We start from the raw sequence: 141,915 nt of genomic DNA on the forward strand, positions 1-141,915 counted from the left end.
CAGGTATATATTAATATATGTTAATTCCTTGACTGACTGAGCAATGGGCCAGACTCATGAGAACAGATGTGTGAGGACGGTCAGTGACCACCCTGACCCCAGCCCTTATACACAGACAAACTTTTGAACATAATCCGTAACCTTGGGGGTCTTGACACTCTAAATTTTATTGTTTTTAATTAACTATTTCTATTCCCTAAACAATACCTGTTCATCAGAGAGAAAAATGGCATTACCTGTACTAAGCAAAAGAAAGGAAATAAAATGCTCAGAAACATTTACATATGTATGCAGACTCACACACACACACACACACACACACACACACACACAGAGGCTCACACTGCGTCTAGGCCTGCCTTTTCACTTATTTGTATGTCCTGAATATATTTCCATGTCAGTAGACACTTATCTTCGTAGCAATAACAGCAATTAAATATTACTGCAGCGTATATTTTTACCATCATTTATTTAGCTCATGTTTGAACTGTTAGGTTGAATCTATCGTTTTCTGTATTACAGACAATTTGATGACAAATGACCAATCCCCCAATGTTCAATATAAAAATATCAATTGTATAAGGAGATAAGGGGTATTTGGCTAAAATAAAATTCAGTGTGCTCCACCTTCGCCACATGTAATATGCTCTAAAAAGGCATGAATAATTAAATTAGCCCTTCTATTCTCCAGCACAGATCCTGAGCCCAGCGGTGGGTGCAGGTGCTTAGAGCCTCGGTCTGCTCTTCTGCCCGCCAGAAGGCAAAGGCCACTCAACTGCCACCTTAAGACACCCAGGATTCTCCTCTCCTTTTTTATTAATAGAATAATGCTCAGGCTCAGTGCATGAGAGCAGCGCTCTCTGACTTTGCATTCATCAGAGTAACCTAGGTGGTTTGCTTAAAAATGCACATTCCCTGGCTGCGCTCCCAGAAACTGGACTTCAGTGGTTTAGTTGGGGTGTGCATAGGACAGGTGATTCTGAGGACCACGAGGGGTTAGGAATTTCGCCGTTAATTCTGGCCAAGGGAGAGAGCAGACCATCCAGCATTGTCCGCAGCATATTTTTTTTCCCTCTTTTGCAATGAATATTTGATGCTCAGCAGGATGAGCCCCAGGATGAGGCACACATCCAAGAAAAATCCATGCCTCTCCATCTTTTCCCCAGGATTGCCCTTTGGCGAGACTCTCCTTTGCGATTACTTCAGTTTCCCCACAAAACTCTTCTTAGTCTCTTTTGTCGTCTCTTGTCTGTTCAACAAACACCCACTGCGCAGGACTATCCTCCGGAAAGCCCTCGAGTGGGGCCGTTTGGGAGCCCTTCTTCGTGGGGTGGGCACTGAAGGAACCGGGACCCCATAAGCCCGTGCTTTTGTGGGGGCTGCTCCCTCTCCCATGGCAGGTAACTGGCACCAGGCTGTTAAGCTGTGGATGGGCAATTGGCACAGCGCTTTGGATGCGCGTATTTCAGCACGTGGAGTTGGCCAGTGGAGCCGGCCGAGGTCGACACAGCGTACCGCAGCGCGCGTGTCCGTGGGGAGGAAGGGTCGTCCCGCCTCCCTCCCAGGCCAGTCCTGTTGCGCCTCCTCCTGCCCCACTCTGACTTTCGCGCGCCCAGGTGTCTCTGAGGGTCGCGCCCCGATACCCTCCTCCACCCCAAGGCTTCTTCTCCCCAAGGGCCGGGCTGGGAGCCCAGGAGCGCCACAGCCCCCATGGGCCCAGGAAATCGCAGCTTCGTCATAGCTAAGCCCGCCGCGCTCAGCTTTTCCCACCACCTGAAGGATCCACTCTCCATCCGTCCTTCCCGACCTCAGGCTGCAGAGAAAACCTGGGGGCGGGGGTCGAGGAAGCCGCCCCCCCGAGGCTCCCAGCGCAGCCCCAGGAGGAATCCTGCCGGCAACTAGAAGCTGTGCGCGCGGCCGGGCTCGGCGCCGACAACAGCCGGAGCTGCCGGGCCTGCAGCGAACCTCCGCATCCAGGTGGGGTCTCCGCGCCCCAATTCCACCCCGCCCCGCCATCGGCGCTCCCCGCAAGTGCGGGGTTTCCACCCGCCCCGGCGTTCGCGCCCACTCACGGTCTCCCTCGCCCCCTCCGGAGACGCTCCCCGCGTTCTTTCCGCCCCGCCCTGGCGCGCCCCGCAAAAGATGTGACCCCGAACCCCTGCGGTCTCAGCTCCCCCAGACGCTGCCCCTGCCCCCACTTGGGGAGCTCCAGGCATCTCTAAAGCCCCCAACCAGAGTCCTCCAACCCACCCGCGAGGCTAGCGCACCAGCAACGCGGCCCCACCCGCAGGGACCCCGCCCACCTGTGGCGCTACCCCCGCCTCTGCGGCCTCCCACACTGCTAGCGCGGTCCCCACCTACGACGACCCCGGCGTAGGTGCTCCTGCCCACACCCATCCCCCCGCCAGCCCCTGCCCCTTTCCCTGCCCCTGCCCCGAGCCGCGCCCCCGCTCCCGCAGCCCCTCCCGTGCGCTCGGGCCCCGCCCGTCACCGCCCATTGGCGCTGGGGCCGGGCGGGGGCGCGGGCGGGGCGGCGGTTCGGAGTCGGGCGCGCGCTGGCAGGGTCCCCATTGCCTGCTGCGCACCCGGACTAGCGGCTGCCCTCGGCCTCCTCGCCATGGACGCGGACGATTCCCGGGCCCCCAAGGGCTCCTTGCGGAAGTTCCTGGAGCACCTCTCCGGGGCCGGCAAGGCCATCGGCGTGCTGACCAGCGGCGGGGATGCTCAAGGTGCGCGCCCCCCTCCCAGCGGCGAGGGAGGGACGGACGGAGAAGGGGAGAACAGGGCGAAGGGGATGGGGGGACGGGGCAGAAGAGGGGGGAAGCGATGGGAGGACGCGGGGAAAGGTGGGGAAGCGATGGGAAGAACTGGGGAGAAGAGCGGGGAAGCGATGGGGAGAACTGGGGAGAAGCCCGTGCCCGGGAGCGGCAGGGGTACCTGCGGGGCGGCATGAGCCGGCAAGGCAGCCCCGGGGTCCTTGCCGGGTGGGGCGGAGGAGGAAGGGACATGGCGGTAGGAACCTCCATCCGGAAGATGGTGAGCTTTCCACCCCCTCCGGTTTATGTTTTAAATTGAGCCTGGCAGAGGGGGTCGCCTGGAGCGCCCTCGGGGGTCGTTCTGCCTCTGAGCTGTAGGACCCGGCCCGGCTTCCCCTCCTAAGCGTGGGTACAGCGCGATCACTTCCTAAGTGGCCCCCCGCCCCCCAACTCCGCCCCACGCCACCCCCTAACATGTCGATGAAGAAACGGTCGGGTCCCCGCGCGCCTCCTGTCGCCTCGTGCCCCGCGCGGCGTGGGCGGGGTCCCGGCTGCTGCAATGCGGGACGCGGCGGGGTTGCTCTGGGTTCCTGCCTGGCGTCTGCGAGGCGGTCCGGCAGCCCCTCGCGTTTCCGCTGGGAGATTTTAAAAACGGGTTTCCTGCGCTCGCATGTGCTGTCGCCTTCCGGCTCGTGACAAAACCGAAAACTAAAATGGGTCCCAGGCCCTCCCCGCCAGCCTCCGCGGACGGAAAGGACCAGGAAGCGGGGACTCCGGGACGTCAGCGGCGCCGCGGCGCGGGCTCTGGGCTTCCCCTGCTCTGCAATGTGGAAGCGGCTCTCCAGGAAGGGCCCGAGTCTGGGTCCACGACGCGGGCGCGCTGGGAGGACATTTAACCTTGAAGAGCGGGAGGTGGTGGAGACTGCGCGCCCCAGGCCCCGGGTGCACGTGAGGGCGCCGATGCCCGGACTGTGGAGCGCCCCAGGCCGCGCAGCCCCTGGCGGGTAGATCGGCGCTTCCCAGGCGAACGCCACCTGCGAGCCTTAGCGATAGCGCGGGCTGGAGACGCGACGCGCCCGGAGCTGGGTTTTGATTTTTATTTTCCCGGTTCCTCCTGCCGCAGATGCGTGGAAAGGCCCGGATGGCGGATTTCTTCCCGTTTCGGGACCGCGCACTGCACAAGGATGGACCGGGGATGGGCCCATAGCCCACTGCCCCGGTGACCTTCCCTTCGCCCTTGAGCGCGCGGGGCGGGCGCGGGCGCTGCAGGTTGGGGCGCTGTGGGCGCCGCCCCGCCCGCCGCAAGCGCCTACGTGATGCCCGGCCCGTCGTCTCCGTGCGCCCAGGCACCGACATCCGTATGCCGCGCGCACTCAGAGCCAGCAGCGCAGCCTCCCCAGGCCCAGCGCCCTCGGCGGGAGACCCTGGTGGCAGCGCCAGGCCCCGCCCCGCAGCCCGCCCCCCAGCGCCCCTGGGAAGTGCTCTGCGTTAGCGTTCTAGTTAAAGGATCCCAGCATCAGCGTTCCTCCTGCAGGGCTGGGTTCTCAGAGAAAGAAAAGGTGATGCAGCAGAGGCTGGGATTGGAGAAATTAGGAGAGTGAAGTGGAAAGAGCCTGGCCGGCGTGACTTAAACCGCCCGGGAGATGTGCGAGTACGAATGGAGCCGCCTTGGGGTCGGGATAGGACCCAGAGTGTCTTCTCAGTCAAAGGCCTTCAGAAGCAGAGGGAGCATCTTGAGTGACCTTACCCGGGCCGCGAAAGACAAGAAACCTTTGGCACGGGAAGAGGAACTGACCTCTGGAAGCCACCAGGGCGGGTGGAAGGTCAGGGTTTCAAGGTGATTTTGGAATTTAAGTGCTGTGGGTCCTGCACGGTAGCTCATGCTTGTCATCCCAGTGCATTGGAAGGCCAAGGCAGGAGGATCGCTTGAGCCCAGGAGTTCCAGAGCAGCCTGGACAACATAGTGAGACTCATTGTCTACAAAAAAATAAAAAAGAAAGAAAAAAACATTAAGATGCTGTATGTATTGGAAAATATTTATGGGTCATTCTTTTGAGCTCCATGTCCAAAAGCTTGCTAAAATGCTTGGGAGTTTGTGTACAGGCATGTGAGATTAGGATACATTGGCAGAATCGCCGTGTTCTCTGTTGCCCTGGTTTTGCCACCTGGGAGGAGTCACACGTATTGAAGGTTAGTAAGTCCACGCCTCTTCTGGGGAAAAAGGTACTTTGGAAACCAGTATTATGTGGGAACGCGGCTTGGTTGGTACAGCCTCGGGTTAATGGGAGACAGCTGCCCTCAGCTCTGCAGGTAGCATCAAATACGGTGGCCTTGAGCCCACATGGGTCACCCCTAGGCTGTCCCTGGGGAAGCCCGCCACGGCGGGTCGCCTGGGCATTCTTTCCCTGGCAGAGCCGAAGTCACAATTTTTTTGCAGACTCTGTAAAGAGCTTTACCCTTCCGAGATACGATCTCGAACCTGTTGGAGCATTTGGACGCATTTCTTTTAAGGAAGTTCACCTCCAGATGTGCTTAGAGGGCCTGGTCTTAGCTGCCACAGATTTACAAATCCTTACAGTAAGTAGGTTATTCCTCGAGAATTTATCTGTTGTGCCCCCATTCTTTTTGCCATTTCATTCTGATTCTCTATTAGTACTTGATTTTCCCTGACATAGAAGACTATTGCCTGTAGCTGGAGATGAGAGAACACATTCACATTCAAGTATCAATTTCAGGGGAATTATCTGTCAGATGTGAAATTATGGTAAAATTCCATATATTAAAATGACCATAGCTACCATTTGTTGAAAATATTTTGTGTACTAGGAGCTTTACAATTCTTATCTCCAAGCCTAGATAGATGGTCCCAAGAGAGGCATGCCCTCATTTTGGAAGTGGGGAGAAAGACTCACAAAGAAAAATAGCTTAGGTAAGGGAGTGAGGTGCATACGCGATTGTGGTAGGAGCAAAACTGATCCTAATTCCAAATATTGTACTCTCCCTTAGACCAGGAAGAGTACTTATGTCTGGCTCTGTCACCCACGCTGGAGTGTAGTGGTGCCATCATAGCTCACTGCAGCCTCAAACTCCTGGGCTCACGTGATCCTCCTGCCTCAGCCTTCTGAGTAGCAGGGAAGACAGGAATGCAGCATCATGACCAGCTAATTGTTGTTGTTATTATTATTATTATTATTATTATTATTTGTAGAGACAGGATCTCACTATGCTGCTGAGACTGGTCTTGAACTCCTGGCCTCCTCTAGTGAGCCTCCTGCCTTGGCCTCCCAAAGAGCTGGGATTACAGACATGAGCCATCATGTCAGGCCTCCACCATGCTTTTCAGGGGCCTTTCTTGGTGAAGCTCCTTATTCTAGTTAATGCTCAAAAGTGAGCAAAACCCAACTTGCTCAAAATTACACAGATATTCTTTGGGTGGTTTTGTAAGGGGAACAGAAAATAACTTTTTATAGCGATAGGAGTCAAGGTGGCAAAAATGATATTAAGGCTTAATACCAACGCGATGGGCTGCTTTTCTTCCCCGAGTAGAGTTTCATATTATTTAATTATAATATAAAATTGAAAATCTCTTTCCTATGTTCCTGACTCCCCAGGCCTTGAATGAAGAAAGTATTTCTCAGGCTGGGTTTTTTGTTTTGTTTTGTTTTGTTTTTTTCCCTACTTCTTTGGGTATCTTCTGTCTCAGGCTGTGGGTTTTTGTTTTGTTTTTTTTTTTTTCTCTGCTTCTTTGGGTATCTTCTGTTGTCCCAAGACATGTCTGGAAACTTAAATTGATTTTCACTCAACCTAAAATAAGCTCCACAGCTCTGGATCGTGGACTGACCATGACTAAGTGCCCACCGCCACATCATGCTGTGCCACACACCAAGAGTGACTCATTGTCTTAGTCACAGGTTGTGGCTTCTGCAGGGCCTGGTGCCTGGTGGAGCTGAGTGTACTGGGAAGTCCAGGTGCATCCTTAGGGTGGGCTGGATGCGAAAGCGGCGTCCTTTTTGCCTGTGGTGACATGAACATCGATACAGTATTTATAGAAAGTTCATATAAATGGAGTAAGTATACCTTTCCAATCCTAGTGAGAATAGCTAGCGTTTAGTGACTCTCTGTTATGTGGCAGGCCCTCAGTGATGCTGGGCACTGACTTATCCCCACTTTACACATGAGCAAGGGATGCCCGAGGTGTACCGGCTTCCCTGAGTTCACAGAGCTCCCTGGTGTGGCCAGGCCCTGTGGCTGCAGCAGGGATGTTCAGGGCTGCGTGTAGCTGTGTCTTCACTGGTGTCCTTCTCGCGCCCAGCACCACACCTGGCGCTTGACAGGAACGCAAGCATTTGCTGCCTGCCTCCCGCCTGGAATCTCCACTGAGGAGCAGGAAACCAGGGGTTCTAGCTGTCTTCTTCATTCATGAAGTCCTTTAGAGGAATTCAACCCTCTCTAATCAAAAGTTTCCAATATCCTCAGGTCAATGTGTATAAACTGTTAAGACTTCAAGATTACAACCTCAAAACCGAAGTCAGAAGTGTGAGGTTTCAATTGACTGGACATGCATTAGGTCAATGACACACATATTTATTGGACACCAGGCTTGAGCCCCACATTGGCACCTTTGGTGTCTGAAGCAATATTCCTTGGGTGGTTTTGTGAGGGGAACAGAAAATGACTTTTTGTAGCGATAGGAGTCAAGATGGCAAAAATGATATTAAGGCTTAATACCAGTGTGATGGGCTGCTTTTCTTCCCCCAGTGGAGTTCATATTATTTAATTATAAGATAAAATAGAAATCTCTGAAGCAACGCTTCGGAGCCCAGTAGGATGGAAGGGGAAACTGAGAACAGCAAAAAGTAGGAAAACCAGCAAAAACCTATCAATAGGAGATTAATGAATCCATTATGGCACCTGGAATGGAAGGAATTTTTGTCAGCGTTTAATAAGGAGCTTTGTGCTGGTCGAAAGTCAAGAGGTGCACAGTACACTCAAGGGCAGTATTGAAGAGCCGAATCCAGAGCAGCTCTGCACAGCAGATCCCCCTGGGGCCAGAGGGGCCGTTTGCAAATCCAAGCAGATCCGCTTCTTGGAGGTTTCTCCAACGGGAGCATCTCCCAGGATTGAGGCTTGCATGGGTGGCCTGTGTTATATATGCAATTTTAAATGATCTAGTTACCACATTAAAGAAAAGCGGGCCGGGAGGGGGTGACACTGCGTGCCATGACTCACGCCTGTAATCCCAGCACTTCGGGAGCCCAAAGTAGGTGGATCACTTGAGCCCAGGAGTTTGAGGCCAGCCTGGTCAGCATGGCGAGACCCAGTCTCTACAAAAAATACAAAACAATTAGTCAGATGTGGCGGTGCACACCTACAGTCCCAGTCCCGTGGGAGATTGAGGTTGGAGGATTGCCTGAGCCCAGGAGTTGGAGGCTTCAGTGAGCTGTGACTGCACCGGTTCACTCCAGCCTGGGCAACAGAGTGAGACCCTATCTAAAAAAAAAAGAAAAAGTAAAAAAAACTCTATTTTCTATTCAGCCCACTATTTTGATAACAATCAGTTATTGTGTTATTAATATTTTACACTGTTTTCCATACTAAGTCTTTGAAACCCAGTGTGTAAAGAATCTTCAAGTACATCTCCATGTGGACGGGACACATGTGGCCAGCGGCTCCTCTGAGGGACAGTGTGGTCATGGCGATGGGTGGCGTGTGCTGCCTGTACATAGGTCCCCATGTGTTTCTGCGAAGGCCCTGAGGGATGTGCAGGGGAGGGCCGACACCGTCCCAGCCATACAGAGGACCCTGGAATGCAGCACGCTGCCAGCGCGCCCCCGCCCCAGCCCCTCTGCTGCCTGAGCTCTTTCCCAGATGTCCACTTAGCTAACCTCCCTCACCTTCTTCCCTTTCCTTCTTTCCCCAAACGTCACTCTCAGGCAGGTCTGCAGGCTCTCCGATTGTCAATGGCAGCCCTTCCCCATCCTCCACCCTCTTAACACCCCCCACCCCACTTGTTATTTTTCTCCTCAGTGCTTACAGCCATCCACCCCTGGGCATCATGCATTTGTTCACTGTGTATCTTGCTTTCGGGTCTCTCTTGATCGGAACAAGCTCCGCCAGGACCAGAGGCTTTCCATTTTGTCACCGATGCATCCACATAGCGCCTGGTAGAGATGGCTCTTGGGGCACCTGAAGTGGACAGTGGGCCGGTGGTTGAGCCCTACAGATTTATCTCAAGCCCTCCCCTGACCCTACCGGAAGACACGGTGGTCTGCACAGTCCAGATAGTCAGAGAGGCCCCCGGCTCGATGACTTTGAACCTGCGAGGGTGAGGAGGGGGGAACAGCACCATTGACAGAATCCCACATTGGTATCCCACCTCCCCATGCCTACATAATCCCTACATTATCAAAGGAGAGACCCCTAGAAGGAGGTTTGGCAGCAGGAGTGAGATCAGCGCAGTGTAAGCTCATTTTCTGACAAACCAGTGGGAGGAGTCGGCAAACTGACTTTCTCAAAAAGAATGTATGCATCGAAATTAACAAGTGGGCCAGGCGCGGTGGCTCAAGCCTGTAATCCCAGCACTTTGGGAGGCCGAGACGGGCGGATCACGAGGTCGGGAGATCGAGACCATCCTGGCTAACACGGTGAAACCCCGTCTCTACTAAAAAAATACAAAAAACTAGCCGGGCGAGGTGGTGGGCGCCTGTAGTCCCAGCTACTCGGGAGGCTGAGGCAGGAGAATGGCGTGAACCCGGGAGGCGGAGCTTGCAGTGAGCTGAGATCCGGCCACTGCACTCCAGCCTGGGCGACAGAGCGAGACCCCGTCTCAAAAAAAAAAAAAAAAAAGAAAGAAATTAACAAGTCATCAGCAGTGTGGGAAAATTCAGGAAAAGCAGTTCAGTGCTGTGAGAGAGGGTGAGGCAGGGAGCTTGATTACTCCAGACAACGGAGGAGGTAAAAGGATAGACCTAGATTATTTCATTTGAGTTCATCTATTCTTACTTTTTTTTTTTTTTTTTAGATGGAATCTCGCTCGGTTACCCAGGCCGGATTGCAGTGGCGCAATCTCGGCTCACTGCAACCTCCGCCTCCCGGGTTCAAGCGATTCTCTTGCCTCAGCCTCCTAAGTAGCTAGGACTACAGGCTCATGCCACCACGGCCGGCTCAGTTTTCTTTGTATTTTTAGTAGAGACGAGTTTCACCCTGTTAGCCAGGATGGTCTCAATCTCCTCACCTCGTGATCTGCCTGCCTTGGCCTCCCAAAGCACTGGGATTATAAGCATGAGCCATCGCGGCCAGCCTATTCCTTACTTTTTTCTTTAAAAAAAAAAAATACAATTTAGATTTTATCAGAGCAGAATCCTAGGAAGCTGAGATTTGTAAACTGGGAAATCCAGCTCCTCCAAGTCGCCAGGAAATAAGGGTGACCTAAGTCATTCTTGCTAGGCCCTGGTGTGGGCCGGGGATGACTGACTCAAGGAAGAAGCCGTCTTGTGACTCTCTTACCTGCACTGTGGTTTAGTAAGAAGCTGTTAAAAAGTATATCATATGAAGAAAGTGATTTACTAATTGGTCAGAGTAATGACCACAGATTTCCTATGTAACCACTCCCTCATTATCTCCAACTTTATCTTTGGTTCTCATGACAAGATTATCACTTCCCAGAAAACTGGGGTTTTTGCAAATTACGAGGAGGTGTTTTTCCAAATGGTAAGGTTCTTTGGTGGGAAGATGTTGTTTTCTCCTGGAAATCCTTAGGAAAGTTACTTGATTCTTGGGTTGGGCTCCCAAAACCAAAACAAAACGAGATGGATTATCCCCAGGATACCTGAGCTATAAGGACAATCTGTAGCTTGAGCGTGGAGTGAAAGACACTGAAACTGCCGTTTGTCCCAAATGGCTGTGTGCCGGGGCCCTAGAACAGCCTTAAGGAGGTGGTGAAACAGGTGACATTTACCTGTGAGGCTGTAAGCCCTCATTGCCAGGCTGTGAAAGCCCGCACGGCAGGTGTGCATGTCTTCATCCCTGTCCTGTGGGTGACAGAGCCCGCCAGTGAATGCTGGTATATTTCCTTCTTGCTTTTCATCCACCCGTGTTCTCCCTCCTAACCCCTCACTGAATGTTCCTGGGGCTTCCTCAGGTTTCACCCTGCAGGGCCCAGCAGGAGGCAGCTGATTTGCAGTCCTCACCATTCAGAAGTTCAGAGGGAAGGCTTAGAACCAAACAGGCTCCACCCCCAGGCAATTAAATGAGCATCTGGCCTCAGCAGGCATTATTTTCCTTCAAATTCCCATTGGTGACTCTAAGGCACAGGTATCCTAATAGAGGAAATCAGGAAGTCTTGAAAGTTAAAAGGAAATAAAACTAGGGTTTACCCTGTAGCTTCACCACTTCACTAAGGTCGTTACCTTCCAGTAAATCAGTTTATCCCCCTCAGAGCCTCAGCTTTCTCCTCCCTCCAGCGAGGTGTCAGGAGCTCTGCGGGCTTCCTGTGAGAATCATCTGGGCCAGGGCTCTGGCTGTGGGTGTGCAGTCAGCAAGGGACTCCCTACTACGTCCCACCAAGTGCTGCTAGCCCCTGAGCTCAAGGAGGACACGTGAAGAAAAGCCCTTTGCAATGTAGGGCTCCATCCCACCAACGTGCAAGTGAATAGAAGTCCTTTCAGGACCTAGTATTGTGTATTTTTAAAAGTGTGGTGCCCCGTCACCTGGAAATTGCTAGAAACGCACGTCCCCAGGCTCCCTCTCCACCTGTGAAACTCTGGGGGTGGCCCAGCTACCGGGGGTGCCGCGGCCGCCGATGGTGAGCTCCTGCTGTGGGGTGGTGTCACCGTTCTTTCCAGGTGGGTACAGGTGGACCCAGGGGTGGGGGGTGGGGAGAATCCCGCAGGGACTTCAGGGACTGAGTTTAGTGCTGGGGTGTGTTTCTACTCTGCACAGGAGTCTCCTGGGGTCACCTTGTGTATCATGTCCAGCTTTTTTTTTTTTTTTTTTGAGACAGTGTCTCGCTCTGTCGCCCAGGCTGGAGTGCAGTGGCACAATCTCCACTCACTGCAAGCTCCTCCTCCCGGGTTCACAGCAGTCTCCTGCCTCAGCCTCCTGAGTCGCTGGGACTACAGGTGCCTGCCACCACTCCTGGCTAATTTTTTTTTTTGTATTTTTTACATTATTATTATTTTTTTTTTTTTGAGATGGAATCTGGCTCTGTCGCCCAGGCTGGAGTGCAGTGGCGCAATCTCGGCTCACTTCACTGCAAGCTCTGCCTCCTGGGTTCACATTATTCTCCTGCCTCAGCCTCCTGAGTAGCTGGGACTACAGGCGCCCACCACCACACCCGACTAATTTTTTGTATTTTTAGTAGAGACGGGATTTCACCGTGTTAGCCAGGATGGTCTTGATCTCCTGACCTCGTGATCCACCTCCTTGGCCTCCCAAAGTGCTGGGATTACAGGCATGAGCCACCGCACCTGGCCTCATGTCCAGCTTTTAAGAATTTTATTCCTTCTGCTATTTCTTTCCACTTAACATTTTCTAAAATCCCTGAGTTCTTCATCATCCTTAATGCAAGACCGGTGGGAATGAGGTCTTCAGAGAGCAGGGGAGGAAGGGGTGAGCAGGGGAGGAGCAGGAGCAGGGGTGAGGGGCCATCATCCGGTCTTAGTTGTGTTTCGGCATCATCTGCTTCCCAGTGTTGGCACGGGCTAAGTGTTTGACAGTTATTTCATCCAGTAGAGTGAGCAGAGCATAAGGTCCTGGAACCAGAGCTGTGCCTCTACCCTTGGAGTTGAGGAGTCCAGGCACTGCTGAGCCTGGCCATGGGAGAGATGGGTGAGGACGTCCCACAGGTGTGAGACCAAGGGGGCGGGAGGCTTTGTCCTGCCAGGAATAAATGGAATCAGGTGGGAGGCAAGCCAGGCCCTCTTCCTGGGAGGTGCCAGAGCCAAAGAGGAGAGGAGGAGGAAGGAGGAAGAGCGTCAGAGCATCGGAGGGCTGGTGGGACTGCCACCCAGGTTCAGGGACAGGAGCCTCCAAGTGCTGCCAGGCAGGTGGGAGGTCCCTGGGGCATGACCGGGAGCTCAGGGGAACTTGGGTTTTCTTCTCGTAGCCCTGGGAACCTGGAGGAACGCGGTCATATTTGTGCTTTAGAAGAGAACATTGAAACTGATATGGAAAACATCTCGGATGTAATATCAAAGTGTAGAAAGAAACAATCAGTGTGAAACTTCACACAGCCCGGCAGCAAGGCCCCGGCCCCACACCCAGCTCTCCAAGGGGCTGGGGCTCATGTGGCCGTTACTTCATTTGTGTTTTTTTCTAAACAAGGAGAATATATTCATAAATTATTTGCATAAAAGCAAACAAAAGAGAAAAAACTGTTGGAATCCTTCTGGCCACAGTGTGGCTCATGTCAGAGGGAGTCAGGAATTCAGGGGCAGTGTTGGGAGCAGCTGTCAGTTGTATAGGCAGGAGCCAGCAAGGGTGTCAGTAGCATTCAGCACCAGCGACAGAGAAGAAAGTCGTGCTGTTTGGCAAGAGAGAGAGGGTACAGTGGGGGGAGGAAATGTTCAGGGTGAGATGACCTGCATTTTGAAATGCTGAGTTTCATGTTCTTGAGAGATGGCCACTAGTTAATCAGCAGGTCATTAGAATTCTTTTTGTTATAAACTAGGTTTGAATATAAAGTAAATAAGACTATGTCATATATATATGCATACGTGTATGTACATATTAGATACATAGTAAACATGCATTTACCTCTAAAATATGTATCCCCAAGCTTTTTCAGCTAAATAGATATTCTCATTCAGAATTGTGAACTTTCAGAGGTCATGGGGACTCCAGCATCGCCAACCTGGCCCAGCGTAATTGAAGGTTTTTTTAAGCGTGTTCTGAGCCAGTCGCCGTCCAAGTGCACGTAACCTGCCTCTGTGTCCCAGATGCCCCTGCAGGACCAGAGTCCTGTCATATGTGGTTTATTGACTGGAAGCATCGCTTGCTTCATGGCCCATGAACTGCAGCATCTTTAGTCCTGACAGCTGTTTCTGAAATTTAACTTTGTGGAGGAGGAAGCTTGGTGCTCTCAGGTGTGTTTGGGAGCGAAGGCACTGAAGGCTCAGGTGCTCCTCATCCTTAAGCAGCAGTGCTGCATGGCTGTGGGGGCAGCCCTAGTGCCTTTTCACTCCTCTCCTGATGGGCCTGAGCTCGTTAGCCACGACAGCAAGACAGACCCTCCAGGTCCAGAGGTGGTTCCAAGACACTAGTGACTTCAGCTCCCCCAAATCCGTCTGCAGTGGAGAGCGAGATGGAGGCTAACAGACTTACATGATGATATATTGTAAACAGACACATATTGTGATACATTGTAAACAGACTTATGCATTGTATAACACTGTTCTTCTAAAGGGGGGCCTCCCTTTATCTTCATGAGGTATGATTATTTGTAATACACCGGCTTATTTTAACTTTACTGATCATAACATTGCATGACTTGTTTTCTGTTGAAGCCCATTGCCTGTTGTTTTTTACGTTAGTAGTTGGTGATGCGATAATCCATTTTCATCTCCTCAAATCACACACACACAGAATTTGGCTAGCTGCAAATAAACACCTATTCTGTAGTTTGTTTTGCAGTTGGATGGAGTGGCCTACAAATTCGTATCAAGTCCAGAGAGTGATGTTTTGAACTGAAAGTACGCTGGGCTCTTAGATTCAGCCTGGGCACAGGGGCACCTTGCATTATGTTGGCTGTTTCTTTTAGTCCTTCCCCTAATCCCAGAGGAGTGTGTGTACCCATTTCTCATATTAGGAGATGAGGCATTGAGAGGTTACGAAACGTACGCATGGTCATGGGTAATTAGCGGCAGAGCCAGAATTGCCCCAGGCTCTTCAGTGACTATTGCTCCTGTTTCCACTGCAGGTATGAACGCTGCCGTCCGTGCTGTGGTACGCATGGGCATCTACGTGGGGGCCAAGGTGTACTTCATCTATGAGGTCAGTGTCTACCCCACGCCCCCTGTCACTCTTCCTTCCACCTGCCCGGAGCCCTGCAGGCACCAGCGCTCACCCACCCCTGCCTCCCCCTGCGGCAGGCAGGGGAACCAGGTCCTGCCAGCCAGGGCCTTTCCTCAGCCCGCAGGAGCCCCTGGTGGGGACCGTTTACATAGGAGGCCATGCCCCCTGGTCTCCAGGGATAGATGCCTGGTCTGCAAGTTTTTTGTTAGGCAGCAAGGGGAGAAAGGAGATGAGAGGGAGCCCAAAAAGCCATTTATTTATTTAGACAGAGTCTTGCTCTGTTGTCCAGGCTGGAGGACAGAGGCATAATCTTGGCTCACTGCAACCTCCTGGGTGCAAGCATTTTTCTGCCTCAGCCTCATGAGTAGCTGGAATTACAGATGCCTGCCACCACGCCCAGCTAATTTTTTTATATTTTTAATAGAGAAGGGGTCTCACCGTGTTGGCCAGGCTGGTCTCAGACTGCTGTCCTCAAGCTGTCCACCCGCCTTGGCCTCCCGAAGTTTTGGTATTACAGACATGAGCCATTGTGCCCGGCCCCAAAAGGCCATTTTGATATCAACTTCCTGGTGTTGATTGATAGTATTAGAGGTCAGCCAGTGATCTCTGCTTGGCTGTACTGGTTGATCGGTTGTATTTGTCTGAGGCTCTGACTGCTGTAGAGGTCATTTATTAATTTCCAATGTAGCCTGAATTTGAACACGCATTTAGGGAAATGGGGAAAAACAGCGACTTTGAGCTTTTCATCATTTGTATAAAATGGAAACGATGCCTGGTGTCTGCTGATGTCTTAAGTAACAGGAGGGACTCCCTGGCTGCCACTTTTGAAGTCCTGGCAACTTAAGACTAAAAAGTATTTGAAGGGAAGGCACGAGTATAGTTTGGATCACAGTACTGATTTCAGAAATTATTAGGAAAAATATTTAATGTTTAAGTTTATAAAACCTAGCTTTAAAAATGAGAAGAAGATATTTTTGTAAATCACTTAATGCCTCCAAAATGGCTATTAGTGTTTTAGTCTGATTTCCCTCAGTATGACGTATGCAAAACACTGGAAGGAAATAAACACATATTAGGAAAAGTATAGCAAACACGTTCTGTATACTGTTTTTTGTTTACGACTATATCGTGGCTTTTCGCTATGTAGATTCCATGACTGTTGCTTTAACTTATTTTTTATTTTTCTGAGAGAAATCTCAGTCTTGTACCCCAGGCTTGAGTTCAATGGCTTGGTCTCGGCTCACTGCAACCTCCGCCTCCCAGGTTCAAATTATTCTCCTGCCTCAGCCTCCTAAGTAGCTGGGATTAAGGTGCCTGCCACCATGCCCAGCTAATTTTTGTATTTTTTAGTAGAGACAGGGTTTCACCATGTTGGACAGGCTGGTCTCAAACTCCTGACCTCAGGTGATCTGCCCGCCTTGGCCTCCCAAAGTGCTGGGATTACAGGTGCGACCCACTGCGCATGGCCGACTGTTGCTTTAAATGTCAACATACTGTCCCATTGAATTGATGTCTCATCATTTGTGATGGACCCTGTATTCTACCATTCCCTTGGTATCGCATTATTTAGCTTTCTCCCCGTTTTTTAAGCTATCATAACAATGCAAGATCTATGTTAACAGAGCGATTTGATGTTTTGTTATTATTTAACACTTTGGTCCTAATATCGGGCACTGACTGAGCTGAAAGGGGCAGTCATCATGATGGCTTGGGATGCTTCTTGCCTAAGTGATTCCTGAAACCTGTCCAGCCTCGTCCCAGCCCTGCGCAGGGAGCGCGGCACACTAGCTCCCCGTGACGACGCTGTGTGCAGCTGGGTGTGGCTGCCTTCTGGGCACTGGCATGATTCCCCTGTCTGCTTTCTAAGCCCTGTTTCCCTTTGGTGAAATGGCTGCTGCTGTTATTCTTTGCTCATTTGTGTGTGTATCCATTTGTTTATCATTTGCTGGAAACAGTTTTTTATTTTTTTATTTTTTTTGGTTTGCTTTTATTAAACTGGTTATGTGGTTATTGTTTGTATTTATCCGATTTGGGCAATTTTAATGGTGGGTCTAACCGTAGCATTCCCAGGCTGTTGTTTTTTTCATTTCATATTTGGACCTTTTTAAGGTCAGATTGCCCTCGTGAGTTTCCCTGCCTGGGCCCTGGCCCCAGTGGCACCTGTCCTTTGCTCAGGGACGTGGAATGAGCACGGTAGACTCAGTCTCCAGCACAGTCCTCCACCCGGTCCCCAGCACAGTCCTCCACCCCCCTCCCCGGCACAGTCCTCCACCCCCCTCCCCGGCACAGTCCTCCACCCCCTCCCCGGCACAGTCCTCCACCCAGTCTCCAGCACAGTCCTCCACCCGGTCCCCAGCACAGTCCTCCACCCAGTCTCCAGCACAGTCCTCCACCCGGTCCCCAGCACAGTCCTCCACCCAGTCTCCAGCACAGTCCTCCACCCAGTCCCCAGCACAGTCTTCCACCCAGTCTCCAGCACAGTCCTCCACCCAGTCCCCAGCACAGTCTTCCACCCAGTCCCCAGCACAGTGTTCCATCCAGTCTCCAGTACACTCCTCCACCCCCTTCCCCAGCACAGTCCTCCACCCGGTCTCCAGCACAGTCCTCCACCCAGTCTCCAGTACACTCCTCCACCCCCTTCCCCAGCACAGTCTTCCACCCAGTCTCCAATACATTCCTCTACCCCCTTCCCCAGCACAGTCTTCCACCCAGTCCCCAGCACAGTCCTCCACCCAGTCCCCAGCACAGTCTTCCACCCAGTCTCCAGCACAATCCTCCACCCCTCTCCCCATCACAGTCCTCCACCCAGTCCCCAGCACAGTCTTCCACCCAGTCCCCAGCACAGTCCTCCACCCAGTCCCCAGCACAGTCTTCCACCCAGTCTCCAGTACACTCCTCCACCCCCTTCTCCAGCACAGTCCTCCACCCGGTCCCCAGCACAGTCTTCCACCCAGTCTCCAATACACTCCTCTACCCCCTTCCCCAGCACAGTCTTCCACCCAGTCCCCAGCACAGTCTTCCACCCAGTCTCCAGCATAGTCCTCCACCCCTCTCCCCATCACAGTCCTCCACCCAGTCCCCAGCACAGTCTTCCACCCAGTCCCCAGCACAGTCCTCCACCCAGTCTCCAGTACAGTCTTCCACCCAGTCTCCAGTACACTCCTCCACCCCCTTCTCCAGCACAGTCCTCCACCTGGTCCCCAGCACAGTCTTCCACCCAGTCTCCAGCACAGTCCTCCACCCCTCTCCCCAGCACAGTCCTCCACCCCCTCCCCAGCACAGTCCTCCACCCCCCTCCCCAGCACAGTCTTCTACCCCCCAGCGCAGTCCTCCACCCCCCTCCCCAGCGCAGCCCTCCACCCCCCTCCCCAGCGCAGCCCTCCACCCCCCTCCCCAGCGCAGCCCCCCCTCCCCAGCGCAGTCCTCCACCCCCCTCCCCAGCGCAGCCCTCCACCCCCCTCCCCAGCGCAGCCCTCCACCCCCCTCCCCAGCGCAGCCCTCCACCCCCCAGCGCAGTCCTCCACCCCCCTCCCCGGCACAGTCCTCCACCCAGTCCCCAGCACAGTCCTCCAACCCCTCCCCAGCATAGTCCTCCACCACCCCCTTCCCCAGTACAGTCCTCCACCCCTTTCCCCAGCACAGTCCTCCATCCCCCTCCCCAGCACAGTCCTCCACCACCCCCTTCCCCAGCACAGTCCTCCACCCCTTTCCCCAGCACAGTCCTCCACCCCCCTCCCCAGCACAGTCCTCCACCACCCCCTTCCCCAGCACAGTCCTCCACCCCTTTCCCCAGCACAGTCCTCTACCCCCTCCCCAGCACAGTCTTCCACCCAGTCTCCAGCACAATCCTCCACCCAGTGTCCAGTACACTCCTCCACCCCCTTCCCCAGCACAGTTCTCCACCCAGTCCCCAGCACAGTCCTCCACCACCCCCTTCCCCAGCACAGTCTTCCACCCCTTTCCCCAGCACAGTCCTCTACCCCCTCCCCAGCACAGTCTTCCACCCAGTCTCCAGCACAATCCTCCACCCAGTCTCCAGTACACTCCTCCACCCCCTTCCCCAGCACAGTCCTCCACCCCCCTCCCCAGCACAGTCCTCCACCCGGTCCCCAGCGTTGAAATTTGCACACAGACTTCCAGAAGAGGCCGTCACCTGCACCTGACACCAGCCAGCTTGGTTTCTGCTGCTGCTGCAGCGTGTACATGTGCATACACTGAATACCCTGAATTTGTTTCCTTTGCCTTTTGTTTTTTTGGGGGGGTGGGAGAGAGGGTGGGTGTGATCTGCCTTGGACTTTGGGAGACGGTACCACACCCGTCCTGAGAGCCGCTCTTAGTACAGAAATGTGGTTTTAAAAACTGTTTGGGGATGGAGTATCCCGAGATGAGTTTTTTCTATTGTAATTTGCAAAATGTTTTTAAATTCATGAGACTTGTAGTTCCTAGAATGTTTCCCAGGACACCTTGTGATTTTCGCGGCTGCTCCTGTTCCCGCGGCCCTGACGCTGTTGTGTGTTGAGTGGAAGGAAGTCCCCTCACAGAAGTGGCGGCCCGAACACTCACAGGGACTCTGGGTGCAGAGGAAAGGAAGGAAGTGACCTCTGTTATTTCACAGATAAACCGACTCATCTTGGTTCACTTTCTCCATGTCACCACTCAGCATTTTCAGGGCCAGGAACAGCGTTAGACCCCCGAACCCTGGCCTCCAGCCAGAGGTGGGGAGTGATTTACCCCCTCAGGACACTCACTCGTGTGTGATTTACCCCTCAGGACACTCACCGGTGTGTGATTTACCCCTCAGGACACTCTCCGGTATGTGATTTACCTCTCAGGACACTCTCCGGTATGTGATTTACCTCTCAGGACACTCTCCGGTGTGTGATTTACCCCTCAGGACATTCTCCCGTGTGTGATTTACCCCTCAGGACACTCTCCAGTGTTTGGAGCGTTTTTGGATTGTCTCATTATTGAAAGGATTGTCCCTGGAATGTACTGGGGAGAGGCCAGTGATGCTGCCACACCATCTAGGATGGACGGGATCACACCCCACAAAAATGGTCCGGACCCAAACGTTGACAGAAGCAAGGCTGAGGGACTCTGCACTAAACCAAGGGCATGCTGGGTTTGGTTTCAATGTTGTTAGTTGAGTATGGGTGCGGGGAGTGAGGCCGACGGGACTGTGAGCGCCTAATCTTGGATGCAGTCACTGGCGCACTTTAGTCTTTCTTGATGTAAGGTTTGTGTTTTTGTGGCAGTTGTCGGGTGTCTGATTTTTATTGGTCACTGTGTGCTGTAGTCGCCCATCTGTTTCCTGGTGGGATTGAGATGTCCTCAGACCTGTGCCTGTCTGCGTGGCAAGTGCCAGAATTAAGGAGTTGGTATGGAACACACTGGGAGGCCTACCCTGGAGGCCCTGGGCTTTCTCTGTTTTTTGTTTCATTCTTTTTGAGACAGAGTCTTGCCCTGTGTCACCAGGCTGGAGTGCAGTGGTATGATCTCGGCTCGCTGCAACCTCCACCTCCCAGGTTCAAGTGATTCTCCTGCCTCAGCCTCCTGAGTAGCTGGGATTACAGGCATCCGCCACCATGCCTGGCTAATTTTTGTATTTTTGGTAGAGACGGGGTTTCATTCTGTTGGCCAGGCTAGTCTTGAACAGCTGACCCCAAGTGATCCACCCACCTTGGCCTCCCAAAGTGCTGGGATTACAGGTGTGGGCCACCTCACCCGGCTCGTAGGCCCTGGGCTTTCTTCAGAGGTAAACCCCATCTGTTCTCTCTGTCTCAGCTGGGAGGGCTGGGGCTCTAAGGCCCATCCATGTGACTCCATGGCCGCAGGTGCTATCTGGACGAGGTCTGGACAACCTCGTCCGGCGGGGATCGTGCCTCTTCCTGCCCCTGCCCTCGGTGGCGAAGGCGGGGTTCTGACTCTGAGATCTCATTTCCTTTAGAGAAATTCAAGGAATTTCTGCAATTCCTTTGCTGAGATGTGGCCGAAATGAATCCTTGTGTGCAAATGGTGTTTTGGGGAAATTCTCATTTTTATGATAACTTTTCTAGTAAGTGGCACTTTCGAAGCTGTCTAGGGAGCAGAGCCAAATGGACTATTTATTAATTTTGGCACAAAGAACAATCAGGCTTTTGGAGTTATCTTACTGAGGGAGATAGGAGCAGCCTGGGGATCGGCTCATTTGAGCCCAAATTGCCTCTCTGACACCCTCCCCGCCAGCCCCAGAAGGTGGGAAATCCTTGTGAACGGGTCCTGTTCCTCACCTCCCTCCAGAGGTAGCCCAGGCATCAGCCTAACTCTGGGCGCCTTGGGAACATAAATTCTCATGGACCCTCAGAACGCCAGGACTTTGTATGAATGGTGGGTTCTTTACCCAGTTGTAGCAGTAAGTGTTGAATCCATTTAGGGTATCATCATTTTGCTGTTACAGATGTAAAAATCCTGTATCTTTAATTCTAAGATAGAAAACACGCTAAAATCTGCGAGTGTTTTCCTAACTGGGCAGCAAAGTCCCGGCTGACCTGGAGCGTGTTACATGGGGGTGATCCCATCCCCCAGCCGAGGTGGCGCCTCCCACCTCTCTCTGCAGGAGTGGGTTTGATGCTGAGCACACACTCCCAAGGGCCCAGGATAGAGGTTCAGTAACACACACGGTGACGGCTCCCACCTCTCTCTGCAGGGATGGGTTTGATGCTGAGCACACTCCCAAGGGCCCAGAGTACAGGTGCAGTAACACACACTGCTTTTTAAAACATTTTTTATTTTTAATTATTATGAATACATAATAGTTGTACCTATTTATGGGGTACATGTGATTTTCAAAATTTTTTTTATTGAAGTAAAATATGTGTATATCATTTAACATCTTTACTATTTGTGGGCATAGAGTTCAGTAATAGTAAATACATTTACAGTCTTTTCTTCCCTTTTATCCTTTCTTTTCCCCACCCCTCCCTTTCCATACCTCTGATAATTGCAGTTCTCTTCTCTATGAGATCAACTCCGTTGGCTCCCATGTGTGAGTGAGAACACGCAATGTTTTTCTTTTTATGCCTTGCTTATTTCTTATTTCTTTTTCTTTTTTTTGATACAGTTTTGCTCTGTTGCCCAGGCTGCAGTGCAGTGGCACCGTCTCAGCTCACTGCAACCTCTTCCTCCTGGGTTCAGGCGATCCTCCTGCCTCAGCCTCCTGAGTAGCTGGGATTCCAGGCACCCGCCCCCATGCCTGGCTAGTTTTTTGTATTTTTAGTAGAGGCGGGGTTTCACCGTGTTGGCCAGGCTGGTCCCAAACTCCTGACCTCAGGTGATCCTGCCCGCCTGTGCCTCCCAAAGTGCCGGGATTACAAGCATGAACCACCATGCCCATATGCCTGGCTTATTTCACTTAATGGTAAAGCACTTTCATCCCCATTGCCACAAATGACGGGGTTTTCCCCTTTATGGGTGAACAGTGTTGTGTTGTGGGCACGCACCACGTTTTCTGTGTCCATTCATCCACTGACAGGCGCTGAGGCTGATTCCACACTGGGCGGTGGTGATCAGGAGTGAACATGGGAGTGCAGAGGTCTCTCTGTGCCGATTCCCTTTCTCGGGGTATATACCCAGCGGTGGGGCTGCTGGCTTGTGGGAGAGTTCCAGGCATGTCATATTCTCATACAAGCATGTGATGCATTATGATAAAATCAGGGTAATTAGCATATCCATCACCAAGATCGTTTCTATGTTAGGAACATTCCAGTTTTACTCTTTTAGTTATTTTGAAACATTATACATTATTATGTATACGTTATACATTATATATAATATGAATTATATATGTATTATACATATTGTATACAGTGTTACACATTATGTGTACATCGTTATGTATAACTTTGTTGTATATTATTATTATTTTTTGAGATGGAGTCTCGCTTTGTTATCCAGGCTGTAGTTCAGTGGCACGATCTCAGCTCACTGCAAACTCTGCCTCCCGGGTTCACACCATTCTCCTGCCTCAGCCTCACGAGTAGCTGGGACTACAGATGCCCGCCATCATGCCCGGCTAATTTTTTGTATTTTTACTAGAGACAGGGTTTCACTATTAGCCAGGATGGTCTGGATCTCCTGACCTCGTGATCGACCCGCCTCGGCCTCCCAAAGTGCTGGGATTACAGGCGTGAGCCACTGCGCACGGCCTATTATGTATTATTAAACATTATTATACATCATTAACTGTAGTTCCCCTATAGTGTCACTCACCCCTGGATTTTATCCCTTCTATCTCAAACTGTCTTTACGCCCCCCTGCTCCCCACTACTTTTCTCAGCCTCTGGTAACCATCATTCTGTTCTGTGTCTCTGCGAGATCAGTTCTAACTCTGTCTTCATGAGATCAATTTTTTATTTAAGCTTTAACGGATGAGTAAGAGCGTGCAGTATTTGTCTTTCTGTGACTGGCTTATTTCACCTAATTTCTGCCTGTTCCATCCATGTTGCACTAAATGACAGGATTTTATTCTCTTTTATTGGCTGAATAATATTCTGTTGTATATCAAGATGTGGAATCAAGCTAAGTGACCATCAGTGGGTGCATGGATAAAATGTGGTGTATATACGCAATGGAATATTTTTTCAGCCGTAAAAAAGCCTGCTTTTTAAAATCCCAAGCCTTCTGCGTCCTGGTGTGCCTGTCAGTCCTGGGTTTTGGGTGAGCAGTCGTGGGCCTGCAGGAAGTACTCTGGTGACTGTGGACCCATAAATCAACGTTTCGTTTCTGTGTGCTCATCTGTGCAGTAGAAATCGTGTGTGCCCTCCTGTCTGCCTGGTAGAAAGGACTTGGAGAAGTCTTGAGACTAACGGGGCAGAGGCGCTGTTTGACTCCTTGTCAGGGATGAGATGTGCACGCCTTTGACTCCGTGGGTGTGTGACCAGGTGGGGAAACGGGGTCTGCACCTGCACACATCTGTTCATAGGTGGCTCTGCATTGAAGAGGCCCAGCCCCGTCCCCGGCCCACTCTCCAGGTCATACCCACAGGCTGGGCTTCTCTCTGAGTCTCAGGCTATGGCATCTGGGGCTGGGCAATTCTTGGTGCGGGGGGTCCTTTGAACCACAAGAGGCTGAGCAGCACCTCTGCGTCCACCCACCCCATAACCACGGCAGTCAAAGATGTCCTTACATCTCCAACATCAGTGAATGTCCTCTGGGGGGAAAAAATCACTCTTTTTGGGTACCATTGTTCTAGACCTATTTGGGCTCGAATTGAGAAGATGTTATGTTTTATTTTTTTTGAGCATGACTCAGTAATGTATCCAACAGAATTTTTCACCTATACTCTAGTTTCTAACCTACAGCTCTCTAGGTTACCAACAGACCAAAACAATTAAACAGGTTACTATTAATTAAAGGGGCTTGTTTTTTCCTTTAGTAGTGCATGTGTGAAGAAAGTATTAATCTGGAAACAGTGGCATTTCTGCTGAAAGCCTGGCCTTGATCGACTGAGCCCTGCTGTCTGGCCGCTGCTTGCGCTCCTGTAAACCTGGGCCAAGCCTACGTGTGAGGCATGCCAAGCCTTGGGCTCCCTTCCAGGGAGACTCGGGGAGGTTTGCCAGTTAACCCATTCTTTTCTACCTGGTGAACCAATTGTTCTTTCTTTTTTCTCTGAAGCTAAGGTTTTTCCTTAGAAGCCTACAAATGGCTTTAGTTTCTTGGAGATCATCATCTCCAAGATGTTGATCTCATATACCAAGTATATCAGATGCTTTGACCCAAAGGCCATGCCCAGGATAAACTACCCTGGCTCTGGTGGGTCAAAACCAGGCCGGGGCAAGTCAGTTGGTTAACCCAGGGCTGCCGCTGTGGTTGCAGAAAAGAGTCGACTCCTTGCATTTGGTTTCATTCATGGATTTAATATCCTGTTGTCGAAGATTTTCCTGCAGAGTTAAAAAATTGTTCATCTTATTATAGTTCTTCAAATGTGACTCACTTAAGATTCTTGCCGAGCACCGTGGCTCATACTTGTAGTCCCAGCACTTTGGGAGGCTGAGGCGGACGGATCATTTGAGGTCAGGAGTTAAAGACCAGTCTGGCCAACATGACGGAACTCCGTCTCTACTGAAAACACAACAGGTAGCTGGGTGTGGTGTAATCCTTGGAAGGCTGAAGCTTGAACTCAGGAGGTGGAGGTTGCAGTGAGCCTAGATTTGCACCACTGCATTCCAGCGTGGGTGACAGAACGAGACTGTGTCAAAAAAGAAAAAAGTCTTTTATCTTAATTTTTTGTTTGTTTGTTTTAAAGTTTGGTTCCGCTCTGGACAGCTGTTTGTAAATATTATCAGAGCCTTTGTCATCGTCCACACCCTAAAGAAAGGCTAGGAATAATTCTGATCATTTTATCAGCTAGTTCTTTCCATGATTAAAAACAACACATTCAAAAGGTGTCAGATAAGTGATGCCTTTTTATGTTGAAGGGATAACGGGTGTTGGAACAGCATCAGCATCCAGCCTCTGGTCTTCCCAGATGTGCTGCCACAGAGCCTGTGCCACCCGCCCCCTCTCCCAAGCTCAGCTCAGGTGCCCGAGGGTCTCCATCTCCCCACACCCCCTGGTCAGCAGCTCTGTCCCTGCACCCAGACAGGCCAACCCTTCTGAGCTTGAAATATCAGCATGTGATCTTAGCTACCCTTGTTTCAGCCCTGAGCATTACAGCTTGACTTACTATACCAATACACAAACCATTAACTTATCAATGAATTGATTGGCATCATGCTTCCCCTCCTTAGTCGGTCTCATGGAGGTAGAGAGTAGGATGATAGAGAGCAGAGGCTGGGAAGGGAGTGTGGACAGGAGGGGGTACAGAGAGGTGGACAGGTGCAAACATATGCTTAGATAGAAGGAGTAGGTTCCAGGGTAATAGCAGAGTAGCCTGGCTGTGTTAGCAACAGCGTATTAATATATTTCAGAGTAACTGGGGGAGAGGACTGGAAATGTTCTGAATGCGTAGAATTTAAAAATACCCAGGGTGACGGACACCCCAGTACCCTAATCTGGTCATTACAGGTTCTGTGCGTTCAACAAAGACTCACATGCACCCCACAAATATGTAAAATAATATGTGTCAATAAAATTTAAAACATACAGGGGAAAAGCCTTTCCCTTCCTGATAGAAACCCTTCGTTTGCCATAGGAAATATTTCTTTTTGAATAAAATGAACCTCCCGCTTTTACAATTTTTTAAAGTGAGAAATCTCACACTTGGGACCCCAAATAAACACCTTTTCCCCAGAAGTGCTGCTGCCCCCCTGTCTGAGGAAGAGGGTGGAGGGGCCTCTCCTAATCCAGAGGATTCCTGAGCTCGTGGGATGTGTGGATGGGGGTGGCCATGGAAAGCAGTTGGCAAGACAAAGACCAGGTGATAGCACTGGCCCTGACTTTTGGGGCTATGTCTGATTTTTTTTTGTTTTTAATTTGTCTCACCCCTGCCATCCCTGAGTGTGGCCCCTACCTTCCCCCAACAGTGTTGAAAGACCAAGTTTGTCCACATCCCATTCAGTCACATCTCTTTGATGTTTTAAACATAACTATTTCTGCCTGTTAACTTCCTTGAAGTGAAAACTATTCAGCCACTCCATTTCTGTCTAAAAATAAGTGATGCTTGAGCACAGCACTGTGCAGTTTCTTACGTGTAGCTGTTCGTGACCTGACTCTGCAGGGTCTTGACCAGAGCCCATGCCTTCCACTAACACGCGTGTGTGCTCACCGAGCTAGCTGACTCCCAGAAGGCCAGTTCAGAAGGCCTGGGTCTGCTCTGCACTCCCTGCCTATCGCTGGAACATTGTCCAACAAAATCTATGCATCCAGGCTGATGGTAACCACAGGAACAAGCATTGTCTTTTATTACATGTTTATACGCCAGCCAGGTCCCATGCTGAATTCCTCATGTATGATCTGCCTTCATCCCACCACCACGTACGCCATTGCCCGTGGCTTCAGACAGTCTGGTTCCAGGCAACATTGCAGACTGCAGAAGAGCGTCATCTCCGTTCACCGCCACCTCCCACCACTGTGCTCAGCTGAATGAGCCTGGGGGAGGGGGTCTTTGCTATAAGGCCACTGCTGGGCCAGTGCTTAGAACTCTCTCTCTACTGGGGAGGAAGGGTGACTGGCTTCGCTCCTGCTGGGGCTGTTGGTTGTACAACTTACCTGGAATTGTGCACTCTTAGCTTTGGCTTAAAGAAATCTGTGATGCCAGAGGGCTAAATACATCATGCTGTTGCCTTATTGGTCTTCCACAGAAGCAAGTGCAGGACCATACGATGGTGTGTCGTGTTCTAACCTATTTCAGAATTTTACAGTTGACTGAGTCTCCCAAGAAGAAATCCTGAGGCTGCTCTATAGAAATTTTCTATCAAGTAATGAAATCAGTGAGTGTGCTTTGCTGGGGTGATTGGTAGGGTCTCTGGACAAGAGCGTTCCTTCAGAGTCTTGGTGGGGAGGTGAGCAGGGCTTGGGGTGTGTACTGGCGCGGGGCTGTTTAATCTCAGGCTCTGCCTCTGAATTTCCTAGAGACAGGATAAAACCACGATTCCTGGCCTTTGAAAACCATTGACATAGTGAACTTCCTGCCGCCTCTCTTTCATGCACACCTAGTTTTGAACGCTGGTGTTTCCTGAGTCTAAGCCTAGGTAGCCGTTCGGAGCTGACCTCTCTGCATGCGTGCCCTGAATTCTAGAGGTGAAACATTTTAATTTATTAAGGAATATTGTAGCTTTAGGTTCTGTGGGGGAGGGAAAAGGATTAAACTAGGGAAAGCTTGATTCTGTAGGAAACAAAAAAAAATAGTAGGCCCGGCGCGGTGGCTCACACCTGTAATTCCAGCACTTTGGGAGGCCGAGGCGGGCGGATCACGAGGTCAGATCGAGACCATCCTGGCTAACACAGTGAAAACCTGTCTCTACTAAAAATACACACACACAAAAAGCCAGGCATGGTGGCGGGCGCCTGTAGTCCCAGCTACTCGGGAGGCTGAGGCAGGAGAATGGCGTGAACCCAGGAGGCGGAGCTTGCAGTGAGCCGAGGTCACGCCACTGCACTCCAGCCTGGGTGACAGAGCGAGACTCCATCCCCCCGTCCCCCCCACAAAAAAATTAATATTTACTCAGAAGCAGCAAAGCCCATAAATCTCTAAATGCAGTCACTATGTCTGCAGGAAGCTGGTGATAACATTATCTGGAAGACACTTTTAAAGTCTGTTATCTCCAGTAGCTTATTTTCTTCTGGTAGTGGGAATGTTCACCATTTGGAGTTAGTTGAGTGAAGAATTCAGGAAATCAGATTGGAAAAAAGCATTATCTGGTTGAGAAGACACATGGGCCCATCCAACAAGCATTCTGAAAGAAAAAGCCTACTGCTGCCACACAGCAGTATAATTTCCCTTTGTCTATAACTTAAAAAAAAAACAATACATCTGAGATGTCCGAGAAAGCCATCCATAGGTGAACTAGTTTACTCCATTTATGATGGATTCAGTGAATGCCTAAAAATTCTGGCCAAAACCACCTCTACATATGGAACAATCTCCTACCTGGTTAGAAGACTGTGGTTATTTTGGCACGGCTCAAAACAATTTCGAATAAGTTACAATGACTTCAGAGCCTGTGGCATGTTCTTAGATGTGATCAAATGACTCAGTATAAAAATTCTATCGGCCGATGGATCCGATGCAGCCAACAAGGAGCACTAAGGTTCATCTTGTGAGTCAGAGTCCACAAGACAGAGAGTGTTACTTTGGCCAGAAAACTGAGATAAGGTTAAAGGTTTTATGCTCTGTTTTTCCTATGTGAGTCATAAAACTGGCTTGGAAGGCAAATTCCAAAAGGGTATTTTAGGAAACATGTGGTCTTTGGCTGTAGTAAGATAAATATTCAGCCTTCTAAGAAGACTTCAAAAGAGAAAACTCATCTGAATTTCTACGTTGTAGTACGTTTGGGCAAAATGAGTCTTCCTAATTTAGTAATATCTTCCTTGCTGGTGAAAGACAGCTTAGAACTGTGGTTGGTGGTTACTTTTCACATGTTCCATGGGCATCGTGACTTTGCAAATTAAAGAATGAGTCATTTCCTAGCAACTTAGCTGACGCATGCACTAGACAGGCAGCTTTGGGGGCGGCACTCAAAGTCCTCCCTTTTAATTTTTTAATTGTTTTCTTTGCCATATGCATCTATGCAACACAAAATAATGAAATTATTTTTAGAGAATGTTTTACTTTTCAAAATGTTGTGGTTTGCAGAGCAGTTTTATTACTCTAGAGGCTAGGGGATTCGTTACCATGTTTGATTAAATCCGTATTTAAATTCTGTGAACTCATGCAGGGAAAGGCAATTGTTTGGTTCCCACTATGGCATATTAAGTAGTAAAGTGCCGGGTGGCGGTCGACTTGGAAGCAGCGTCTGGGATAGCACGTGCTCCAGGAATACTCTGAAAGCTGATGCCGTGAGGGGTGCACGGTTGACTCCTGGGCCTGAGATGGCCTCAGGATGCTGCAGCAGCCTTGGTGGCATCCTTTTAGCAGGGCAGCGGCCGGGACTGGCGCCTTCCCCTCAGTCTCTTTATTTACCAGGAAACTGCATGCACAGAAATGACTGCAGCAGCTCTGGGTGTGGGAATTTAGAGCTGTCCGTTTTCAGTTTTGCCAGAGCCCCAGGGTTATGGCCACTCTACATCCCGGGCCACCCAGGGAGGTCCTGGTTTCTGCTGTGGTTCAGGCCTCATCATGGGCCATCTTTTCTCTCCTCCTGAGATGTGGGCTTGGAGGATGGGACGTCGTCCCTCTAAGAAGGGTCCGTTTCAGCATGGTGGTGCAGGCTCTGACTCTTCGGCCCAGGCCTGCTTCCTTGTTTCCTTGCCCCACAAGCTTCATGGAAGTGAATCTGGAAAGTCAAGATCACCATAGATGCAGTTTGTTCAGCGTTGCTCCCAGACCTGAAGAACAGGGTGCTCTGTTGTACACGCAGCATGAAGCCTAATTCTTAGCAGAAACCTGGGAGTTTGGGGTGGTAGAGATCACTAAAAATGCAACCCCAAGGCTAGGTTATCTCTATATTTATGTATCCACCCACCCACCTTCCTACCTATTGTACTTCAAATATTCTAAGGAATATGGCCTCCAGGAGTCACTCACGGCTTTGCATGCGGCCGTCTGTGCCTGGTGCGTCTTTGTGTGGACTACAGCACCCGCAGCAGGACAGAACAGAAACGGTGCCTCCCAGGGTGCCCTGTGCAGAGGGGAGGCCTGCGTCCGACCTCACACTTGCTCACCCTCACCCTCCAGGGGGACAGCTACACTGAGCTCATCTGCACTGCAAGGGAAATCTGTTTTCAGAGCAAGGGGAGACAATAATAATAATAATCCCTCGAGTGACACTGGGCTATGTTTAGAAGATGTTTCACTGCTTTGCCATGGAGGTAGGGGCCTGGTGATGAGCAGTGCCTATACCAGCCTGTGAGCCAGTGGCTGGGTGCCTGGGGGGGTCTCAGGAGGTGCAGACGGGGCTGCCATCGCTGAAATGAACCAGCTCTGCTTTGGGTTCTGTTCCATTCCAGACTGTTTTCTCCTTTCTTGTTTATTACATGTATGACACTAAATTATAAACACACACGTGGCCAGGCGTGGTGGCTCACACCTGTAATCCCAGCACTTCAGGAGGCCCAGGCAGGCAGATCACTTGAGGTCAGGAGTTGGAAACCAGCCTGGCCAACATGGTGAAACCCTGTCTCTACTGGGGAAAAAAAAAAAAAAAAAAAAAAAAGCCAGATGTGGTAGTGTGTGCCTATAATCCCAGCTACTCCAGAGGCTGAGGTAGGAGAATCACTTGAACCCGGGAGATGTAGGTTGCAGTGAGCCAAGATTGCACCACTGCACTGCAGCCTGGGCGACAGAGCAAGACTCTGTCTCAAAATAAAATAAACATATATGTATATATAATGTTTCTGATGGAAATTTACATTTATAAATATAAGTATACAAATTGGCCAGCTATCAAGGTGCCTGCACCATTGATTAATTTATATACAGAACTCCGTAATCTATGAATCATTTCCTTTTTAAAAACCTTTCTTCCTTTTTTCTGTCCTCCTGACCCTCACTAAGGAGGGCTTATGAATCCAACAATAATCTATTGTGAACTTTTCTAAATCCCTAATAGTTATTCCTTCTTAAGGTTAAATCCTGTGGAAGGCGAGTTACATAGATGAAGGTACCAATAGGCATTGCTGCATTTCCTAATCTTGTAGATTCTGTGGAGAAAAAGATGGGGATGCATTTAGCATTGAAAGGTAATTGTCCTTGGGCTTCTTCTATCAATATGTCCTCACATGTTGATATCTGATTCCCTAATGCAGTGCAGTGTCATTAATGGAGGGTAAGGCAGACAATTATTATTCGGCTGTGCTGTTTAATAATATTTAATATATATCTCAAGTGGCCCAGGTTGCCTTGGCAGATGGAGCCCCTGACAAAATGCTCCCTTGTATGTCCTGTGGTCGACAACACTGTATGCCTGTGAGTTTGTGCTGAAGTATGATAAACACGTTGGGTGAACGTGACACCTTTCAACCTCTCGGGAAACACTGGGCCATAGGAGAATGGCTTGATTCCTCGTTGCACTCGCAGGCTGAGTCTAGGCAGAAGTTCCCATTACTAGGGACTCAGTGTGAGGACTTTCCCACAGTTCCCTGCTTTCCTCCAGCGCTGGGGCAGAAGTTCCCATTACTAGGGACTCGGTGTGAGGGCCTTCCCACAGTTCCCTGCTTTCCTCCAGCGCTGGGGCAGAAGTTCCCATTACTAGGGACTCGGTGTGAGGGACTTCCTCGCAATTCCCTGCTTTCACCCAGCACTGGGGCAGAAGTTCCCATTACTAGGGACTCGGTGTGAGGACTTCCCCACAATTCCCTGCTTTTAACCAGCGCTGGGGCAGAAGTTCCCATTACTAGGGACTCGGTGTGAGGGCCTTCCCACAATTCCCTGCTTTCACCCAGCGCTGGGGCAGAAGTTCCCATTACTAGGGCCTCGGTGTGAGGGCCTTCCCACAATTCCCTGCTTTCACCCAGCGCTGGGGCAGAAGTTCCCATTACTAGGGACTCGGTGTGAGGGCCTTCCCACAATTCCCTGTTTTCACCCAGCGCTGGGGCAGAAGTTCCCATTACTAGGGCCTCGGTGTGAGGGCCTTCCCACAATTCCCTGCTTTCACCCAGCGCTGGGGCAGAAGTTCCCATTACTAGGGACTCGGTGTGAGGGCCTTCCCACAATTCCCTGCTTTCACCCAGCGCTGGGGCAGAAGTTCCCATTACTAGGGCCTCGGTGTGAAGGCCTTCCCACAATTCCCTGCTTTCACCCAGCGCTGGGGCAGAAGTTCCCATTACTAGGGACTCGGTGTGAGGGCCTTCCCACAGTTCCCTGCTTTCCTCCAGCGCTGGAACTGCCCTGTCCTCTGACCAGCGGACGCTCAGGATCTAACATTCACTGTTATTTTTCCCATTTTATATAGTTTAAGGATCACTTCCCATTTAGTGAAGTTTATCTCAGTTTTAAAAGATTCTCCCTTTCTCCCCTAGGGCTACCAGGGCATGGTGGACGGAGGCGCGAACATCGCGGAGGCCGACTGGGAGAGCGTCTCCAGCATCCTGCAAGTGGTGCGTACTGGGCTGCTGTCCACAGGGTTCTCTGGGTTGGAGACTCTTTCATGTGTAGTAAATTCCCAGAACACTTGAGCTCAGATCAGTTGATAGAGATTATGTGGACAGAACAGACTGTGAGAAGCTCTTTACTTTTGGTTTGATCTTTAGAAATGCATGTGTTAATCTGTGACTCACTTTGAGTATTTGCTAATAGAAATAATCCAAATCGGTGCCTCCCCGCTGAAGACACTCGTGGGGCCCACACCTTCCTGCTGGTCTCAGGCTCTCTCTGCACTGGGCGCCTCCTGATTTCTGCCATATCGGAAGGGAGGTGGAGGGAATTTTGACAACCACAGAAGTTAGGTGGAGCAACATTTGCAAAACATCAGGACGTTGTGGGCTGAATTCACACAGGGGAGCATTTCCATTCTGTGGTCGTGACTGACGTAGGAAGACGTGAACAGAGGGCTGAAGTGTGTGTGTGTATCAGTGAGTTTGTGTTTCTGCATGTGGTATATGTGGTGTGTGAATCTCAGTGTGTATGTAACTGAGTTTGGTGTGTGTCTGTATGTAGGTGTGTGAGTCTGAGTATGTGTGGTTTGCCCGTGTGTATGTGTTAACTGTGTGAGTTTGTGGCTAGTGAGTGTGTATCTGTGTGTGGGATGTGTGTATATGTGGTTTCCTTGTATGTGTAGGTGTGTGTGGTGTCTGTGTGTGTGTGGTGTGTCTGTGTGTGGCGTGCCTGTGTGGGGGGTGTGTGTGTATGTGTAGGTGTGTGTGGTGTGTGTGTGTGTGAGCGAGCGAGCGAGGGAATGGGAATGGCACCCACTCCTCTGCAGTCCAGTTATCCTGGTTTCGTTCCCAAGTTGCAGCCACCTCTTTTGTCTTTTTGGTGGGAGTTTCTGGGTTGCTGACTCTACTTCCCATCGTGCCGGCTCTCATGCTGCCCCCTGGCTTTTTGTCCGGTCAGAGTCTGGAGAGCACCCCTGCCCTGCTCTGCGCCCCTACCCTCACCTGCCTTGGGGACCGGGTTGTAAGTGGTCTCGGTCACACTTGGTGCTGGTGACACAGGATCGTGTGGAGTGAATTTCAGTTTTTATGACCTTTTCATAATGCTTTGACAAATTAAATGATGGTAGGTTTCATGTAAAAATATAAACTTTTCTGGGATTTGGAATAGTAATAAGTCTCCATATGTGAAAAGGAGCTGTGTGCATGTACCATTGGTATATTGAAACACACACACATAGGCCAGGCACGGTGGCTCACGCCTGTAATCCCAGCACTTTGGGAGGCTGAGGTGGGCGGATCACGAGGTCAGGAGATGGAGACCATCCTGGCTAACAAGGTGAAACCCCGTCTCTACTAAAAATACAAAAAAAAAAAAAAACAGGCGTGGTGGCGGGTGCCTGTAATCCCAGCTACCAGGGAAGCCGAGGCAGGAGAATGGCGTGAACCCAGGAGCGGAGCTTGCAGTGAGCCAAGATTGCGCCACTGCACTCCAGCCTGGGTGACAGAGTGAGACTCTGTCTCAAGAAAAAAAAAAAAAGGAAGAAGCAGGCAGTCACATCAATGCAGGGGTTTCCTGGGAGCTGCCTGCAGACTGAAGTCAGGGAGAGCCCTTGCCTCCAGCGCGGAGACAACCCCTGCTGCGCTTATGAGCACCTTGCTTGACGAAGTCAGCGTGCGTCTAGGGATCCAGTCTGGACTGGAGTTTGTTGGTGCATTCATGATTTTATTTAAATGAATCCTGCATTTGTCAATCCCATCAATTCTTAGTTTTTGGAAAACCAAGTGTGATGAATCATGGTCTATGTCCCCTGGAAGTCTGGATGAAATAATTTAAGTTCCTGAACACATAGCTCTTTAAAAGGGGCAGCGGGTATGTGGTGCAAAAAAAAAATCCCCTTGGCCCCAGGTTCCTGCTGGTTTTACCTGTAGGTGCTGTAAGGGGAGACTGGAGGGAGAGCCTGGCCACTGGTCACGCCACTTCCCTTGTCCTGGTCGGCGTGCTTGGTGGTCAGTGGGTTCGTCTTTGGTTCCACATGCATCTGGTTGAGCTCACTGGCCCGTGCTGGGGCGGCTGCTGTGACCCCACAGGCTGGTTCCTGCTCCATGTATTTAACTGATGGCTGCTGTGTGTCTGGCTCCTCCCCTCCCTGGCTCCTCCTGGTGTGATGCGCCTGTCTTTGTGGAATGCTGGTCTGGGACTAAAAACAGGAAAATCATAGTCTTTCATAGCTAGTTACTGACAAGGTGAAAATGAGAAAAACGTGAATTCCAGCCCCTGTTTATAGTCAGCCTGTGTGCGCCATCCACCTGGCTTTCTGTCATGCTGTGAGGAGATGAGTAAGCTGGTGTCGTCTTTCCCAGGGCGGGACGATCATTGGCAGTGCGCGGTGCCAGGCCTTCCGCACGCGGGAAGGCCGCCTGAAGGCCGCCTGCAACCTGCTGCAGCGCGGCATCACCAACCTGTGTGTGATCGGCGGGGACGGGAGCCTCACCGGGGCCAACCTCTTCCGGAAGGAGTGGAGCGGGCTGCTGGAGGAGCTGGCCAGGAATGGTGAGTGGACGCCTGCTCCCGTGTCCTGCAGGTTTTTGTCCTGTTTCAGAGCTTTGGAACGGACACGTTTCCCTCTTCACTGCAGCGGAAGCACCTGTTCTCACAGATCTTCCAGTCACCATCTCAGGACTTTTTATGATCTCAAAACACAACAGCAGCAATCATAAGAATGCTAGTAATTTAACCTTACCATGTGCCAGGCACCCTTTGACCTTTGACACAGATAGTTTTATGGAATCCTCACGACAGCCATCCAAGTCAGTTTTTAGATCTGGATGAGGAATCAAATAGCCACTCGGCTGTGGGGTGGGCCAGGTCCCCAGCAGCCTGGGACACCAGTGTCCGCCTTTCAGCCCTCACACTGTATCTCTCCAGCTCGCTGGGGTCCCTTAGAACTGAAGTTCTCACAAGACTTTATTTATTTAGATACATTTCTGCCAATACATCATCTGGTACCACCTTTGACACTACTTAGGAAAGCGTTTCTGAGAGTCCTGTGTGTATGTAGGTTTTTTGGTTTGCTTGTTTTGAGACGGAGTCTGTCTCCCTTGCCCAGGCTGGAGTGCAGTGATGCGATTTTGGCTCACTGCAGCCTCTGCCTTCTGGGTTCTAGCGATTCTGCTGCCTCCTTCTCTTCCTCCTGAGTAGCCAGGATCACAGACATGCACCACCACACCCGGCTAACTTTTTTTTGTATTTTTGGTAGAGACGGGGTTCCATCGTGTTGGCCAGGCTGGTCTCGAACTCCTGACCACAGGTCATCCACCCACCTCGGCCTCCCAAAGTGTAGTTTTTCTCCCTTGAAGCAGTTGTTATGTAATTTCAATGCAATATTAAATATGACCAGGGAAGCATATTGTTTAATAGCAACTTGATGAGAGGCGGCTTTGAGGCAAAGCAACTGTCTCCAGGCTTGTGAACATCCTTGTAGGGGACAGAGAACGCTGCCTGCTGGAAGCAGCCAGGCCTCACAGTTCTTGCTTGTCCACATCGTCCTGGTCTGGCACAGCCCACTGAGTGTACAGAGCAGGACAGCGGCCACGAGTCCGGGCCTAAGCTTGCCCCTGGCCCTTCGATGGTTCCGACTCCCTTTATGCAGAGCTGCGCAGCCTAGGTCTGTCCTGAGTGCGCGGTAGATGCCCACCCACGATCCAGCTTCCCACAGATGCGTGAGAAATCAGTGTGAAGATGGCCTAGTGTCTTAGATTCTCAATTCCATAATTGTAACATATCCGTGTTCAAAGCCGTGTCATTCTCGGAAGCTGTTGCCAGGAAATACTGAGATTTTTGTTTACCAATTGCAAATGTGGATCCTTTCTTTTATTTTTCGAATCCACTGCTCTTGTCTAAGTGCCAGGTGACAGTGCCCATTGTGTGTAACTGCTGCCAGCTTTGTCTGGCTTCTCTTTCCTTAACTATGCAGAATCCGGTTGCATTGAGTTCTGAGGAAATAAAGAATTGACCTGGGCAGTGGCTCACACCTATAATCCCAGCCCTTTGGGAGGCCAAAGCAGGACGGTCTCTTGAGCCCAGGAATTTAAGACCAGCCTGGGCAACATAGAGTCTGGCTCTACCAAAAAATTAAGAAATCAGCCAGGCATAGTTCTAACTTCTCAGGAGACTGAGGCAGGAGGATCGCCTGAGCCCAGGAGTTCAAGGCTGCAGCGAGCTATGATGGTGCCACTGCACTCCAGCCTGGTCAACAGAGTGAGACCCTGTCTCAAAAAAATGATAATACATAAATGATACCAGTAACAAATCAAAGAGTTTAGAGTGTTTGTTTAGGGTGGTTGTGTTGCTGTTTGCTCCCCACGCAGGCCAGATCGATAAGGAGGCCGTGCAGAAGTACGCCTACCTCAACGTGGTGGGCATGGTGGGCTCCATTGACAATGATTTCTGTGGCACCGACATGACCATCGGCACTGACTCCGCCCTGCATAGGATCATCGAGGTCATTGACGCCATCATGACCACGGCCCAGAGGTAAAGCACTCAGAGGAACCGGCGGGAGGCCACGTGGGGCCCGATGTGTGCCCAGCTCAGATGTTACCACGGGCTCTAGAACATTCTGCAGATTGGGTGTCCTGGTGCTGGCTCGTAACTTGACTTTTAGGAACTATTGCCAGAAAATTGTTCTCTGGTCTGCTTTCCATTTTTAATTTTAAAACATTCCTTGTTTTTAACCCGATGATAAAAGAAAGCTGTTGATTAGAATTTGAAAGGAAGAAACAAAATAATAATTATCTGAATGTCCTATCCAAACATCTCCGGAAGGAGTGGCAAGAAGTAAACTATGGTATGGATTTTCCACACCACTCATGAGAGATGTGGCCAGCGATGTCCTGCCCTGTGTAACCTATGGATTCACAAAGTGTGGTGGGGCCACTGCATTTGATCCGAGGTGCTCTAGACTCGGCGGATTATCACTAATGACTCTGTGGGGCACCCTACAATTTCTGAAGCAATTTGCATGAAAACCATGTGAAATGGTAAATAGAATAAGTGTCTCCCCTTTAAGGACGAGGTGCTTGAGACTGAGAGAGTGCTGAATCCAGTCCCCGGTGTGGTGCCTCCCAGTCCTCTGTGTGTCCTGTTCCCAGTGACGCCTTCACTGGACATTCTCAGTGCGTGGGCGTGAACCCCACAGTTGGTGGAAAATCACTAAGTTGGAAGGCTGCTCGGAGCAGATGGATTTTTCCATTCCCTGGGAAGACCCAGTCTCTGGGTGTTAACCACTTAGTGACACTGGCACGCACTTGTTTCCCTGGGAGAGATCCAGCCGTGGCTCTTGACAGCAGCCACCGACTGTGCCCAATAGAGAAGGTATCTGGGAAAGAGCCCAGCACGGGGCCTGGGAGTGTGAGTGTGTCCTGGGCACAGGCAGGCGAGGTGTCAAATGTGCAACTGGAGAGCGCAGAGGTGGCTCAAGTCACTTTCCTCACAGGAGTCTGGAAGGCTACTGCATAGCGTTTGCCTTAGTAGAAAATGAACCATTTTTGAAGCCTAGGTCCTTGCAGGCCTCCTGGCTAACTCGGCTGTCAAAGCCCCTTCTCTCTGCTTTCTGAGCTGTGTCCAGGGCTGAGTGGGTGCTCCCTGTGTTTCTCTGCTTTCTGAGCTGTGTCCGGGGCTCCCTCTGTTTTTCTTCCAGCCACCAGAGGACCTTCGTTCTGGAGGTGATGGGACGACACTGTGGGTATGTACCTGCGGTGGGTCCAGTGTCCGCAGTTCGGGTTGGGGACCCTTAGCGTCATCTCCCTGAGGCTATACCCCACATCCAGAATGCTCCCGCGGAGAGTCCTGGAGGGGCTGGCGTCCCGCTTCATACCTGGCATTAGATCTGCCCATCTGTCACTGAGTGGGGTGCCTGGGGTACCTTCATGGGAAGGATCCTTCTGGGGTGTTGATGCTGTTGCCTTGTCCACATAGGTACCTGGCCCTGGTGAGTGCCTTGGCCTGCGGTGCAGACTGGGTGTTCCTTCCGGAGTCTCCGCCAGAGCAAGGCTGGGAGGAGCAGATGTGTGTCAAACTCTCGGAGGTAATGTGGGTCCTGTGGCCGTCGATAGCGGGCGATGCTGGCTGCATTGCTTTAATCAGGATCCCAAGTGGGACGGCATTTTAAGCAAGTGAAAATATTTCTCTGTCTCCAGTTTGTCACACTTTGTATTTCACTCTATGGACTGTGAGCGTGGGGCATGTTTTCCTCTATGAAGGCTGAGACTCAAGGCAGGAGAGGTCTCATTTAAGACCTGAGTCTCAGACAGAGTGAGCCTGGTTAGAATGCCCCGTGTGCCTGACTCTGGCAGGTGGACTTCAGGCACTGTTGGCTCCAGGCTCCACACAGCCACCACTACCATTTTCTACGGGCGGGTCTTTAATGCGGGGCTTTATAGAAAGCGAATCCACTGAGGATGAGTTAATCCACATCGTGGGGTGGTCGCTGTATTCCTTTCATGACCTCTTTAGGCTCACGTGACTGCTGTGAGCATAGGAAGGACGATGGGGACAGCAGCCATGGCGGCCCAGCAGTGCAAGGCCTTTCGGGTGTCACTGTGGCCACCAGAACCCGCTGTGTGGGCCCCGTGTTCGCTCACACTGTATTTTCTGTCCCGCCTCTCTGCTGCTGGAGCCTGTGCGCAATACAACTTCATGCCAGTGGCCAGGCTTCGGGGCCTCCCCTGGGAGGGGCCGGGGAGGAGTGGTTTACAGGGAGGTGGCAGGAAACTCTGGAGGGAGGCAGAAAGCATGAGTGCATGAGGCGCCTGTGGGGAGTCCATCTCTGTGTCCTTCCCCTTGGGAACCCCTGTCAGTCACACCAGTGCCCTCCACCGAGGGCTGGCTGGGGGCCACATTTCTGTCTGTGGTGGTGATGTGAGCTCCCAGTCCCAAAGAGCTCTCTTCCAGTGAGCCACAGCTGCCCTGCCCTGCCCCTTCACCCCTGCCCCTCGCCCCTGCCCCTCTCCTCGCCTCTGCCCCTCACCCACCCCTGCCCCTCACCTCACCCCTGCCCCTCCTCACACCCCTGCCCCTCCTCACACCCCTGTCCCTCCTCTCACCCCATCCCTCCCTGCTATCATCCAGAGCACCTTTCACCACCTTCTGATGTCATTGGGAAGCAGCTCTTAGGAAGCTGGGCAAAGATTCCTGCCCAGAAAGAGGCTAGTTCAGTCCAAGTCAGATTTCTGTGGTTTTGTTGTAGTTGTTGCTAAGAATGGGATTAGGAATTTGAGAGCTTTAATTTTCTGTGTCTGCAGAACCGTGCCCGGAAAAAAAGACTGAATATTATTATTGTGGCTGAAGGAGCAATTGATACCCAAAATAAACCCATTACCTCTGAGAAAATCAAAGAGGTGAGTGCGTGCAGCTGTTCCCTTTCGCTTGGTTTCTGCCTGGAAGCAGGGGAGGTTAGCATCATGGGCAGGCTTGGTTTAGAACACTGAATTATTAACTTTTTATCCTTGATATTTAAAACATTTTCATCATGACTCAGAAGTTGGACGACCTGGGAAACACCCAGCTGCCGCTCCTGGGGGCCTGTTCCGCTTGCATCCCCTCTTGCCGAGCCCCTAGAGGTTCCGGGACTCCCCCGCAGACACAGAGGTCAGCTCGAGTGGTCACACGTGTTCTTTGGATTAGAGTGTTCTGGCTCTTAAACGTGAGCTGCTCTGAGAATGAGGACTGAACACTTGGCAGCTGACCTGGGCTTCTGTTTGCCACAGGGGGAAAAGGCGGCGCCTTGCTATTCCCTGTGCCCTCCCGTAACCCAGAGCATCAGCTGAGCACATTCTTACAAAGAAAGCTGCTGTGTCCTCGTGGCCCTGCCAGGGGACGGGCTCTGGCAGGCTTCATGCCCTGGGGCTTGCTCAGTGCCTGCCCATCTGGAGAGGACTCCGATGCCATGGGCCGGGCTCCTGCTCTAAACGGGGCTGGGGACGGGCTCTGGCTCTAGCAGCCACAGGGCAGAAGGCATCGCCACCTGCCTTTGTAAGTCGTGTTCTTTATTGTGCTTTGTTATGGTCAGTGAAGGAGCAAAACATGTCTCTGGATATGAAAACGGTGACAGACGCCGGGGAAAGACAGCTGCCAATATTTATAAGTGGTGATCCATAAAGTCGAGGCAAAGATTTTATTTCCCACTTACTTATAATTAAATCACAGGACAATGGACCAAGAAGGAACCATGAAATTCACGTAGCCCAGCCCCACTGTTCTTACAGAGGAGTAAGCTGAGTTCCAGAGACAGTCAGTGGCCTCTCCAGGTCACCGGGCCAGCGTGCCTGTGGGGTGGGGCGAGGGGAGTGCCTTGATTGGACTGGGTTGTGCTGTCAAATCACAGCTAAACAAATTTAAGCTGGTTAAAGGAAGATGTTTACATTTTTGTAAAATATAAGTAATAGTTTAAATGCAAGCTACTGAAACTTTTTGTTGTTGTTGTTAAAGCACCGAACATGTGACTTGCATTCATTTTCTAGGTGCAAGCCAAGATTTTGTTGGGTAACAAAAGTATTATTTTTAAAACCGAGTTTCAGCTGCCTGTTATATATACTAAATGTTCTGCTAGGAAACAAAATTTAGAAATAACTCTTCCCATTTAGATCTGAAGAAAGAGCGAAAAACCTTTTTCAGTGCCCAGTACCTGCTTCCAGATCTGGGCTGCTGGGTCCGCATCACGGTTCCGCATCCTAACGAGACGTTTCCTTGCAGCTCGTCGTCACGCAGCTGGGCTATGACACACGTGTGACCATCCTCGGGCACGTGCAGAGAGGAGGGACCCCCTCGGCATTCGACAGGATCTTGGTGAGGATGGGAGCGTTGGGCATCTTCACAAGGTCTCTAGCAGGAAGCGTTTCTGGAGAGGCGCAGGCACCAGCCGGCCACAGAGCCTGGCATAATGCTCCCCCAGAGATGCCAGCGGCCCGGCCCTCTTCTTAACGATCCTTGAGACCTTTGGTGCAGACCAGTGTCTAGGCCTACAGCCATTCAGAGGCGGGGAGAGCTCCCTAGTGTGGGAGGGCAGTGCCTGCTGTTGGGATGACGTGGACCCCAGAGGACACAACCCCAGGGCAGAAAGGCTGTGTTCCTTGTGTGGGTTTCTGGAAACTGACTCGGAGCAGCAGGAATCCCAAGTACAAACTCAGCTCTTAACACTCCTGCTCTCCGTCTGGCCCTGACCTCCCCTCTGTTCCCATCTTGCTGGTTCTAAAGGAGTGGAAATCGATTTGCTCTGAAGAGTTAGGCTGCAGGTGGGGAGGGCTGTGAGCACCTGACTGAGATCATTGGAGGTCATGGAAAGACAGCAGGAGGTGACAGGGACGGGGCAGGGTGGGGGGCTGCCCCTGACCCACATGGACCTGGTTTTCAGGCCAGCCGCATGGGGGTGGAGGCAGTCATCGCCTTGCTAGAGGCCACCCCGGACACCCCAGCTTGCGTCGTGTCGCTGAACGGGAACCACGCCGTGCGCCTGCCACTGATGGAGTGCGTGCAGATGGTGAGTGGGCAGCCCATGGCCACAGGCAGGGCGGGGGCGGCTGGGGACAGACGCTGCTTGTCGGGCCGGCCTGGGTACCTCAGGTGTCTCGTCGGTGCACGCTGGGTTACACGGCCTTTCTGAGAAGGAAGTGAGCTGCCCATGGGGAGGGAGCAGGCTTGTGTTCTCACCCACACCTGCAGAACCTGTGCCGTCTTCACTCTTTGGTTTTCTAAGTTACCGTCCATCCTTGTGGCACGTAGTTGTAACCTCCCCTGAGATGGGTCTAGAGTGTTGGGATCCCAACAGTCGAAGAGGTTCCAGGTGGCCCCAGTGCACCCAGCGCTGCAGAAGGACAGAGTACAGGGAGGCAAGAGAGATCTGTGGACAGAGTGGCAGGGAGGCGGGCGCGAGAGAGATCTGTGGACAGAGTGGCAGGGAGGCGGGCACAAGAGAGATCTGTGGACAGAGTGGCAGGGAGGCGGGCGCAAGAGAGATCTGTGGACAGAGTGGCAGGGAGGCGGGCGTGAGAGAGATCTGTGGACAGAGTGGCAGGGAGGCGGGCACAAGAGAGATCTGTGGACAGAGTGGCAGGGAGGCGGGCACAAGAGAGATCTGTGGACAGAGTGGCAGGGAGGCGGGCACAAGAGAGATCTGTGGACAGAGTGGCAGGGAGGCGGGCACAAGAGAGATCTGTGGACAGAGTGGCAGGGAGGCGGGCACAAGAGAGATCTGTGGACAGAGTGGCAGGGAGGCGGGCGCAAGAGAGATCTGTGGACAGAGTGGCAGGGAGGCGGGCGCAAGAGAGATCTGTGGACAGAGTGGCAGGGAGGCGGGCGCAAGAGAGATCTGTGGACAGAGTGGCAGGGAGGCGGGCGCAAGAGAGATCTGTGGACAGAGTGGCAGGGAGGCGGGCGCAAGAGAGATCTGTGGACAGAGTGGCAGGGAGGCGGGCGCAAGAGAGATCTGTGGACAGAGTGGCAGGGAGGCGGGCGCAAGAGAGATCTGTGGACAGAGTGGCAGGGAGGCGGGCGTGAGAGAGATCTGTGGACAGAGTGGCAGGGAGGCGGGCACAAGAGAGATCTGTGGACAGAGTGGCAGGGAGGCGGGCACAAGAGAGATCTGTGGACAGAGTGGCAGGGAGGCGGGCACAAGAGAGATCTGTGGACAGAGTGGCAGGGAGGCGGGCACAAGAGAGATCTGTGGACAGAGTGGCAGGGAGGCGGGCGCAAGAGAGATCTGTGGACAGAGTGGCAGGGAGGCGGGCGCAAGAGAGATCTGTGGACAGAGTGGCAGGGAGGCGGGCGCAAGAGAGATCTGTGGACAGAGTGGCAGGGAGGCGGGCACAAGAGAGATCTGTGGACAGAGTGGCAGGGAGGCGGGCGCAAGAGAGATCTGTGGACAGAGTGGCAGGGAGGCGGGCGCAAGAGAGATCTGTGGACAGAGTGGCAGGGAGGCGGGCGCGAGAGAGATCTGTGGACAGAGTGGCAGGGAGGCGGGCGCGAGAGAGATCTGTGGACAGAGTGGCAGGGAGGCGGGCACAAGAGAGATCTGTGGACAGAGTGGCAGGGAGGCGGGCGCAAGAGAGATCTGTGGACAGAGTGGCAGGGAGGCGGGCGCAAGAGAGATCTGTGGACAGAGTGGCAGGGAGGCGGGCGCAAGAGAGATCTGTGGACAGAGTGGCAGGGAGGCGGGCGCAAGAGAGATCTGTGGACAGAGTGGCAGGGAGGCGGGCGCAAGAGAGATCTGTGGACAGAGTGGCAGGGAGGCGGGCGCAAGAGAGATCTGTGGACAGAGTGGCAGGGAGGCGGGCGCAAGAGAGATCTGTGGACAGAGTGGCAGGGAGGCGGGCGCAAGAGAGATCTGTGGACAGAGTGGCAGGGAGGCGGGCGCAAGAGAGATCTGTGGACAGAGTGGCAGGGAGGCGGGCGCAAGAGAGATCTGTGGACAGAGTGGCAGGGAGGCGGGCGCAAGAGAGATCTGTGGACAGAGTGGCAGGGAGGCGGGCGCAAGAGAGATCTGTGGACAGAGTGGCAGGGAGGCGGGCGTGAGAGAGATCTGTGGACAGAGTGGCAGGGAGGCGGGCACAAGAGAGATCTGTGGACAGAGTGGCAGGGAGGCGGGCGCAAGAGAGATCTGTGGACAGAGTGGCAGGGAGGCGGGCGCAAGAGAGATCTGTGGACAGAGTGGCAGGGAGGCGGGCGCAAGAGAGATCTGTGGACAGAGTGGCAGGGAGGCGGGCGCAAGAGAGATCTGTGGACAGAGTGGCAGGGAGGCGGGCGTGAGAGAGATCTGTGGACAGAGTGGCAGGGAGGCAGGCGTGAGAGAGATCTGCAGGGCAGTATTTTGTAGGGGAAGGTGGGACCTTCCCAAACTTCTCCAGTTTCAGCCACTTCCTGTCCTCCTATCCCCAAGGACATTCAGGTCTGTGATGGGACACAGGGATGACTCTGGTCACCCGAAGATACACCCACCCTTCTCGGGCCAGGGAGCTGCCATCTGCAAATGAACAAAGGGAAAAGCAGTTCCGGCTTTCCAGGCATTGTTCAGTAGTGGAGGTGACTGTGAAGTTAGCTGCATTCGAAGTTTATTTTAGTTTATTTTATTATTTATTTATTTATTTAGACATGGAGTCTCGTTCTGTTGCTCAGGCTGGAGTGCGCTATCTTGGCTCACTGCAAGCTCCGCCTCCTGGGTTCATGTCATTCTCCTGCCTCAGCCTCCTGAGTAGCTGGGACTACAGGTGCCCGCCACCAAGCCCAGCTAATTTTTTTTTTTTTTTGTATGTTTAGTAGAGACGGGGTTTCACCATGTTAGCCAGGATGGTCTTGATCTCCTGACCTCATGATCTGCTCGCCTCGGCCTCCCAAAGTGCTGGGATTACAGGCATGAGCCACCGTGCCCGGCTGTTATTTTTCAGAGTTCATTCGTGATTCCTGTTTTGTTGGGTCTTTCCAGTGACCCTGAGGTAAATGCCTCTTAACACACACAAAGAAGTCATGAAGCAATCAAGTCAGGGACTTGTTGAAAGTCACCTTGGAAACATAATTTCCAAAAGCCCAAGGGAGAAAATAGTATTTGTGTGTATGTGTGTGAAGGCTTGTGTCTGTGTGTGTGTGTATGTATGTATAGTGTGTGCATGTGTGTCTCTGTATATGCATGTACATGCAGGTTTATGCATATGTGTGTGTTTGTGAGTGTGTGAGGTAGTTTGTGTCTGCATGTGTTTGTATGTTTATATGCATGGGTATGCATGTTTGAGTGAGAGCTAGTGTGTCTGCATGTTACCCTGTGTGCATGTATGTTTATATGCGTATGTGAGTATGTGAGGTATTGTGTCTGCATGTCTGTGTGTGCATGCATGTTTATATGCATGTGTGTATGTGAGGTAGCGTGTGTCTGTGTGTGCAGGTATGTTTCTATGCATATGTGTGCATGTTGGTATGAGTACAAGGTAGTGTGTGTCTGCATATTAGTGTGTGCCTGTGTGCATGTGAGAGGCAGTAGGCTTAAAAGGCTCAGAGCACTGAACGACACGCAGTACATGTATTTTGAGCCTGTGTCTCATGTCTCTGCTTGTCTAGAGATGATCACGGTAGGTGTCACTTGCCCTGACCTTGAAAGCACCCTTGTGTGGCTTTGTTGTTAAAGCGGAGGGAGCCACTACTGTGCACCTGTGCACCTGCTGTTTGTCAGGCGTCTTCCTGAGGGTCTGACATGTTTGAATAACCTTAGAGATTGCTGGAAGGAGGAGTATTTTTCTCATCTTACAGAGGAGGAAATTGAAGTTTAGAGTGAGAAAGAACTTGCCCGAGATCTGACGTTGCCCGGGGCTGCCTGGCATGCATCACTCCTAGCCCTGCGTCCCAGGGCATCCATCCGGGCCCCTCTGCTCCCCCGTCCGCTGTGACCTCACTCCCGTCCCGCATCCTCCAGTGAACTGGTTGTTTTGTTTTGTTTTTCCCCACCATAATCAAATTGAGAATTCCTTAGAACCATGCCTGAGAGATTTCATTTCCTCCGGCTTTGTTCTCTTGGGTTAAATCTTCACAATGTTGTGTCCACAAACAGCAGGTGACACCTCCTCTTTTTCCTCAGAAGCCTCCTGAGCTAAGCAGACCCCAGGGCTCTGACCTCACAGCCGGGCAGTGAGGGGCTGGCTGCCAACCAGCATTAGGTTATACTTGGTGGCCGGTCGTCTAGACCATTAACCCTGGGGCTGCCGGCAGCCTGGGTCAGACTGGAGAGGGCTGGTGGGAAGGACCGAGCCAGCCTCCACCCACCCCATCCATGGTGCACCAAGTTCTGACACATTCTTTCTTCTTTTCATCATTGTTTTAAAAGACTCAGGATGTGCAGAAGGCGATGGACGAGAGGAGATTTCAAGATGCGGTTCGGCTCCGAGGGAGGTGAGGTGCTTTGGAGAAAGCTCTGCCCTGTCGGGAACACACACCCCTCGGGCCTGGCCACTGCAAATATGCTTAGGGGTTGTGCTTATTCCATGTCAGTCTGAAAACTCAGAAAGTCAGGCAGGACTCACAGCACCCCTTTTGCAGTAGCAGGCCCTGGTGACTGGTTAGAGAGAAATCATTTTCTAAAGTTGCCATTGGTCCTTTTTGGCAAGGTGGTGGTGGTTTAGGAGCTAATGAGATTAAGGCACAAGGTGACATGTGGCCTTTTAAAAACAAAACAAAACAAAAAACGGAGTCTCCTTCTGTCACCCAGGCTAGAGTGCACTGGTGCCATCTCAGCCCCCTGCAACCTCTGCCTCCCATGTTCAAGAAATTCTCATGCCTCGGCCTTCCAAGGAGCTGGGACTACTGGCGTGTGCCACCATGTCCAGCTAATTTTTGTATTTTTAGTACAGACGGGGTTTCACCATGTTGGCCAGGCTGGTCTCGAACTCCTGACCTCAAATGATTCACCCGCCTCAGCCTCCCAAAGTGCTGGGATTACAGGCTTGAGCCACCGCACCCGGCTGTGGCCCTCGTTTTGCAAGAGAAAGTTACGGAGTGTAGAAGCATACCCTTTTCGGCCGGGCGCGGTGGCTCAAGCTTGTAATCCCAGCACTTTGGGAGGCCAAGACGGGCGGATCACGAGGTCAGGAGACCATCCTGGCTAACACGGTGAAACCCCGTCTCTACTAAAAAATACAAAAAAAACTAGCCGGGCGAAGTGGCGGGCGCCTGTAGTCCCAGCTACTCGGGAGGCTGAGGCAGGAGAATGGCGTGAACCCGGGAGGCGGAGCTTGCAGTGAGCTGAGATCCGGCCACTGCACTCCAGCCCGGGCGACAGAGCGAGATTCCGTCTCAAAAAAAAAAAAAAGAAAAAAAGAAGCTTACCCTTTTCTCTCAGTCCATTTCCTCCAGACACGGATAATACCATGGGTCGTGGTTAAGGGCTCTGCAGCGCACGTGGAATCCTGGGGCCTCCTCCGCCTGCCCAGATAGTTGGCAGACACATTGAGTGCTGGCAGACAAGCCGCTTTTCTCTGCGTGAGCCCCAAGTTGTGTGTGGTGTTCCCAACTCTGATCCAACAACACCCTCTTCCTTTAGGAGCTTTGCGGGCAACCTGAACACCTACAAGCGACTCGCCATCAAGCTGCCGGATGATCAGATCCCAAAGGTTGGTGGCCGGCCTCCCGCGATGCCCCCGACCTCTCCTGTGGGCCTCCCCTCATGGCCTCTGCCTCGCTGAATGAGGCCACCAGTTTTCAGGCCTGGCTCGGCATGGGCCGCTGCCACAGCGTGCCGCAAATGGAGCTCGCATGTGCCCGTGACCCAGTGCTTGCCCGCCTTCTGTTTTGCAGACCAATTGCAACGTAGCTGTCATCAATGTGGGGGCGCCCGCGGCCGGGATGAACGCGGCCGTGCGCTCAGCTGTGCGCGTGGGCATTGCCGACGGCCACAGGATGCTCGCCATCTACGATGGCTTTGATGGCTTCGCCAAGGGCCAGGTGAGTCACCCAGGACGCCATAGGCGGGCAGACCCCCTGGCTCCGAGCACAGTGGAATGGGGGGGCCCCCTCCACGGCCCTCACACCTTTTCACGCCTCAGTCCAGGATCCTGTCTCAGTCCAGGATCCTGTGACATTGTGACTGAATGCCTACTTATTAAGGCATTGCTTCTGGAGTGAAATCTCACCCTAAGGTAGGTTTCGGGCCCTCAAATGGAGCCCAGGGTGTGATGTGCTTTTGAATTTTCTGAAAAGGTGCTGGGGGTTGGCAGTGCCTCTGGGGTCTGATGGCCCTGACATTAGGTGAGAAGGAAGGTGGTGTTGTCTCGGAGGCTGCGGTTGGTTTAAACCGGGCACTGGAGGGAAAGTAGGCGGTGTCTGGTGTGCACAAGCACCCACTGAAATACAAACCTTAGTGAACACGGGTAACACCTCTTGACGTGTGCTGTACCCAGTTGTTCTGCGGGATTTACGTGTGTTCACCCATTTAAGCCTCACACTGAATCTAAGATGTTATCCCCATTTTCCTTACAAGAAAACTGAGGCACAGGGATGCCAACTGGGCTGGATGCACGAGGGAGGACTGGAAACAGGATTCTGAGCTCCTGACGGGGGGCTGAACTGGTGGCTCTTTGTTTATCTGATTAGCCAACAAATACCTGCTTTGTGAAATTTTTTTTTTTTTTTGAGATGAGGTCTCGCTCTGTTGCCCAAGCTGGAGTGCAATGGCGTGATCTCGGCTCACTGCAACCTCCGCCTCCCGGGTTCGAGCGATTCTCCTGCCTCAGCCTCCTGAGTAGCCAAAATTACAGACACGCGCCACCACGCCCAGCTCATTTTTGTATTTTCAGTAGAGATGGCGTTTCATCATGTTGGCCAGGCTGGTCTCGACCTCCTGACCTCAGGTGACCCACCCACCTCGGCCTCCCAAAGTGCTGGGATTACAGGCATGAGCCACCGTGCCCGGCCTCCGACTTTGTGGAGTTCTTACGCTGAGGAATTAAATGAGTGAGCACAGCAGGCACAACTCTCTGGTTCCGTGGAGACTGCATTTTAGACGGGGAGAGAGAACAGTGACTGAGGACCCCCTGCTCTCTGGTCAGTGAGCAGTGCTCAGAGGCACGCAGAGGAGGACCTGCTGGAGTTCCCCCAGACAGCCACGCTGGGGAAGGTGCTCCCAGGCTGCAGGTCAGAGGATGAGCAGGCGGCTCTTGGGACCCTCGAGGGACACTCATCCCAGGCGGAGGGAAAGGATGCTCTGGAGCTGATGCTTACAGGGGCAGGGGCTCCGAGCCCACGCAGGGCAGTGGGGATGGGAACTGCAGGGGCGGGGCCGGCTTGTTTGTGAGCTCGGGGGCCGCGCAGGGCAGTGAGGATGGGAACTGCAGGGACAGGGCCAGCTTGTTTGTGGGCAGCCTGAGGAGGTTGGCTTTTATGTTATGTGAGATTTGGGGTCCTGAGCGGGGACTGGCCCACACCGAGAGCTTTCTAAAGGGACTCTCTGGTGTTCATCGAGGCAGAGGCAGGAGGCAGGGCTTCCAGCTGGGGCTTTGCAGTCACCTAGCAAGAGACGGTGGGTCCAGACGGGCTACTGTGCAGATGGCAAGAAACCTCCAAGGGTCTGGAGATATTGAGGGCACGGAGGGCACATGGGATTTGCTTGCTAAGTACACACAGGCATAAACAGAGGAGGGAAGAATCACTCCATTCCTGGCCTGAGCACATGGAAGGGGTAGAGTTGCAACTTAAGAGGATGGGAAGCCCTGAGAGACACTGCTTTCAGGAAGGATGAGGAGTTAGAGACTCATGAGGCCACAGTGAAGGTGCGTGTCCCGCGGCCGAGGACAGGACTGGGGACGCTGGGTGAAGGTGTGTCCCGCGGCCGAGGACAGGACTGGGGATGCCAGGGTGAAGTTGTGTCCCCCGCGGCCAAAAATGTGCAGTAAGCCGCTGTGTCCCGGCGTCTTCAGGAGGGGTGGGTTCAGCACGTAGGTTTGGGAGGCTTCAGTGTCTCCATGGTAGTTAAAGGCACAGAACTCACAGAGCTTCCCTGAGGGCCTGAGTGCAGGTAGGAGAGAGAGGAGGTCCGGGACTGAGTCCTCAGGGCGCCATTGTTAAGAGTGGGGTGGGAAGAGGAGACCCCAGCCCAGGAGACTGAGGAGTGGCAGAGAGTTAGGGGCGAGATGCGCAGTGGCATCCCCGGGAACACAGATGATCCACCTTCCACCACCGCTGGCCGCCTTTCCATGTTGGCCCATCCACCTGCATCTCAGCTGCAGGAACCGGACGAGGAGCCGTTCTGTCCTGGGTGGATCTTGCTTTCCCCGTCTTTCTTGTTCAGACTTGTAAAGATTAATTGACCTAAAACTGGTATTTGCTTTATTTAAAGAAATATTGCCTTCAAAACTGATTTATGTGAAAAAAAAAAGCCTGATTTATATGGTTCTGTCAAATATATATATATATACACACACACACACACCTTGTACAATATTTACCTTTTGATATAGAATGATCTTTTTTCTAATGTAATTTACCTGGAGATCTCACTGCAGCATAGCAGTGCGTCCACCAAATCCGTGAACTTACCCGGAATCTTGTGACCGGAAGCTTCGGAGCTGGGGTTCGAGCCCCACAGGTTCTCCTCCCGCGGCCGTGCCGTCCTCGCAGTCGCATCCTCTTTCTGTGATTACATTAGTTTGCTTAGTAATCTGTTTTCCTTTTCTTCTCCCTAGTTTGTAAGAAAAGAAATTTTCCCTTAATCTTTTACCGATTTAGAAACCATCATGTTACTTTTAATTGCCGGAGGCGGGATATGGGGAGCGGCGTATCTCACACGTGGCTGGGGGTAAGATGCAGAAGCCCTGACAGGCAGGGAGAATGCAGCCCCTCTGCTGTTCTTCTGTTTCTCGCCTTGATTCATCCAGGCATCGCGATAAATGCTGTCTCACACGCCTCTCGAATCTTTTTTTTTTTTTTTTTTTTTTTTTTGAGACGGAGCCTTGCTCTGTCGTCCAGGCTGGAGTGCAGTGGCGTGATCTCAGCTCACTGCAAGCTCTGCCTCCCCGGTTCGCGCCATTCTCCTGCCTCAGCCTCCTGAGTAGCTGGGACTACAGGCGCCTGCCACCACACCTGGCTAATTTTTTGTATTTTTAGTAGAGACGGGGTTTCTCCGTGTTGGCCAGGATGGTCTTGATCTCCTGACCTCGTGATCCGCCCGCCTCAGCCTCCCAAAGTGCTGGGATTACAAACATGAGCCACCGCGCCCAGCCTTGCCTCTCAAATCTTTACCGGAATGCAGCCTGTTGAAAAAGCACAGAAAGCTGTTTTTAGTACTTTCTAACTTGCCTTTCATTGTTCACTTTAGCTGTTTCATTCTGTGTTTGCACATTAGATCAAAGAAATCGGCTGGACAGATGTCGGGGGCTGGACCGGCCAAGGAGGCTCCATTCTTGGGACAAAACGGTAACTTCCAAATCTCAACTCTATGACCTGCTTTTAAGGAAGAAGGAAGAGCCGTGTTCTGGAAGAGAATTGCTAGGTGCCGACGCCGCTTGCGATTCCTGTAAAGGCGTCCCTAAGGGAGGGGTGCAGGTAGTTACCGGTCCTCCCTCCAGTGGAACTGCCTGTGTTCCAGGGAGCTGGGGATGCATCCCAGGGCGTAAAAGAGATGCGGAGGTAACTTGGAATGCCTTCCTCTAATTCATATTTCCATTCATTTGAAGAGCCAACTGGCAAGCCTAAAGCCTCCACTTGGAGGTCATAAAGATGAGTGGTGTCACAGAGCTGTGGAGGCAGCACTCTAAGCAAACACTAAAGCAGCCTAGATAGCAGGTAGCATTGGTGGGAACCTGCTCAGTAGCCCTGAGCAGCTGTGACTCGAGGCTCAGATTTCCACAGCCAAAGAAAGGACCCAAGGAATTCTAGTCTAAAAGTCTCTTTTTCGGACCTATAGTAACTCTTGCGTCCCTGCATCACTGGGGACGATGGAATCTTCAAATGTAGATGAAGCCTGAGTTCTTCTCACCTTTGATCATGTCAGGGGTGCGAATGTTAATATCTGTCATCACTGCAGATCACGATTTCATATGGAAGGAAGGTGGTTTTTGGCAAATATAATAAATGATGGATTCCACGTAATTCTGGCTTATAGTTCCAAGGGAGTTAGCTGCACCCTTTGCTTTGCTTTACAGCCAGGACCCTGGTACTCCCAGCCACTGCTGGGAAGCCTCAGAGCTGGGTTAGCTCTGCGGCTGCCTCCTGGCTGTTCTCATGAGCTGTGCATGTCGGTGCCCCAGACGGTAAAGCTCTAGGTAGAGGCAGATGCATCCCTCGGTGTGCGTCCTGGGGCTGAGGACTGGCCGCCGACTCCCCGGGCGCAGGTGCTTGATAAGCTGGCCAGGGCGTTGCCCTCGAGGATGTAGAGAGGACTCGCTGGCTGTTCTGGGCTTGTCCTGAAGAGGCTTAAGAAACCTCACCTTAGGGGCCAGGGTAATTTTGCAAGTAGCTGCATCCATTTGTCTGCTCTGATGGCCAGGCCTGAACATTTTTGCCTTATAAATCTACCAAGAGTACAAGTACTTCACTTCTTCCAATCAACATGAAACCTTTGGGTGGGTTTGGGATGGGATCCAGGGGGCACACAGTCTGGTGTTGCACTTGTTAGCCCTGTCATGTGCCATTGGTGATAGCATGGGGGAGGGAGAGCAAGTATGAGCAGATGGGATTTTAAATGAGATCAATAGTGGATAATGCATACGTAAGTTATTTGGAAACTGGAGATTTCCATTTAAACAATTATCGGGCTGGGCGTGGTGGCTCAATCCTGTCATCCCAGCATTTTGGGAGGTCGAGGTGGGTGCATCACCAGATCAAGGGATCGAGACCATCCCGGCCAACACGGTGAAACTCTGTCTCTACTAAAAATACAAAAAATTAGCCAGTCGTGGTGGCGGGCACCTGTCGTCCCAGCTACTCGGGAGGCTGAGGCAGGAGACAGGAGAATCACTTGAACCCGGGAGGCAGAGGTTACAGTGAGCCGAGATTGCACCACTGCACTCCAGCCTGGTGACAGAGCGAGACTCCGTCTCAAAAGAAAAAAAATGATCGTTAATAATTATAAGTTTTTATTTTTATTTTTTTCGAATGGGGCAGCAGAGTTCTTTTTAGGTCAAGGTATCAGCTGAAATGCTTTATTCCGTTTTCTCGTTAAAACACTGTTTCGAGATGAGATTCCTGATCGTTCTGCCGTCTGCCAGCCACAGTGGCCTGCGTGAAATGGCAAACGTTTACCGCTCCTTAAAACCACAGACTAGGGAGGGAGGCCGGGTGGGGACCAGCGTGGTTTCTCGGGTTCCCGGCGTGATGTCCCGCGGTCTGCGTGGAGCTCCAGGTGTCTGACGTCATTCTCCATTTGGCTGTTTTCAGCATTCTCCCGGGAAAGTACCTGGAGGAGATCGCCACGCAGATGCGCACGCACAGCATCAACGCGCTACTGATCATCGGCGGGTTTGAGGTACGTTTCCGTTTCTCTCTTCACCCGCTTGCCAGTCTTGCGGGTGTGAGCCGCGCCCTGTGTTGGCTAAACATTAAGCTACTTGTTGGCTACTGGCCACGATCCGAGATGATAGGTTCCCAGACCAGCTGCCACTGGTGAATTGTAGAACGGCAGAATAGCAGGTGGTAAGACGTGGCCTACGAGTGACCCAGTTCCCAATAAAGTAACTTAACCAAGAAGCAAAAGCTTGACTCCTGAACTGGGACTCATCTATTCAGTGAGCTCTTGATGTATTTCAGGTTTGTGGAAGTCATTCTCTCTCTTGAGTCCAGAGTCCAGTGGCTACTTAGAGAGTAAGGTAGTTATACCTAGAATTTTGTTTAAAATCACATTTTGGACTATAGACCCTAATATTTTTCTATTCAGTGAAGATTAGTCCCATGGTAACCTTTCCATTTACTTTTAGAAAAAGTAAGAACCAGCGGGGCGCAGTGGCTCATGCCTGTAATCCCAGCACTTTGGGAGACTGAAGCGGGCAGACCACCTGAGGTCAGGAGTTCAAGACCAGCCTGACCAACATGGTGAAACCCTGTCTCTACTAAAAATACAAAAATTAGTCGGGCATGGTGGCAGGTGCCTGTAGTCCCAGCTACCCAGGAGGCCAAGGCAGGAGAATCGCTTGAACCCGGGAGGCAGAGGTGCAGTGAGCCAAGATTGCGCCACTGCACTCTAGCCTGGGTGACAAAGCGAGACTCTGTCTCAAAAAGAAAAAAATAAAAACAAAGTAAGAACCTCAGAAATGAGACTCTTACCCATGAGGGTTTAGTCTTCTCACTGATTTTGTCCTTCACCCTTTGTGCTTAGAACCTGCTGATCCTTGTATTCTTGTCTGTGGTCTTAACGCGACTTTGTGTTGGTCTCGTAGTGGTTTCGTGACGCCCTACTGTGCTCCCTGTGTGCTGTGGTGGAGGTGGCTCTCCCTGAGGCTCTCCCAGCGAGACCCCCTCCTCCCTGCTTCCCTCTCGCCCCACAACTCCCACGCTTGTCTGACAGGCCTATCTGGGACTCCTGGAGCTGTCAGCCGCCCGGGAGAAGCACGAGGAGTTCTGTGTACCCATGGTCATGGTTCCCGCTACTGTGTCCAACAATGTGCCGGGTTCCGATTTCAGCATTGGGGCAGACACAGCCCTGAACACTATCACCGACGTAAGTCCGTGTGCGCCCCGCCAGGCGGGCGCCGGCTGACGCTAACCTGAGGGCCCCGGCCCTTTTTATCTACCAGTGTGCTAGAAACAGCCTTTTACAAATACCCTGAATGAGAGCTTCTCGTTCTTTTTTTCCCCCTAGAAAGTATGTTTTTAGACTCTGAACATTTTTGATCTCACTCCCAAAAAGTTTTACTGCCTTTTCTTCTGTGTGGCCACCGGCGGGGACGTAGCGGGTCCGGCAGGGACGTAGTGGGTCCGGCAGGGACGTAGCGTGCCCAAGACCCCAGGAGTGCCCGTGAGTACCTGCAGCGCTCAGGAGGACTGGGCCGCAGTCTCCTGTGATTGCACCAGCATTAAAATCTGCTTTTTTTTTTTTTTTTTTTTAATGCTGAGCCTAAATTTTCTTTAAGCTTCCAATACCCATTATGACGAACCCCAGCCTTGATGCTGAGGGTTGAAATTGAAGTGAATATTTTATAATTGTAGTCATTGCCCTGAACGCACCATTGCAATTGTTATCTCTTTGGTCTTGGCTGTTGACCTCATTTTCCCCTTTGTAAACTGAGAATATTAAATTACATCTAAGGCAACATTGGGGCTAGTTTAGTTTTTTTTCCAAGAGACAATAATAAAATATAGAAATATATTCTTCTGTTTTTTGTTTTTTGTTTTTCTTTGTGAGACAAGGTCTTACTCTGTCACCCAGGCTTGAGTGCAGTGGTGTGATCTCGGCTCACTGCAACCTCGACCTCCTGGGCTCAGGTGATCCTCCCACCTCAGCCTCCCAAGTACCTGGGACCACAGGCACATGCCGCCATTCCTGGCTAAAAGACATACACGCCTATCCCCATGTTTGTGTGTCACACTTGGTGATTCACGTGGGAGTCTGCAGATCCGTACCTAATGCAGGAAGCATTTCATTTTTTTAAAATTTGATGTCTAAAATTTTTCAGTAATTCTCAAGTTTTAATTTTTCTTGTGCGACTTAGTTCTCATGAATATTTTTCAAAGTTTTTTTTTTCTTTTATAAACCCTTGGCATGAAACTTATTTCTAGCACTGGTAAATAAAAAAACAAGCTTTTAACATACAGCTCATATGGTAAGTAACGCTTAGCACTCCTTTCTTGCTTTTCTGATCATCTTAAACTTTCTTCAATTTCTTTGCGAAGGAAACCTGCCCAGGTTTTCCCGTGTTCACTGGCTTTGGGGGGGCAACTTTAACCTTATTTTTGGCAGTCACTAATCTCTGACCTAGACGTTGCTTCTGTAATTCTGGTGACGGGTGTCACGGCTTTGCTGCTGCGGGGCTGGCCCGGCTCTGAGGTGACCTTCGCGCTGGAAATGTGAACATGAGTGTCTGTTTCACAGAGGGGATTCCAGCATGGCTTTCACTGCTCTTTCACTGGTTTTAGCTGGACTTTTGGGTCTGTGAAAGTTGGGTGTGCAGTGGGAGGGATTGAAGCTTCTTTTTTCCCTAATTGTTACCTATTGGAACTTGCCCAGAGGGAATGGGTGGGGAATTTGAGAGCAGTCACTGCAGTTAGCTGAGCATCTGAAGATGTGGGACAAAGCTGGTATTGATCTCCCCGTGACTTTTTTTATTTTGAAGTTTCCACACAAAGTATAGATCCTTGTGGTATGTGATGTACACTTTCAGGCATGAAGAAAATCTATCTTTTTAATGCCAATGTCCTCTGCTATAAATAACTTGTTTTTTTGTTTTTTTCAGATTGTAAATATGTAACAAATGTGTAGGGTCAAAATTTGAAAACCAAAATACGTGAGGCAAACACCCCACATATGACCCGTTCCACCCTCTGACTTCCCTTGGAGGGACTGGTGATTTATTATGCAATTGTTTTAAATTCACTTTTTCATTCATTCAAGTTTCTCAAAGCTAGGTTAAACAATTTCGTTTTCTTTCTTTTTTTTTTTTGGAGACAGGGCCTCACTCTGTTTCCCAGGCTGGAGTGCAGTGGTGCAATCACGATTCTCTGCAGCCTCGACCTCCCAGGCTTAGGCGATCCTCCCACCTCAGCCTTATGAGTAGCTGGGACTACACATGCATGCCACCGTGCGCGGCTAATTTTTTGTATTTCTACAGAGACGAGGTCTCCCTGTGTTGCCCAGGCTGGTCTCAAACTTCTGGGCTCAAGCAGTCCCGCTGTCTTGGCCTCTCAAAGCACGGGGGTTACAGGGATGAGCCACCACGCCGGGCCTTAAGTTAACTGATTACAATAGAGAAAGAACTGGAGCGTGTAGTTAGTCGAGCCTCCCGTTGGCCAGGCACAGCCACCTTGGTAAGTGTATGTGTATGTCCTCATTGCCCTTCTGATCCCGAGCTCTGAGGAATGAGGCTGTCTTGGCAGTGCCGTGGTTCTAGTCTCGTGAGGGGTGAGTGATGCCGGCTGATCGAGGTCACCCTGGCGAATGCTGCAGCTGCTCGGGAGCCAGGGCAGGGACGAGAAAGCTGCTGAGGGTCCCTCTGTGGACCCCTGAAGGGAGAGGGATGGAGATGTGAATGTGGCAGCTGTTTTCTCCAGAGCCCTGTTTACTGACGGCCAAACAGCGTGAATCCTGAGGTTTGGATTTGGGTCTGAACTGGGCTCGTCTGGCCGTAGAACAGGAGCTGGTGGCGAGCTCAGGAAATGAGGGCCTGAGGCGACTTGATGTGGATGGCTCTGGGTCACTCCAGCCACTCTCCTGACGCCGTCGGAGGCTGATGACGTGTGGGAGTGAGCGTCTCTTCCCTGTCCGGCCACACCCTCTGTGGCCCTGGGCAGCATTTATGTTTGAGGTCTGTGGATGTCTCCAGTTGTTCAGTCAATTTGGTGATTCTCATGGGGTGACTGTGACCCAGGGGATGTTTGCACCATCCAGGGAGGTTTCTGGTTAGAACTGGGAGAAGGGATGCTCCCAGCACCTGGGGCTGGAGACAAGGGAAGCTGAGGAAAGTCCCTCCAAGCACAGGGCGGGCTCCATAGTAGGAGTCTGGCTCAGGACGTGGCCGTGTTGCGCTTCAGAAGCCCTGGGCGGATCTGATGTGGTGAAGTTGTCATCTTCTTTGGACGCGTGCGACCTCATCCTCACTCGTGATTTCCTTCTTGCCAGCATTGATGCTTAGCTGACGCCACAGCACCTCCGAATCTATGCTGTGCTGGTGAGTGGGTCTTCCGGGCAGAACAGAATGAATGAAATACCTCAGAGCAGGTGTTACACATTCTCAGGATATGGCTGCAGGGAGTTTCGGTTGGACTCCTTTCATTCCTTAGCGCTGGCTGGTGTGTTACTCCGTCCTGTAAGCTTGATCAGGTCACATCAGAAACACAGTAGGTGGGTGCCACGCTGCTGTCAGGTGTCGCGAAGGTGGCGGTGACCACAGCCTTGTGAGTATCCTTGTCATAGTGGCCCCACCACGGACCTAGGGGCCCGGCTGTGTTTGGTCTTGAGAGTTTTATACTTTTCTGGGCAGAGTCTCCCCCGTCTTGAAGCTTCCCTTCCCTTTTTTGGAGACTGAAGGAAGGAAAAAGAGCGATAGGGAAGAGGGGAGAGAGGATTTGCAGCAATGTGGCCATTCCCACAGATTTCAATGTGGAGTTAAGGAGCCGAGACCCCCCACCTGCCCTCTTGTGTGCCTCAGGCCCCTCCTGGCCCCGGGTCACCCACAGCCTCTGGCTTCCAGCGAGAGCTTCTTGGAGAAGCAGCCAGCTCCCCACGGCCAGTCTTGGTCCAGCCAGTCTTGGTCTGTCCTGAGCTAGGGTATTCCACAGTAAAGGAGTGACGTCACCTGTCTGAAAAGCATAAGGAGCCCCCCATGTGGTGGTGCTGACGGGGCCACATCCTGGGCACCAGGCCAGCGAGTATCCCCAGATGAGTGTTTCTAGCTGGGAGGGAAGCAGGCTGGCATTTGGGTTGAAGTCCTGCAAAAACTGCCATGGCCAGAGCCTGCAAGGCAGAGCCTGTACGGAGCAGCCCAAGAGCTGGGCATGTGCTGGGTCTGGGTGGACGTGGAGGCCGTGCCATGGGGTGCGGGGGCCCCTCTCACCGCTCACCTCGTGGTCACCCAGCACTGACCCACCCACCTTACCCTCCTACCCACCACGCTGTGAACTCACCTGCCACGGATCTGCACTCACTGTCTGAAGCCCTCGGCCCACATGGGCTCCTGGCCTTGGGATGCTTTGGGTTGCACCAGGGCTGCAGAGCCTGGGTCGCTCACTGTCCAACTCTCCCGGGGAGATGTGGGCCCCACCCTGTGTCCCAACAGTAGCATTCCTGAAGCAGATGTAGGGATATTCACAGTAAGAGGGACACATCCAACACCATAAATAGTTGGTTTTGCCACCAAGTGGATGACAAAAACACCTTGCTGTGTGGGGCCGCTTGGAGGTGGGAACAGTGAGCGTGTGGACCTGTCCTGCTGTTACCTTGGTTAACACCCTGAGGTGGAGTCTGAAAAACCCCGGTGCACACGGGCTCGAGAACCGCTCCCATTTCTGACACCAGAGCCCATTTCCCAGTGGAACCCCAGAGCAGCAACTCAGGTTCTTGCTCGCCTGTGTGGCTTTGTGTGCGGCTTCCCGAGGGCAGAAATAGCAGCCTCCTGCCGGAGAGGAGAGATGCGGCCCGGGGCTGAGCGTGGCCCGCCGGTAATCCAGCTGCCTGCCTCCTTCCCTGCCTGCGCGCGGGCCGCCTCTGCACGATGAAGGCGGTCACTTGGTGTGGTCCTTACAGCTGTGGGCCCCATCCCACTCATCCTTGCCTGCCTGCAGAAAGCTACGGGACTGGCTTTGCGTTTAAACGTCCTGACCGCCCTGGCCTCCCTTACCCACGATGAGATGCCGAGAGCTGAGCTGTCCCGCTCGTGACTAACTCGCCTCTACCTGTAACCTGCTCTGCTGCCGGCCTCACACCCACCCTGCTGTGCTGCCTGCAGGCCTCCCCTTTCATGAGGACCTGGGCTGTGCCCAGGCAGCCCCCTGTGTCGCCGAGGCCTGTCCTGCTCCCACACGGCCTCCAGAGCTCCCCTCGTCCCCTTGACCCGCATGAACGGGCTTCCCCTGGTGACTCAGGCCCCTCCTGTCCCTTCCTGGACCTCAGCGCAGGCCCTGGGGCTGGCAGGTGAGCACCCGGCACCCCCGCTAACCGCTTGGCCCTGCTGCTTCAGGCTTACAAGAGTGCGTGCGACATGGCCGAGGCGCGAGGCCGCCACCAGGAGCTTTGCATCCCCCTGTGTGTGGTGCCGGCCACGATTAGCAACAATGTCCCAGGCACGGAAATAAGCCTGGGCGCCGACACTAGCCTGAATGTTATTGTCCAGGTAAGAGAACCCCGTTTCCTCCCATTGCTTTCTTTCATTTATTTTAGCAATTTGTTTCTTCTGTGCTAAGAATGAGCCAGATTTATTATGACTCTTCCCCCCCACCCTTTGCTAGCTTGGCTTTATGTCGGTCACACTGGCCAGAACAGGGTAAACTTTTTAGCTTCTCTGCCTTAGGGAGAACCTGTGTTTATTGATTAAAAGTGAGATGATATATCCAGTCCTTGGGGTTGTGTTTCTATGCCACCTAGACTAGGGGAGCGGTGAGCACCATTTCTCTGGAGCCGGCCTCTCCTGCCTGCGTTAAGTAGCGAGGCTGCAGGGTCAGCTGTGGGAGCCTGCAGGAAGGTGTTCGAGTGCCTGGTACGTACGAGCTCTGGGACAGAGCCGTGCCCACTGGGGGCCGCTGCCCGGAACCACAGCCTTCCTGGTGAGATGAGAGGTTCTTTAGAGAGCCGAGATCATGCCCTCCTGGGCAGGCAGTTTCACCAACATGTGCTGTGGGAGGAGTGGATTCTGCCGGTCATGGGCGTGGTGCTGACACCCGCATGGTGGCCCCTCCGGTCCCTGATAAGCTGACCCACCTCTGTGGTCATGAGCTGGACATGAGGACCTGTGGGAGTTCCACAGCCTTTGCTGCAGAGAGGGTCCTCACTCAGCTGCAGATGGCACAGTGGCCACCTTGGCAAGTGGGGTCACGTCAGTGGCTTGGCCGCCTGGTGCCTCCTGGAGAGCAGCCGCTGGCCTTTACCTTAGATGTTCACGTCCAAACCAGCTCGAGTTTGCGGTGAAAACTCCCAGCCCTGTTGGAGACTCCTTAGTTCAGCTTGGCACAGAACCTCGGAAAACAGCAGTTCTATTCCAGGTTCTTCCTTCAGAACTGAGTTCCAGTGCAGGGAAGGGAGCAGAGGGGCCGTGAGGTCGGCTGCAGCCTCCTGTGCCTCCCACTCGAGCTGAGGACCATCTCTGTCCTGGGCTTCTCCCTGTCGTGTTCCCTGGTGCTGTACTGGCTTTGCAGAGGTTGGCAATGGCTCGTTCCATGGACTTCCTTGGGCCCCGCGCTTGACTCCTGTTCAGTGAATGCCATTAGGGTCTGGCCGTCGCTGGCTTCACTCTCCTTTAGCACCTTATAGATGTCCACACGTGCTTCCACCCTCGCACCCCGCACGCGGCGCAGCACTACCCCGGCCAGCGGCTGTGCTTTGCTGCAGGTCCCTTGCTGTAGCAGGGACGGGACCCCCACCCCCTGCCCCGTCTGGCCACCGACTTCAGCAGAGGCTCGGCTGCCGTGCGGGATACCAGTCATGGGAAAACTGGCCTCCCTGCGGATTCACAGAGCAAGGTGGTTCTCACAGAGAAGTCAGTGGCTTTTTTCTACCTTAACGCTGTAGCAGACACCACCTTATGTTTTACCACCAATTTATGTTTCTTACCACCACACCCATGGAGCAAAGTGCTGGTGATGTTTGAACTGTAACCTGGGGCTCTCGCTCCCATGGGACTCCTTGGGGAATTTCCTAGCAGGATGGTGTGTGTGCCCTTGCAGGGGGTTGTGTCTGCCGGGCACATCCCATTGTGTGGCAAGAATGGCTGAGGTCACAGGCTCTGCCTGACGAGTGCCACTCACAGCTGCTGTCCACATGCCGGGCCTGGGACTCAGCCCTCTGCCATCCTTCTGTCCACTCGGAAGCCAGGGAGGCGCCTCCATGAAACACTGCAGGCAGGCAGGGCCACGCTTGGGATCGGCCGCCTTCTTGTCAGTGCTACTTTGACTAATTGCCTAAGGCACCACCGGAGTGACTTGCTATTTTTAGAAGCTAATACAGGCTTAAGAGCCATCTAGGTAATGAGGAGAGAGTTCAGGAAAGCTGTATCTAAGCTCCAGCAAAGGCGGACTCTTCCGTCCCAGCTGTCACTGCGTTTACACTGAGAGGAGCACACGGTCGGGGGCGTGGCTCAGGTGTCAGGGCTGTGCTGTTCCACGCACCCACAGCAGCAGCCTGGCGGGAGCAGAACTCAGACATGCTGGGGCACAAATCAGCCTCTTGGGAGAGCTGCTTGCCTGCAGAATTCTTTTGCCTTTAAGCGGTTGACGTCATTCTTTGAATGAGTGACAGTAATTCCCCACCTCAGGGTGGGCTGCGGGGGAGATTCAGTTGGAAAAATAACCCATGAGGCTTTGTGCCTCTGGGGGTCCTGATGCCCCACCCACATTTTCCTTCCCATGCCCGGGATTCTCTAAGACAAAGGGCAAGTCTTAAAGCCTTATGGCCTCCTAAGTCTTAGATCGCAATTAGAGAGAGACCCAGTACAGGTGGAACAGTGAAACCCTCAGAATGCTGCACTGGCCCTTCAAGAAGGCAGTTGTGGCCTCTTTGGACCCTTGATGGGCTTCTGTCCTCTGTCCTTCCTAAGCACAAAGACGGGAACTCTTCCCATTGCCTGTTTCTCTCCCCATCTCGGCTTCTACACAATGCAAAGTGGCCCTCTAACTAGAGCCCATGTTCACTTTTGAATACATCACCCAATTATTTTGGGAGGAAAAGAATCTACCAAAGAAACGAAGTATAGGTCGGAATGGTTTAATCAAGCCTGTGTTTATTCAAAAAAGTGCGCTTTTAAATATCCGAAGTACTCAAGTGAAAATTTCCCAGTGGGTGTTAAACTTTGGTGCACAGACTCTCATGTGGCCCCCAGTCTCAATCCACACCCCCACTTCATGCTTTTACTCTTGGCTGAGTCCCATGGAGGCCGGTTAGGGAATCCTACAGGATCAGCCCTTGACCAGGACGGACGGACGGACGGACGGATGGACAGACAGATGGCTGGCTGGCTGGGGAATACTGTGCTTATGTCATTCAGAGACAAGCATTTCTTGAGCGCCTGCTGTAGGGGCTCGGCCGCGTCCTGCTGATGGTGCAGTGGTGTGAGCCCAGCCCACAGTTCCTGCCCTCATGGAATTTGTAGCCTAGTGAGGACTGCAAGTCAAATAACCACGAGGTAACTGAGGGAGAGACACTGGGGGTGATTTCTATGAAGAGAGGACATGGGGTGCCCCGAGAGCCCCCGACAGAGGGAACTTTGTGGTCCTAGAAACCAGGTGGCGTTTTCCTGAGGAAATCTCAGAGCTGAGGAAGGTGCCTGTGTGTGTCCCGTGGCCGCTGTGACCCTGACCACACACCTGGGGCTGGAAAATAATACTCACTCTCGCACAGCTCTGGAGGGCGGGAGCCATGGGCTGAGGCCAGAGTGTTTGCTCCAGGAGAGTCCCTCGTGGCCCATTCAGGTGCCCAGAGCTGCGGGCCTTGCCCGCCTTGTTCCCTGGTGCCGCCTCCTCCCATGTGGGTGCGCAGCATCCTGCTCCAGGGCCTCTGCACCCCTCATCTGCCGATGCAGGTGGTGGCACTTAGGGCCCACCTGGGTAGTCCTCAGGATTCACCTTTATCACCGCATGAGGGAACATTCCCAGGTTCCAGGCATTAGGACCGGGATTCTTTTGGGGGCCGCTCTCCCGCCCACCACTGTACCTGAATGAACACAGCGGCCGGCATATCCAGAGGCCCCAGGAGGACCTGGGGTGGCTGGATCTAGAGCGGGACCTGGTGTCAGAAGCAGGCGGGGCCAGGGATTCCCGAGAAAGGCTTGACGTGTACTTGAAGTGAGCAAAGGGTTTTGAATGAACCAAGAACTGGATCAGATTTATGTTTTTTATAGATGGGTCTCCAGTCTGTGTGAACAGATTGCAGGGTGCCGGGGTGGGAGCTGAGGCCCAGGCAGAGGTTTTGCAGAGTCCCAGGAGAGGGCGCTGCAGCCCGGACTGGTGTGGGTGGGAAGGCGGCCGATGCATTTCTCTGCTGTTTTTCTCCCCGCTGAGCTTGGGTCCTCGTGGAGGGCGGATGGCAGACATTTCTCTTGGGGACCTGATGCCTATGCATCCGAAAGACTCCCCAGGCGCCTGTGTCTAAGAACCACCGTCTGCCTTTGAGTAGAGTTTCTATAAACGTAGCATTCACCAATGGATGGAAGATGGCCACAGCTCTAAAATCACAGGGAGCTTTAACAGAAGAAAATAAAATAGCACAGCTGTTCCCATGGACTAAGCTGGCAGGTGACAGCCCCCTAACTTCTCAACTGACACCTAACGGTGTCCATGTCTGTTGAAAGCTGCTTCAGCAGGGACAGTCAGAGAGCAGCGTGGAGTGAGCCGGCTTGTGGGGTCATCTTTTCAGTCTCCTCCTATGGGGCCTGGGAGAAGGGAGCGGCGGATGGCCAGGTCCCCACCACAGGTCATTAAGGTCACCTCCAGGTGGCTGCTGTGGTGGGGTGGGGGGGCATGTTCACACCCACTCCGACAGCACATCCCGGCTGCTGCACACCCTTCACCTCTGCGATGCTGGGACCGCATGCTCAGGCGTGGTGGGGACCCTTGCTGCACTCACTCATCGGGGAGCTCTGGGATGGTGCACCCTGGCCCTGGGCTGGAGTGACTGATCTCTTCTCTGTGACCAGACCTGCGACCGCATCAAGCAGTCCGCCAGCGGAACCAAGCGGCGCGTGTTCATCATCGAGACCATGGGCGGCTACTGTGGCTACCTGGCCAACATGGGGGGGCTCGCGGCCGGAGCCGATGCCGCATACATTTTCGAAGAGCCCTTCGACATCAGGGATCTGCAGGTATGTGACGGGGGCTGGTCTTGGGGGACCGTCCCCTTTGGATCCACTCGGTGCTGCGGAGTGAATCATCATGTCTAGGATGGTTTGCTTTTCAAGGGGGCATGGAGACGGAGGTGCTACAGAACACGCCACGATTGATGCCCTTTGCATCGCCCAGGTGCCTCTCCTGAGTGTCAGGTGACGGCGGACGTGCCTGGTTGAGGACACCTTCTAGTCTCTTGTGTGAAACACAAGCTTGTTTTTTTGATGTAGTCTGTTGTGTAGTTAATGTTTTCTCACGTCTGTCACTAACGATTTGAGTGCCTCTGCTGACAGTCACCACCCACGTCTGCGACTGGCTCTGAAGCTTGCTGCAGCTTCTTTTAAATCTTGAGGCCTCTGATGCTGCGTCTGCCTCTGAACTGACACAGACACAGCCGTGGTTTCTTGGCATCTGTGGCTCTTTTAGGGAAGGGTGTCGCCGAACCCGGGGTCTGCCCCTGCTTGGATGGCACAGCAGAATCCAGGCCTGGACCCTGCAGTGTTCAAAGTTGCTAAACTCCATGCAGGATGAGAGGCCTTGGCAGATAAAATGCAACTTGAACAATTGTCTTTATTTAGTTATATAAATAAATATATGTTATATATTGCTCTGTCACCCAGGCTAGAGTGCAGTGGCGCGATCTTGGCTCACTGCAACCTCCGACGCCCAGGTTCAAGCCATTCTCCTGCCTCAGCCTCCCGAGTAATTGGGATTACAGGCGCATGCCACCATGCCCAACTAATTTTTGTATTTTTTAGTAGAGATGGGGTTTCCATGTTGGTCAGGCTGGTCTTGAACTCCAGACCTCGTGATCTGTCCACCTCGGCCTCCCAAAGTGTTGGGATTACAGGTGTGAGCCACCGTGCCCGGCACCATTGTCTTTTAAAAAGTTAGGATGTTACTTGTTTCTGAGCCAAATAGATCAAGTAAAAAGGGCCTTGGTGTTGTCGCTAATTACGTTGACATGTGAATCACAAATTTCTTCACTGTGTCAAGTTAAATATTTGTGGAGTCATTCACTGCATCGCGATGTTTCTGTCAGCGGTGGGTCCCTTAAGATGATAATGGAGCTACCCCAAACAGGTGTACTGTTTTTTATCTTTTATTAAAAGATTATATATATTAATATATATATATATAAAATATATTTTTTACGGTGCTTTTCTACATCTAGACATGTTTAGATACTAAATTGCCTGCAGTATTCAACAGTCCAAGACATTCAGGTTTGTAGACAGGAACAACAGGTGTGTGGCAGGCCCTACCTCCTGGGTTTGTGAGAGTTCACTGTAGGATGTTTGCACAAGGCTTAAGTCACCTAGCAATGCATTTCTCCAGAACATATCCCCGTTATGTGACTCATGACCATATTTCAGAAATCTGTCCGAAGATCCTGCCTCACCAGCACTCAACATGGCAAAGGCTTAAGAGAAATTATGATTTGTTGTTGTTGAGATGGAGTCTCACTCTGTCACCCAGGCTGGAGTGCAGTGGCACAATCTCAGCTCACTGCAACTTCAGCCTCCTGGGTTCAAGTGATTCTCCTGCCTCAGCCTCCCAAGTAGGTGGGACTACAGCACCCGCCACCATGCCTAATTTTTGTATTTTTAGTAGAGGCAGGGTTTCACCATGTTGGCCAAGCTGGTCTCAAACTCCTGACCTCAGGCAATCTACCCGCCTTGGCCTCCTAAAGAGCTGGGATTACAGGCGTGAGCAACTGCACCCAGGCTCCTACTTTGTGAAATTCTGCCGCCGTGCCCAGTGACAGATTGATTAGATGTAAAAAATCTCCCTTTTCTTAGGATAAGTCATTAGAGAACTACCTCCCTCTTGTAATCCTCCCAAGATGATCTGATATAGGATGTTACTCTTTTCTAAGACAATCTGTTCCTTAAGAAATCTGTGTGTGGATGAGAGTTTACAAAATTCTTTGGTTAGACACTGTTCATCAGGCCATCATAGGAGATTCCATAGAAAGGCCACAGGTCGCTCTTTTCCTCTGAGAGCGCCAAGAGAACATCGTCATGAAAATAAATAAGGAGCAATAGAGCCATGAATGAGCACTAGGCCAGTCACGGAATTATCGTCTTCAGAGGGACCCTGTTGATTCCGGAAGGCGTTTCAAGTGGCCCCCGTGAGGGCTGCTCACCTGAGTGCCCTGTGCTCGGCATTCTTTGCCGCAGACGTGCTCTCGCCGCCTGGGGGAGGCTCCCCGAGACCCAAGCTGTGAGAGCTTGCAGCCTCCTTGGCCACGCTCACCACCACGCGTGGTTGGAACTTCCCGTCCTGCAGGGCCTGGCACACAGTAGGTGCTTAGCAGAAATTTATTGTCTGATTAACAAAATACTCTTTTCCAGTCCAATGTGGAGCACCTGACGGAGAAAATGAAGACCACCATCCAGAGGGGCCTTGTGCTCAGGTGAGTGAGACACCAGGGCTGATCTTACGGTCACCGTCACACCGCAGTTCTTAGATTCTGGTCTGTGACTTTGGGCTGGATGAGTGGTGATTTCTTTGTCGCTGGAGTGCACTACACGCTGAGCAGATGCAGAAGAGAGTCGTGGTGCGTTGCTCTAAAGACTTGCCCGCATTTAGACAACTAAAATTTTTGCTTTATAGTCTTACTCTTTTAGAGATATCGCAATCATTTCTCTAATTAGCACCTGATGTTTATGAAGGAAGAAGGAAATAGTCATCCCTCTTAGCCTCAGGGAATGTGTCCCAAGACTCCAGTGGGTGCCTGAACCTGAGGATAGTACCCGCCCCCTATATACATGAGGGGGTAGGTATTGATAACCATCTGATAACCAAGGCAGCTACTGAGTGACTCAGGGGCAGGAGGCACAGACAGCATGGAGACTCAGGGCACAGGGATGATTCACGTTCTGGGTGGGACAGAGCAACACAGCACGAGATTTCATCACACAGAATGGTGTGCAATTTAAAACTTACATATTTATTTCTGGAATTTTCCATTTAATATTTGTGGCCCTCAGTTGACCACTTGACCATGGGTAGCTGAAACTGCAGAAAGCCAAACCGTGAACTGGAGGGACTGGCGTTGATGCAGAATCACCGTAGGTCAGGGGACGCGGGAGGCCAGCCTCCCAGGGCCATCTCCCCAAGCAGGGGGCCACGTGCCCACTGCACACTAAACAAAGTGGCTCCTTCCTGCTTGTTTCAGAAATGAGAGCTGCAGTGAAAACTACACCACCGACTTCATTTACCAGCTCTATTCGGAAGAGGGCAAAGGCGTGTTTGACTGCAGGAAGAACGTGCTGGGCCACATGCAGCAGGTAGGCCCGAGACCGCATGAGGGGCCCACAAGGCCACTGTCGTGTGATTTTTAAAGATTAATGTCTTGTTTTAGCCATTTTAGGGGAAAATGTATAAGTAAATTCCAAGATGATAAAAAACATCTTTTTTTTTTTTTGAGACAGAGTCTTGCTCTGTTGCCCAGGCTGAAGTGCAGTGGTGCGATCTTGGCTCACTGCAACCTCCACCTTCCAAGGTTCGAGAGATTCTGCCTCAGCCTTCCAAGTAGATGGGAGTACAGGCGCCCCACGCCCAACTAATTTTTGTATTTTCAGTAGAGATGGGGTTTCACCACATTGGCCAGGCTGGTCTTAAACTCCTGACCTCAGGTGATTCGCCCACCTCAGCCTCCCAAAGTGGTGGGATTACAGGCGTGATCCACCGTGCCCAGCCAAAACATATAAACTTTTAAGTCATGCCAAACATCACCAGGTTTAGGATTCTTTTGTTGGTGAGGTTTGAGTAATGGGGATTTTAAGGGAGCTGTCAGCTTTCATGAAAACAATGACACCCCCTTACTTGGAAATGCTTATTCAAATTAAACACTTCAAGTTAAAAACTGGAGCTTCCTAAGATTTAAAATGGATTATCAGACATGTAATATACTTGACACCCCAAATCAGAATGACCTGGAATGAGCTGCATGCAGGCACACGCATGTCATGAGCTGAGCCTGGGACACAGCAGTCCAGGCCTCCTAACTCGCACACACTCCTTCCTCACCACCACCTTCTATTCTTTATACTTTTAAACCAGAGCCCGTGAATTTATTCCAGAGGGCTCATGAATCCCCTGAAATGATGATGAAATAGTAGGCGTATGTGTGATTTTGTTAAAGAATCCACAACGGTTATCAGGTTCTTAAAGCTGCGACCCATCCCCACCCCAGATGAGTTTATGAAATCCTGATTGAAGATTTTAAAATATTGGAGATTGTTAGTTGACTCATTCCATTTATTAAAATCCTCCTCTTACTGGGCAGGGGGAACACTTGCTACTTTTGCTTAACAGGCTGAGTTCAGGCTACAGGAATCACAGATCTTGTTTTGTTCTGTTCCAGCTATCCATAAAGACCTAGAAATAAAAACATGAATTCTGTCAAATAGAAATTGTCATTTCTATTTAACAGCAAAGTGTTACTGTATAACTGATATTTCATATGACTCTAACCACCAACAGGGTGGGGCACCCTCTCCATTTGATAGAAACTTTGGAACCAAAATCTCTGCCAGAGCTATGGAGTGGATCACTGCGAAACTCAAGGAGGCCCGGGGCAGAGGTAAGGGGTGCGGGGAGGGAGGCGCCATCTGCCTTGGTGAAAATGCTGTCCTATCAGGGAGAAGTAGGGTGTGCTGGTTCCTTCTTCAGTCCAGTACTGAGCTGCGTGTGATGTTCTAACTCCTGCTGGTCCCTGAGCATTGCTATTTAACCAACCGTGGATTCCTGGGATAAGGTCAGCTTGGGCATGGGTGACATGTTCTCTTTTATCACTGCTAGATTCAACCTGCAGTTCCCCTCACAGTTTAAGTGGGGCCTTCTATTTTTTGGATGTTTGGTAGGACAACCTCCTTGGGACTCCATCCATCAGAACTTCCAGTTTTGAGGAAGATGTGGCTGCTGAATGAATTGTTCATGTTTGTAGAACTATGCATGTTTTTCCTTAAATCAGTTTTGTAAGTTACATATTCTAACAAATCTTTAGATAAACTGCAAAGTTTTAAAAAACATGACATTTTGTATAATACTCTTGTTAATGGTTCCAACGTGGCTGGTCCCCACTCATTCCTGAGTGGCTGTTTGTACCAGCATCTTTCTTGCCCCCACCCCCCTCAGCTTTCTTCAGTCATACCAGATGTGTGCTTTTATTAGGGCAAACCATTATCACTGCCAACGTCCGACTTAGAAGAATGACAGTCTACAAAAGCATTGATGTGAATAGTTTCAATTGGTTTGTCTTTTTGAAGAACTGACTGATTCGTTCTACATCGATTTTCTTTTGCTAATTTAGCTATGAATGCTTCTCGCCTCTCAGTGTGTATATTCGTGAGCATCAATTTCTTACTAGTGTTTTGTCGTAATTTAAGCTAATTTCCCTATTCTACTATTTAGTGAAAAATTCTCTCCACTGAGAGAAAAAACAAAAGCTGCTTTCCAGGAAGCCATCAGGGTGATCCCACAAGAGCAGAGCTGCGCAAGCCCAGGCCAGGTGCTGGCCACACTGCGCGGCTGTTCTCAGCCTCACCCGGGCTTCCAGGCCAGGTTCAGCATGGTTCCCAGGAATCTCACTTCTCATCTCGCCCCGTGATTCTGCTCTCCCGCCGCCCATGTGACAGGGTGTTAATCTTTTTTAAACCTTTTATAGGAAAAAAATTTACCACCGATGATTCCGTTTGTGTGCTGGGAATAAGCAAAAGAAACGTTATTTTTCAACCTGTGGCAGAGCTGAAGCAGCAAACGGATTTTGAGTAAGTTGGGGTCTTATTGCCTTAGCAAACCCAGCCAATGTGAGTACAGGACAGGGCAATGGCCATTGCTGTTGCTTTCAACAACTCATTCAGTGGTTTGAGGAACTGGCTTTTCTGAAGCTCAGTGAAAAAATACTAGGTCTTGGCCAGGCATGGTGGCTCACACCTATAATCCCAGCACTTTGGGAGGCCTAGGTGGGTGGATCACAAGATCAAGAGATGGAGACCAGCCTGGCCCACGTGGTGAAACCCCGTCTCTACTAAAAATACAAAAATTACCCGGGCGTGGTGGTGTACACCTGTAGTACCAGCTACTCAGGAGGCTGAGGCAGGAGAAATCGCTTGAACCCGGGAGGCAGAGGTTGCAGTGAGCTGAGATTGCACCACTGCTCTCCAGCCTGGGGACAGAGCAAGACTCCATCTCAAAACAACCACAAAAAACCACCACTAGGTCTTTGGGAAGAAGTTTTAAAAATATAAAAACAATGGTTTCATTTGACCCTGAAATTAAGATTCAGCCGACCCTACAACCCTCGTGTTTCTGGCAAGGCCGCTCACTGTGCTGGCCGTGGCATCTCTCAGCCTCACTGCTGTCCCCCCTTCCCTCCACAGGCACAGGATTCCCAAAGAACAGTGGTGGCTCAAGCTGCGGCCCCTCATGAAGATCCTGGCCAAGTACAAGGCCAGCTACGACGTGTCGGACTCAGGCCAGCTAGAGCACGTGCAGCCCTGGAGCGTCTGACCCAGTCCTGCCTGCATGTGCCTGCAACCTGGACTCACCGTGGACCATCTGTTTTTGTAACACTTAAGTTATTTATCAGCACTTTATGCAAGTATTATTGACATTAATACCTAATCAGCAAGCACCTGTCACCACCCGTGTGCCCCACCAGCTCCAGTGCGTGCTGTCTGTGGACTGTGTCTCATGCTTTCAGATGTGCGTATTAAACGTTTGCCTACAACTCCAACAGTCCTTCGTTTTCGTTTTTTAAGTAGGAGATTATAAACCTCAATCTATGGGTGGCTGCTAAAGGTTTTCTCAGCAGTTTTGTGGGCAAAGATTATAAAAATATTTTTATAGAGATCACTGAACCACGCATAAGTCATAAAAGGAGAACAATGCCAGTAGTTTACACAGGCCAAGGGGAACGCCATGTTTACTTACCATTACATATTTGCCATGTGTCAGTTTCCATCCACAGCAGCAGGCCAGGACCCTGGGCCTCGACCCCAGGCTCTTGCTCTCCTTAGAAAGTAAAAGAGAACACATGAATCTTACCTACTCAGCCTCTTGACTGCAATCCTAGCTGCATGTTAAAACCACCAAGGTGGGGGTTTGAAAAATCTGATAGCCAGTTTCTCGTCCAGTCCAAGCCACCATCCTCGCTGGGACCTAGGTTGGAATTCTCCGATGACTCTTGCCAGAGTAGACATGGGTGCTGGGGTGACGGCCCTGCCGCCCTCGTGGGCCCCCCTCGTGTCGGGACAGCGTTTCTGCCTCCTAGCTCTAGTCTGCAGGAGACCACAGCTGTGCCTCAGAAACGGCGGCGGAGAGCTGTGTGGAGGGAGAGGAGACCCCAAAAACAAGCTGTTTGGGAAATCAGAGTCCAACGGCCAAGAAGAGCTGGCATGCAGGCTCTCCTTTCTGGCTCTGTGAAGACGAAGCGAGCACTTACTCACCCCAGCCCACCTGCTTCTCAGGACTGCTTCCATCCGGCCGCCCCGCTGAACTTCCGTCTGTTAGGAGGACGCTCCCACAGGGCCTCGGTGTGATTGAGTTTCATGAATCGGCACAGGCAGGCGTGGGACACCTTTGTGTACCTTTTCATTTCACTTCTGTTTTTTAGTAAAGGCCCTTAAAATAATGGGCCTACTTAAAATAATGACTCAAGCAGAGGTTAAGTCAGAGTTGCCCTTTATTTTTAGATTCTTAAATAAATATTCTAGAATTGAGGTAAAACAAGCCTTTCTGTCAGTAGAAAGTGAAAATTCTACGTGGTGCATCTTTGGCATTTCATGCATGACTATTTCAATGGACATCTTCCTGGTCGCTCTTAAGATTGACTTGCCAGTCAGTGGCAACACCTTAAGAATGACATAATATTCTTGGAAAAAGCAGTAGCATTTCTGACTTTTCATATTCAGCTCTAGAGGCCTGTTGTCTCAGGGGCTCCTGCGCAGTCGGGGGCGCCAGGGCCGCTCATCTGATGATCCAGGAGGGGTCCTTGGCGATTTTGGGGTTCTCGGGTCCAAGTATGGCCAAGCCATGCGTGCTCTTCCCAGTGCCGAGGTACCTGAGAGGAAGGCAGGTGAGGTCAGCAAGGACTGGCTTCTGCGTCAGTGCTGTTAAGGCCTCCAATCCCAGGCGCTGTCTCCCGCACTCCCCACTCACCTATCGCTCACGGCCAGGAGCTTGTCGTGGCTGACGGCGAAGAGCTGCTCCCTGTGGGCCTGCTTCATCTCATCCGAGAGGCCGTACAAGAAGTGGTCCATTCCTAGAAGACAAACCACAGGCACGGTGGGGCTGCCGCCCAGGAGCTGGCGCAGTGGGCTGTGCCCTCGTGTCCCGGAGGGGACAGGTGCATCTCACTGTTACTTCACGTACGTGTTTCAACCACAGGGTCATGTCTAACAGCCCAGAGATCACACCCTGACCTCCAGCTCCCACGAGCCACGCTGACTCTTACCAAGGCCTGCTTCTGCAGCGTGGATGCATTCAGGGCTGCGTGAGGCTGATAATGCTGTGAGCAAAAGTGGCTCTACAGAGTAATGTGGCCAGGCCTGGGCCATGCCCATGTCATCCTCCCACCCTAATGAGCCCAGACACTGCCGTGGGTTGGCCCCACTGGGCCTCAGGTCAGTAAAACTGAAATGACAGGATGCACTCTTCTCGCCCGGATGTCGGGAAGCGTGTTTCCAAGGCCAATGTTTAGGGTGTCAGACGTGGAAATCGTATCACAGGCAAGGACGGAGACGCCAGAAGCTGGTGCTCCTGCCTGTGCATGAGGGGACTCAGAAAACAGCAACGTCATCTGCGAGGCTGTGGACTGAGATTCTCACTGTTACCCTCACAATACCTTTGTCTGAAGGAGCGACAGGAGCATCTACGGTTGAGAAGACAGAAAGTTTGGCTTCGTCGATGTCTTGCTGTGTGAATTTTCCAGACTTTGCCCAGTCAACAGCCTTCCCAAAAGATTGGAGCGTCTCTATTGTATTTGGGTCCCTAGGAAACCCAGAGAAATAAACAGGCAAGCATTTTACCAACGGACAAGTTTATGACAAACCTGTGACTTAACAGTTCACCATCTTCTATGGGTTAACAGCTCTATTTTACATCTGATCTAGTCCAAACAGCCCACTGACAAATTGCTCAATTACTCTCAGTGGAAATTTAAATCCCATCACATAAGACTTTCAACACGTTCTCCCTCTTAGACAGGGTCTGTCTGCATAAAGTCCTCCCCAGATGATTTAAATCCACCTTTCTGTGACCTCATCAGGAGAGGAAAGATGTGGAGGGTGGGGGCAGGTCAAGATTACAAGGAAATTACAGAAGGCTCACATGGAAAAATCAAGCAAAGGTTTTCCTTTAATCTCCCTTAAGGACACCCAGGGCAGTACAGGAATCAGCCTGAGGGGGCCGATCCAGACTTCCCTTTGTGTAAATGGAAGAGCCCAGCCCTCCTTCCACCCTGACTCAGAGCTGCAGGGGGGCTCTGAGCTGCTTCCCCATCCTTGTCTAGAAGAGTGGCTTCCAGCACAGCAAGGGGGAGAACTCAGCAGGGTGGCAACGGCTACCGACTTCTCTACCTTCGTGCCTGCCTACCTACCTAATCTATCTCTGCATCCACGAGCCAGGCTCTCACTCTGCCCCCCAGGCTGGCGTGTGGTGGCACAATCTGCTGACTGCAGCTTCAACCTCCCTAGGCTCAAGGGATCCTCCCGCCTTAGCCTCCTGTAGCTAGGACCACAGGCACTTGCCACCACGGGTGGCCAGCTCCTTCTTAAAAAGTGTTATAATATATGTTCTCTTGGGCAGCAAAGCTATAGACAATTAAGAATTTATTGTTTTAGAGTAACGGTGTTATGTTTATGAAAGCTAACAGTTGCATCCACATCAGGCACCTCCAACTGAAATGAGCTAAGAATGTTCTCAGGCTGTATCGCAGTCCCTCACCTGGGGCCTGTGTTCCAGGCCCCCCAGAGCAGGGTTGCAACCTCAGACAGCCACTATGGATACTGTGTTTTTCTCCTATACCTATGAAAAAGTGTATAGATTAGGTGCAGCAAGATATTAACAAAATACAACAATTATACTGTAATAAAAGTTATGCTAAGTAAAACAAGGGTTCTGTGAACAGAAGCTCTTGGATATCCACAGTGTATCTGATAACCTAGATGGCTACTGAGTGACCAACAGGCAGGTACCGTAGACAGCGTCAGCTTTCATCCCACTGCTTAGAAGAATGGTGTACAATTTAAAACTTCGGAAGTGTTTATGTCTGGAACTTTCCATTTAATATTTTCAGACCGAGGGTGACTGGGTAATAAACCGTGGAAGGCAAAACCATGGATGGAGGCACTACCGTGTTCTGCCAAAATATGCTGGCTTAAGCCAGGGTTTACTGAAGGCAAAATGCTTCCCGTTTAGGCTGCTGGCCCCAATCCTTGCACCAGAAAGGACATTGCTGGGTGTGGCTAAGTGCTCGAGAAGTGAAAAGCAGCACATAGAACAACTTTTGTCTAAAGTTCACTGCAGTAGAAGAAAATGACAGATAATCACGAGTAGGAGACTGAAACACCGTGTGCGTCCCAATGTGTGAACCAGAGCACAGCTCACCTGTAAGAGTAAAGGGTGAAGACCCCACTGTGGCTGAGTTTTGCGCCTCCACCGTAAGCGCCACCTTTTTCTCGAATTTCCGTATGCAAGAATTTAGCAGTCATCAAACGTGCAAGGATTTTAAGACTAAAATGAACGAGTAAAAAATGCAAGTTAAAAACACCATGGCTGATAAAAAGCATATAGACAATGAAGTAATTATTGGATTAAGTGAAAATGAAAATAAAATCAAGTTTTAAAATAATGCCGTATAAATTATGGTCCCATTTTTTGGTCTTGTTTTTTAAGAGATGGGGTCTCACTGTGTCCCCAGGCTGGAGTGCATTAGTGCAATCACAGCTCACTGCAGCCTTGAACTCCTGGGCTCAAGGGATCCTCCCACCAGTCTCCCGAGTAGCTGGGCCTACAGGTGCATGCCGCCACACCTATTTTTACAGTTTTTGTAGAGGCAGGGTCTAGCTTTGTTGCCCAGGCTGGTCTCAAACACCTGGCTTCAAGTGATCCTCCTGCCTTCAAAGTGCTGGGCTTACAGGCATGAGATTTTCTTTTTAATTAACAAAAACTAAAAAGCACAAGGAAGCACAATTTTCAAGCAGTTGGCTTGGATTACAGGGTCGAAGGGAGAGGTGGTGGGGAGGAAATATAACACTTCCAGCACCACACTGCTTAACTTGTTCCAATGCATATGTGGCATTTTTAGAATCTGGTAAAGCAGAAAGAGGTTATTTCTATTGTAAAGGCAAATGTGCAAATGAACATTTAAATGTCTCACATCAGAATATGGAAAAAAAAGGAAACAGAAGTCAAACTCTGGGTATAGGAATCCCTTAAGAAAACACACACTCTCCGATAAAGCACATTTCCAGGAACGGGGCTGATTTCCTCTGCCTTCCACTGCGAACGGTGACATCACATTCTAGATGATTCGAGAACACATCCACCTCCGACAGAAGGCAGGGCAGACAATGATGGTAGCGTCTGCAGCAAAGACACAGGCTCCTTAAAGACGCCCATGGCGAGATCAGCCCCGGGTCACCACTTCCACAGATGTGCCATTTCCCAAAGCAGATGAAGGGGGTCAAATAGACCAGGTGGGAAATCAAGGAAGGAGTGGGCGTGTTCCCAGGGGCTGTGCTGGGAGAAGTCACGACCATCTCGTGTGGGCCCTCCAGGAGAAACCCAGCACCACTCGGGTGGCTGGGTCACCGTCAGTTGGGACCAGCGAGGTTGGAGCCAGACCCTGGGGGTCTCCTCCTTGGTTTAGTCCCTCATGGGGGTAGCTGCCTGGGACAAGGATACAGGAAGTGAATTTCCGGGATATAACATGTATGCACAGATCTGTGTCATCCACACCCAACTGACAGGTCCCCAAAGGTGCATGTCTGTGAGTCTGTCCTCCTGGTCTGGCCAGTTTCCGCAGATGGGATGAACACAGCCGAGGGGCAGCCACACTTCGGAAGAAGGGGCTGGAGGGCCAGTCCGTAGGCTGCAAACTCCCTCGCCCCACGCCACTTTGGGAACAGGCCTGGCCCTCACTCTCGGCTGTGGCTTCGGCCGCTCAACCCAGGGCCTCCTTCTCTGAGCTTCTGACTTGGTGGGGAGACAGGGGAGGCAAACTCCTCAGAGGGACTGTGAGGCGGCCTCCAGCCCTGCCATCTGCAGGGCTCTGCAGGACCACCTGGTTTCTCCCCACCGTCCTGTCCCTCTGTGGCCCTGGGTCAGGCACCCCCAACCCACCCACAGTCTGGCTCATGAGGTTCTCCTGCAGCCCCCATGGCTGCCTGGGTCACCTCCCACTCTCCCTTGTGGCTTCGTGTCTTGATCTACCTTTGCTGTCATTCCATGCATCTGTCCTCACGAAGGCTTAATCTACCATGTTTATCAGAGGTCTCAGCCTAAATTCATTCAATTTTTACCTAGAGATGAGATGAGTACATGGGGCATTTTGATAGGAGTCTGTGTTTAGGGTCATAAATATCTAGTTTCTTTATAGGACTCAATAATAGAAATTGTTTACAAAAATGACAGGCTCTAAAGCTGGGCCTTTGTTCATAAAGCCTCTGCTGTTTAAAGAGGCCGCTCGTAGACTCACACAGCCCCAGGTCCAACACTCAGAGTCAGTGCAGACTCTTCCTGTGCTAAAACATACCCTGTGAACTCGAACAGGCTTGACCAGCTGCTTCCATAAGGCTCAGGCCTGAGAGGTCCCGACCTCCACCCTCCTACCTGGCATGATCTGGGTCCGTGTAGGGGACAGTTCGGATGCATTCGCCCACATAATTCACCGGGAAGGGCATCAGGAAGTGAGTCTTCATCTGCCAGGGCTTGAAGGTGGGTTCCTGAGGGACAAGGTGTGGTCAGAGGCGGCCGTGCTGCCACACACCACCACGACGCTGGGATGAACCCATCTCAGGGGTCCCATCTCCGTGACAGTCTGCAGCCAGGTGCTGGGACGCAAGAGCAAGGCACTGCAGTTACGTCGCTCCACACTATTTCTCACTGTAAAACGGACATGAAGTCCTCCAATCTTGACGTGATGCTTTAAAGTATACTGTTCAATTAAAAACATTTCATTCTATACCACTTATATCATAGTTATATATTTATGTTTCATATCACATTATACCATAGGAATATGTTAAATCACTCGACTCCACAAGGAACCAAACCAAACAGCATCAGCACCAGGCTGAGTGGGGGAAAGGATCTGTCAGGCTGCCCCACTGGAGTCGACTTGGCTCAGGAGCTACGTTCAAAGGAGGGTGAGTTGCCCGGGAGGAGACCGCACGGAGCAGTAGCCCTCTTCCTGGGCACAGGGAAGACGCACCCCGTACCAGGGCCCGCACCTCCTCGGCACAGGAGGACACACTCCCACCAGGGCCTTCACTCAGCACTGTCTGAGAGAGAAAAGGCTCAGGGTGGCAGTGACCAAGGACGCACTGAACTCGCAAGTCTAGGGACACGCCAGCCCCACGGACAGGCGGACAGAGGAACGTTCACCATCAGCGGCAGACACAGCTGTGGAGGGAAGCACCCGCCTGCTGGGAACCCAGATGGGCTGTGGTTCTTACCATGACCAGCTTCCTAACGATCTGGGAGCCGTGGAGAACGTGGGCATCTCCACCAGAGCTGCTGGGCACAGGTTTCTGAAAATCAAGTTTCCAAGAGAAAAGACAAAAATTCAGAACTCACTTGAAATATGTAAGAAGGAACAGTGGGCCGGGCACGGTGGCTCACGCCTGTAATCCCAGCACTTTGGGAGGCCGAGGCGGGAGGATCACGAGGTCAGGAGATCGAGACCACCCTGGCTAACACAGTGAAACCCCGTCTCTCCTAAACATACAAAAAATTAGCCGGGCGAGGTGGCGGGCGCCTGTAGTCCTAGCTACTCAGGAGGCTGAGGCAGGAGAATGGCATAAACCCGGGAGGCGGAGCTTGCAGTGAGCTGAGATCCGGCTACTGCACTCTAGCCTGGGTGACAGAGCGAGACTCTGTCTCAAAAAAAAAAAAAAAAAAAAAAGAAGGAACAGAGTTTATAAAATTCACAGAGCTAATATAACAAGTGTTAGGGCAGACTTGTTTAAGTGTTTTAAATAATAAACGCTTAAAAAAAAAAAGGACAGAAAATAAAAATAGGCTGGGCACAGTGGCTCATGCCTAGAATGCCAGCACTTTGGAGGCTAAGGTGGGAGGACTGCTTGAGTCCAGGAGTTTGAGACCAGCCTGGGCAATGTAGTAAGCCCCCATCTCAACAAAAAATTTTTAAAAATTAGCTGGGCACAGTGGTGCACACCTATAGCCCCAGCTACTTGCGAGGCTGAGACTGGAGGATCACTTGTGCCCAGGTCACGGCTGCAGCTAGTTGTAATGGCACCACTGCACTCCAGCCTGGGTGCCAGAGTGAGACCCTGTCTCAAAATAACAAAAACTAAAAAAAGAAAGTGAATAAAAGAAATTAAGAAAATTTTAAAATAAATTTTCAGACAGTCAAGGAAAAGGTAGCCTTGTTATACAGTACAAAGAAAATATTTTAAGCTTTCTTTCTGCACTTTCTCGTCATTAATCTGTGAAATCAAGAGGACACGTAAAGTGAAAGGGCTGCAGGCAGAGGGGCCTAGAGCAGCAGGAGGCCACCTGCCATGGGCTCCACTCCCAGAGGCCAACAGAGACACCACACCCAGAACTGAACCAGGGATACGCAGACACCAAAGGAGAAGACGTGAGCGCCAACCTCGTCCACTGAGGAGCATGGCTTCTCTACTGACATCCATGAACTAGACTACAGTTCTCTTTGTAAGTTAATCAAATTTACTAAATTAGTTATCACCAACATCACTGTTCTATGTCAAATCCATGGATTCGGGAGTCATAGAAACAGCAGTAAAGCAGCCTTCTTGAGGCCATGGTTTTGGGCCATTCTTATGCCAGCATATCCCAGGCGAAGTCTGTTTTCCTATCAGACTACTCACTGCAAGGCACAGAAGTGAGTGCAGCATCTAAGGCCACACCACAGAGTCTGAACTCACTAAACTGGGCCAACACTGGACAACATATTTAATCCTCCTGAACCTGAGTTTCTTCATCTGCGTAATGGGGGATATGAACCCCGACACGCTGGACTATTCTGAGAATTGAGTTAATATGTGTAAAACATGACAGTTGCTCCTGGCACCTGCCAGGCGCTCACCAGGCGCCAGCACCACCATCAGCGCATACCTCGACCGTGTGTGGGCGCACAGGCCTCCGTTCCTTCTTACTCCGACCGATGCTTCTCAGGAAGTCTTCGACCACTTTTTCTGTCTGAGACATCTGCTGAGGAGTCGCATTCACTGAACACCTGTTTTAAAAATTACGTATACATAAAACCATTGTTAGAAAAAACAGTTTTAGTAATTCATCACATTTTGTATAATAACTCAATGATGTTGGTTTTATAGAAAATAATGTTCAAAGTGTTAAAACAAACAGCAGCCAAATGTGGAAATACCACAGCCGCCTCCCTGCTCTGCAGTGCTTCAGGTTATCAAGAGATTTCCGCACAGTTCAATGTGGCAGCTAATGAAGCCGTCCAGAGGCAGAGCCTGAGACCCTAAACTCCTGTTCTTCCGAAGAGCAAAGAAAATACAGAGACTATTAAGATCTGCTAACCATGCCTTCGGAACTACGCTATCAAAACACTGACAGCTTTCAACACTACTGTCCAGAAGTCATCCATTTGAAAATGTGAACTGGTTGTTAAAGCAGAACATTATAAAGTGCAAAAAATTACCATGCTCTCAAAGTTACATGAAAACAGAACTCTCCCAAATTCTACAGAATTGCAAATACTACTATCATATGAAATCTACTTGAACTCTACAGTGTATTGACAGAGTGTGTATTTTTCCTTTTGGCTGTAAATCCTAAACTTACTCTAGTTAAAGTAACAGCAGGTACCATTATATTAATACTAACTATATCCCAGGCATGTATGCTGCCTTGCAGATATTCTTTTATTCCTAAGATAAACCTGCAAAGGAAGGTTTTATGGAGGAGGAAGCAGAAGGCCCCAGTGGCTCAGCTGCCCAGGACCTCCTAGGTGCGAGCGTGAGCGCTGACCTGGCACCAGAAGCTAGGCTGGCCTGAGCCCAATGCCAGGAGCCCCTGATCGCCAGGCTTCACCTCTGCCCACCCACAGACCGCCCTGTAGAATCTGCCAGGGATTCACAAGACATGACTGGCAAAAGGCATCAGGACTCTCTGTGAAGAAGGACAAGTGACTTCAGCAAACATTTTCTTGTTAAGTACTGACGAATACATCAATGTCACTGACAATAAGATGCTGAAAATAAAACTGTCAATCATTTTTAAACTTCATTCATGCTCACACACCTGAGGGCACATAAGGCCAACTGCAGGTGTAGGACTGAGCTGCCAGATATTTCCTCAAAGCATCACAGAATTATATAAGAAACTACTTTTACTCTGACCTTCGGCAAGCTCACCCTTACGGATATCTCAGTTACAGACCATTTGCTTTTGGAAGCAACATAACTACTGCTCTCAACCTATTTGCACTTCTAGAACAAAATTAGCCTGCTTTCTTCCCCATCTCCTACAACTTTTAATAAGCTTAAAATATTTCTTTCTTAGTTTATTAGAACACTTGACATCTACAATAAATTCTGTAACCTTTACCTTTACCAAGCACTTTCTATCTTGAAGTTTCTACAAGTAAAAAATACCTAAAAACTATGCTTAATAGAATGAATCATAAAATATTTAGAAACAAATCACAAATGCACCTCATATTATCACCATTTAACAGGTGTTTCTTGATACGCGGGAGCTTCCTCAGGATGGGTTTGATATCTGTCATTTCTGCAATCCTCTTCATCAGTCGCACCTGAGCCAGAGAAAGCTCGCTCACAGAGAGGCAGAGGCCACGATAGACCCAGAGGAAGCTCGCTCACAGAGAGGCAGAGGCCACGACAGACCCAGAGGAAGCTCGCTCACAGAGAGGCAGAGGCCATGACAGACCCACTCAGTCTGAACCAAGCACCCGTGACATCAGAACCCTGCATCGGCAGGGGTTATGTGTGCAAGTGTGTGGCTTGAGGAGGGCTGGAACTGGGGTGCAGGGTGGTACAAAGAAGAAGATGAGTTAAAACCAACCAATCAATTCTTCCCCATATTTGGTCAGTTAGAAAGTTAGCATTTCTGGGACATAAGTTAATGTATTCCCAAAGAAATCAGTAACTCTGGAATATGTGGCTAAACCAGAGTAACAGAGGTTCCTTCCAAGCTTCTTACCTGATCCATCCCGCTGAAGGTCTCCTGCAGGTCCCCTGCAGGCGTGAGGGTCCGGCCTGCCCTGATGGAAGCGTACAGGTGTCCAGAGTCGGGAATTCCATTGGCGAGCTCCTGGGCGGTCATCTTCACCAGCACCTTGAAGTGCTCCTCTTCTTCAAAGCACGGGCTATGGAAAAAGGAGAAGAAGAAATTCCTGGAGACCCATTCATCGTGTCCCTTCAATATCGTGGAAAGTTGATTAAATGTAAGTTTGCAGACTACTTTAACGACCAAAGAAATTTTATAAGTCCATACGAACTACAAGTAAAAGTCAGACTTGGAAATCAACACACACAAGTAAGATTGTCTATTTTAAAGTACTTCAAATGAAGATCTCTAGTACACCCCAAGAATGGACAACTCTTGCAAATAAAGTTACTTGTTAAATATTTCACTCCACAGATGCATCATGTCTGGCAGGTTTCGATCCAGGCAGAGAGAGGAGAAAAGCACACCCTGAACCAAAGAAAACACAGAAGAAAGGAATTAGGGCCGAATCAAACAGTGACAGACACTGGAGAAAAGCTTCCCACCGCAGCTGTCATCTGACGGTAACCGGCTACCTGCTCGTAGGTGTCCATGTGCGAGTCGTCGGGGAGCACGTGGGGAGAAGCGCTCATCCCTCCGGTCTTCAGTTCTATCTGCTGAGCCTGCTTCCGGTAGTCAAGAAGGCCGCAGCCCAGCCTGACACAGCAGAGAAGCACAGCCCCAATTACAAGGCAGTCCTTACTGAATCATTTTTAAAACCATGCATCTTGAATTACAAGTTGCTGCCATTAATTGAATAACTGCAGCTTTGCCAACCTCTTCACAGTTCGAAGGTCATCAAGCAGGCACACGCTCTAACCTTTGCCCTCTAGAGTTCACGCGTCCCCTCCCCCAGGAAGACCCCAGTTTCTCCCGCCTGGGAAGTCAGTGTCCAGAGGCACAAGACACTTGGGTGGCCAGTGTCTGCACTCAAAACAACATTCTAAAATACGCATTTCCAGTTGTAAGCTTTTCAATAAATGTTTTAGGAGGACTCCCTACTCTCTTCGCCCAGATCACTGTGATACGTACTTCCTTTGCTCAAATGTCTGGTAGCCTGGGCGAGGGAGTCCAAAGGCTAAAGACTTTGTAAATTTTTAAGAAAAGTATTTTCCTCTCAGCACTCACGCTTGTGAAAGAAACATTCACAGTGACACTGCTAATGCCAGAAATAACTGAGTCAAGGGAATGACCAGGAGGTGTTTTCTAAACGGCTACAAAAGGATGAACAGCGGCAGCTCTATTTAAAAAGGCAGGGAGCTTTCAAACCCATGAAGACATTTCTCCATCTGAGCGGACCCTCAGCCAGGGCGCAGAAGGGCCACAGCCACGCAGCTTTCTGCCGCACGCCGACAACGTCACCTCCACCAACGGAAGACCCCAGCTGCACGTCAGCTTGGGCAGCGGTCTCTGAAGCTGGCTGCAGGGTTCCATGTCCCCCTATTATCCTGGATAGGAACGGGAGCCCACAGCCCTGTCTACTGCTTGTCCTGCAAGCTCGGCCACCGCAGAGCTGGGCAAAAGGTCAAGTGTTGATGTGGGTACTCGTGTGTGTGTTTCCAGACCTGTGCACACCCCACCTAGGGAGGACGCCAGCAACTACAGGTCAGCTCGGAGGAGGAGCAACGCAGGCAGCAGGCACATCCAACTACTCACACTTTCGGATTAAACCGTCAATCCTTTCCAAAGCTTCACAGATTCATATGCTAAGATAGAGATCTCTAAGTATATCCTTACATTATACCGTAGATTCATAAATATTTCAATGTAATATAGTAAGAAAATGTTACTTTCATAAAAAATTCTAAACCAATATATTGTACACCATACTTACACACTAACATTGTAAGCTGTGATTCACTGAAGGTAATTCCTACTGATGCATTAGAACAACACAGATATGCACACAAAGCAGATGTTAGTAAGACACACAAGGGTGTGTTGCGATCGTACTTGGTGAGGACGCTGCAGAAGAGGGGCACATAGGGCCTCAGCTCCTCGGGGAGCGTGTTCAGGCTGGAGAAGGCCCGGAAATACACCACGCCATTGGTGGGCTGGGCGCAGAACTGGACAGGGATCTCTCCGGCTAGAGAAACAAAAAGGATTTCACTTTTATTGTTGCCAGTAAAATTTAAACCACTTATAATATTTAAAAAACACTATTTATTGCTTTTCAAGCATGGAGATTTAAAACTTATACTAGAGTTTATATAAACTTCTCTATTGTATTTTCATGATAAAAAACTGGTGTCTTCAATAGTAAAGCAACCCGCGCTCTCCAAGGAAAGGGAAAGGAAGGACGGAACCACGACTGCAAGTTCCAGTTACCCAACCTCTCCCCGTCAACCAGAGAGAACTCCGACCAGGTGCCCCCAAGAACCCCGGGCCCACATCACACCCGTCCTCAGCGCTGCTCATCTTCCCCAACAGGCCCTGCCACCCTCTGGCCCCACAACAGAAGGCTGCCCCAGGGCCCCAAACAAGGCTCCTGGTGTTCCCCACCCACTCTTCCTGACCTCTTGAGGGGAGGGCTGGGCATTCAGCTTCGTACGTAGGTTCCTACCTAGCAGAGCGCCCTAGACCAGCGGAGGAACCAAGGCATGGAAGGATGACTGATTTATTCTCACTCTTAGCAAACACTTAATGAGATTCACAGACAAAAACTGCCAGGGTTAACAGATCAGAGAGATGTCAGCCTCGATTTCCACTCACATGCGCGTGCACACACACGAAAATAAACAGGACACAAACACGACAAGCGCTGTTAGAAGACAAAAGGCGCGCTGGAGACGCTTCACAGGACTCAGGGATGCCCAGGGTGAAATCCCATCCCCGTCCTCGAGGTGCAAGTGACAGCCATGCTGCCCTCAGCTCAGTCACATCCGGCCACACCTGCTGGTAAGCTCAGCATCAACACCGTCCCAGGTGAGGGCCTCTTCAGCTACCCGCCGGGAGCGAGAGAGAGGAGGCACCCCGAGAACTCAAAAGCAGCGACAGACCATGGAACAAAAAGTACCACGGAACGAAAGGTGCCACGGAACGAAACATGACATGGAACAAAACGTGTCACGGAATGAAATGCCAGGACACAGCAGGGGGATAAACTTGGCCTCCAACTCCCTTTCCACTCAACACCCACCTTTCCGGGGGATCTCATCCCTCTGCTTCCTCCGTGCTGGTGGCAGGGTAAACAGTTGGGACAAAGGGCTCTGAGGATGCCTCTATTTTTTAAACTGCACTTAATACAGTCACAGCATAACCCAAATCCTCATTTGATTCTAGAAGCAGGAAATCAGAGCACCCTATCAAACCCCTCTCAGGAACACACACATAGGCTCTTACTGAGTGAACGCGTCTATCACCACTGAGAGTTAGGAACAAGGCAGAAGACACGTATGGAGCAAGACTATGAACGCACAGGGCTGCTCAAGTGTTGGAGGGAAAACCTCCAAGACGTGATTCTAGTGCTTCTGTGAGGAGTGATATTTAATTTCCCCAAGGACCCCGAGACCCGGGAAAAGCGTAGTGTTCACAGTGACCTGTCAGGACCACGTCCAACTCTGTGACAGGTATGGTGGGCTCAATATCTGACACTTTCAACGCTGGCAGGCAGGAGGCATCTTGAGGTTTGCTTTGTTGAGTCCGTAATTCTAAACCTAAAAAAGAAACAAGAAAAAGGAATATTCGGGGCCATAATTAAAAGGATTGATGCAACTTATCTCCTATGTTATTATCTTACATCCAGAATTAGTCGTCCGTGCCAAGTGTGAGGAATACAGGAGCACTATGGTTTGCAAAGTATCTCCTATTTCCAGGCTGACCAGATTTAGATGCACTTAATAACTTCCTTAGTGGGAAGCCCTTTTCCTAATTCTCACTTTCAATTACTGAACATTCTGCTGGGGAGTGGTGGTTTGCTCAAGAAGCTTCTCCTCCACCCCTCCAAAGTTTACATTAAATAGATTCGACTTGTTTTCAGAGCTTTCAAACCACTTCTTGTTGGACTGACATTTAGTGATCTTTATACTTATCTTTTTTGTTTTCAGACACGGCCTGGCTCTGTCACCCAGGCTGGAGTACAGTGGCACCATCTCAGCTCACTGCAGCCTCTGCCTCCTGGGCTCAAGTGATCCTCCTGCCCTAGCCTCGTGACTCTTTTTTTTTTTTTTTTTGGTAGAGACGAGGTTTTGCCATGTTGCCCAGGCTGTCTCAAACTCCTGACCTCAAGTGATCCTCCCACCTTGGCCTCCCAAAGTGCTGGGATTCCTGGCATGAGTCACCACACCTGGCCCTATACTCGTTTGCTATTGCTTCATTTTCACTAATTTCAACAAAAGACTTACACAATCACATAAATCACACAAATTACAGTGGTGCTTAGAAAGACACTTCCTGGGCCTGACAGTCCATTCATCAATGAGGGAGGCAGCACCTTTACAGCGGACCCCTCCACTGAGCCACAGCCTATGCGGAAGATCCTAAGACCCAGGTGTGTCCCCCGCCCTGATGGCCATCAGTGAAGCGGCTTCACAGTGCTACACTGTGCCAAGCAAGTACACGAGTGCACGATTCCACGACTCCCAGGGAGGGCTGTGCCAGGTTCCCGCTTTAACTCAGTCCCCACAGACAGCACTCCTGGTGTCTGCTGGGCTGACCTCCCCCATGTTCCATTTCCACCTTCTGAAGTGCCCCGAGAGCATGCCACACACTTAGACACAGGACCTTGGGGCACAGTGAGCATCTCAGGCAGTGTCGCCCCTCCACAGGTGCCCCACCGTGGGCTCCAGCCCTTCCGCCCACCTCTGGAGCTGCAACTGCCATCAACAACCACCCCCGCTCCCAGAGGCATCTGGAGCCCAGGCTCCCAGTGGCAAGGAGCTCAGACCCGGACTCGGCAGGCTTCCCCCACCGGCTCACCACCTACCTAACATCTTGACTTTCCCGACCTCATGCCACTCGGAGGTTTTGTAATCTGTGGCTTTGCCAGGAAGCTCCCTCCTGCCTCTTCCCTTACCTGGCCTTCCCCGTGGTTCCTGGGCCCACCTGCACTAGAGCACGCCACAGCTACCCTGACATCCCAGAGCTCCTTCTCTGAACACACTCACTCACAGTGGGTAGAAAAAGCCTCTGGCACGTTCTCTTCTCTGTTTCCTTTCAGCACATCACACACTCCCTGATGGTGGAGGCTTTACCCCTGCACAGTGCTTAAGACACACACAAGACCAGAAATCAGAAGATTCAAGCTTTTACTAGTTTCCCATTCACCTCTTCTGCATTGTTGTTCTCTACAGATTGGCTTTAATTCACAGAATCCTAACACTGCCGTGCACACTTTAAGACTTACTGACCTGAAATAACCATTCAACGCACTAGCACTGTGCCCTCCTTTAAAGGAGCTCTGCAGTGAGTGTGTCAAGGAGAACTCTGTAGTGTGAGGACTGCTCATTAACCTACTGGTCTGGACTACAGTATACTGGGTTTTCTTAAAGCACAGCTCTGAGGTCAGGCCAACGAATATGAAGTAATTTAGGAAACGTACAACCTGTTGCCTACTCATGGAATTATCTTGTGTACTCATGAATAACTTCAGTTAAAAGTGGGAAGATTGGAGCTTGTCAATTATCACAAAACAGAGTTTTAAAAAAAAAGACTAAGGTTAAAAAAAAAAAAAACAGCTTAAAACAGTTGTCTCTAAACAAGAATTCAGACAGAATAAGAACAGATTACAAGTTGACATTTTCTATTTTTTTTTTTTTTTGAGACGGAGTCTCGCTCTGTCACCCAGGCTGGAGTGCAGTGGCAGGATTTCAGCTCACTGCAAGCTCCGCCTCCCGGGTTCACGCCATTCTCCTGCCTCAGCCTCCGGAGTAGCTGGGACTACAGGTAGCTGGGACTACAGGCGCCCGCCACCTCGCCCGGCTAGTTTTTTGTATTTTTTAGTAGATACGGGGTTTCACCGGGTTAGCCAGGATGGTCTCGATCTCCTGACCTTGTGATCCGCCCGTCTCGGCCTCCCAAAGTGCTGGGATTACAGGCTTGAGCCACTGCGCCCGGCCTAATTTTTCTTTTACTATATAACTTCAACCTTAGCATGATCAAATGAAGTCACTTACTTTCCACCTAATGTCCACTCTTACCCTCCTGACAAGCCTGACAATTTCTCACAGAATCCCAGCCCAACTAGCTTTTTTTTTTTTTTTTTGAGATGGAGTCACGCTTTGTCGCCCGGGCTCAGCAGTGTGATCTTGGCTCGCTGCAAGCTCCGTCTCCTGGGTTCATGCCATTCTTCCTGCCTCAGCCTCCTGAGTAGCTGGGACTACAGGCACCTGCCACCACGCCCAGCTAATTTTTTGTATTTTTATAGAGACGGGGTTTCACTGTGTTAGCCAGGTTTCGATCTCCTGACCTCATGATCCGCCCTCCTCGGCCTCCCAAAGTGCTGGGATTACAGGTGTGAGCCACTGCACCCGGCCCCAACTAGCTTTTTTAACAGGAAAAGTGTGTGTGTATGTGTTGCATTTATTTTTAAAAGGCTTTATTAATACATAACTTACAAGCCGTAATATTCACAATTTTAAAGACACAATTCAGTGAGTTCTGAAAAATGTGGCAAGTTATGAAGCCACCACATCACAGCACTGGGCCTTTCTCGCACCCCCAAAACTCTCCCATCCCCACTAGAGTCAACCAACCCCCAACCCTGGGCCTCCAGCACTTCTCATCTGCTCTCTGTCCCTGCAGCTTTGCCACATCCACGGCTTCCCATGAATGGTCTCGGTATGTCACCTGGCTCCTGGCTTCTTTCCCTTTGTGGGAAGTTTCTGAGATGCACCAATACCAAGAGTGCATCATTGTCGTGCTCCTTCGCAGCTAGTGGCATTTCTTTGTAAGGATGTATGTGTTGATGAAAGTCTGGGTTGTTTCAAGTTTTGTGTGGATACCTGTTTCCATTTCTCTGGAAGGAACGTTAGGAGCGGGGCCTTCCTGGTCCATGCGTGTTGGCTGGCACTGTGAGAACTGTGACCCTGTTTCCTAGGTGGCCACACCAGTTTGGCTCCTTTGGCAGTGTGTGAGCATTCCCCCTGCCTCTCAAGACTGACGACATTTGGTGCCGGCAGTAATTTTTAAACTGCTAGTCATTCTAGTAGGTGTATAATGGTATATCACTGTAGTTTTAATCTGCATTTTCCTGATAATTATGATACATTTCCCTAAGAAAGTAATGAGATTATTTCCATGTAATGATTTATGTGCCTAGTTGCCATTAGGATCTCTTCGATGACATCTGTCAAAATCTTTTGCCCATGCATTAATTGGGTTGTGTGCTCTCATGACTGTATTGTTGGTTTTTCGTATATTCTGAATACAGGTCTTGATCAGACACTTTTGCAAATGTTTTTTCCCAGAGGCCGAACTACCTGTGAGAATCCATCTGGGTCCCCTTCTCTCCCGTGGCCTCCTCCCTTCCTTCACTCCTGCAGCCGCTCCCGCTGCCACTGCCAAAATCCCCTGCCTCTCAGCAGTTTTCTCCATTCAATTTCTCTATTTTTCTGCAAAACTATCCCGAATGAGGCTGCTGCTACGCTGCTCACTGACCTGGCAGTTCTTCTGCCTTAATCCATGAAGCACCCATGTGCTCCCCGTCTTCCACACAGGCCCTCCCCAGGGCCACTGGGCACACCTGTCTCCCCCACACACGCTGTCTTCCCTCCATGCCCAACGCTCCACCATCCCTGTGTGCCCCACGCCTGTCCCACAGAATCTTGGTGCTGCTCTGTGGCTGACACACCCCCTCTATGCCTGAGACAGGCCTCTTCCCAACACACAGCTCTCACTGTCCACTCTGCTCACAGGCCATGCAACACGCACTGCAACATAACAATGGTACTGGCATGTTATGGCACCTGATAAATACAAAGTATTTACAAAATCTGTAAATACATCTTTCCAAGCTACTTCTTTTCAGTGACTCCTGCCTTTCCTACTGAGCTATGAGGGCAATTTTCTGAAATTATCTGAACCCACTGCACCGAACGTGAGCTCTGTCGGTGCCCAGTGGACACCTGCTGGTTGAAATAATACCTGTCTCCAACTATTAACTCACTAACAAGTGCACTCGGCCTGAGTGCAGGTCAGGCCTCGCCGGCTCGGAAGGAAGCCTCGGACCTTTCTCGTAGATCTGCTGCCTGTCTCCGGGGGACAGAGCCTCCACCTTCTGCTTGAGTTTCGTGGCTTCCACTTGCGCCTGCTTCTCATGATACTTGTCATCTGGCCTCATGGACAAAGTCAGCTTATGCTGGTTATTCTGCAGCAACCACAGCAACAACAAAAGCCAAGTGAAAACAAGATCTTATTACAATCTAACACTCAACAAGCTTCTGCTGGTGTGTTCTTGGTCCTGTGGTTCCACTTTCCCACTTTAAAAACAGTAATAATAGAACGAACCTCAAGAGTTGTTTTGCCGATGAAAGTACACAAGTCTTATAAAACGCTTACCACCATACCTGCCTGTGTAGTAGTTACAGAATTCATAAATGCTATTATTCTACTATTATCATGATTATGGTCATTAGGTCTTAAGCATATCAATACTAAACATTTTCACTACATCTTAGTTGTAAAAAGGTTTGCACTTTTAAGTACTATAGATCTTAGATTTTAGTCTAAATTGAAGTTAATACAGAATTCTATTTTTTGTCTAGTGTTCATTCTACTATTAACTTCTAAAAGGCTAGAACTATATTTCCCATTCGATACTTTATAAATTATTAGAACAAAATACATGTTGATGTAATACAAAAATAAACGTTAGGTTATTTCATGTACTTTCCTTGTTTCAACAATTAAAAAAACTACACATGCACAAAATGCTCCCATATAAAACACTACAGAGGTAAGATAATTAGAAGACACCAGAAAGTTCATGGAAAATAACTTACAATAGCTGAGAGAAACTGCAGGTCAAGTTATTAAATCGTATCTCATGCCTAAAACAACGGAACCTACTGGAGAGTTCCCCTTCAAAGTAGACAACAGTCTTTCCCACCATGGGAACACTTTTTAAAAGTTCTACCATAATAACAAGTACAAAGCAAGGAACAGGCAACCAAGCACAACTGCCCAAAAATCTGAGAAAACAAACGCACAAGCATCAAAAGTATTCACTCATGAAAACCAGAAGATTCATTACATTTGGGTGACTGTTCTCCTATTTTATATTCTTCTACTAATAAAAGAACAATATATGCAAATGTTTTGTTCACACACACATACATATATTCACATACTAAAAATGCACACAGACATTCATCTAAAAAAAACTCTCAACTTGCATTACAATCTGGAAAATAAAGTTAATGTAAGCATTTTTTAATTAGAAATTCAGTCACCCATTAACAGAAATTACTTAAATGTATAGATTATGTTCCTAATATTCCTTTCATTAGTATAAAATTCAACTTCAAAATTAGAGAAATGAATTATCCAACTTTCTTACCTTAAAATACTGTTTTACTTTTTCTTGCAAAAATTTTGGATTTTCCTGCAGGCACTGTCTGAATTTAGCCAACTGATTTCCCAACTTCAGGAGCTCCACAGGGTCCCCGTCGTGGTTCCAGCAAGAAGCTATGTACTGGAAGGAAGATTTCCACATCCACAATGCAGCTGGTACCACACAGTACAACCTCCACAAACAGCCCAGACTTGATATTAAGATCCTAGTTTCTATGTTTAAATATACCACAGATGATTGTTTATAAAAAAGTCATGTAATTATTTGGATGGAGAAACAAAAAACCTTACTTTAGCTCTATTTTGTTCTAATAAAATAAAAACCACAGGCTGAAATAATGTTTAGGAAATAACCAACAGATTACTAGTTATAAATCCTTACCCATTTAAAGTAATCAATTTCACATAAAAATATCAAAAAGCCAATTAAGCTAATAACAAGATAAAACGTCTATTATAAAAGTAAATTTGTTGTTGAGAAATCACTTACTGATGTCAGCATCAGCCCAAAGCTGGTAGACTGATGTTTCATCTGTATTTCAATTTTATGAAGTAAAGCCTCAATTCGATCATCTTCAAATCCTTTCCTAAAGAATACAATGAAGAACAAAGATGGGCCAGACACAATGGCTCATGCTTGTAATCCTAGCACTTTGGGAGGCCAAGGCAGGAGGACTGCTTGAGGCCAGGAGTTTAAGACCAGCCTGGGCAACATAAAGAAAGCCCATCTCTAACATACAAAAATTAGCTGGGCATGGTGGTGTGCACCCTAGTTCCAGCTACTTGGGAGGCTGAGGTGGGAGGATCACCTGAGCCCGGTAGGAGAGGAAAATGCAGTGAGCTGAGATCACGCCACTGCACATCAGGCTTGGTGACAAAGTGAGACCCTGTCTCAAAACGAAACAAAAACCTAAGATATAGAAGAGTTTTAGAAACAAAAAGTGGCAGAGAGAACATTTAAACAACTTAATATGAACAAATGCATATTATATGACAGAGAGGGAAGGCCCAAACAATGGATCAGGCTCAGCTCCTCCCAAAAAGTACGCAGAAATGAGGAACGAAAGCAGACTGTACAAATAAGCCATACTTACTCAACTACTTCATCAATCGTTCTGTCTACGAGGCTTCCGACTGTCTCAATGTCTTTCTCTGCAATCCCTTGGAGGCCGACACTGAAGTAGGCCTCCCTCGTGTAGCCATTATATCTAGAAGACAAAACCAGAAATGATGCACTGGAATCCAGGCACGTTCATCATGCCCTCGTCATATGCTTGATTTAAAGATCAGAATGAAGTGCTTCCAACTCCAGCCCCTCCACTGAAAAGTGCATTCAAGCAGTGTTCTCAAGTAATTGGTTCCATGTACATCTATGTCATTTTTACATCTTTTTTTAAAAATTAAATTTAAACTTTTGAGTTATGGCAGGATAAATATCAAAACAGAGAACTGCTGAGTTTTACACAATTTTAAAAATTTCTAATACTTAATGACCTGACCTGTAAGAGACAACACCATGACATTCTGAGGCCCTGGAAAAGCTGCCTTTGTGCTGGGTGTTTTATTTTGGACAAACGCCCCCTTGAGGCGACAGAAATGGCTGGCACTGGATCCAGGATCTCATCCAGAGCTCCCTGATGGGGGCGGCCATCCTGTGCACCATGAGACACTCAGCAACTTCCTGGTCCACCATCTTCCAGTTATAGCGATCAAAAATCCAAAAATGGTCCAGATATTGTCAAGTGTGGGGCGGGGACAGGGTGTGGAGGTGAAGGAGCAAAACTGCCCCCAAAAAATCAGAACTACTGATCTAATCTAATCATAAACTCACCCAACATCAGGAGAAAAGTCTGTGCCAAGGCCAGATTCAATCAAGGCTTTGTAAAAGGGAGAATTGGGCCCAGAAGTCAAGAGTGAAGACAGAAGACTTAATGTGAAGGCTTCGAATGTGTCGGTGATGCTGCATCGGAGGGGAAAAAAAAAAAAGGAAAGGGGAGGTAAGAGAAAAGGGAAAATTATTGGCCCTTATGCACATTTTATTTAGAATCACTACATATCTTTCTAGAAATTCTTGCATTTCAACATTTATTTTAACAATTTTATGAGCAAAAGAGAATTTCCGTTAAATACTGGGATTTTTGAGGGGGGTACAAACCATAAAATTAACTTCACCGCACATGAAATGCTCCCCATGTGACAGCCTGCCAGGCACTTTCCACACGTGATTTAAATGACAGGCACAGTGGCAGCACCATTAAGGAGACAAGGAACAAGACAGGAGAGGTGCCAGCCATGGAGCTGCAGGCTGAGCACGGGAGGGCCCAGAGCCTTCCCTTCCTGAACACCCGCCGGCACGGTTCTGAGCTACTCTCGTGAAACCACCGGAATTACAAAGTTTTGTATGTGGTGTATTTTGCCGAGGTGCGTGTTCACAGTACCATTCTCACACTCAAAGGGACCTGTGACCTCAAAATGTGAGCAATTGCTGGTCTGAGGCATTCTTTTCTCTGTAGGAAGAAAGCTTTGAAATACAATAAGTAAATTACTTTTCTTCCGGAGGGCTATCAAAAATGATTTTCCTCAAAAACCATTTCGGATGTTATTAAAAACTTTGACATTTTGTTCTCTTTTCCTAAAATCCACTTAACCCCTGAATCCTAACTGTGTATTAATTATTAATTTACATTCAATTGTAGAACTCACTTCTGAACTTTCTAGTAAGAATATTTTCCTCATGTTTTTGTCTTGTGTGAGCTTTGACAGCATATACTTACTCCGGTAAGAGGAAGCTAACGCTGGCAGTTGTTTGTTTAGAGGGATCTGTAGCAAATGAATCCGGGCCACATGTTATCTGGAATTCCCTCTGTAAAATGACGTGACCTTGTGAGTAGGCATAGTGTCTGACAGTTGTTAACGACTCTACGTTATCTGGATACACAAAATGGACCGAAACATGCTTTCCGCTAAGTTAACTTTCTTTTCAAACAAGTAACTATTCTTTTGGTTTGAAAAGATCTCCCATACTCTGTACCAACCACGACAGCCTCTGAAATCCCATCACAAACACCCAGTCCAAGTCCCCGTGTCAACATGTTTACCAGGCAGGACACAAACACGCGGGGCCTCGTGTCAACATGTTTACCAGGCAGGACACAAACACGCGGGGCCTCGTGTCAACATGTTTACCAGGCAGGACACAAACACGGGGGCCTCGTGTCAGCATGTTTACCAGGCAGGACACAAACACGTGGAGCCTCGTGTCAGCATGTTTACCAGGCAGGACACAAATACGCGGGGCCTCGTGTCAACATGTTTACCAGGCAGGACACAAACACGCGGGGCCTCGTGTCAGCATGTTTACCAGGCAGGACACAAACACGCGGGGCACTCACAGGCTTGTCCCAGGGTGTCTGAGCTGGCACCGTGGTGCTTGGTTCGATTTTCTGGAATTTGCTCAGTGCTTCCTCATGAATTTGTTTCAGATGCTGTTCTAATGGAAAATTACCATACGTGAAGAACCTAAAATTTTAAGGGAATATAATTAGTCTGTTTTAGTTTAAAAGATGTGAGATCAAGGGCTGTCTTTTTCACTGAAACACAGTACACAGGACTGCCCCTCACCCAAGGTCTCGCCTTTCGGTTTCAGTCACTTTTACTCAACTGAGGTCCAAAAATATCACGGAACTTCGAGAGACCAAAATTCACGTAACTTATTACAGTATACTGTTATAATTGTTCTATTTTATTATTGTTGTTGTTAACCTCTCACTGTGCCTAATTTATAAATTCAACGTTCATCACAGGGCATGGTGCTATTCCTGGCTTCAGGCAACCGCTGGAGTGCAGTGGCACCATCACAGCTCACTGCAGCCTCAAGCTCCTGGGCTCAAGCAATCCTCCTGCCTCTGCCTCCTGAGTAGCTGGAGTGCAATGATGCAATCTCAGCTCACTGCAACCTCCACCTCCTGGGTTTTAAACAATTCTCCTGCCTCAGCCTCCCAAGTAGCTGGGATTACAGGTGCCCACCACCACGTCCAGCTAATTTTTGTATTTTTAGTAGAGATAGGGTTTCACCACGTTGGTTAGGCTGGTCGTTTTTCAAACTCCTGACCTCAGGTGATCTCCCCGCCTCGGCCTCTCAAAATGCTGGAATTATAGGCATGAGCTACCGCGCCCAGCCAGCTAATTTTTAAGTTTCAGAGATGAGTTCTCACTGTTACCCATGCTGCTGTCAAACTCCTGGCCTCAAGCAATCCTCCCATCTTGGCCTCCCAAGGTGCCTGGATTTGTAGGCATGAGCCACCACACCTAGCCAAAAATTGATCTTTCAAACTTCATCTAGAAATGTGACAAAAACCAAATGAGGCCGGGCGCGGTGGCTCAAGCCTGTAATCCCAGCACTTTGGGAGGCTGAGACGGGCGGATCACGAGGTCAGATAGAGACCATCCTGGCTAACCCGGTGAAACCCCGTCTCTACAAAAAATACAAAAAACTAGTCAGGCGAGGTGGCAGGCGCCTGTAGTCCCAGCTACTTGGGAGGCTGAGGCAGGAGAATGGTGTAAACACGGGAGGCGGAGCTTGCAGTGAGCTGAGATCCGGCCACTGCACTCCAGCCCGGGCGACAGAGCAAGACTCCATCTCAAAAAAAAAAAAAAAAACCAAATGAGGTATTTGTTAAAATACTTTATAACCCTAGGTACAGTAATAGAGTAATCCAACTGACAATTTCACAAAACTCAATTTTTGGCAACAAGTTCAAGGTTATACATGTTAATAAAGATAACACATTTATTCAACCAGAGGAAAAAGGTTACAGTGACAGAATTTATCTTTTTCTTTACTATGCTGCCTAAGCTATGGTTAAGGTTTGGGGAGCTAGTATCTTAAAGAACCTTCAGTAATTTCTCATTCTAGAATTTAGAAACAAACTTTACACTCTCGGGGTTGAGAGAATCCAGGAGCAATCACCATCCCTAGTGTCCAGATGCTACTCTCCAAAGGCCCTTCCCCACTAGCCACAGAAATCAGAGCTCCCTGGGAAACAGACAGTTGAGCCTCTGGAGCAGGAGGGCCTGGCTGTGCCTGCGTTAGGGAGGTGGGGGTGGGGGCGCAGAAACCAAAGAAGTGAGACCAAAACAGGCCAACAGCTGCAGCAAATGTGGGCATAAAAATAAATAAATTCCAACTGATCACATAGTCTCAAATATACACACATATAGAAATATTTGTGAGGTCACAGTGGTACTAAAAAACAAAACAAAGAAGACTGGGGGGAAAAAAAAGAAGAAAAGAAAGAACTCTCTTCTCCATGTTGGGCGCAGTGGCTCACGCCTGTAATCCCAGCACTTTGGAGGTCAAGGTGGGCAAAATGTTTGAACTCAGGAGATCGAGACCAGCCTGGGCACCACGGCGAGACTCTGTCTCTACAAAAAAATATAAGCACTAGCTGGGCATGGTGGTGTGCACCTGTAGTCCCAGCTACTCAGGAGGCTGAGGTGGCCCAGGAGGCTGAGGCTGCAGTAAGCTAAGACCATGCCATTGTACTCCAGCCTGGGGGACAGAACCAGACCCTGTCTTTTAAAAAAAAAAAAAAAAAAAAAAAAAGGCCGGGCGCGGTGGCTCAAGCCTGTAATCCCAGCACTTTGGGAGGCCAAGACGGGCGGATCACAAGGTCAGGAGATCGAGACCATCCTGGCTAACACGGTGAAACCCCGTCTCTACTAAAAAATAGAAAAAACTAGCCAGGCGAAGTGGCGGGCGCCTGTAGTCCCAGCTACTCAGGGAGGCTGAGACAGGAGAATGGCATGAACCCGGGAGGCGGAGCTTGCAGTGAGCTGAGATCCAGCCACTGCACTCCAGCCTGGGTGACAGAGCGAGACTCCGTCTCAAAAAAAAAAAACAAAAAAAAAAAACAGCCTCTTCTGTCAACATTAGAGGTAGTTCCTGCACCACCCCTCCTCCTCAAACTGGACTTCCCAGGGAGAGCAGCCGCCCCTGCCTTTTCCATAGAACCATATTTCAAGATAACCCGAGAGCCCCAGCTGATGTGGAGCTCTTCTTTGAAGAAGTCCAGCAAACGAATGAAGAATTACAGAATTTGAAAACTTCACAAACTCTAATAAATGATTCAGGCAATAATCCTCAATGAATATGAAAACCATTAATAGGTTGATGAGGAATTATCACAGGACACCAGAAACTCAAGTGCACCAGATGGTCTGTGGCTGAAGGGAAAAAGCAGATCTTCACAAGACAGTGGCCGACTCTCAGCATGCACCCCGCTGGCGTGAGACCCCCAGTGGAGGCAAGCAGGCCTCACAGGAAGGTAGGATGTGGCCACCTATGCAGAGCTCCCCACGAGGGACTCTGCTTAAAAAGGCGCAGCCTGACTCAAACTAAGGCTTTGGATCTAAGTTCCAGTTCTCAGGAAACACAGGAACATGGTACCCAACACCACACAGGAGCAGCAGGACACCTGGAAAGTGAGAGCGCCCGGAGGAAACCCGGCCTGTACACTCCTCTGCCGTCCGAGAGGGGGCCCAGGAGAGACCTGGGCCGACCAGGTGTGATCTGTGGGATCCTGTGCAACAAACACTTTGGGGCCAACTAGAAAATGTGAATATGGAATAAGAAATAGGCAGTTTTATGAAGGTATGTTTTATTCTATTAAAACTGTAAATGGCATTAGCTCATGTAAGAAAAAATCCTCATGTTTTAGGGTCACAAATTCAAATATTTAGGAGTAAATGATGACATTTATAACTTACTTCCAAAAACTTCACAAGGAAAAGGATATCTTTTACGTGATAAGTGTTTAGGGGCTCATTATCCTAGTCTACTTTTCTGTACGCTTGAAAGTTTTCATAATTCTTTTTACATAAACCTTGCAAATATGTTTTTACATTAGCATTTATATGTAAATTATTAGTGTTTTATATAATACATATAACTATATTATTACTATAATGACCTTATATTAGTGACATAAGAAACAAGCGATGTATCAGAAAGTGCGGATGTGATGAAGGTTCTGTGACTGCATCCACTACCGGAAGAGCACTTCTCCGTGCCAAGGACAGGCTCGAAGCTTCGCACACCCTGGGTCGGGGTGGGCACCATCCATGCACCCCCACTCTGTACGCAACAAAGCTGGATGTGAGGCAAGAAGCTGGGGGGCCAGGACCCTCCTCTAGGGGGCTCTAAATGCCATGTTTGTAACCACCATGCTGAGCCCACTGAAGGCTATCACTGTAAATGTCCAAAATCAATGTCCAAGTAAGATAGGCACACTTAGGCCAAGAATCTTACCTACACTTAGATATTTCTTAAGCATTGCTAAATGTGAGAGACCCCATGTCATGAAATTGGAAGAACACAACTCAACTTTTCACAATCCACCATCAAACTTTTCCAACAAAATATTACCTAGCATTGCTTGGGTGATAGTGAGTGGCATGAAATTGCTTAAGCTGCTCCCACGTAAGCTCCGGGATGCACAGTGGGTCACCCCCGGAGACCACTGAGTATGTGTGGTCGGGAAGAAGTCTGTTTTGAAGGTGCTGGGAGAATATCCTCTCATTGTCTGTCTTGAAACGTGAAATAAATAAATAAATAAATAAGAATATATACATGTAAAATAATACACACATGCTACATTACTTACAATATATGCAATTGATCACATTCTGGTGCATATGCCTGTAATACTTTGCAAATAAAACTGTTCTAATGGTTTTTTTAAAAAAAAAAAAAAAAAAAAAAGACACCCCTGCAGCCATTGTTTAACACTGTATTCACTCATCACCCATGCACAGGACCCAAGGATTGAGAACAATGGACTTTTTGATGTGTGTTGCAACAAACGCATAGCCGAGGGCTGTAAATCGGAGGGATCACCAGGTCTGCCCACCAGCCAGGAGGGAAGTGGGGAGAAGCTCTCACCCCAACTTGAGTTTCAAGAAGACTCCTTGGAAGAAAAGACCACCAAATTGAGAATGAAAAGGTAAGAAATAGTTCACCAGCTGAGGGGGCCTACGGGAATCAGAGAGCAGGCCACCCACGAGCCTCAGGGACACCAGCACAGGCAGGTTGTCAAAGTCACAAGAGGACATGAAGACACGGGCCCAGGACAGCAGCTCTTAATCCAAAATGGTCTCAAGACTCCTTTACACTCTGAAAAATTAACCCATTTATGCCTGAGGTTGCAATATTTTTGGTAAAAATTCAGACCTTGGCAATGACCTTGAGCTGTAGGATATAAATAACTCCCACAAGCTTAGGATTCCAATAATGGAACACTAGGCATAAATGGGTTTTAATGAGGACCCAAAGAGCTTTTGATTATGTGGGCTTTTTTGCCTGTGTAGGTGCCTGTGTGTGTTTATATAATTTTTCTATATTCTAAATTAAAGCTGAGACATTTAAAAAATACGTATTCATTAAGGTAAGCCATCATTACATGTTAATATAAATATGTTTGAAAATTATTTCTCATAACAAAGTGAAAAACGGACTACTCAGAGTGATGCTGTGTTGCCTTTTTTGCAAACCTCTGTAGTGTCTGGCTCAGAGGTGAAGCTGGACTCCCCCATCTGCTCTGTATCCAGCTTGCTGCGTGTCACACACCTCGCCACGCAGCCTCTAGAAAGTACACCATGTACTTGGGCAAGAATGAGTGAAAAAGACAATGTGTTGATAGTGGTATGAAAAGAGCTTTCTCTCGCTGCAGATCATACACGGGGGTCGTCAGACATGGTCTGAGACATGATCTGAGACAGCAGCCTGGCCCCGCTACCCCCGGCTTCTGCTCACAGCACTGACCCAGCTAATTCAAGAACATGTCACGTATAATGAGAATATTAAATAAAAATCAACCACCTTCCAGATGTGTCTATATCATGGTATTGTACATGGGTAAGGTAAGCTGAACACAACATAAAAAAGGAAGAAAACTTACAAACGCTCCCTTCATCTCATTAAAGACGACTCCTTTAAAGACCAAGGGCGTCTGGGGGTCGCTAGGATTCTCATGTTCCAGCCGCCATCCTTCCTGCCTGAGGACAAATAATTATAAGCTGACAGTGACTCAAATACTAAAGTCTGTATCAACTAGTTAATCACTCATGACATACCAGAAATCCAGCTCGCGTAAACATGGGAAAAAGGTGGCATCCAAATACACCGAGAGGAGATTCTGAAAGTCCTTGGGATTTTGTGTGGAAAATGGATACAGAGTATAATCACTAGCTGGGTACAAATGAAAAGTGAAATTGTAAAATATAACAGATTTCTACTAAAATTATTGAAAATCAAGCCTCATTTCCCCTTTGTCCTAGGACAGTAAGTTGTAGCTATTCTTGAGATGAGGCAGTGGCTCCATGCTCTGGCCCCCGACCTCAGCCACTGTCCGAGCTCATCACCCCGAGGGACGGCTTTCCCATCCGGTCTCAGGATCTGCACTCAATGGGCACCAGGGCTTTCTTCAGAGAACACCTAAACTCTCTCCAGTGTCTCCAGAGACTTTCACACGTCTACAAAGACGACCTCATTCTGTAAGAGCGTGGATTTAACCTGCTATTTGATGCCACTCCTTTACAGAGTGCACTGTTCATCGTCACCCTCTCCACTAGCGTCAGTCTTACTAAAAGTCAAACATCAACGTTACTGGTAACTCTGGAGGCCTGGCATTGTAGCGATATCCCCAAGAGAAAATTGTTTTCAACCTTTCTGGGAAAAGTTCACGTACCTTTTATTAAAACACTAGTTTTTATAATCTCGCTACCATGTGGCTTTCCTGAAGGATGAAATTTCTAACGTCCTTCAACTAGAGAGGGGTAAAAATTATTCTAGAACATTAATTGCCCACTCCTGTCATCCCTTCTCAGAAACTAACTGAATTCCAGTGGGTGCGCCTGGCAAACGCAAACGCGGTTTCCGTTCAGGATGCTGGTCTTACCTGTGAAGGCAAACGCGGTTTCCGTTCAGGATGCTGGTCTTACCTGTGAAGGCGTTCATGAACGTGGAGAGGGACCGGTTCAACATTTTGAAGAAAGGGTCTCTGCACGGATATTTCCGAGACCCACAAAGGACGGTATGCTCAAGAATGTGAGGAACACCAGTGCTGTCCATGGGAGTGGTGCGGAACTGCACGCTAGGGAAGAAGGAACGGCACGCTAGGGAAGGGGAGGAACAAGGAACGGAAGGCCAGGGAAGGGGGAGGAACGGAACGCTGGGGAAGGAGAATGACTAGAATGCAAAACGTTCATCTTAGTGCTGCAGACACAGTTCCCAGACGCATCATCACCTCAGGCTACTAGAAATCATCATTCTGACACTACAATACTCTGATACAGGGTTTCCCAACTCTAATGTAAATCACTGATTCAGACTATAAAATTGTATTTTGATGAGATTGTAAGTCCGTGTAAGTTTCTCCTTATTTTTCAAGATGCTCTGTCATGTGGCCGGGCGCGGTGGCTCAAGCCTGTAATCCCAGCACTTTGAGAGGCCGAGGCGGGCGGATCACGAGGTCAGGAGATCGAGACCATCCTGGCTAACACGGTGAAACCCCGTCTCTACTAAAAAATACAAAAAACTAGCCAGGCAAGGTGGCGGGCGCCTGTAGTCCCAGCTACTTGGGAGGCTGAGGCAGGAGAATGGCATAAACCCAGGAGGCGGAGCTCAGCAGTGAGCTGAGATCCGGCCACTGCACTCCTCTAGCCTGGGTGACAGAGCGAGACTCCGTCTCAAAAAAAAAAAAAAAAAGATGCTCTGTCAATAAAAATACTAATGAGATGATATTTTAAACCACGTAATGTAGAGTCAGTGCTTTAACTCAAGCTTGTCTAACCCACAGCCTGCAGTCCGCATGCTCAGGACAGCTTGGAATGCGGCCCAACACAATTCCTACACTTTCTTAAAACATTGCGGTCCTTTATTTATTTATTATTTTTAGCTCATTAACTGTCCTTAGTGTTAGTGTATTTTATGTGTGGCCTGAGACAGTTGCTGTTCTTCCCATGTGGCACAGGGAAGCCAAAAGATTGGACATCCCTGATTTAAATAAAACATTCAAGACCATGTTCTTACAATGCACCACGTACCTGAACAGATTATTCGTGTCTTCTCTGGCCAGGTGTAAATACCTGGCTCCTGTGTCATCATGGCTGAGCTTCACTGCCGTCAGGAACAGCTCGGGAACAGATGTCACCTGAGTTAACCAGAAAAACACGACCAGTTAAACAAAATGGCCTTTGAAATGGTGATCTTCGACACACTGAGAAAACTGGCTTTTCTGCCTGAAATTAGATGATGCCGGGAAGCCAGTGCTTCAGAGCTGGAGAGAACAGAACCATCCTGTCCAACTCCCTTATCCTACAAACAAGGAAAGGAAGACCTAAAGAAGGCAGATGAGAATGTGTGTGTATATATATATATTTTTTGAGTGCTTATTACTGGCTAGGTATTTTCTATTTTTTAATTTTTAATTTTTTTTTGGCTAGGCATTTTCTAATCATGTCACATATACTCTGTGAGGGAGGTATTCTCATCCTCATTTACGGATGAAAAAACTGAGGCTCAGGGTGATGACATAAGCTGCCCAAATCAGAGCCAGGATTCACCCTGGTGTCTGCCCTTCCCACGGTACTGAGCTGCACCGAAGTAACACAGCACCCTTTCCAACGTCTGCTGAGTGCCCCCTGCTTTTGTGTACTGCACCTCAGTAACACAGCACCCCTTCCAACATCGGCTGTGTGCCTCCTGTTTCTGTGCATAGAATCTCCTGTAGTGCGCAGAACCAGCCTGCAGGGAGGGGCAATGCTGGAGTGGGCTAGCTGGCGACAGTGGGGAGAGGCTCCAGGATCAGTCTTTGCTTCTCCTAGTGTGGGATGGATTCTCGGTGGTAGCTGGAAGCACAAAGCTGGGGCTTCCAGAACAGCTGGAGGGGCCAGGAGGCTAGAAATGCCCCCAAAAAAGCTGAAAGACTCCCGACTTCTGAGTGGGATGGAAGGTCTTCTCCTACTTTAGGTAAGCCTCCGGGTAAGTGTCCATACTCCTCGGTATGAAAGAAACTGTCTTCTCTTTCAGTCAGGCCAGCCGGCCCTCTCCCGCAATCACATACCACGTCCCTGTGATCACCACGCCACTTGCCACCCCCTCCGATCAGGTGCCATGAGTCACCTGACCAAGCGCACACAGCAAGTCGCTGGCAGAGGTGAGACCTCAGGTCTCCTCAGCCCAATCTAGGGAGCCTGCCAGCCAACAGTCATGCATAAGCGGCCCACTATGACCTGCATCACCTACCGCTGTTAAATCACTTGTTTCCAAGCTTACTGTACTTTGTAACAGACGATCAATGCATTTAAAATCAGCAGATACAGTGAGATGTCTGCTTTCTAACAATATATAGCTTTAATAATAATAGCGCTCATGGTAGCTATTTCTCAAACAAGAAACATGACTTATTGTAAGTTTCTATGGCTGGACACAGTGGCTCACACCTTTAATCCCAGCACTTTGGAAGGCCAAGGTGATATGGTTTGGCTGCGTCCCCACCCAAATCTCATCGTGAATTGTAGTTCCCATAATCCCCACATGTTGTGGGAGGGACCTGGTAGGAGGTGATTGAATCATGAGAGCGGTTCCCCCCATGTTATTCTCGTGACAGTGAGTACGCTCTCACGAGATCTGACGGTTTTATAAGGGGCTTCCCCCTTCACTTGTCATTCTCTTCCCTGCCACCCTGTGAAGAGGTGCCTTCCACCATGATTTTAAGTTTCCTGAGGCCTCCCCAGCCATGCAGAACTGGGAGTCAATTAAACCGCTTTACTTTTTAGCTCATTCTTTATAAATTACCCCATCTTGGGTATTTCTTCATAGCAGTGTGAGATTAGACTAATACACAAGACAAGAGGATTGCTTGAACCCAGGAGTTTGGGACCAGCCTAGACAACAAAGCAAGTTTCCATCTACACACACAGACACAATGAGCCAGGTGTGGGGGCACCTTGTCCCAGTTATTTGGGGGACTGAGGTGAGAGAATCGATTCAGTTCAAGGCTGCAGTGAGCCAAGATCACGCCACCACACTCCAGCCTGGGCGACAGGGTGAGTCCCAGTCTCAAAAATAAGTACATTTCTATAAAATTTGAAAAATAAAGGAGAAGAATCTACCACTCTGGGTGAGGCCCTTATTAATAGTCACCAGTACTATAAACCCAGGTGTCTTTGCCCGGCCTTTGCAGGATTTCACAAATGCACTGAGTCTGTTGTCAGGACTCCCATGCCTGGACCTTGACTGGAACCCCCTAGTCACTTCTCTGACTCCCTTGCTGGAGCCCTGCCCAGAGGCAGCTGCTTTCTCATACCACCCTCTCCAGGAGCTCTTCCCTCTCCCCCCAGCAGCAGCAGCTCCTGCCCTTGTCCTTGGCCCTCCCCATGGCGTCCACCATGTGCCTCCAGTCACAGCCGCATCAGTCTTTCTAGACGGTAAGCTGTTTGTCTTTTACATTTGCTACAACATCAAGCATAGCACAGAGCCAACAGCTGGCCAAATATGTGAAGTGTTGTCATTTTTAGTTACTATGCTAAAAAAAAAAAAAAAAGGAAAAGGTTTACGCAAATAACAAAACAAAAAACAAATGAATCCATTTTAATATAAACCCAAGTAAGTATAGGTCCACAATTTCTTCTTTATAATTTTGAAACCCAAAAGGCTGAGAAAACTGAAAGATTCTGCAGAAGTTTAGAGCAAACTATTTGATGGCAAAACCTGACTGAACAGATCACGCACTGAGTCTTCGTGCTCACACTCAGCGAATCACCAGGTTTGGCTGCGGAAACCCTAGTGTGTCTGATGGCAGAGACCCAGCTGGAAGTGTTACTCTCAAATCTGACAAGAATCAGGCTTCGCAGGATTCCAGGAAGGGACCGGGGGTCATTTCTCTCACGAGCTCTGTTCAGCCGAGTAGCCATCATGCAACAGGAGCTGGGCCAGGGCCTTGGGACACAAGGACAAGGCTAGTCTCCCCCCTGAAGGGCCCGTACCTATGCCAGAAGCCACACCTGCAATGTATGTGGATTTATAAGGAGGTGCCGAGGACCCATACCTGGTTTACGGTGAATCCGTGGATCTTGTCTCCTAGTTGATACCGTAGAGCCCTCTCACAAGCCCGGTTACTGTTCCATCGCCACGCTCTGTGGTGTGCATGTCTAGATTAAAAGTCATCTAAGTTAGATGAGCTGCAGGAAAATTATCTGGCTAACATTATTCAGCCACATAGTGAAAATACTCTCATGTGATAAAGATTATTAATTAGAAAAAAATTAAATACTGCATCTTCCAAAATCTTGCACATTCCAGAAGACTAATTTCTGGTAAGGTCCTTCCCATTTTAATGACCTTTTATCTTAACTAAAGCTTCAGTGTTGGAAACATTTTCTTTATACATGTTCAAAAATAACGATAATACAATTATGGTTTAAATTCCCCTTAAGAAACTCTTAAACAAAAGGGTTTCTTTTCCTCACAGAATCCTCACAAGCCTTCACAATATAGCAAGAAATTCACACTACAGTTAAATCCCATTACATGCCTACCGAATTGGTGAAAACTTAAAAAGCCTAATATTACAAGGAACTCTCACACACTGCTACTCATACTGCTCTCATACTGCTACATACACTGCTACCTGTCCCACAGGGAGTACAAAGTGGAACAACTTTGGAAAAACACTTGGCATTCTTTAGAAAGCTGAAGAGGCAGGGCATGGTGGCTAACACCTGTAATCCCAGCACTTTGGGAAGCCGAAGAGTTCGAGACCAGCCTGGCCAATATGGTGAAACCCAGTCTCTACTAAAAATACAAAAATTAGCCAGGCGTGGGGGCGGGTGCCTGTAGTCCCAGATACTTGGGAGGCTGAGGCAGGAGAATCGTTGAACCCGGGAAGCGGAGGTTGCAGTGGACCGAGATCACGCCACTACACTCCAGCCTGGGCGTCAAAAAAAGAAAAGAAAAGAAAAGCTGAATACTAGAAATCCATTCACCTCTTGGTCTATATCCTCCACACCTTACACTGCTGCCCCAGCACTCACTGACAAGATGGTCAGCACGAACTCTGACAGTCCCAAACTCAACTCACCTGGAGGTGTAACGACAGCGAATGGATAAACTGCAGACTAATCATTCAATTAAAAAAAAAACTAACCAATAAAAGTGCCTACAACTGCATGTAACAAAGATACAGGTCACATAATGTTAAACAAAAGATACACACGATACAGTATTATCCTAAACAGGTATTATTCAAACAGGTAAAAAGATATTGTCAGAATGCATAGAGATGGTAAAATATTTTTAAAAAGCAAGGACATTTCTGTATGACAGTGCTAATCTAAGAGGGAAAGAGAGGGTAATGAGCAGTTAGGGGAAATCTTTGGCTTGGTCATGGGGACACTGTTTTTTTGTTTTTTTTGAGACAACAGTCTCGCTCTGTTGCCCAGGCTAGAGTGCAGTGGTGCAATCTCGGCTCACTGCAACCTCCACCTCCTGGGTTCAAGCAATTCTCCTGCCTCAGCCTCCTGAGTGGCTGGGACAACAAGTGCTCACCACCACGCCCAGCTAATTTTTGTATTTTTAGTAGGGACGGGGTTTCACCATGTTGGCCAGGCTGGTCTTAAACTCCTGACCTCAAGTGGTCCGCCCGCCTTGGCCTCTCAACATGCTGCGGTTACTGGTGTGAGCCACCGCGCCCAACCTACTCATTTTCTAATTATTCTCACCTGGATGAAATGGGTTACACCTGTAAGCCCAGCAATGTGAGAGGCTGAGGAGGGGGATCACTTGAGCCCAGGAGTTCAAAACCAGCCTGGGCAACAGAGCAAGATCCTGTCTCTTAAGAAAAAAAAACACACAAAAAAACAACTATTATTCTCTCAAATTGTATTCTATGTCTTATGGGATTTTCTACATTAACGTATCCCACCGAAATATTTTAAAGATATGTACAGGGAAAAAAAAACACCTATTCAGTCACTGGCAATATTAGGAAGATATGCTATAGTCAACATTTGCTTACTGATTTAGCAAATTTCAGAATTATGGGACAGAGAAGCATTTTAAGAAGTTACTTATCAGCAAGGACATGATAGGAAACCCCTGAGCGGTAAGGCCAGGGTCTCCCCCGAACCTTCCAGTAACCTGCTGCCAAACTCACGCCACGGACGCCCCGTGTCTCCCCCCGGCCTGGGCCGGCAGCGCTGAACTGTTACATTAAATACGGGCACGTGGATTACCACGAACACTAAACCGCTTCGTCATTTTTTTTCCCCATAAACTGAGTCATTAAAAAACCAAAACAGTTAAATTCCGGGAGGCTTCAGTTCTCTGAACACAGCCGGACTTTAAGAGTGGGCTGTGGGCGCCTCGGGTCTCTTAAGGACTCGGCCTCCAACAAAAACGAACTAGGAGCAAAGATATCAGCGAGAACCACAACTGCCGGCCCCATTTACTACCCCCATTAAAGCCCACGCCAATGGAGGGCCCTGCCCGGAGCGCCACGGGCAGACCCGGCCCCCAGCCCGGAGCATCGCCCCGGAAGCGGGCAGGAGCTCCGGGGTCCTCGGGCCTCGGATGCGGGAACCCCAGGAAGGGCTCGGCGCGCAGGACCCGGCAGGGGCTCGGGGTGCGGGGCGCCCACAGTGAGGGGAGCTGCCAGCCCTGGGTTCAAAGACGCAGACCCCTACGTCTCCGGCCCGCCCTGGACCTTCCTCTCCCGGGAGCCAGCACGCCGAGCACTTCTAGCCGCCGACCGCAGCGTCTCACCCGCCGCTCAGCCGCCTCAGCGCACTCAGCCCCTTCCGCCCGCCGCAGCGCCACATGGCGTATGACCAGCGCGGGGCTGGCGAGGGACCCCACTTAACCCGACGTAGGGCGTGGGGCGGGGCTTGCTGTGGCGGCCACCACTCCTATTGGTCACCGCGAAAGGCAACGTCCTCTGCGATAGGCTGTAGATGAAAAGGGCGGGCCTCCACTGCTCTGGGACGGGCGGAAGGGCGGTGCAGAGGGCGATGGGCGGCAGGGGCGGGGCCGACATGCGGAAGGAGGTGGGCAAGGCGAGGGGCGTGGTCACGGGTAAAAGGGGCGCGGCCGGCTTGCCGAAAGGGGCGGGGTGTGGCCATCAGCAGGATGGGACAGTTGATAGGAGGGGGAAGTGGGCAAGGGAGAAGTGGGGCGTGGCGAGAGGCGTGTCTATGCAGATAGAGTGGAGCCTGGTGAAGGGCGGGGCTGCGCAGGTGAAAAGAGGGGCTCCTGGAAGGGCGTGCTATGTTGGGCGAGGCTGGGCAAGTGAGGGGAGGAGCTTAGTGAGGGGTGGCTCTTTGCAGGTGAGGAGTGGAGCCTAGTGGGAGAGGGGCTTGCAGGAGAGCAGGGCCTTGGGGGCGGGGCTTGCGTGCGAGAGGTGGGGCCTTGTGGGGGCAGGGCTCGCAGAAGAGGGTGGGGCTTGGTGATGGACCGAGCTGTTCAGGTGAGGCTAGTGGCCTGCTCAGAGGCTGCAGGAAGCTGGGCCAGGTGAACCTTGGTAGTCCTCTCTGGCCTTAGTCCTGTTTGTAGGGCTGAGCTGAGCTCCAAAGGCGTCCTGCTGCCCCTCCAGGCCTGAACCTTGGGGGCTGGGGGGCTTCTTGGATGAGGTCTCAAGGCCTCATGGCCGGTCCCACGGCCAGGGCCCCACGGTGTCACACGTATCACGGATGGCCCCCAGTAAAGCACAGCTCCGAGTTCCTGCATGGGAGCCAGTGGCCCCCGCTGCTGCCTCCGCGTTCCTCTGCGTGTCGTGTCTAGGAAGATGCACCTGAGCCCCCTGCCATGGCCCAAGTGCCCAAGGGCCCTTCTGGGAACCCCCAGAGAGGCTGAAGGAGACCTGCGTATGAGTGGGTGGCCCTGCACTGTGGGCCAGAAGGGGCCCTGGGATTAGCCATGCTTGGAGAGGGTGGGGTAGGCCTTGGAGGAAGTCCGCACCAAGTCTGACCTTCTCGGTTTCTCAGAGCCTCTCTTCCTTCCTCCCTTCACCTCCTCCGTCTTTTTTCCCTTGTATCACAAATACAGACTTAAATCTCCCTCTGTCTCCTAATGGGCTCTGAAAAAAAAGAAAATAAAAATAAATGGTAAGTAGATGGCTGCAGTCGGCTGGAACAAGCTAAAGCTTTGGAAGCAATGTGGAAGGTAATACTGTGAGAAAAAGTCACAACGTGTCTACCCCAAACTCTCCATAGGGCAGTCAGTTCTGGGCTGCAGGTAAACACATACCTCCTTATTGAAGAGCGCAAAGGAACCAGAACAAAGGCAATAATAGGAGTGACAGACACAAACACATTCTGCCCCATCACCTGTCTTCTAGGGAGAATTTGGGTGTGCACACACAAAATATCCGAGTCAGGTCTCAATCAATTCAGAAAGTTAATTTTGCCAAGGTTAAGGGCATGCCCATGACCCAGGAGGTCCCGATGACGTGAGGCCAATATGGTCGTGGCACAATTTTTTTTTTGGAGGAGGGGACGGCATCTCGCTCTGTCGCCCTGGCTGGATTGCAGTGGTGCAATCTTGGCTCAGTGCAACCTTGCAACCTCAGCCTCCTAGGTTCAAGCGAGTCTCCCGCTTCAGCCTCCCGAGTAACTGGGATTACAGGCGCCCGCCACTACGTCCAGCTAATCTTTTTTTTTTTATTTTTATTTTATTTTTAGTAGAGACGGGGTTTCACCATGTTGGTCAGGCTGGTCTTGAACTCCTGACCTCATGATTCGCCCACCTCCGCCTCCCAAAGTGTTGGGATTACAGGCGTATACCACCGCGCCCCGCCACAACTTGCTTTTACACATTTTAGGGAGATATGAGACATCCACCAATATATGTAAAATGTGGATTGGTTGGGTCCAAAATGGCAGGGCAACTCCAAGTGGGGCTTCCAGGTCGTAGGTAGATAAGAAGCAAATGATTAGACTTTCACTGAACACACAATTTATGTTTGAGAGGAGGGTAGAGGAACAGTCACTGATGCCTTAGTCTGGCTCAGTGAAACAGTAGGGCAGAGGAAGTGATCGGATATGCATTTGTCTCACTCGTGAGCCTCAGGGGGATGGCTTTGAGATCTGCCTGTCCTTGGTCCACAAGGAATTTCCTTGTGGACAAATTGTGAGAAAGGTATGTAGCTTTTTAAAATCCTTATAGCTGTCTTACTTAGGAATAAAATGGGAGGCAGGTTTGACGGTTCCCAGCTTGACTTTTCCCTTTGGCTCACCGATTTGGGTTCCCAAGATATTATTTTAGTTTCACGGGTCATACCTATTAATAAGTCATCATTACATCTCTGATCCTGGGGGAGATAGTTTGGTATCATTAACCCTATTGTGAGTGGCCAGGAAAATGAAATACTGGCAGGTTATGGTGTTTTTATTTCTTTGAAAATAGATGCTGTATAAGTCTAGTAATTACCACTTCAGAGTGTGTTCCCATAGCATCCAAATGTCACTGATGGATAACCTAGATAAACAAACGCCCAAACATTCACAAATAATTATTTTGAGTAGCATTCAACCTAATTTTAACACCTACAGGTAGTCTCAGTTTATATTAACACAAATAACTCCAACACAGAAATTAAATGTCTGAAATTGTCTATGCAATTTGCTATGTTACAAAAATATATCCTATGTTATAGTGAAATTCATTGTTTTCGTGAAATTAGAAAGCGATTTAAAAAAAAAATCAGAATAGATTGTGACTGAAACTTAGAAGGGCAATCAAGTGAATATTGAGTGTTAAAGGTTTAATTGTGTCTACCCAAACAGATATGTTGGGGTCCTAACTCCCAATGCCGCAGAGTGTGACTTTATTTGGAGATGGTCTTTACAGATATAATTAAGCTAAAATGACATCATTGGGTGGGCCTCACTCCAGGATGGCTCATGTCCTTATAAAAAGGGAAAATTTGGATGCAAGACAGACATACACACACAGGGAAAATGCCATGTGAAGATAAAGGCAAATATTGGGGGTGAAACCCTTTATAAGCTGAGGAATGCTAAGGGTCACCCGCCAATAACCATAATCTCAGGATGAGGCATGGAACAGACTCCGCCTTCAAGCTCAGAAGAAAGCAACCTTGCGATATCTTGATCCTGGACTTCCAGCTTCCACAACGGCTACATAATACATTTTTTTTTTTTCTAATCTACCCAGTTTGCAGGACTTTGTTACCATGGCCTCAGCAAACAAATACAGAGATGTCAAAGTACTTTTACCTCAGAAAGAAAAATATGCAGTGGTTTAACCAAATATGGTGTTTTCCAAGATTGCATGTCATGAACATAATACATGCTTTTGGAAAACCTTTATTTCTGAATTCATCATAAATTAAAAGTGATGATTGTTGGAAATTAAAAATAAGGGATTAACTCAGTGCCTCTAAATGTACAATTATAGAAATGTATGGAATGTCAGCACACTGACTGTTAATGACAAAGTGTAAGGAGAAAGAGCCTCCTACTTTCTGAAAAACCCAGGCACCAATCCTAGTACCATTCATTCATTCATTCCTTCATTCTTGTTCACTCAACAAATGATCATAGTGTTACCTATTTGCTAGCCACTTAACTTTGCTACTTATGAGTTTGAATAAAACATTTCATCTTTCTGTTGAACTTACAAAGATAGACTCACCTTTCAAAAAAGACAAGGCTAGGCTGGGTGCAGTGGCTCACGCCTGTAATCCCAGCACTTAGGGAGGCCAAGGCGGGCGGATCACAAGGTCAGGAGATCGAGACCATCCTGGATAACAAGGTGAAACTCTGTCTCTATTAAAAATACAAAAAATAGGCCGGGCGCGGTGGCTCACGCCTGTAATCCCAGCACTTTGGGAGGCCGAGGCGGGCGGATCACAAGGTCAGGAGATCGAGACCACGGTGAAACCCCGTCTCTACTAAAAATACAAAAAATTAGCCGGGCGCGGTTGTGGGCGCCTGTAGTCCCAGCTACTCGGGAGGCTGAGGCAGGAGAATGGCGTGAACCCGGGAGGCGGAGCTTGCAGTGAGCCGAGATCGCGCCACTGCACTCCAGCCTGGGCGACAGAGCGAGACTCCGTCTCAAAAAAAATAAATAAATAAAAATAAAAATAAAAATACAAAAAATTAGCTGGGTGTGGTGGTGGGCGCCTGCAATCCCAGCTATTAGGGAGGCTGAGGCAGGAGAATGGCATGAACCCAGGAGGCGGAGCTTGCAGTGAGCCAAGATCGCCACTGTAGTCCAGCCAGGGCGACAGAGCAAGACTCTGTCTCAAAAAAAAAAAAAAAAAAAAAAAAGATGAGGCTAGATTTTCTTCAAGTTTACTTTCAACCCTAAAATTCCATAATTTTGTTGTCTCCGGTCTTACTTGTGACAGTGACCACAGCATTGACTTCAACTTTCAATGTGTTTTCTGTGTAAAATGACCCATTGAGAAATTCAAATTAGGCTGATCATGATTTAATCTTTCCTTCTAGGTATCTTCCCTGATTTCCACCTTTGAGGGAGATCAGCTCTTTCCCTAAGTTTAGTTTAACTTTGCATGTTTTAAGTTGTTATAGAAAGCCTAGAGTGTTAAATTTCTCTTGGCTCAGACCATTAATAATTTTTTAAAACTTTACAAATGTATATACGCATGTGAGGAAAAAAGCCAGGGTTATTTATAACTAAAGAAAAGTCACAGTGATGATGGTATATTTATTATTAATATCTATTGGATAAAACTGTTCCATAAAACAAAGACAAGTAAGGTTTGTGAAGTGACGGTAATTATGTATTTTCATCCTCTGGGCATGGTGTAGCACTATATTTTTCTTGCCTTTTTTTTTTTTTTAAAAGCACTTCAGCATTATCTCTATAAATTTTAAATGCACGCACTTTTTTTTTTTTTTTAAACCAGAAATTTCACTTCATGAAATTTCTCCCACAGTTATATTCTCACAAGGGCCCAATGGTATAAAAATAAAAATGTTCCCTGCAGCATTTTTTTTTTACTACAAACAAATATAGAACATAAAAACCTATCAAGAAGAGTTTTCTTAAATAAAATATAACATATTTATATAATTAAATGCTTTGCAGATACTAAAATAGTCATATGTATCATTTTTCGTATATCATACACATACTACAAATTGGTAAGCAAAAGAGGCAGCAGCAACTCCATTCTATATGCAAGCTGCACCTCTCACTTAAGTGGGAAAAAATCAACTCCCTTGTGAATGGGAAGAATCCACAGGAGTTTCTTAATTGTGAATCTAGCAAAAACACTTTAATGAAGGACATTTACAAAAATCTAAATAAATGGCAAAATATACTCTGTTCATAAATGAGAAACTTAATATGATAAAGTGGTCAGTCCTCACTAAAAATGCAATATGATTCCAGTAAAGAGCCCAGAAGAGCAGAAGCATGAAGTGAGTCTAAAATACATATAAAGGAGAAAAGCTTCAGGAACAGGCAAGTCAATTTTGAAGAAGATCCAGGTAGAAGACTTCTTCTCCCAGCTATTAAGGCAAGCCTTCTTACTAAGGACCTGTTTTTAAAGACTTAGAAAGTCTTACAAAACTATCTTATATAGAACAGTGTGGTGTTGGCACCAAGAGAGGCAAAGAGGTCAAAAGGTAGAGTAGGAAAAGCCAGTGGCAGACACGCTCGCATGTAGAGGAGACACTCGTATGGAGAGGTGTGAGGTATGACTGAGGCAGATGACTGGAGAACAGATTCAATCAATGCTGTAACGCATATGGGAGGAAATAAAACTGCTGTTTCAATTCACCCCACCTACTTTAAGGCCATAGTGACACTATCTTTTATTTCTTCTAAGGGTTTGCAAGTTTTACTTTTCTTACCCATGATTTTAATATACATGATGTGAACTTTATTTCTGCTTTCTGTAATAGAAAAAGTCACGAAGTTTAAAATGACCTCAGAACAGGCCAAGCGCGATGGCTCATGCCTATAATCCCAGCACTTTGAGAGACCGAAAAGGGCGGATCACCTGAGATCAGGAAGTCAACCATCCTGGTCTACATGGCGAAATCCCATCTCTACTTAAAAAAAACAATACAAAAATTAGCAGGGCGTGGTGGTGGGCACCTGTATTCCCAGCTACTCAAGAGGCTGAGGCAGGAGAATCACCTGAGCCCCAGAGGTGGAGGTTGCAGTGAGCCGAGATCATGCCACTGCACTCCAGCCTGAGCCACAGAGGGAGACTCTGTCTCAAAAAAACAAAGCAAAACAAAACTGACCTCAGAATAAGTTGTTTGATTGGAACCTAACTCACAGTGCAATGCTTAGGAAGGAGTTTAAGCAGAGAAAAAAACTTCTGCCTGCCTTACTATGTTTGTCATCCTTAAAACTGATTAATCACATGCTATCCTTAATGTGTATTTTATCCTTAACATGTGTGTCATTCTAAACATGTGTGTCATTCTAAATATGTGTTAATCACATGGCATCCTCAACATGTGTTTGCTAACACTGAAAATACTTTAACAGGAGGCAATATCTTGTGTTCCAAATTGGTCTAAATGCTCAAAATGCAAAGACCCACTTACTTAAATTCACACTAAGAGTGAATAATGTTCTAAGGGAAATTATTGGAAGGAAAGAGCTGGCAAGTATCTGAGGACATCAGAAAAGAACATCATCACCAGTGGAAATGATTAAACAGAGAGAGAAAAACAAATGTTGGGAACTTCCAAAGACAAAATGTATTTTCTCTAACTGTTTATTTTCTAAGGCTAGCCATTGGGCAAATTCCAATTGTTTAGTAGGTTCAGACTTTTTAACAGTAACTGCAGGTGCCACTGTTTTCACTGTAAACGACCTGACAGCTTGGGGAAGGACATGCCAGTCCACTCGGTTACAACACAGAACAATTGTATTTAAGGCTCTGTGTTTTGCCCTGTTATCTGTCTCGTGGTCATGGATTGCTTTCTTTATGAGACAAGCCATTCCATAATAGTTGTGATGCTTTAAAACACTTTTATCATTGGTTTCATGGGTACGAGTGCAAGTGGGTTCATAATTTGAGTCACCCTTTGTTTGAAAAAATATTAAGCTCCCAGGGTAAGCTACATAGTTTGGTGCTGCTAAGTTTTGGATAAGAGTGTGTGTGTGTGTGTGTGTGTGTGTGTGTGTGTGTGTGTGTGTGTTTCTCTTGTTTTTTTTCTTTTCCAAGACAGAGCCTTGCTCTGTCGCCCAGGCCAGAGTGCAGTGACTTGATCTCGGCTCACTGCAACCTCTGCCTCCTGGGTTCAAGCGATTTTCCTGCCTTAGCCTCCAGAGTAGCTGGGATTACAGGTATGTGTCACCACGCCTGGCTAATTTTTGTATTTTTAGTAGAGACAGGGTTTCACCATGTTGGCCAGGCTGGTCTCAAACTCCTGACCTCGTGATCCACCCGCCTTGGCCTCCCAAAGTGCTGGGATTACAGGTGTGAGCCACCACGCCCAGCCATGGATCAATGTTTTGGGAGGAGCACTTCAGGTGGAAATTAAAGACATTGTCCCTACCTTTATGGTGCCGTTGGTGTAGTAGAGATTTCAGAAAAATAAATGGAAAATCGTTGTGCAGTCTAACACATTCTGTAACAGATAAACGCACAGTATGCTGGGGGAGGGCAGGCGTGAAGATCTCATCACAAAATTATGGTTCAGAGAAGACTTCTTGGAGAAGGTCAGATGAGGTTTTCCAAAAATTATGAGTTTGCAACAGTTTAATTTGTGTGTAGGAGTTCCTTAATGCGGCTGTAACAAATTGCTACAAACCCAGTAGCTTAAAGCAACACAAATCAACTATTTAACTAAATAGAGACAGAGTATCGCTATGTTGCTCAGGCTGGTCTGAAACTCCTGGTCTCAAATGCTGCTTCTGCCTCTGCCTCCTAAAGCAGTGGGATTACAGGAGTGAGCCACTGTACCTGGCCTCAGATTGATTAACTTGCAGTTGTGGAGGTCAGACATTCGACACTGGTCTCACTGTGCCAAAATTAAGGTGTGGGCCGGGCTACATTCCCTTCTAGAAGCTCTGCTGGAGAATCTGTTTCTTGCCTTTTCCCGCCTTTAGAGCATGCTCACATTCCTTGGCTGGGGGCCCGCCCTCCATCTTTGAAGCTGGCAGTGGTTGGCCCAGTCTCCCCTGATGCCAGTCCTCTGGCTCTGGTGCCTCTGCCCTGCTCTCCTCTCTATTTAAGGACCCCCTGTAGTTACCTCGGGCCCGCCCCGATAATCCAGGATAATCTCCTTATTTTAAGGTAATCTGATTAGCAACTTTAATGCCACCTGCAACCTTAATTCCTCCTTCCAAGTCTCATAGCATATTCACAAATTCTGGAGATTAGAATATGTACTTATTTGGGGGCCATTATTCTGCATACCACAATGTTTAAATAAGGTCTCCTGGCCAAGTACAGTGGCTCACACCTGTAATCCCAGCACTTTGAAAGGCTGAGGCAGGTTTATCGCTTGAGATCAGGAATTTTTTGATCAGCCTGGCCAACATGGCAAAACCCCCCAACTTTATTAAAAAAGAAAAAAAAAATTAGCCAGGCATGGTGGTGCATGCCTGTAGTCCCAGCTACTCAGGAGGCTGAGGCAGGAGACTCAATTGACTGTCTCCAAAAAATAAAATTATAATAAAATAAAATAAAATAAATAAAATCTCCATTCTGTATTGTAAAATAGAAGAACTTTTAAAGATAAAATATTTAGTTGCTTATAAAACAAAACGTTTTACCCATCTGTTGTTAACATTTTCAAGTAAAATTGTCAGATTTATATTCCTAAAAAGAGATAGTCTATTGATATAAGCTCCTTTTTTTTTCCACATTTTTTCTTCAGCTTCTTTTTTCAGTTTCATTAATAGTCAAAATAGTTATTGTACAGATTAAATGTGAAGGCTTTATTGTAAATTGTTGATATTTTCAGCAAAACATTCTACAATATTCTAGCTTATTTGTATGAATGAGAAATTTTGATATGCCTGAAATAGAATTATAGAAAATGCATATTATAATTTAATTTCCAGGCATCACTTTTTGGAGCTTTGAGAGAAATTCCTGTCAGTTATAGAAAGAATAAATGGGTCCATATCGGGGCATGGAGGAAGGAAAAGAGTGCCCATGACAGCATTTATGCACCACTTTTATGTAGTATTGTTTGTGGCAGTGAACTAAATGTTCCTTTGTGAAATGTCTTTTCAGTGGAAACAAGCCAGAGGTAATGGCACATTTGTAAAATAGAAATCTCAGTGGGAGAAACACTGGTTTCGCCCTCCTCAGTCGATTTTTTTCTGATTCAGACAACATCATCACCAAAAGTTGGTTTCTTGTAACACACCTTCCAACATTCTCATCGTGAAAATTACTGTTCCTTGATAATGATGAGACACCCTTCTTGGGGAAACAGTGAGGATCTTTTGGGTATGAGAGAAACAAATTTGTACCAAAGTATGAGTCCCAGTGGGTAAGAACCCAGGTTTATTATGTGCCACAGGCTGTCTGAAGTGGGAAGACGAAGGAGGGTTTTTTTTGTTTGTTTGACGGAGTCTCACTCCGTTGCCAGGTTACAGTGCAATGGCATGATCTGGGCTCACTGCAACCTCTGCCTCCCGGGTTCAAGTGATTCTGCTGCCTCAGTCTCCTGAGTAGCTGGGACTACAGGCGCCTGCCACCACGCCCGGCTGATTTTTGTATTTTTAGTAGAGACGGAGTTTCACCACGTTGGCCAGGATGGTCTCAATCTCTTGACCTTGTGATCCGCCCGCCTCGGCCTCCCAAAGTGCTGGGATTACAGGCGTGAGCCACCGTGCTCGGCCCAAGAGTCCTATTTTTAACTAAAGGGTCTTTAGGGAGGCCTGACTTTGAAGATATGAAGCTGGGAAGGCCTAAATTTAATTATCAAATCCCATTTCAAAGGAGGAGCAAACCAAGTTTCAGGAATTCGATTAGAGAGAAACAAGTGAGAAACGAGGCCCAGTGGCTGGAGCGACTTCTGCAGATCCCACCGGGTATTTGTTCATCGGCTCTCCTGTTTCTGGCGAGGGTATGCTGCCCAGGTTTAGGTCTGGTCTTCATATGTGAATTTGAGGCAGATACCTGCAATTCTGTACCTTTCGAATCAGAGCCACCTTTTCAAATTTATATTGTTGCCTAATATATTTCTAGAGAAATGAAATCTTTTGGCATATTCTTCTGTGAACATTAGCAATGCTTTCAAGGCAAGAATAGATCATCTGAGTCAACATGGTTTAAACAGATAGGAGTTTACAATATGGCTGTATTTGGAGATAGGATCTTTACAGAGATACTTAAGTTAAAACTGAGGTTATATCCGGGTGGGCCCGGATTCAACATGACTGTTGTCCTTTTAAGAAGAGATTAGGACACAGGCAAACCCAGAAGATGGCCATACAAGGACACAGGGAGAAAAAGGCCAGTTACGCACCAAGGAGAGAGGACTCAGAGGGGACCAACCCTGCCGACACCTTCGCCTCAAACTTCTAGCCTCCAAAATTACAAGACAATTTGTTTCTGTTGTTTAAGCTGCCCAGTTTATGGTATTTGTATTTGCTTGAGGCCAGAAGTTTAAGACCAGCTTGGATAACTTAGGCAGACTCTGCCTCTACAAAAAAAAAAAAAAAAAATTAGCCGGACATGGTGGCGCATGCCTGTAGTGCTAGCTACTTGGGAGGCTGAGGTTGGAGGATCACTTGAGCCCAGGAGTTGGAGGCTGCAGTGAGCTACCATTGCCCGTTGTACTTCAGCCTGGGTGACACAGAGAGACCCTGTCTCTAAAAAAACAGAAGAATGAAAAATAATAAATAAATTAAATAATCATCTTTAAAAAGTATCATAGTATGATTTTCTTTTTTTTTTTTTTTTTTGAGACGGAGTCTCGGTCTGTCACCCAGGCTGGAGTGCAGTGGCCGGATCTCAGCTCACTGCAAGCTCCGCCTCCCGGGTTTACGCCATTCTCCTGCTTCAGCCTCCCAAGTAGCTGGGACTACAGGCGCCACCACCTCGCCCGGCTAATTTTTTGTATTTTTTAGTAGAGACGGGGTTTCACTGGGTTAGCCAGGATGGTCTCGATCTCCTGACCTCGTGATCCGCCGGTCTCAGCCTCCCAAAGTGCTGGGATTACAGGCTTGAGCCACCGTGCCCGGCCCATAGTATGATTTTCTAAGCCCTAAGAGTGTATCACCCACTCCTGGAACCATTTCTAGTGTGTTGAGGTTTCGTATTGTCTTTTGTTGTTGACTGTTCTTGCCAGTCCCTGAAAATGTCAACTGGAGCTGAAGTCAGTTCATCAGTTCCCCAACTCTACCCCCTTTGCTTTGCAGAAAAGATAATTACGTTTCTCTCCTCATTCTTAATCTCTTTCTTCTTCTTTTTCTTCATCACTGAAAAGATCACCAGGAGATCTGAATAGTGGGGAGGAGAACTGTATTGCGATTCCATTTTGCAGATTGGGAAGAGACAGTTTCTGGTGTGTGCTGTGGGTGCCCTCTCTTGGAAGAGGGGGAGAGAAGGTTGGGTTTTCTGCCTCACAGGGTCCGCATCATACAATACAGTCCTGCATACTTGGCAGGTGTAGGGGGAAAGCTATACATATTTTGTTGTTGTTGTTGTTGTTGTTGTTGTTTTTTTTTTTTTTGAGACGGAGTCTCGCTCTGTCGCCCAGGCTGGAGTGCAGTGGCGCGATCTCGGCTCACTGCAAGCTCCGCCTCCCGGGTTCACGCCATTCTCCTGCCTCAGCCTCCCGAGTAGCTGGGACTACAGGCGCCCACAACCGCGCCCGGCTAATTTTTTGTATTTTTAGTAGAGACGGGGTTTCACCGTGGTCTCGATCTCCTGACCTTGTGATCCGCCCGCCTCGGCTCCCAAAGTGCTGGGATTACAGGCGTGAGCCACCGCGCCCGGCCAGCTATACATATTAATGAGGGGGTTGAGTACATGTGCAGTGGATACCATATATGTAACAGACATCTCATGTTCACGTTGGAGTGGGCTTTAGCATTAAGATGAGGTGGCATTTGGCTCTCTACGTCGAAAGGTGACCTACACAAAGACAGTTTCTGCACGGCCTCTGTGAGTTGCTGAAACTGGCTTAAGGTCTGCAGTTGCTTATGGGAAAAAATGTTGGTAAGGCCAGCCATCTGCCCAGCCAGAGTTGTCGTGGTCTAGGTTTTAAATCAGAAGTAGGAGGGCTCTGATAACTCCTATTCTTAGGGAGTTTGGCAAGAGTATGGTTTTTCTTGCAGCCTTAGGAATTTAGGAAGTTGTCATGCCAGCCAAGCCTGGAACCCTAGACTTCTAGGTAAATTTTAATTCCTTAACCTTAGAGCCCATCTTAGTTAATAAAGGGATACCTATTTGGGTCTCTCAGATGACATTTTCTTTCCCCTCTTCTCCTCCTCCTCCTTGTCCTCCTTCTCCACCCCCTTCCTCCTTCCTCCTTCTTCCCCCTCCTCCTTTCCCCCTACTCCTCTATTGCATCCTTCAAGACGGAAAAGAAGCTATCAGATGCCCTGCATCGTCCTGCCTAAGATCCTTCAATTGGCCTTAATTTCTATAGGATTTCCTCATCTGACTCTACTGCTTTTTGTATGATACGCATAAAATGTGATTTCTACCAGATTGCTTAGGATTATCCTTTGAATAGAAAAGAATTGGTCCTATTGAACAAGTTTTGTCATCAGAAAGATTTGGGTTTGGATCTCATTTTCACCACTTTTGGGCTACTTGACCTTCAGCACTTTACCTAAATTCTTTAAAGTTTAGTTTCTTGTAACATAGGAGTAATATTTCTTTTTTTTTTTTTTTTTTTTTGAGACGGAGTCTCACGCTGTTGCCCAGGCTGGAGTGCAGTGGCGCGATCTCGGCTCACTGCAAGCTCCGCCTCCCGGGTTCCCGCCATTCTCCTGCCTCAGCCTCCTGAGTAGCTGGGACTACAGGCGCCCGCCACCGCGCCCGGCTAATTTTTTTGTATTTTTAGTAGAGACGGGGTTTCACTGTGGTCTCGATCTCCTGACCTTGTGATCCGCCCGCCTGGGCCTCCCAAAGTGCTGGGATTACAGGCTTGAGCCACCGCGCCCGGCCAGGAGTAATATTTCTTATCTCATAGAATATGTAAAGTATTTACTGTAGTATCTTTGATATTCATAGAAACGGAAAAAAAATGGTACTTTAAAAGCTTTAAAGCTGATATTACCAATTACTACCATTATAGTAATAATAGTCATTCTAACAATCGCCTTACTCCAAATAAATTTCTTAAAGGGTTCTTTTTTTTTTTTTTTTTTTTGAGACAGAGTCTCGCTCGGTGGCCCAGGCTGGAGTGCAGTGGCCGGATCTCAGCTCACTGCAAGCTCCGCCTCCTGGGGTCCCGCCATTCTCCTGCCTCAGCCTCCCGAGTAGCTGGGACTACAGGCGCCGCCACCACGCCCGGCTAATGTTTTTTGCATTTTTAGTAGAGACGGGGTTTCACCGTGTTAGCCAGGATGGTCTCGATCTCCTGACCTCGTGATCCGCCCGCCTCGGCCTCCCAAAGTGCTGGGATTACAGGCGTGAGCCACTGCGCCCGGCGTCTTAAAGGGTTCTTAACGATTACTTTACTATCCCTTATTTGAGCAATTTACTTTAAAGTATATATGAACACACATTTATTTATTCTACTTATAATCTGTTGTTTCTTCACAGTATTAATAAACAATAAAAACATCTATTCTCTTAGAAATACTTAAATTTGAAATGAATAGGGATAGTTTCAATTAACCCAAAGGAAGAGATAGCTATAGACTTTTCAGGACCCATCATCCACCCTTACATCGCATTATAAGAAATTACTATCTCATTTGTAAAATGCAATGGGGGATAATAATAATAGGGCTCATCACACAGGATGTTGCTGACAGTGAAGGCAGTAATGCATTGGAAGTGCTCATCCCAGTGCCCTACAGGCAGCTTTTGCAACAATAACGAGAGGAGAGCTACCCATGGGCTATCACGTTCCTCCTCACTGATAGCATCTTAGTCTCTCTAGGAGGTACCCACTCAACAGATGCAGTTCACCTTTATCAGCGCAGCTGAATTCTTTGCGGCTGCTTTAGTTATGATGGTAACATAAACTGCCACTTGAGTTATGATGATACTATAGAAAGTTGTATTTAGAAAAGTATCCCTCTTCAATGAACATTTTTTCACTACATATTTATTCCACTACCTATTTAGGAATAAATATATAGTCAATGTAATGATCTCATCATGCTTGTTGTTGTACATCTATTTATTCATTTGTATTAGAGAATCTAACTGTTGAGTTAATATATATCATTTATGGCCGGGCGCGGTGGCTCAAGCCTGTAATCCCAGCACTTTGGGAGGCCGAGATGGGCGGATCACGAGGTCAGGAGATCGAGACCATCCTGGCTAACACGGTGAAACCCCGTCTCTACTAAGAAATACAAAAAATAGCCGGGCGAGGTGGCAGCGCCTGTAGTCCCAGCTACTCGGGAGGCTGAGGCCGGAGAATGGCGTGAACCCGGGAGGCGGAGCTTGCAGTGAGCTGAGATCCGGCCACTGCACTCCAGCCTGGGCTACAGAGCGAGACTCCATCTCAAAAAAAAAAAAAAAATATATATATATATATATATATAATTTATATTTCCTCTTTTTCAGCATAAATTATACATAAACTATTTAAACACGGATTCCAGTTTTTAGAAGGCCTTTTGAATATTCAAGTTCTTAGAGTATTATAAAGAGGAACATTAAACCTATTACTTAGAGAAAACATACATGTCATCCATGAACCTAGTTGTGATATGGACAGAAGGCAGGGAAATGCTGGGTGGAAAAGGGTGGTGCCCAGCGAGGGCCACACCGTCAAGCCTGGGACCATGGCCCAAAGTAAGAACATGCATTCTTGTTTTCCTGCTTGAATGTTGCTTTTTGGCCCACCCTGCCCCCTATCCTGTACCCATAAAAGCCCCGGGCCTCACTGACAGAGCAGCAGAGAAGGAGAGAAGAGAAGCAGCAGCCAGATGTTGGAGAAAAGTAGCTTGACTTCAGAGGGCCGGCTTGACAGTGGGACCTCGAAGAGGAGTTCCGCTGGGGATGGCCAAACTCCAGGGGAAGACCCCCTTCCCATTCCATTCCCTTTCCAGTTCCCCATCCCATTGAGAGCCCCTTCCGCTGCTCAATAAAATCCTGCACATTGACCACCCTTCAATTGGTTTGTGTGACCCACTTCTTCCTGGAGCCCACACAACAACCTGGGTGTGGGTGCAAGAGGCTGTCACACTGTACCTTCACTGACCTGTTTAAGACTTAAGCCACCCACAAACAGCAAAGCTAAAAGAGCACGCTGTAACACACATCCTCTGGGGCCCTGGGGGTCTTGGGCAACCCCTAGATGTTGCCGTGGGCCCACACAGAGTTCTGCTGCTGCCCGTTGCCCACAAGTGCACATCCCGGCCTCTGTACCTGCTCACCTGTGTGCTCCCTGTCCTGCAAGGGGTTGAGAGCTGCAAGCTGAGTAAATGAGCCAATCCCTTTCTGAGTCCCATGATGGGGTCAAGGGAATTATCAACCATTTCAGTCGGGCTGTCTTGGTAGTCAGTGTAATTGACTTGGACCAACTAATTGGTGATCTGATTAATTGCCTCATCATCTTCTAAATCAGTCCGAACAAAGTTCATTCATTGCATCGGAAAGATTTAGCTTCCAAATCAATGTGTAGGGGATTTGTTGATAAACTGACTTCACTGGAAAACCTGGCTAGGATTCAACTGCTTGTTCCAAGTCATTCGTATGTGAAATGAAATTGGGTTTTAAAATTTCAATTTATTTTCATTCACAAGACTTGCTCTCCAGCGACATGAAATAGTAGCGTAACCTTCACGGAGGTGAATAACGATCATGCTCCTGCAGAGATGGTTGTGCTTTCGTTGTGACAGAGCAGTGTCTCAGATCTCCATCACTCAACATGGTCGCGGAACAGTTTGTTTCTGATCTGTGATGAGGTGAGGTTGAAACCCGAGAGCTGAGAAGAGGTTGAAGTTCTGAAACGAAGAGTTTGGAAGTTCAGAAATTGAGGAAATTGAGTGTAGAAACTGAATTTAGAAAGTTTAGCAACTTTTATTGCATTTTAGCAAAATGTTATCTATTTACATTTAAGATAAAATGTGGAGTTATATTTATTGTAGTTTCTTTTCTTAGTAATTAATTTTTATTGTATTTTAGAAAAGAATCAGTCCACCAGGACTGGAGATTTAAAACAAAACAAAGCTGTTTCTTCCTCACAAATAGTGTGGGAACTACTGATTTAAAGGAAGGCTTTGAGTGCAGTGAGAGACTTTTGTGGGGGGCCCTCAGCCACCTGGAAGGGACTCTCATCCAGGAAGTTCTTTTTTATTTTTTTTCAATTATACTTTATGTTCTAGGGTACTACATATGTATACATGTGCCATGTTGGTGTGCTGCACCCATTAACTCGTCATTTACATTAGGTATATCTCCTAATGCTCTCCCTCCCCCTTCCCCCTACCCCACAACAGGCCCTGGTGTGTGATGTTCCCTACCCTGTGTCCAAGTGTTCTCATTGTTCGATTCCCACCTGTGAGTGAGAACATGCAGTGTTTGGTTTTCTGCCTTTGCGATAGTTTGCTCAGAATGATGGTTTCCAACTACAAAGGACATGGACTCATCCTTTTTTATGGCTGCATAGTATTCCATGGTGTATATGTGCCACATTTTCTTAATCCAGTCTATCATTGATGCACATTTGAGTTGTTATTTTCCTTCCACTGAAAGACAGGGGCTACAAATCTCCTCTCCATATCATGTGAGCCGAGAGGTGCAGCTTGGAGCAGAAAAACACAAAGACTCAGATGAGGGTGGGTTGAGCAGAGGCAGGGATTTTAGTCTAGGAGGCAACCATAGCCAGTGTTTTACAGCTGCTGACAAAATACAGCAAATAGACTTGGAAATTGAGTTGTTAAAGAATCATGTTCCGCAGGTAAATATTGGCCTGGAGCAGGGGCAGGGGAGGGAAAGTGCTGGTGTCTCTCATTTGCAAATCCCCTTGGTGTAAATACTCCCTCTGTGGATGGATCCAGGGACCAGTGTGAGGCCCTGCAAAGCAGAGATGCTACTAACTGACTTTGGACCCAGCATAAGCCCGCATAGCACACCCCCGGGTCGTGGTAAATGTTCAGAGAGACTGCAGACAGAGAGACAAATGCAAGGACCTAACCGTGTCCATGCAGAAGAGTGGGGCACAGAGGGAAGGATTTAGGTGAGCCAGAATGAGGACAAAGGAACGCTGAGAGGACTGGGCAAGGTCTAGGATGCTTCTCCAGCCTTCTCCCAGCATCATCTGGAAGAAACTCTCAGCAGTACCTCCAAGACGTGAAGCTGGAAGATAATTCCAGTAAGACACGTTTGTGGCGTTTTGTGCATGAGTGGTCCTGTATAAGTCATCTTGCTACATTGTATGTGCTTCTTTCTTGAAGTTATTTTCAGTTAATTGTTTAAATGATAAAAGGTCAATAAAGAATAAAGATTCTTTGCTGAGTTAGGGCATCTCCAGGACTACCTGCAGGTTGAATAATGCACTAGAAGGGCCCATAGAACTCACCAGAAACATTGATTATAATGAAAGGGTGCAGAGTACAATCAGCCAAGCGGAGAGGTGCTGAAGGCAGAGCCCTGGAGAGACCCACACAGAGCTGCCACCTCCTCTCCTGGTAGAATCGGGGCTGAGCCTGCTGCTCCCAGAAACAAGGTGTGGCAGCTCACACGGAGCACAGCCAGCCGGGATGCTCCACAGGCCTGCGTCCGGAGGCTTCCCTTGGACCTGGTCACAGAGACATGCTTGACTGCGCTTGGCTGACCTGTGGGCCCCAGCTGCCTCAGTCTGTTTGTGCCCCTATCACAAAATACCTCGGACTGGGTAGTTTATAAAACACAGAAATGTATTTCTCAAGTTCTTGAGGCTGGGAAGTCCAAGATCAAGGAGCCTGCAGGTTCAGGGGCTGGAGAGGGCTGAGCTCCGCTTCCAGATGGTGCCTTGTGGCTACGTCTCCTGGAGGTGGGCAAATGCTGTATCCTCATAGGATGGAAGGGACAGAAGGGCAGGAGTGTGCTGGATTCAACCTGCAGCCCTTTCATAAGGCATTGATTCCATTCACAAGAGTGAGGCCTTCATGACCTAATGGCCTCCCAAAGGCCATACCTTTTAATACTGTTGCACTGGGGAGTAAGTTTCAACATGAGGTTTTGGGGGGAACATCGGCGTTCAAACCATAGCATCAGTTCTTCACAAAGTCATGCCAATATGCATGCTCCAAAGCCCCACCATGAATCATATTGTTAGGCTCTGCGTGTGGCCCAAGGCCCCAGCTAGACACAAACACTCTTACCAGAGAAGACATGCCTGTGGCTTAGACGTGACCTCCCAGAAGCTGAGGGCAAAGGCCAGAGTGCTCCTTGGGTAAGGCTAGTTTTTTCTTTTTTCTTTTTCTCCTGACAGGGCCTCTCTCTGTTGCTCAGGCTGGAGTGCAGTGGTGTGATCATAGCTCACTGCAGCCTCCATATCCCAGGCTCAAGCGATGTCCCCAGAGGAGCCGGGACCACAGGTGTGTACCACCATGCCTAGATAATTTTTGTATTTTTTGCAGAGATGGGGCTTTGCTATGCTACCCAGGCTGATCTCAAGCTCCTGGGCTCAATCCTCCCATCTCAGCCTCCCAAAGTGTCGGGATTATAGGCATCAGCTACTGTGCCCAACCAAAGGTTGGTTCTTTACTACATACCGTTGAAAGTGCTATTTTTTTTTTTTTTTTTTTGAGACGGAGTCTCACTCTGTTGCCCAGGCTGGAGTTCAATGGCCGGATCTCAGCTCACTGCAAGCTCCGCCTCCCGGGTTCATGCCATTCTCCTGCCTCAGCCTCCCGAGTAGCTGGGACTACAGACGCCTGCCACCTCGCCCGGCTAATTTTTTGTATTTTTAGTAGAGATGGGGTTTCACAGTGTTAGCCAGGATGGTCTCGATCTCCTGACCTCGTGATCTGCCCTTCTCGGCCTCCCAAAGTGCTGGGATCACACGCTTGAGCCACCACGCCAGGCCCGAAAGTGCTATTATATAGAAATATTTCTAAATTTCAGAGACACTGATTGAACAACACAACTACCCTGCCAGGGCTCAGAGTGAAAAGAACAGAAAAGCCCTGCCCTTTATTAAGTGCTGATTGACAGGGCTTATTTCTGTATTTAGATCATGTCTGCAGAATGTATTTCCTTACATTTATGCACATATTAGACAAATCAATCACAGTGCTTGATGTATCCACAGCCCCTTCCCCAAAATCAGCTTCCACTCACATTCCCCGCTGGCATCTCCAGCCTCAGCCACCAACACTATGTGCTGCAGGACAGAGTCTGTGGCTCCCACTAATTTAGAAATGGGTCCCTGGAACCACCAGCAGTCTGTCCACGGGCAGCCAAGGTCTATGATTGACATGATGTATTCATCAATAGTTATTAGCGGAGCCAATAGGAAGCCCTCTCTCAATAATTTCAATTGGTTTTTTTTTTTTTTTTTTTTGAGACGGAGTCTCGCTCTGCCGCCCAGGCTGGAGTGCAGTGGCCCGATCTCAGCTCACTGCAAGCTCCGCCTCCCAGATTCACGCCATTCTCCTGCCTCAGCCTCCTGAGTAGCTGGGACTACAGACGCCCGCAACCTTGCCCGGCTAGTTTTTTGTATTTTTTAGTAGAGACAGGGTTTCACCGTGTTAGCCAGGATGGTCTCGATCTCCTGACCTCGTGATCCGCCCGTCTCGGCCTCCCAAAGTGCTAGGATTACAGGCTTGAGCCACCGCGCCCGGCAATAATTTCAATTGACTTCAATTGGAAGTCAAAGAAAGACTCGGCATAGGAAGTGGGAAGAAGTATATCTGAACACAGTGTAGCTAAATTCTGTTAATAGTGTGGTTCTAGGGCCCCCTCCCCTTCCAGCACCTCAGAGCTGTCTTGGATGCACTATATCCTTCCCTTCCGTAAAAACTGACCCTTTTGTGATTTTAAAACATTTTCCTGAGATTCCATTTCCTCATCACCTCACACATATGCTTAGAATGGACCCCTCTGTCTGCTTGTGAGAAAAGTAAAGTAAAATAAATAAAATGAAGAACAGACCCCTCTGCGCCTGATCTAGCCTGACTGGCTCTGCATTCCCCGCACTCCACGTGGGCAAATTGAACCAACTATTGTAGGTCAGTGCTGTATCAGCAGATGGAACATGGAGCTTAGATCATCTCCATGTTGAATAAAAAGGGTTGCAGGATTAATGAAACAAAGGCAATGCAAATCATCAGTGCTTGCTGCTCTATGAAATCTTTGCATGCCTTTTATAAGAAAAGGTTTAGTCTCATGCTTTTTAAAAATGTAAATGACAGGTCTATATTAATAGTGATCACATATTACAGGGCTCCTTAGGTTTGGTATCATATTCTTTTTTTTCCTGAATACTAACTATGATAGGCTGTTTTATCTCTTTCTAAAGAGACATATTTGTCATAGTTCAATAATGAATACTTAAACATATCACGTTATTGATAAACATTCATTTATATAATATAGGCCATCTAACATGAATCGATTTGTAAGTGGAAATTTTTAAATGAAAAATTTAAAAAGGGAAAGTAACCTGTTCATGCACCATAAATTTCACTTAGTTTCCTTAAATATTAAGGCTACACAATAAACAGCATCTGTCTCTTCTGGGATTTCACAGGTAAACTCTTCTTCTCAGGTTTTTGGCAGGTATTTCGCATGTGTTAATTGGATGTCAACAAAGTAATCCCATATGAAACTACGGTCACAATTCCAGTCTTGGCTTGTAGTGGGAAGCCAGCAGCAAAGTGCGCTTCACCGAGTATGGTGCTGGGGTGCTGGGAGTTCAACTCCATGCTCTGCTGCTGCCGGGCTGTGTGGCTCTGGGCAGCTCACACAACTTCTCTGGGCTTCAATTTCCCTTTCTGCAAAACAAAGAGCTTCAAGCCAACCTCAATATTCCTTTTCTGTTCCAACATTCTGTTATTCCATGAGTTAGTTATACAGTAATGATAAGACAAGGAACAACACCCACTTATAAACAAGCATCACTGCCCTTCTTTGAAACTTGTAAGCATTCGTGGAGAATGCAGCCCCCATCCCTCCTCTCTCTCTCTCCCCAGCCCCTATTTGCCAATAGCTCTCCTGCAGTCATTGAAACCTGGTTTAACAGCAGATCAATAAAACTTCTGCTGAGAAATAGACTTGATGGATAGACTACTGAGCAGACTACAGAGTTTCAATGGTAGGACTTATAGAAATATATTTGATATATTTGTATATTGTATATTATTTTGAAATACTGAAAATAAAAATTTAGTTCCCCCAAAGTATACCCCTCCCTCCTGACCCAAGTTAACTATTTTCTTGCTTTACTTTTCCTCTTTTCTTTTCCTTTCCCTTTCACTCTTTTCTCTCTTTCTTTCTTTCTTTTAAAAGGAGTCTTGCTCTGTTGCCCAGGATGGAGTGCAGTGCATGATCTCAGCTCACTGCAACCTCCGCCTCCTGGGTTCAAGGGATTCTCCTGCCTCAGTTGCCCAAGTAGCTGGCTTTACAGGTACCTGCCACCGTGCCTCGCTAATTTGTGTATTTTTAGCAGAGATGGGGTTTCACCATGTTGGCTAGGCTGGTCTCAAACTCTTGATCTCTGGTGATCTGCCTGCCTCAGCCTCCCAAAATGCTGAGCTTACAGGCATGAGCCACCACACCTGGCCCTTGCTTTACTTTTCGTATATGTTTACTATAGGTGCATGCTCTCTTAAAATACATGTATTTACTATTTTCCTTGATTTTCACCATGTAAAATAATAGCATATGTTGGGTAAATTTTTGGGACTTGCTCTCTCCACTTAATAGTAAAATACATTACTAAGATGAACTCACATCATTGGATGTCAAACGAATAGTATTGTTATTGGGTTATACGAATGTGAACAGAAAGCACATGTATTGGAATCAGTGAAATACAGCAGCTGAAAATGTTACCATATATATTAGGAATCCCAGGTTCAGGGAGTAAGCCAGGAGCAGGGTTTAACGTAACATAGGCATAATGAAATGAAATGAAAATAGTTTCTGTCATGCGCGTCCGTGTGAAGAGACCACCAAACAGGCTTTGTGTGAGCAATAAAGCTTTTTAATCACCTGGTTGCAGGCGGGCTGAGTCCGAAAAGAGAGTCAGCAAAGGGAAATAAGGGTGGGGCCGTTTTACAGGATTTGGGTAGGTAAAGGAAAATTACAGTCAAAGGGGTGTTGTTCTCTGGCGGGCAGGAGTTGGGGGGGGTCACAAGGTGCTCAGTGGGGGAGCTTTTTGAGCCTGGATGAGCCAGGAAAAGGAATTTCACAAGATAATGCCATCGCTTAAGGCAAGGACTGGTCATTTACACTTCTTTTGTGGTGGAATTCATCAGTTAAGGCAGGGCAGGGCATTTGCACTTCTTTTGTGATTCTTCAGTTATTTCAGGCCATCTGGGCGTATCTATATACATGCAAGTCACAGGGGATGCGATGGCTTGGCTGGGGCTCAGAGGCTTGACAGTTTCTGTATAACTATTCCCTAAGTGAATTTCTAGATGGAATTTGGCTCTGCTTTAAAAGGCGCAAATAAAACCAGGTGCAGTGGCTCACACCTGTAATCTCAGCACTTTGGGAGGCTGAGGTGGGTGGATTACTTGAGCTCAGGAGTTCAAGAGCAGCCCAGACCACATAGTGAGACCCCGTCTCTACGGAAAATTAAAACAATTAGCTGGGTGTGGCGGTGCGCAGGTGTGGTCCCAGCTGCTCTGGACGCAGAGGTGGGAGAATCGCTTGACTCCAGGAGGAAGAGGCCGCGATGAGCCATGATCGTGCCACTGCACTCCAGCCTGGGCTACAGAGCAAGATCCAGTCTCAAAATGGGGCAAATAATATATTTTGAAAGTCATTGCATTTCGTCTCATTGATACAATCGTTTCCTCCTAAACAGAGTTGAATTCTCAAATCTTTGATTTTCAGCAGTGTTATGACAGGACAATGCCACTAGATGGCTGCCTTTCTTCTAACTTTGACAATTTCCTTGGCAAGGGCTCTGCATTGAGTAAACATGTCCTTTACATGGTTTATTTATTTTTACTAAAATTGCTTTCATGACAGTTATTCAAACTCACAACCACTTCATACTGCTAGGCTGGCATTTTGAACAGGATAAGTGAAACAGCAACTGTCGCTGGAAATGGATGGAACGTCACGGTGAGTTCTAAAAGGACAGGGAGCTTGTGCGGTGCCCTGTTGTAAATAATCTGTAAATAAATGCGGGGCACCCCTGTTGGAAACTGGAGCTCTGGGCGTGGCGTCTGGAGTGGGTGTGTGCTGCTTTTGCTTCGGAGACGTTCATTTCCCCTCCTCAGACAAAAGCTCTTCATTCGTAGCATGTGGCCAGCGTGGGCTCAGCTCTGAGTTCGAACGCAGCTCTGAGTTCGAACGCAGCTCTGAGTTGGAGGCCTGGCCCATCAGAGCGTTTCCCTGCCTCCGGCTACAGGGATTGGATAAGGAATGAACTGACGACCAAGTCAGCAAAAACTCAATTCCAGAATTTTGGGGGACTCTTAGGAAAGTTACTTTTTTTTTTCACTTGGGTTTCTGAGAGACAGACTAAGCCTCCCCAAAATGAAGCCGCGGAAAGGCAGGCAGGGCAGGAGAGGGAAGGACCATGGTCCCATGCTCTGCACCCTCTACTCACCCTGCCTGACGCCATCTCTGCTCCTGGATTTTCCACTTTTACAGCTTTAAGCTGGTGTCTTTCAGTTGCAGCCCAAACTCCGGAAGATATCAAGTCAAAAGACAAACACCATTTGACTGGACCACTTTCTGGCTACAGTTTTGACAAACCAGTTTGTGTCTAGAAGGACTACCGCTCTAGTAACCTTCCCTCACTTTGTAGTTTCCAGGTGCCTGGTGTGTCCTGGATAAGAGGAGAGGGACAGCAACTGGTGTGAATGATGATATCTTAGCGGATGTCATGGACATGGCGTCCATCAGCACCACAGACGAAAGTAAGTGACCTCTCACGTCCACCTAAAGGCGTGTCATTGGACAGAGGTTTATACAATGAGGCTTTGCATCACCAGAACCACCCCAAACTCCATAAAGAGCAGCAGAGACATGTCAAGAGAAAGGGGAGTAGGGAAGCTGAAAATATGCCCTTTACATGTCGAGAAACATGGCTTCTGGGGTCCCCTGTCTCTGTCTCCCTTGCTTTAACTCCTGGCAGTTGATGGACGCTGGAAAGCCACCGTCTGCCTTCCAATTTCCAGGGAACAGGAATCTTGTTTCTACCCACCAAGTGCATTGTCAATGTTTAGTATTGAGAGATAAAGCCTTATTAGGAAACAAAAGAAGTTTACAAATAAAGAAAAAAGAGAAAAACAAAAATGTCTTCTAAATAAACTATAGTTCAGTTTAACACAAATTCAAAATAAAACACAAACAATCCATGATATTGAGAATTTCAAGTGTCCTGGCTGGGCACGGCGGCTCATGCTTGTAATCTCAGCACTTTGAAAGGCTGAGGCAAGCAGACAGCTTCTTTTTGGGAGTTTGAAATGAGCTTGGATAACAAAATGAAACCCTGTCTCTACAAAAAATACAAAAAATTAGCTGGGTGTGGTGGCACACGCCTATGGTCCCAGCTACTCGGGAGGCTGAGACGGGAAGACGGATTGAAGCCGGGAGCTCAAGGCTGCTATGAGCCATGATTGCCCCACTGCGCTCCAGCCTGGGTGACAGCAAGACCCTGTCTTAAAAAAAAAAAAAATTCTGTTCAGGGAAACAGGGAACAAGTAACTGATTGACTCAACTTCTACCCTCTTACTATTTTTTCTATTTGTCCTCACTGAAGTCTGTTACTCTGTCCTCTGACTGGAGGCCCTGGTGGCTCCTGGGCTGGGATGGGGCCCTCTGTGTGCACAGACCCCTTCGGGAAATGGAGTGGAAACCTGGGAGTTTGTATGCGGAAGAGTCAGATGGAAGCCCAGGAGCCAGCAGACACTGAGCACCTGTCTTTGTCACCACGCAGGGCTCTGCCCATCACAGGAGGGACTTGGGGGCTCAGGTTCCAGCACTTTCTCCCCTGGCCTCAGGCTGGGGGAGCAGCTCCCGTTCACCCACTGAGAAGGCCTGTGCAGGCTCTAGTGTCCGGGAGAAGGGCCGTGCCTCATTTCCATCTTCCCAGGAGGCCCTTCTGAAAAATATGGCACTACCACCCCTGTTTCTATTTCAGCTTCCCGTTCTTTTTCTTTTTTTTTTTTTTTTTTGAGACGGAGTCTCGCTCTGTCGCCCAGGCTGGGGTGCAGTGGCCGGATCTCAGCTCACTGCAAGCTCTGCCTCCCGGTTTACGCCATTCTCCTGCCTCAGCCTCCCGAGTAGCTGGGACTACAGGCGCCCGCCACCTCGCCCGGCTAGTTTTTTGTATTTTTTAGTAGAGACGGGGTTTCACCGGGTTAGCCAGGATGGTCTCGATCTCCTGACCTCGTGATCCGCCCGTCTTGGTCTCCCAAAGTGCTGGGATTACAGGCTTGAGCGACCGCGCCCGGCCGCTTCCCGTTATTTTTCTCAGTTCATTGGAATATGGGCCTAGAATTTCCATCTCAGCACAGTCTCTGCCCTATTCTCCCACTTGCTGGCGGTCTTCCAAGAGCCATCCCAGCAAACACTGGGGCATTTTTGAGTTACGCCTCCAGCCCACCACGGGGACCGAGCCTGGACCTTTGGATCAGAGCTTTATTGGTGAGGCCAGTGCAGAGGTGGGTGATATCATGGATTACCAAGGTGGGCTCTGGAGCCAGGGCTCTGGGTGTAAGTTCAGTTCTACTCCCTAAGGCTGTAGGACCCGGGCAGGTCCCTTGGGGGCTCTGTGACTCTGTTTCTTCTTCTACAAAATGGCAGTATTCATGGAAGAGCTCCTGGCTCAAGGGTTATCAAGATTCATGAGTACATACAGGTAAAGCACCCAGCACAACGTATGGTATAAATGCTTGTTGCTGTGAATATCATCCTATTCCCCGGTGGTGTTCTGGGAACCTGTTTTCCCCCCTCTCCTGGGTAGATTTGCCTGCAGTGAGTGGGAATTCTGTGGCTCCTGGGGTCATCGGCGAGTCCCTCTCCGGCTTCTCCCTCCTGACTGAGAATTGCTGGGTGGCCACACTTGGGTGTGTGTCTCTCTCCATTCTCTGTTACTTGTGGCAGCTGACGCTTTGAAGCCATGATTCCAGTTGGAACTGAGAAGCAAATACTGCCCACCTGGCCGCGGACACTGGCTGCCCGTTCAGAAGCTGGCCAGTCACCAGCAGCTGTGCCCTCTGAACGACTGCCTTCGAGAATGGCTAGTTTGCCAAACATCAATTTGTTAAAATTACAGGTTTATCGTTTCTTTGAAACCAACTTACACTACATCAGGCCACAAACTGGGTGAATATGCAATTCCAGGGTACTGAGCCTGGCTGGTGTTGACGCTTCACTTTCTTGTTTTCTTTTTTCTTTTCTTTCTTTTTTTTTTTTTGAGATGGAGTCTCACTCTGTCACCCAGACTGGAGTGCAGTGGTGCGTTCTCAGCTCACTGCAGCCTCCACCTCCTGCGGCTCAGGCAATTCTTATGCCTCAGCCTCCCAAGTAGCTGGGACTATAGCGCGTGCCATCACATCCAGCTAAGTTTTGTATTTTTAGTAGAGATAGGATTTCACCATGTTGGCCAGGGTGGTCTTGAACTCCTGACCTCAGGTGATCCACCCACCTCAGCCTCCTAAAGTGCTGGGGTTACAGGTGTGAGCCACTGCACCCGGCCAATGTTTCACTTTCTAAAGCCACATTTTTGAGGTACACAGCCCATGCTTCATGCCAGGCCTACGAGGGGGTTCCTGGTTGTAAACCTGTCTCTGACCTCCCAGCTGGCTCAGAGGTGTCCCCAACCCAGAGTCCCGAGGACAGCCCACTTTGGGGAGTAAGCTCGCTTCGGGTCCTGGGTGTAAAGCCAGCCAAAGCAGCACCACATTTCTGGTCTTGGCTGCCAGCCACAGTCTTCTCTCTCTTCTCAGAAATGGGTCTTGAATCTCTTCTGATCATGTGTCCATTGGGCTAGACTGGGAAGAAGTTTTCAGTTGTAGTCTTTCTAAAGAAGCATGACTATTGTTTCTGCTTCTATTTCAGCTTGCTGTCACATTCCCTCAGTCCAGTGAGACCTGCACACGGAATTCTGATCTCAGCTCAGCCTCTGCCATGGTCTTCAACTTGCTGGAGGTCTCCCAAGAGTCATCCCAGCAAACATGGGGGCTCTTTTGCCCATTTATGTGAATGGCCACCATGGGGAATATTCCCGCCCCCTGGGGCCTGTGGCGGCTGTGTTCACCCGGGGGGTGGGGAGGGGGGCCTGTTCCTGCAGGTGGGTCCTCAGTCCCCTGGCAGGGGCGTCCTTGGATGAGCTCTCCTGCTGGGGGATCACGCAGAGCTGCTGAGGGGAAGGAACAGGCAATGAGGCCGAGGCCAGGGGGCGTCCTCTCACTTCCTTCCAAAGCTTCCTTCTGGGACCTCTCATCTTGGAGGCTGCTTTTTCCTTTGGTTCATTTCATCTGGATTTTACCAAGGAGAAAATGCAGTGGGGGAAGCAAGGAGTTACAGGCCGAGGGCTCAGTGGTTTGCTTTAGTTCTGCACACCCAGACACCCTGGCCCCTTCCCCAGCGGTCCAGGAATCAATTCCAGGAATGCTCTGTGTCCCAGCCTCCTGCAGTGGGATCTCTCTCTGCTGCTTCCAGCCGAAGGCCACTGGAGGGCAGCAGAGGCCGAGCTGAGCCGGGCCGGCGCTGCAGGGACTCTGGGAACATCTCCCACTCAGTCTCCCTCAATCTAGGGCTGGTAGCAGGCAGGTGCTGGTTCTTTCTATGAGGAGGGGTGACTGCTGACCATTGCATTACCACACGGAGCAGCGAAAGGAGACACCCCCATCACGTCTTCCAGCAACGGCGGCTCAGACTTTTCACTGGGATCTCTCAAAAAGGCGTTCATTTAAGGGACAGCTTTCTGTTTGTGGATTTCTTAGGGTTGAGTCATTACACGAGGCTTATCAGGGACAGGGATCAGTGCTTCGGTGTCACTGGTGAAAAGAAGCTCATAAAACAACCTTCGGGATTAGCTCATTCGCCAGCCATTGCGACTCTGGTAAACCACACGGCCCCAGCACAGCGGGTGTTGAGTTCATTATGTGACACAGACTCTACAACGAGGTGGTGCTGAACGGACTTCATAAAATTGTCTTGTATACAACTCCCCGAATATTACTTAGGAATATAGTTCCGTTGAGGGCACATGCAGTCAATATTTATTTGAAAATGTGGAAATCTAGCCAATTGGATACATGCAGGTGATTGAGATAATCCAAACTTTAATGTCTTTTTGAATATTGCATTCTCTTGTTTATTCTTTGGCATTTAGACACAGTCTGAAGCTCAGCTGATTCTCATGATTTGGGAGTGGAACGCCCAGTGTTTCAGGTGAATTGTGTTTAGGGCTAATTTGGGCTCTGAGAAGGGCCCATTTTCTCCGTGAAAATCGTGACTTAAGAAGTGCTTGGTTGTCTTAGCCAGCTCAGGCCATGACAAAATACCGAAGACTGAGTGACTTCAACAGCAAACAGGGATTCCTCACGGTTCTGGAGGCTGAAGTCTAAGGTCAAGGCACTGGCAGATTCACTTCCTGATGAGGGCCTTTTCCTGGTTGAGAGAGGGCACCTTCTCATTGCATCCTCACATGCGAGAGAGAGAGAGGGGGGGAGAGAGAGAGGGCTCTGCCCCCTTCCTCTTCTTTTTAGAGCACTGGTCCCATCACCGGGCCCCACGTCGTAGCCTCTTCCAACCCTCATTGTCTCCCCAACTTCCCGCCTCTAAATACTGCCATATGAGGGGCTTGGGCCTTGACGTGAATTTTGGGGTGAACACAACCATTCAATGCATGCCCAAGGGTTCACTGGTGGTCATATGATGGCTGAATCGTGTATTCCCGGAAATTCTACATGGACGGCCCAACCCTGGGACCTCAGATTATGACTATATTTGGAGATAGGGTCTTTAAAAAGGTAATTAATGTAAAATGAGGCCGTCAGGGTGGTCTCTAATCCACAGGGTTGATGTCCTGATAAGGGGAGGAGATTCAGATGCAGGTGCACACACAGGGAGAAGACGCGGCCTGCAAGCCATGGAGAGGACTCGGGAGGAACCAGCCCTGCCCACACCATCATCTCAGACTTGCAGCCTCTAGGACAGTGAGAAATACCTTGCTGGGACTTAAAACCCCAATCTGTGGTGCTTTGTGACCACAACCCTTGTGCACGGATACACCAGGCTGGAGAAGCATGGCTCAGCCTTGAGGAAGCAGCAGAGAGATCATGCAGGTGGAGGCAGATGTGGGGAGGGGATCCAGCCACTGGCCTCAGCTTTTCTACACCCCCTGAGCTCCTGCCGACCTGGAGGTGTCTCCCAACCTGGGTTTAGTTTTAGTAGAAATCGGGGCAGCTTTCTCACAGACATTCAGGCAGCACACACAGAACAGACGGTCACCTGCATGGATGTCACGGGGCAAAGTGAAGCACAAACACTCACGGGCCTCACCTGCCCAGCGTGGCCGCAGGGTCGCCGGCTGGTTAGGGTCGCCGGCTGGTTAGGGTCCCTGGCTGGTTAGGGTCCGTGGCCGGTTAGGGTCCCCTCCACTGCCAGGGCAGGTGAGGCCCGTGTGTGTGTCTGGGCTGGGACCAGAGTGAAGATTCAGGTTGCGGCGTCAGCAGGTGAGCAGGGAGGTGAGGAGGGCAGCTTGCAGAGACCAGCAGGTGAGGCAGAAGGAGAACTTGAGACACAGAGAAGTATGTGAGGAAGCAAATCGCAGCACACAGGGCCATCTGCGGGGCTCATTTCTGGAAGGCTGAGGATGGATGAGTCGTGTGTGTGGTCTCAACGATGCATCAGGAAACCCACTGAGTCAAAGCTGCTCACTCTCGCTCAGGTGCTGCTCGCTGCTCCTGGCTGCCTTACAGCCTTCTAAGAGCCCACTGGAAACTCTCCAGACCTGGCGGCAAGCGGGTCCCCAGGTGTCAGGACCCGTGGCTGCAGGCTCATTCCCTAGGCTCAAGATCACCATCCTGCAAATGAGGCAAATGATTGGAACCCTGTCCCATCTGATCATAACTGATGCTTGCAAGTCTCGTAAAACAAGTAAAAACTGAGTGCTGGGTGGTCTGTTTGGGGTTGAAAGCATAGATATGAACAAGACACCCTTCCTCAACCAGAAGAGTGGATTCTTTTGGAGGGAAGGGGTTCCGGGTAGCTGGTTGTGCAGGGGATCCTTGTAGCTTGCCAAGACATAAAGCCCACCTTTGCAGGAAGCCAGACGCACTGGTCCAGGGGTAGTGCTCGGCCCAGCTGTCCGATTGGCCCTGCTCATTACTGGGGACTCTGATTGTATTAGTCTGCTCTCACACTGCTAATAAAGACATACCAGAGACTGGGTAATTTATAAAGGAAAGGGGTTTAATGGACTCACAGTTCCACAGGGCTGGGGAGGCCTCACAATCATGGTGGAAGAGCCAGGGACGTCTTACCTGGCAGCAGGCAAGAGAGAGCTTGTGCAGGGGAACTTCCCTGTGTAAAACCATCAGATCTCGTGAGACTCACTCACTATCACGAGAACAGCACGGGAAAGACCCACCCCCATGATTCAATTACCTCCCACCGGGTCCCTCCCATGACGCGTGGGAATCGTGGGAGCTGCAAGTCAAGATGAGATTTGCATGGGGACACAGCCAAACCCTGTCACTAACCTAGGGAGGGCTTTCCTGTGGAGCACTTAGCGCTGCCTGTGAACTTGCCACTTTCCCTGTCTGTTTACCCTCACTGGATTGAGAGTTCCTTAAAGTTTGCGATAAACTGTGTCTTGTTCACTTCTTCTAGTGCCTGGCATGGGATAGATGACCCGCTCATATTTGTTAAAGAATGAAAGAGAAATTTCAAGAACTTTGTTAACTCTAAATGACACAACCTACACATTTAGAAAGGAAACTTCCTGCCAAAGGTTTACCTTCCTGCCAAAGGTTTACAGGCTGCAAGGTGGCCATCCCAACAGTCTGGGAAGCGTAGCCCAGCCTGGAGCCTGCAAGGCAGGCACTGCGAGGGAAAGGAGGATGGAACGGGGGTCCATGCTGAATGGATTAACCAATCATGCATATTCAACAGATTATAGGAGGATCTATGAATATTTATGAAGGGGGCTGGCACATGCATAATGAACAAACACGCCTGTTACATAAGACCCAAGTTCTCCTTGGGGTGTAAACCTAGCATTTAAACGAATTTCACTTGGGCCATATACATCGAAAGTTCTTTTCAGGACACAGAGGAACTTAAGTGCTCAGCCTCTGTGAAGCGGCTGGAACCAGTCCATGCTTGGGGGTCTTTTTATCAGAAGAAAGTTACTGAAATCAGTCTCTTGCCTAATCAAAACTGTAGCGGTGGCTGCCGAAACGGGGTTCCGTTGGGCAGTGTCTGATTGTTGGTGAGCTGTAACTGCTGCAACATTGCTTATCTCGAGGCCAGGGCTTATTTAGCTGCCAGAGAAAAAGAAACACCTTATGAGAGTTAGAACACAGTTTATTCTTTAAGTGTGGGGTGCGTGACTTAACCTTTGTCTGGTACAGCCTTAGGTCCCGAGTATAATTTGGTATTGTATCGCCACAGAGTTCTCTCTGTCAGTCTCGTGGTCTCTGTTCCAACGTAAATGCTGGCCAGTTGTGCCTAAACCCCAGAAGAGTGGGGTGTGATGAGGCTTGAGGGACTTAGAATTTTCCTTTTGGCATACACTTCCCGATGGTGAATGCGGGAGCACGTGGCAGGCACTGCGGTTGCGGGGTCCTGGATTGGACCTGGGGGGAAGTTCACGGTGATGCTGAGTGAGGATGAGCAGTTCTGGGATGGAACGCGACACGCTGAGCCATGCCACGTGCAATGTGTTTGCATCGAGAAGCCAGAAGTTTAGGAATTTTCTCTCTGCTGTGACCTGCAGTCCTTTCACTTCATCAGCGGGACTTTCTTTCTGAGGGACTGGGGGAGGGTGACTGCCTTTGAGAACTGAGAGAAGTGCGGAGTGAGGCGCGGAGCAGGTGGGTTGGTGGCTGCAGACTCCAGGTCTAAAGGCAGGCATCCCCATCATGATTTGCATGGCAGGCAAATACCCGGAGCTCCCACGGCCACGTAGGCAATCACCGTAGAATCACCGGGCTATGAAAATCAGGTCTGCAGCGAACAGCTCAGTCTGAGTTCTCTACTGGAATTTTCCAGCATAACTTGGAAGTCAGAACTGTGCTGAGATCCCAGCGACTGGGGGAGGCAAAGTTGGGTCGGGGGAGGGAGGGTGGAGGCCATGAGGGAGACACAGCAACCTAGAAACGTTCAAATAAACAAAGAACCGGAAAATCAGAGCAACACCAGGTGAAAAGAAGGAACCCAACGGTGGGCGGGCTGTTGCTGGACGCCAACCTGATATGTGGCATGGTTTGCAGTGAGGCACGCGGGGGTGAGCTGCCCTGGTGGGCGTGCCCACCCCTCACACTTAAATAACATTTTACATTTCATTCATTCATTCATTCATTGGTTCATTAGTTCAATAGATTGTTTTTCTTTAATGAAAGCCTTTTGTTTCTGGGAACTTTCTCTGCTTGCCTCAAGAATGTTATGTTTGAAGATTTTTATGCTTCAGAATGTTTGTTTGTTTACTTATTTGTTTATCTTTTAAGGCAAGGTCTCCCTCTGTCGCCCAGGCTGGAGTGCAGTGGTGTGATCTTGGCTCACTGCAACCTCTGCCTCCTGGGCTCCAGCCATTCTCTTGCCTCAGCCTCCCGAGTAGCTGAGACTACGGGCATGTGATACCTTACCCAACTAATTTTTGTATTTTTAGGAGAGAAGGGGTTTTGCCATGCTGGCCGGGCTGACCTCGAACTCCTGGACTCAAATGATCCTTCCCTCTCAGTCTCCCAAAGTGCTGGGATTACAGGCATGAGTCACCGTGCCCGGCCTAGAATACTTTTTTTTTTAAAATTTAATTGTATTTAATTTAAAAATA

The 141,915-nt window shown here is 49.2% G+C and overlaps 2 protein-coding genes and 1 long non-coding RNA gene across 19 annotated transcripts; 1 reads left to right on the forward strand and 2 right to left on the reverse strand.

Moving 5' to 3' along the window:
- Positions 1 to 2,569: 2,569 nt before the first annotated feature.
- On the forward strand, positions 2,570 to 71,380 carry PFKP (phosphofructokinase, platelet). Of its 6 annotated transcripts, none has more exons than XM_065520237.1 (23): positions 2,570 to 2,729; positions 14,674 to 14,747; positions 32,364 to 32,441; positions 34,800 to 34,989; positions 36,807 to 36,972; positions 38,138 to 38,182; positions 38,416 to 38,524; positions 39,741 to 39,836; positions 41,191 to 41,283; positions 41,849 to 41,974; positions 46,298 to 46,362; positions 47,510 to 47,579; positions 47,764 to 47,910; positions 51,305 to 51,375; positions 53,338 to 53,425; positions 54,461 to 54,613; positions 59,784 to 59,936; positions 64,446 to 64,610; positions 66,990 to 67,051; positions 67,817 to 67,928; positions 69,127 to 69,226; positions 70,310 to 70,412; positions 71,025 to 71,380. In XM_065520237.1, exons 1-23 carry the CDS (start codon positions 2,618 to 2,620, stop codon positions 71,152 to 71,154), a joined length of 2,508 nt encoding a protein of 835 aa, XP_065376309.1. In that variant the 5' UTR covers positions 2,570 to 2,617; the 3' UTR covers positions 71,155 to 71,380. The 6 variants fall into 6 exon arrangements, with proteins under 6 accessions (XP_065376309.1, XP_065376311.1, XP_045255408.2 ...); XM_065520238.2 differs by lacking the exon at positions 2,570 to 2,729 and adding an exon at positions 4,126 to 4,946; XM_065520239.1 differs by lacking the exon at positions 59,784 to 59,936.
- LOC141407637 (uncharacterized) lies at positions 7,753 to 8,081 on the reverse strand. The gene is made up of 2 exons (XR_012417362.1): positions 7,986 to 8,081; positions 7,753 to 7,896 (listed from the first exon to the last, which is right to left on the reverse strand). It is a non-coding gene; the product is annotated as an uncharacterized lncRNA (long non-coding RNA).
- Positions 71,381 to 72,310: 930 nt separating the features above from the next.
- LOC102124398 (presequence protease, mitochondrial) lies at positions 72,311 to 108,509 on the reverse strand. 12 transcript variants are annotated; one of them, XM_065520233.1, is made up of 28 exons: positions 108,443 to 108,509; positions 106,666 to 106,760; positions 105,729 to 105,831; positions 102,724 to 102,830; positions 101,620 to 101,771; positions 100,753 to 100,867; positions 100,578 to 100,674; positions 99,047 to 99,207; positions 95,013 to 95,139; positions 94,395 to 94,483; positions 93,452 to 93,580; positions 92,715 to 92,828; positions 92,111 to 92,207; positions 91,607 to 91,741; positions 90,277 to 90,415; positions 85,650 to 85,766; positions 84,064 to 84,196; positions 82,647 to 82,767; positions 82,463 to 82,539; positions 82,045 to 82,210; positions 81,537 to 81,637; positions 79,969 to 80,089; positions 78,324 to 78,398; positions 77,479 to 77,591; positions 75,253 to 75,378; positions 73,490 to 73,635; positions 72,805 to 72,907; positions 72,311 to 72,706 (listed from the first exon to the last, which is right to left on the reverse strand). In XM_065520233.1, exons 5-28 carry the CDS (start codon positions 101,747 to 101,749, stop codon positions 72,613 to 72,615), a joined length of 2,826 nt encoding a protein of 941 aa, XP_065376305.1. In that variant the 5' UTR covers positions 101,750 to 101,771; positions 102,724 to 102,830; positions 105,729 to 105,831; positions 106,666 to 106,760; positions 108,443 to 108,509; the 3' UTR covers positions 72,311 to 72,612. The 12 variants fall into 12 exon arrangements, 6 of the variants coding, with proteins under 6 accessions (XP_065376305.1, XP_065376304.1, XP_073856995.1 ...); XR_012417357.1 differs by lacking the exon at positions 106,666 to 106,760 and having other exon boundaries at positions 83,945 to 84,196; XR_012417361.1 differs by lacking the exon at positions 106,666 to 106,760 and having other exon boundaries at positions 90,215 to 90,415.
- Between the last annotated feature and the right edge of the window lie 33,406 nt (positions 108,510 to 141,915).

Source organism: Macaca fascicularis, chromosome 9, assembly GCF_037993035.2.
Source record: "Macaca fascicularis isolate 582-1 chromosome 9, T2T-MFA8v1.1".
Classification (NCBI taxonomy): domain Eukaryota; kingdom Metazoa; phylum Chordata; class Mammalia; order Primates; family Cercopithecidae; genus Macaca; species Macaca fascicularis.

Excerpts from the sequence above, each read along its gene's own strand:
- PFKP (XM_065520237.1), top strand. The coding sequence starts at position 2,618 with ATGGACGCGGACGATTCCCGGGCCCCCAAGGGCTCCTTGCGGAAGTTC. Across the intron at positions 51,376-53,337 it reads TCCATTCTTGGGACAAAACG|CATTCTCCCGGGAAAGTACC; the intron begins GTAACTTCCAAA and ends GGCTGTTTTCAG. Across the intron at positions 70,413-71,024 it reads AAGCAGCAAACGGATTTTGA|GCACAGGATTCCCAAAGAAC; the intron begins GTAAGTTGGGGT and ends TTCCCTCCACAG.
- LOC102124398 (XM_065520232.1), bottom strand. The coding sequence starts at position 108,498 with ATGTGGCGCTGCGGCGGGCGGAAGGGGCTGAGTGCGCTGAGGCGGCTG. Across the intron at positions 101,850-102,723 it reads GACACGAATAATCTGTTCAG|CGTTCCGTTCCTCCCCCTTC; the intron begins GTACGTGGTGCA and ends CTCCTTCCCCAG. Across the intron at positions 78,399-79,968 it reads TGCGCCCACACACGGTCGAG|AAACCTGTGCCCAGCAGCTC; the intron begins GTATGCGCTGAT and ends CTTGATTTTCAG.